The sequence below is a fragment of the Myxocyprinus asiaticus genome, chromosome 40 (genome assembly GCF_019703515.2).
Source record: "Myxocyprinus asiaticus isolate MX2 ecotype Aquarium Trade chromosome 40, UBuf_Myxa_2, whole genome shotgun sequence".
Classification (NCBI taxonomy): domain Eukaryota; kingdom Metazoa; phylum Chordata; class Actinopteri; order Cypriniformes; family Catostomidae; genus Myxocyprinus; species Myxocyprinus asiaticus.
The window spans coordinates 17,845,811-17,989,989 of NC_059383.1; the positions used below are offsets into that span (position 1 = coordinate 17,845,811).

Here is a 144,179-nt window from a genome sequence, read left to right on the forward strand (position 1 = left end):
ATATTGGTGCAAAATCGGTGCAAAATCCACATAGAAAAGGTCTGTTTTGTGACTTTACCAGCCCTTTTCCTCACTCTGGAAGTGTACAGATCTTGAAGGGGGGGGGGGGGGGGGTCAACCAATAATCCGCTCAGTAGTCTGAACTGTCCTTTGTAGTCTTCTGATGTCCGATTTCATAGCTGAACCAAACCAGACAGTTATTGTAATGCAGAGGACAGACTCAGTAACTGCTGAGTAAAACTGTATCAGCAGCGCCTGTGGCAGGTTGAACGTCCTCAACTGGCGAAGGAAGTACAACCTCTGCTGGGCCTTTTTCACAATGGAGTCAATGTGGGATGGTAGTGCCCAGGAACATGATTGACTCCACTGCTGCCACAGTACTGTTCAGAATGGTGAGCGGGGTTAATGTTGGGGTGTTCCATTATCATCTCCACTGTTTTGAGTGTGTTCAGCTCCAGGTTGTTTTGATTGCACCAGAAAGCCAGCTGTTCAACCTCCCTTCTTTATGCAGACTCATCATCATCCTGGATGAGGCTGATGACAGTAGTGTCATCTGCTAACTTCAGGAGCTTGACAGACTGGTCCTTGGCAGTGCAGTCATTTGAATCCCATCTAGTTTACATATGTGGGTACATTTTGTCCCGCAGTTATTTGTACTGTATGTAATTACATATAGGCAATATTAAATATCATGTTTGCATATATATTTAGACATTCAAATGCATATATATTTAGAAAGAGACTAAATAACATGCTGTCATTTTAGAAGATGCTTTTATCCAGCGTTTTTTAAAGTATACTTATATAGTTATTACATCGACAGTCCTGCTCGAGCAATAAGAGGTTAGGTGCGCACGCACACACAAACACACTATCATTATCATATCACTATCATATCACACAATTACACATAATTACTTCAACTGAAATGATCATAAAATGTAAATTAATAATGATTTTTATAAACATTTCTGAGAAGTTCTTTTAAATGCAGTCTGCATGTGCTCAGAACTAAAATGACCTATAGTCAGGGCTTTGTGTATGATCATTCAAGGGGAAACATTCAACGCCGACGGCTGACTTTCATGCCACTAGCCTGTCCCAATTAAGCCTCTTTCTTTACAGAAACACTGTGCCCAACATAGAAAAACCCCCTTGACGTGCACACAAATCAACTTGATTTGTAAACATTCCTTAGCAATGTTTTGTTGGCAACATGAAGCCTAGATTGCAGATCTAGATCTGTCTTGTGATCATATTGAAAAAGGTATTTGTAGCACCAATTTAACTAAATTCACTAAGATACAGTACTAAATATATAGGTATGGAACAGTCTGACTAAATGAATCATGGCCAAACGAAAGAACAGAGATGTATGTTTGATTTCAGATCTTGTATGTGGAGTGTGCATTGCTGACAGATGTTCTGGTTCCTTGCAGCTTGCAGGGGCATTCAGGAGAGGCTTTTAAGGGACATGAGGGGGAGAGGGGATCAGGGTTCAAGGGTTGCACCATTAAGTCCTGCACCATCTGCAGCTAAACTTGGGGGCTTAAACAACTATGACAGATCTATGGCATACTGTATGAGATCATTGATTTTAACAGCAGACCTTTTAAATACAGATACAAAATGGAGATCAACTCTTTATATTTACAATCTCAGAATAGAGCAGGATCCTTCACAGTAAGGGCAGTCAGTTATAGGTGGATTTTTTTATTTTTATTTTTATTTTTTTAACATGGGCCAAGATTATGTAGGAAGTAAAACAGAAAGGAAAAATGATTAATTATGGCAATTTATATGGTCCATGAAGCAACACTGTGACCTGTAAATTAATTATAAAAGAATTATTGGGGAGTCCACCAATTCATTGTTTCTCCACTAGATGGCTTTAAACTTCAAATAAATCATACTGTGGGAACCTACTCTGATCACTACCTCAATAAGAACAAAGAAATATAACTTTTACATTATTTTAGAACTATTTCATATTTATGAAAAACAGCACATTTTCAGCTAATCTTACCAGTTACCTTACAAGGCTACTATGTTTTAACATAGTATGAGAAGTAACCTTAATGTTGGTTACTTACTTCTATTATTAATCTAAAGTTTACTTAATTATCCTATGTATTTTATAACTATATTTACGTTTCATGCAAAAGCCATTGCATAAACACACAGTACACATACAATAACCTTATGTAAATCATCCAGTGAGTCAAGGGCAGTGACAATAAACAGAGTGCCCCTGTTTTAACTCAAAAGTACACAAAACATCAAAACAAAACCTTGACGTGTTCTGTTCCCAGAGACACATACAGGAATAGTTCACCCAAAAATGAAAATTCCCTATAAATTCTCCTCTGGTTTAGGGTGGTTCTATGGAGGTGGGGGGTGTTACATGCACTGTTTGAGTCCGAAGTGAGTGATGCAGGTCGGCTAAGACAGGTAAGTGGTTTAGGGTGGTTCTATGGAGGTGGGGGGTGTTTAATGAAGTGTGTTAGGCCGAAGTGAGTGATGCAGGTCGGCTAAGACAGGTAAGTGGTGATATGCACAAAGAACTGCACAAAAAAGAGAGAAGAATTTACAAGTGAAAGTGGAGATTTATAGTAAAAAAAAAAAAAAAAAGTACTGAAATATAGATGTTTTTCACTCACATCTGTCATATCGCTTCTAAAGACATGGAGTTAACCACTGGAGTCAAATGGATTACTTTTATGCTGCCTTTACATGCCTTTTTGAGCTTTAAAGTTATGGCCACCATTCACTTGCATTGTATGGACCTACAAAGCTGAAATATTCTTCTATAAATCTTTATTATAAATTCTTTGTGTTCTGCAGAAGGAAGTCATACACATCTGGGGTAGCATGAAGGTGAGTAAATGATGAGAGAAATTTCATTTTTGGGTGAACTGTCCCTTTAACGCCTGAACAACAGCATAGATAAGTCACATAGGTATACTGTGACTGGAGACAGATGATTACCCTCTAGGCCTCGACTGGCAACAAATTGTTATACAAGTCACACAAGAATCTTACTGCTGTGTCTTTAAGGAAATAAGGAAGTTCACAAGAAGCCTACTTAAAACCGAAAGTGATTTTGATCTGTCAAGCTTTGGCAACATCTTGGTCCAATTAATACTGCATGAGCATGGAGGTGTAGAAGCACCCTGGCCTAATATTATCTACAGAAGAAAACACTGAAACGATGTAATTTTTAAAAAGATTTGACTGAAAGTTAAACCAACTGTTTTTTGTTTCATCTCCCGGAACTTCTGCATCCAAGCAGATCGAGAGGACTACTCTGCTGAGTCAGAAGCATTTATGCCAAAATAAAGGTAAAATTATCAGGTAACTGTTATTGGTAAGCTTATATCCTTCCTTTTGTGTCTCTTTTAAGTGCAAATACCACTGTTAAGAGGTTCCATTGAAGTGACACAGTACTAAACTGAAGTTTCAAGTTTTGTGTCTCTTGTAGTCAACCACCATGAAACAGAGGGTGACCAAATAGCGATTCTTCGTAATTACTTTGTCCCGGTTGCAATGCGTAATGCTACATTGAATTATCTCACGTTTTAGCGCCGAGAACAAAAGGGGCTGTTCAGACCGAACGCCTGCGCAACGCATATCAGAACGCAACGCAGGCTCCTCGAGACGCGTTTTTAACAGTTTAAGAGAACTTCAGCCTTTTTAACTTGACGCAGCGCTCCTGCGCGATAAACGTGTTCGGTGTGAACGGCCCCCTAATAATGCAACCATTCTACAAAAAGAGGAACGAGTTGTTTACATCTGCAGTGGTGTTGTTACGGTTCACAAGAAAGTAAATTCACTTTGTAATATTTGTGCAACGCTTTTTTTTAGGGTATAAAGTGTAAGCTTTCTCTGACAAACGTGAAAAACGTTGCAAGTCCGAGATGGATGACGACGCAGTGGACATGGCGTCAGACAACAGTCTGCCATTTGGATACGGGGCTTCCGCCTTCGGGAGTGAACATGGAGAAGAAGAGGAGGACGTTATTCCTGAAAGAACACTTCCATTTAACCTCGGATACTCAGAGCCTTTGGGGTAAGATAGTCTTTCGACAATCTGAGATTCGGGTTATAAAAAACGGGAGTGGAGCTCCATGCTTGATGTGTATTTTAGACGCATATGCTGCTTGTCACTAGCGCAAATGCGACACCTTCCGGTCAGATCAGCAACACGCTGTAGCTAAAAACTATATTTTTGTTCAATGTTAATTACACGAGTGTGTCTCTTTCATGTTTTATTTTTTTACCACTTATAATCTATGATATAACCACATATTAAGTGTAAGGGGAGGAGGTAACAAATGTAAATATAATAGAATTGGCCATTGAAAGACCCATATTGGTTTACCTTTAAATCAAAGATATAAAATTCCAATGTCTATGGTGGTTACGGTCCTGCTAACATTATCATTCTGACCAGACAACACGTGGAGAGGGCAGAGTCCCCTGCTTCCAGCTATGCCTCCATGCACAGTGACCTCTGGTCAGAAACACGGGAAGACCAGGAAGCGAGTGACACGCTGTAAGTTTGCTTTACGCACCTGCTTTCGCCTGCAAGGCTCATACACAATTTTTTTGAACTGGTTTGACATAAGACATACTTATTTTCTTTCTTGTTGCAGAGTTAATAAATTTCTCAGAGAGTTAAATATAAGTAGTGTTTTAAGGATAGTGTGTAGGCCTTTAGTATTAGTAAGTTATGCAGTGTGTAAAATGTGCAAAGTCTTTACATTCTTGTTGCTTAGCTTGTCAGTCTTGTAAATCTGGTTCCCCAGGATAAGATATCTACTTTCCGCAGGGTTCAGTTGGTCAGACAGGACTCGTCTGCCTCTAGCAGTGATTCCTTTAATAGTGATGAGGACTTTGAGGGCAATGCTGAAGAAATGTGAGTGAAAGTCTCATAGTGCATTTATTAAACTCCATCTGTTCAAAGGTGAATTATGAGCTTTGCCAATTTGCCATACACTGCCAGTCAAACGTTTGGACACACCTTCTCATTCTTTATTACAACTACTTTCCACATTTTAGAATAATAGTAAACTCATCACATCTATGAAATAACACAAATTGAAATACGGTAGGGTTTTTCCTGGGTCAAAAATGGTCTTCGGTGGTGGCTTATGTATACGGTCATCCACATGCTCAAAGATGGCTCATTTTATAATAGCAATTAATTAATATATAAAATAATTACTTCATTGCATTTCATGCTTGCATTGGAAATGAGTTATGTTTCATCATTTATGCATCTGGAACGTTTTGAAATCAAAACAGATTTTTTTGTGCTTTGGTTACTATGTGAAATCAAACTAAACTTAATTAAACAAAACACCTTACTTCTATAGGACAAGTTATAATATTCTGACTGCATCCATGAGTAAACCACTTTACTGAGTTGGGAGTGAGCTAGTGAAGATATTTTTTTCCTACTCCATAACAGATATTGTTTTCCTTTCACCAGGCTCTAAAAGATTGAATCTTTAGGAATATCTAAAGGCAAACAAGGCCATTTTATTTCCTAATTTAAAATATCATTCAAACATAATGTGTATTAAATAGGGAAAAAAACTTTGTACATAATTTGTCCATAAGTCTTGGGGGGACAGTCCTTAAAGCCCTTTATGTACTTGCCCTTTTATTTACAAGACTATAGATGGCTCCTCACTACAGTGGTTACATCAATGTAGCTAGTCTTTCTAAAATAATAATAATATATTATTGTATTTGTTATGAAACATTCAGAAAATGTAACTGCAGTACATCTGCCACAGTAATAAAAATGAAATCTAATAGATTTCACCTAATAGATATTTGTACGATTAACCAACCCAAAATACCACAGTTACTGTTACTACTGTAAAATTGATAAATTTGAGTGAGTGTGATTATTGCCAAAATCAGATGTAGGCACACTATATACAGTATATTTATATATATTAGGGGTGTAAAAAAATATTGTATTGTATCGTACGATGCTCACTATACAATACCATATGTATCGTATGATACATAAACATTATAGTGTATTCAAAACCAAGCAGCGCAATTTTGAAAGCTGCGGAACAGTCTCCTACCCAGAGAAGCAGCACTGAGACCTCACAGGAAAACAGAGCAACACACTACAGTACATAGGCGAGAAGATCAATGGCAAATGCCAAGTAGATTGTACTTTAGTGTTACAGCTTGTCGAATTTGCCAAACAGCGGTGTCCTGGTGCTGCAGTACATCAAACATGTCCTTTTATTTATGCCAACAGCACAAATCGGTGGATTTATGAGGCAGAAACAGCAACAGTAAATTTAACAGCCACCTCTCCCAGCTGATATTAAGTGTGACATGAAAAGCAATGCTCATAAGTTATGACTCATAACTATCAAAAAAACAGCTCATTCAAAAAACCGACAACGTAAGAAACCCGCGATTACAAGAGACTTATAATTATCTGCTTTTAACTTAGAAATGTAAACAGCTTTGAGAACAACACTTACGCTCATGTTATAAGCCAGTAATAACGCCTGTAAAGTTTACATGCAAAGTGAATCGGGGAAGAGGGCAAAAAAATGTACGTGTGCCAGTCGGTTTTTGCTTAAGCTGCTAAATAATATTGGATTATGTCCATATATCATAAAGCCAGCGGTCAGGTTCCTCTTGAGTTTTTCACCACTAAATAACATTGAAGCAGTTTTTTCCTTGCTACAGTCACTTCAATTCTTATTCAGTCGGTTGTTCTGTGAACAAGGGGCTTTCAAACAACAAGGCATGATTTTCTACAAAGCTGCTTTGAAACTATGTGTATTGTGAAAGTGCTATACAAATATAAATGACTTCTTGTTGAATCCTTGAATAAGTTTGAGCGAAACATTTGTGGGTCCTCGTATCTTATTGTATCGTATCGGGAGGCTATGCATCGTATTGTATAATTTGTGTATTGTTACATGCCTAATATACAGTGCATACACACACACACACACACACACACATACACACTGTATGTCTACAAAATACATTTAGGAGAAAACCTTCAGAAAGGTTTTAGATCATGAGAAAGAAATTGTGTTGAGTCCAAATTTTTGACTGTCTAGTAGTGTATATTGGAATTCAACTAAACATTTTACAACAAAGATTTTTATTTTCTTAATTAAGCTCACAGAAGAAGAGCAGGGCAAAAGAAGCAGCCCTGAAACAACAAAGTGCTCCTGCTTTTGTAAAACCAGAGCTGCAAGTAGATCCCAATGAGAAAAGGCACCCAGCAATGACAGTGGATTTTGCTTTTAAGGTGGGGCCAGCAGCTCATGGTCATTCATTTAATGCAGAATGAGGCATGACCATGATAATGGCAGCACAGTAACTTTTAATAAGTGCCTCTCACAATGAGTTGAGAAAACTCTAACATTCTGTGTTATATCTCAGGCCCTCACAATGTGCCTACAGAAACTTGCAGTGGATGAATTAAAGTTGTTTAAAAAACTGCTGTGGGAAAGATATCCTGAACGCTTTCGTGATCCCATGGAGGGACTTGATCTTGTGGATCTGGTGGATAAAATGCTGGAGCTCTGTGATATTGAGGTGTCCCTGAAAATCACGCTTGTGCTCCTCAGAGACATGAACTTAAAAAAGCTGTCTGAATATCTGCAAGGTCTATGCAAAAGAAGTAAGTTATTTCAATTGTTCTTACCCAAAACATAACAATGCATTTCAAACTGCTGTCTGTAAAGGCCTAATTTTTATTTTCCACAGATGAAGTGCGCTTCGAGTTGAAATTGACTCTGAAGAGGAAGTATGAGATGGTATATGAGGGTTTAACCCAACAAGGGCAGCCTGTCGACTTTGAGTCTGTCTATACGGACCTTTACATTTCTGATGGCATTAATGCTGCAGTGAACTCTGACCATGAGTTTAGAACAAAGATAGAAGAGCTCCAAGAAACTGGCAAAGTGAATAGAAAACCATTGTCCTCAAAGGACGTTCTCGCCCCAGAAATGGTGAGGTCAAGGCATGTAAGGTCGGTGTTATCTAAAGGAAGCCCAGGAAGTGGCAAATCATTTGCAGTGCAGCGGTTCATTCTTGACTGGGTGGACGGAAAAGTGCACCAAGACATTTTCTTTCTCTTGCCTCTGCACTTCAGGGAACTGAACCAGATGCGAGATGGAGAGTACACCCTCATGACCCTAGTGAACACCTTCTATCCAGAGATGAAGGGCGTGGAGACTCTTGATTTTGAAGGCTGCCCAGTTATGTTCATATGCGATGGACTAGATGACAGTCAAATCCTCTTTGATTTCCGGAAAACTGTGTATTGGTGTGATGTAAATAGGCCTGCAAGCGTGCAAGTGTTAATCACCAACCTCATCAGGGGTAACCTGCTCTATCACGGCTCTATTTGGGTCATTTCAAGGCCAGGAGCTCTTGATGTAATCCCACCAGAACATGTCCAACAACTTCTGGAAGTCCGAGGCTTTGACACTGATCAGAGAGAGGCTTATTTCAGGAATACAATCAGAGACCAACAACTTGCTGAGAGAGTGATTGCTCACCTCAAGTCTTCAAAGACACTATACATTATGTGCCACTTGCCACTGTTCTGCTGGGTGGCATCTAAAGTTCTACAGCGACAGTTCCAGTCTCTTCCACCAACAGGAGAGCTGCCCAAAAGTCTTACCAATCTGTATACCAGTCTGCTGCATCTTCACACTCAAATGTGTGTTCAGAAACTGCAAAACGATCCAACCAAAGAGACCAAAGGTCTTACTGCTGAGCAGTTGCTCACTAAGCTTGCAAAGCTGGCCTACAGCATGCTTGAGAAGGACCAGTTTCAGGTGGAAAAAGAGCACTGGGAAGAGATCGAGATTGACTCTTACCCCGCCGTCGTCTGCTCTGGTCTCTGTTCTGAGTATTACAGAGAGAAGTATGTGATGTATACGGAGAGGGTAAGCAGCTTTTCCCATCCGACCATTCAAGAATTCCTTGCTGCTCTTCATGTTTTCATCTCTTTCAAAAAACATGGGAAGAATGTCCTTGAGCCGAACAAGTTTTCCAAAAAGGTCTTGAAGGTTTCTTTGGCAGAGCTTCTTAAGAGTGCAGTTGACAAAGGATTAAACTCCAAAAATAGCAACTTTGACATTTTTCTGCGGTTTCTTCTGGGTTTGTCTGTGGAGGCCAACCAGGAGCTGCTCAAAAACCTCTTCCAGATTCCAATTGTATCAAGCCAGCAGGCACGGGAAGAGACAACTCGCTATATTAAAAAGAAAATCAAAGAAAATCACTTCCCTGAAAAAACGGAAACCTTGTTGCGATGCATTGATGAACTTAACCCCCAACTGTAGCATTGGCCTGTTTGTAAAAAATAGGAGGAAATACTAATATTAAAGTCTCATGATGAACCTCTGAGAGTGATAGTGTGATATAAATTAGTTTCATGCCACAAGAGTGAGGTGCTAGAAAAATTGTCAATGAAAATTCATCCAGGTATTCATAGAATGTCTTGTAGAATGTATTTTAGTGTATAACCACTGATATATATATATATATATATATATATATATATATATATATATATATAGCTGAAGCAACGGTAAACTGCCAGCTGGAGGTGAAGCCACCGGAAGTGTGAGCGGCCATCTTGCCATAGAGCATCAATTACTGACAGGCAAAAACGCACCCGTTTTACCATTTCTGATCTCCGGATACGACAGTCGCATTACGCCTGCCAGTGATAATCATGTTTAATGTTTAATTTGCTTGTTATGGATAATATTCGTTACGAGGGAGAAGATATACGCTGATCACGATGTCAGATCATTCACCTGCCCTGGTGTTCAGTCTATCAGTGCAGCACAACAATCACTAAAGGAAGCAGGAAAAATGTCCATAAGTTGTAATGTAAGTAGAAAAATGTACTTGTTTTAGGCTTACAACACGTCCTTTCCTTCGGAGTGACTTTAAAAAAGTCAGACCGGGATTTCTAAATCACCTTAAATGCCTGGAATTTGCTTATTTTCATATTGAAGTGCTCTCTGTAGTCATACATGGATACATGTCATAAATACGCGTTCGTTTGCCATTTAAACCTAACATATCTGTTTAATTTTAACCAACTTTGCTTTGCATGTCTCCCTCTCTGAGTGTCCGCTGTGCATGTGATAGAGGGAGAGTGAGCGTGCACTCTTATTCAAGTGACCGTGAGAACAAGGCACTTTTTTGATGAAAACATAAAACAGTAACTCTGAGCAAACACTTCGATGTTCACAATAAATAAGTCTGAAAATGTCTGTTTCTATCTTACCTCAGTTTCAGTGAACTTGTTTACATTCAGCTGATCTGTTCGCTGATGAAGTTTGTTAGAGGTGGATACTGTTTGATACAGATATACATAACTTGCATGGGCTTTCAAGAAACGGGAAAAAATATCCCAACTTTAAATAAAAAAATACATGTGTAGGATGTTTGCGTTGTAGGGATGTACATGCAGATTTCAGATATAAAATCAGTGATTGAATGACTAATGTTTACTCGCTGAAATTAGATGATTTCCTATTAAGTCATTAGGGACACTGGAATGTTTGGGCATAGCAATATGGCGGAGCAGTGGCTTCACTGATATGACGTCATCAGAAATCCAGTTCTATATTATTTATCAGTGGGCATAACAGATTACATATTATAAGAATTCCTAAACAATGTGTTTTGGACAGTTGTTTCCTTATATCAGGATGTTGTTACTGCAGCTTTTTTGTATTGACATTCAATGGATTTTTTTTTTCTTTTTTTTTTTAACAAATGTGTAAATTATTTTATACATTTATTTTTCCTTTTAAAAAATCCTAATACAAGCATTGGTGTTGAAGTACATCAATGTAAAGTCTAGATTAGATGAGAAATGCTGTTACTATTTCATATTTAATCTCAATTTAGCATATTTAACAGTTAATATTTGTGTGGCTCATGCCTATAAAATAAAGGGCTGTTCCAGTGGCAGTTTTGTTGCTTTTTTTCCATTTTATTTTACTCTCCCCTCAGAAACAATGCTCAACACAACTATCTTGACAGAGTTTGAAACAGAGTTTGCATCAACAAAGCGTCTAATCAAATCAATATTGACAAATGAGGCCAAATTAATTTAACAGTAGATTCACATAAATTATAAATGGTATTTAAACAGAATATTTATACCAAGGTAATATCCATGATTACTGCAAATTCTTTCAAATGTTATTCATTAACCTCCACCTATGAAACAGTGTAACAGTAGTCTTGAGTCACACTGCTTCAAATCAAATGCTCACACTGTTGTTTACCCATCATGGCATAAGTAAGTATAAGGCACTTGCAACCCTGCATTTCTGTCTTTGATGAACTCAGTCAAAAATGCCAACTCTGCTTGATGATCTCTGATTATTTTCTGGGGAACTGTCTGGCAAAAGTAATCCTCAGGATATTGCCCAAGTGGAACCTGTATGAAAGATTAATTAGAATGACTAGTAAGGATTTGCAATAGTGCTTACAACAACAATGGGATAATCCAATCTGTTGACATAAATCACTCACCAACAGGGTTGGGGAGTAGCGGAATACATGTTATAGTATTACGTATTTAAAATACAAAATATAAGTAACTGTATTCCACTACAGTTACAATTTAAATCGTTGGTAATTAGAATACAGTTACATTCAAAAAGTATTTTGATTACTGAAGAGATTACTTTGCATTTTATTGTCATTTGTTTCATTGAATATTTAGTCATAAATATATTATACATATAAATGATGCTTTCTTATGAAGTGTTACATTCATACGAGTAGACAGAGAAGTAAGTTTGAAGTAAGTTTAGAGCAGAAGAAATAGAAATAAACCTTGTGTAAATTGTCAGCTTTACGCTAATCTAAAATGCTATTTCTAGACATTTTACATGCATGTTACCAGGCATGATCATATTTCTTTATCAAGAAAATTCACGTTGGATCAAAATTTCTTTGTTTCTAGTAAGACCTTTGATATTAGGGCAAAAATCCTATTTTTGATAATAATTTTTTAATTGTTTTCCTGTAAAAATATCTAAAAATCCTTAAAACAAGATAAATTTAATTTGTCTTGTTTCAGAAACAACACTGCATAAGATATTTAAGTTTTTCAGAGAATGTATTTTTAACGTGTGTATTTTGTCTTACTGTACTGGCAGAGTTTTTATAGTCAAAACAAGTGAAAAAATCTACCAGTACTGAAGAAGTAATCCTAAGTATTTAGAATACATTACTGACCTTGAGTAATCTAACGGAATACGTTACAAATTAAATTTTACAGCATGTATTCTGTAATCTGTAGTGGAATACATTTCAAAAGTAACCCTCCAAACCCTGCTCACCAAATCTGCTGAGTGCTTGCTCAGGAGCCAAAAGACAGAAACTAGATATACAGATGTGTTGATATCGGACAGTGTCTCCAGCATGGTGTTCTTGTCTGAGATTCCCTTAGATGTTGGAGGAGGTCTTTTCAGAGAACAAGGGGAGCTGGAAAACCAACTCCCATAGTCAAACTGAGTGCATTAGGCAGAGGACAAAATAGTTGAATATGCAATCCATTACATTTTATTTGGTGGTGGCACAATGGTATGACCATTTTATGTAATTCTTTTCTCGATGGTTACTTGAGCATCCTTTATCCTTTTTTACTTTACCTGTCCTGCTTTAAAGGCAGAAAATTGAGCTGAAACTGTGAAGATCACCATGGTTACAATTTATGAAGTCCCAGTCCATCATCTCTGTAGAAGAAATTTTGAATAGATTCTAGTCCATGCTCACTGATGTCCTCAGGAAGGCACAGAGAGCTGTAGGTTAGCTCTGAGGGTGCCCTCTTCATGAGATCAGTCATACCTTCTCCTCCAGTACTGGTATTCTAAAGTGAAAATGATTTGCAAACAATGATGAAAATCTAAAAAGTAACAAAAAATAGTTCCTACTAAAATCTGAAGTGTGTAATTTCTGCACCACAAGTGGCAACGAACGGGATTGCAAAAAACAAACAAACATTGTTTTCAAAACAGCTTTCCCGAAAATGCCTCCCTTCTGTCATTGATCGAACTAACAGATGGTGCCGCCCCCAATTCACACCACTGGTTGAGTCAATGTTGCTGTGTTGAGCTAGATGGGTCATTCAAAACAAACAGAGAAGTTTTCATAGTGCCACAGAAACAGTGTCTACAGATTTTAAGAAAATTACTTACAGTTGCCTCTGCACATTAAGCTGGGATAGGAGAAAGTATTTTAACACCAAAACTGTTACAAAATTTAGATCACATCAAACACACTAACTTAAAATCAGCTTAAATAATGAAACAAAAAACAGTTAGTCAAAAATTGTCTGTTCATGTTTAATAAAGACACCTTGAATTTTGAATCAATACCTGAGTGACAACATCCTCGTCGCCAAGAATCCTGTCCTAAATAAGAGTGTTAATCTGCAGGGTATAATGTGTGTGGGGTGTCAGCAGCTTAGAGAATCACACAAATACATGTGAAAGGTCAAAATGAGTCAAACTTTAAATGATACTGATATAATCTCATGAAAACCCTGTGAAGGTTTTCATTCATCCAGGTTATTGCATGATGTCAGTTAGTGTTCAGTCATTTACTACTGGATAAATGAATTGTGCCAGACATGATCATGAGTACCTTATTGTAACAGGGTAAAATGCAAAGGAGGCGACGAGAACCAGACGAAGCATCAAAGTAATATTTAATTAAACAAAAACACACAAACATAAACACATACAGGGCAGCTGCCTGTAGCTCTCTCTCTCCTGAACTGCCGCCTCTGGCGGCCTTTATCCCTCTCGTCGGCTTGATTAGCCTAATTAGGGGCCGGGTGTGCGTCATCACGGCCCGGCCCCGCGCTTCCTCCTTGCCACACTTATGTATTGGGTGCACTGCTGGGAGGTTTCTTAGCAATGACATTGTAAAGGTTTCAGCCAACAGATGGGTGCGCAGTAGGGCTGAAACGATTAGTCGGCGTTATTGACAACGTCGACAATGAAAAATTGTCAACAAAAATTTTCGTTGTCGAGTAGTCGTTTGATCTCATTTAACGTAACATGAGATCACATTAAACTGTAATGATGACGTGTAAGAGCAGCACTGCAGCTCGCACCTGACTGAGGAGAGGAAGAAAACACAGCTCACAGGTCCAGATGCACTCTAAACTTTCCAAACAGGCTTGTGACGTATTGAATCATAATATACTGCCTGTGTCATGGTGTGTATCTTACTGTGAAGAAAATCGGCAATACGCAGCTCTATTAAGAAGAGAGAGTTTGTTTTTGTGAGTTAAAGATGGATCGAAGTGAACATAAAGGTGAGAGAGTAGTCTTAGCCCATTATACACTGCAACTATCACGGCTCCGGCAAGTTTGTTGGTTTATTCTGTGTGTTTTGTAATTTTCACTCCCTCATGTCTCACAGGCGAAGCCGGCATGCATGATCAGTGTTTCCATGGGAACATTGATTGATTTCATTGATTTTAAATGGCCATTTAAAAGCTAGTACCCAAAAAATTAATCATCCATCATCTAAAACATTATAAAAACAATGAACCTGGCTCATTTTGCAGTATCATATTCTCCAAGTACTGCATCTTCTAACATCAATATACTGTATTTGTGAAACACTTTTTAAAATCACTTTAGCAGCTATCGTACCAGAGATAGTTGTTCTAGCTGACCAAAAGGCACTTTTTACGTCTTCCATTTGAGCCCACTGATCAGACTTTTTTTTTCCAGTTTCTTCATTTTTATCTCATAAAGGCTGTAAGACAAATTAATCGTTGATGTAAGACAATTAGCAGAAAATTCATGAATTTGAATTGTGCCAAGTGTGAATTACAATGGAGGAAGGTGCCCCACATATTGCCTGCCAGGCTGACAAGCGTTTGGGGCTCTTTAAGGAAAAGTTCACCCAAAAATGATAATTCTCTCATCATTTACTCACCCTTATGCCATCTCAAAATCTTATGACTTTCTTTCTTCTGCGGAAAACAAAGATTTTTGATAGAGATATGATGAGAATATACCCATACAATGCAAGTCAATGGGGTCCAAATTTCCAAGCTTCAAAAAGGACATAAAGGCAGCATAAAGGTAATCGATATGACTCCAATAGTTTAATCCATATCTTCCGAAGCGATACAATCAGTTTTGGGTGAGAAACAGACCAGAGGTTTTCATTATAAATCTGGCCATCTGCAGTCTCCTTGGCACGATCATAATTTATTCTGTTCTCAACCAAACAGATCGCTTCAGAAGACATGGATTAATCCACTTGAGTCATATGGATTACCTTTATGTTGCCTTTGTCTTTTTTGTGGCTTGGAAGTTTTGGACAAGTTTAAGATGGCATAAGTAAATGATGAGATAGATATAATTTTTGGGTGAACTATTCCTTTAAGGGTAGGGATAGAATGGGCTAGTCAGTCTATTTTTTACTTCAATGGGTGAATAAGTGATTTGAGTAAAGCACAAGGCCATCACAAATGCAATTTTCAGATTTTGGTGAATATAACCTGGTTTGGTAAGCCTTATCTTAATACTACACATACTAAAACACTGAGCTTAGAAATGACTCATGCTGTGGAGCAGTTGAAAGATGAATCCATGGCTTTGTTGAAAGAGAAACGGACCACTGAAGGAAGAGACAGGGGGCCCTGAAAACAAGAGCACTGTGGGAGACCAGTTTTAAACTCAGTCCACTTCAGGGCAGGGAAAAAGAACATATACACATACAGTAAACAATTTAAGATGCCAAAAAGCAGTTGTTGCAAAGACACCAGAAAATCTTGTACTCTTATTTGTAACTACATACTTACTGGTACAAATGTTTGTTAAGCTTCAATTCATTTTTTCTATGTTCCTTCAGCTGTGAATATTTTTCTTCATAGATTTTTGAAGCTGTCAGACAATAAAAGAGTAACACAAAGGTGAAGTTATGCAGTAAACCAAAAGAAACAAGAATATATTTAACTAAAATAACAACTGTGGTTGTTTAAAATATGGTAAATAATGTGGTTACATTATAATTGTTCACACAAGAACATTTTGTGGGAAAAATGCAAAAAAGTATTGATACACATGCGAACATTTCGCCTCTCGCAGCTCAATCACCACCCCTTCTGCCATCCAACGATAGCATGGGAAATGGATCACATCCCTCTCAGGGGTTCTCACACTGATCAGAGAGTAGAACCAGTCATTCTCTGGCAAGAACATGTAACTATCTTTCTCAAGTCTGATCAGGAGCAGATTGGCAAGGCTGAACGTAGTTGTCACTTTGTACTTCACTTTCTTGACAAGACACAATATTACAGTTAGTGTAACCGAAGGACCTTCGAACCAAATTCAATACGTTCTTGACCTAAGAGCAAAACTCCACACTTTTGGGGCAGGTAACACAGGAGAATTTGCTCCAAGCGCAAGAACGGCAACGCCGACATGTACGACAAGAGCACTCCACTTCGTGAATTCATACAAGGAGATAAAGTGCTTGTATTGCTGTCCACTTCGAGCTCCAAATTACTTGCCAAGTGGCAAGGACCCTTTGAGGTCACACGACGAGTTGGAGATCTTAATTACGAGGTTAGGCAAATGGATAGGGTAGGTGCATGTCAAATCTACCACCTCAACCTCCTCAAACCATGGAGGGAGGCGTTTCCTGTAGCCTTGGCGATGGTAGTTCCGGAGAGGGTGGAGCTCGGGCCGGAGGTGACTCCCAAACCAAATTCGTTCACCCCGGTCCCTTGTGGAGACCACCTCTCACCGTCACAGCTTACAGACATTGCCCAGATGCAAGTGGAATTCACAGACGTGTTTTCATCCCTTCCCAGTCGCACGAACCTTATAGAGCACCATATTGATACCGCCCCTATCGTCTTCCTGAACACAAGAAAACGGTTGTTCAGAAAGGATTAGAACCAATGCTTGAGATGGGCGTAATACAAGAGTCGCACAGCGATTGGGCCAGACCGGTAATTCTGGTACCGAAGAGCGACGGCTCGGTCCGGTTCTGTGTTGACTACCGGAAAGTGAACGCGGTGTCCAAATTTGATGCTTATCCAATGCCACGAATTGACGAGTTACTCGATCGGTTGGACGCGGCTCAATTTTACTTGACGCTGGACTCCAATTTCCCGAGAAAAAAATGCTTTTTCCACACCGTTCGGATTACACCATTTCATGACGTTTCCGTTCGGTTTGTTCGGGGCCTCGGCCATGCTCAGACCGCATACGGCATATGCTGCTGCATATCTAGATGATATTATCATTTATAGTAATGACAGGCAGTGGCAAATGCAACATCAACGGGCTTTCCTGAGAGCGCTGTGACAGGTGGGACTCACAGCCTACCCAAAGAAGTGCGCAATTGGGCGGGTGGAAGTTAGGTATCTGGGGTTCCACTTGGGTCACGGGCAGGTACGTCCACAGGTTAACAAAACCGCAGCTCTCGCAGGAGGTGGGAGGTGAGTGATGGCTGGTACTGTTTATTAGTAGCAAGCTCTCATTCATGGAGACAAAGTACAGTACCATCGAGAAGGAGTGTCTTGCGATTAAGTGGGCTGTTCTTACACTCCGCTACTACCTGCTGGGGTGGGCCTTCACCCTCAGTTCCGATCATGCTCCTCTGCAATGGCTCCACCATATGAAGGATACTAACACGTGTATCACCCCTTGGTATCTGGCTCTTCAGCCCTTTAAGTTCGAGGTGATCCACAGATCGGAGGCACAGATGATTGTGGCTGACTTTCACTCCAGAAATGGGGGGGTAGTAGGCAGGACGGATTTGGGGGTATGTGGCCTGGGGGGCGTGGTCATGTGTCTGTCTGCGGGAGAGCGGTAAGGCCTGGGTTGTGATTACTCTAACACCTGTCTCTTATTATAGTGGTGGCAGAGGGAGACCTGATAAGGCATGGCAGAGCATCAGAGTGTGAGAGAGAGAGCGACACAAGAGTAGTGTGCAATGAGACTGAAAAGTCGACACTGTAAATAATCTAAAGAGTGTGCAACGAGAAAATAAACTCTGACCTACATCCTGTTTCATTGTCTCCTGACTCCTCCACTGCCCATGAACTCAGAACTATCACAAGTATATACAAATATATTTAGGTGAGCATACCTTTTCAATGGAACACACCAGAGACCGATGTTTAAGTACAGTCAGAGAGACTGCTGAAAGTCATATGGGGGAAACCTAAGGAAGACCCTGCCAAACTGGATTTTGGTCCTCCAATAGAAAGGAACTCAGGCCACTATTACGCAAGAGGAAATGCAGTCAAAATTAAAACAGCATGAGTTGTACAGTAACACAACAATCTGCAATGTTTTGCATTGTTTGTTTCCAATCACTGACTTGCAGTATTTAAAAAATAAATAAATAAATAAATAAATAAAAACAGTGACAGCACAAGTAAATGGTGTCACTATTAGGTCTATTTATTTATCTTTTGAACAACAATGTTAATAAAAATCGTATATTTTTCACAAATGGTTTTACTAACTTTTTTATTTCTAGGAAGAAATATTCTTGTCTTACTAATGCTATTTCTTAGAATTCTATCTACATTCTTGGTATTGTTTGCACAGCCTGTGACACTATTTGATCCAAGTACTCTATGCTTCAACTAATATCTTCTGTGAATGGCTGTGGCAAATTAAATTTGTGATATAACATTTGCCATCACCAAACATGGAAATTACCCATGGTGCATGCATGTACAGTGGATCTTATCATATCTTATCCAATTTAAGGTCATTCCCCAATCCCCACATTTACTATACAAAATGCAAAAGATTCACTATCCCAACAAAGACAAAATGTGTGATCTATGTAATAATGGAGATGGAGTTTCAATGACAAATGCTACAAAAAAATGCAATTTCCTTTGCCTCTCTCTTAGCACAGAGAAGAATACTGTCAGAGTGGAAATCACACAAACCACCTAAAGTATCAATGTGGCTCTGTAATGTGATATCATACTTCAGCATGAAAGTATCAACCCACATTTTTTTATAAGATTTGGAAACTCCAAATCTCATGTTTTACTATTTTTAAAGAATGAAGACTACCCTAAATATTACTGTAAAAGGGTCCACAGCAGAATGAAAGGAGGACACAGGGAAACGGGGTTCTCCTGGCACAGGTACGATTTTTAATTGGCAACTTCAATGCTTACAGCTTCACAAAACTCATTAGCTTCACAGGTACATAGTTTCACAAACTCATTAGCTTCACAGATAGGAACACTCATAAACTCATCAGCTTCACAGACACCATGGACTTCTCTCCCCATGCTTACTGGAATTAGAGACAGGTGTTAGACATAATCTAGCTCAGGTGCAAGCACCCTTACTGCTTTCTCTCTCTTCGGACGGATGCTTGACCACGCTCCCGCTGCCACAATTACTAAGAATTAATATTACTAATAAATAATATTAAGACAGAACAAAAAATTGGTGCAGAATGTTAGGTTACATGCAGTAAACACCAATAGTGTTAACTCTGATCCATTACAGCCATAAACTTATATACTGTATAAGGCTATCAATGTGACAGAGATCACAATGTAAGTTATTTATTTTGCATTCTTCCAAGTTTTTGTGCTTGGACCTTGAATTTGTTCTCAAGGCTGCTGCTGATCTTGAGACTCGTCCCCTGAATTTTCTGTATTTGTAATTGTATTTTCATTGGCCATTGTCCTATTGGTGACATTCAAATAAAGGGGCATCAGTCGAGTTCTAAGGTCTATCTGTTCACCAGCATGCCTGCTGGACTATAGTCATAGCAGTAGATGCCACACTGAAGGCAGTCCATGACAGCTAGCACTGACTGTTTCATCAATACCTGTGCCACATCCCCAGGTGCTTGACCTTCATGGCGATCTACGAAATGTGCCAAGCTCTCCCAGTGCTCTCCTGGGTACTCATATATTGCAACGTATCCATCTGGTGTTTCAAACCAATCATGTACTGGTATAATATAGGGGCTGGGGGGAGGTTGCCCATCACCAGCCATTGCAAAAGGTGTTGCCTGGGAATCACCTGGATCAGTCAAAACAAACAGGTTTTTACATATTTATAAAAAAATAAAAAATAAAAAAAAACACCACAGATCCTCAACAAGAAACATTCAGCAATAAACCAGTGATCATAATATTCATTGATACGCAATGTTCATTCCTCCTTTTCCATATTAAAACCTCTCCCTTCCCCATCAACACGATCACACGGAAACTCGACATGTTACTTGCTACAGAATGTTCCTGCACCCTGACATCGACCCCATTCTGCTGAATCATTGACAAGCGCCATCCCCATCAGACAGACATCTTGCATCAGTTCAGATGTGTTTACCTTTTCCTGTTGCGCTTTAGAATAGTACTAAAAAAAAAAAAAAAATTTTATAATAATAATAATAATAATAATAATAATAAAAATGGTTGTAAAAAAAAAAAATAAAAAAAAAAAATGTGCTGTGTTTGTTAACACATTATGTTCACAAATACTTGATTTCTTCCTTCATATTAGGAAAAGCTGTTGAATATAAAGCATTCACAATTAGTCAAAAAGAGGATTTCATAGGCGTGAAACACTGAAAGGGGACCAAAAACTCCAAAAAAAGGTCATGCTAGGGCATAAAGATAGGGGATACTTTTGTAATAAGTTCACAATATTGTGGAAGAGTCAGCAAGTAAATGAGAAAAACTGAAGAGAAAAATAATCTGTGTAAAAAGCTATATATTTTTCCAGGTTGCCTACCACAAAAGAGGATGGGGTCAAAATGACTCCAAACATCAGCAATATAGTCAGCAATATACTGTATTTACATACAGTATAAAGTGTCCCATATACACCTATATTCTTATCCATTAAATTGACTGACTCTTTATGTTTAATAATTTGTATAAAATATAAACATAGAGCCACAAATTTGGTGATTAGCAAATTGATATAAAAAAAGTGTTTGTTGAGGCAGTGTGAATTGGCATTAAGAAGTTGATCTTACCGTTCTCAGTAGGATCCATGTCTTTAGCTGTCTTACTAATTGAAGTTAACACTAACCTGAGCGTTCCTTTATAAAAGCTTCAGGCTTTGACGTCATCATCATTTACTGCGAGCAAGATTCTACATTATGATGTCATAAAGAACATTATTTTCTCGACTGGCGTAAGTATACATCTCTGTCAGAGCATCTGGTTATTTGAACAAATACTGGGTATAGTTTATCGATTGCATGGACTCAAAACACAGTAAAAGCAGTTCTCGATGTATTTTTTCGATGTTGTCAAACAAAATGCTGGCACATTTGACAATATATGCATTGCTCTAATTGGCATGCAAGAAGAGAGTGAGCGAACCAAGCTTGACAGCTACTGGGATTTTCAGAATAGTGAGATATTTTCCTTGTTATTTTGCTGTTAAAAAATAAATGAACTTTTCTACAGTACATCGTGGGCATGTGCAGTCTATGGGTCATTGATAAATAAGGTTGTCTGAGGTGATAAAAACGTGAAATCTAAAAAATAAAAAAAATAAAAAAAAAACTTGAAAAAGGGCTTTAATGAGATGACATTCAAAACTGTAAATCGGATTAACCATGAATTTTTAAGTCAAAAACATCAAGACGTTTTTTCAGGGTTACTCCATTTGATCGAAACAAAATGAATGTCTTTATGAAAAGGTGATTTTTTCTTCTCCATTTTCACTACCTACCTGCATGTTGGTCACACCACCTGACTTTGATTTGGTTGACAAAAGTTTATGAAATATTTATATTTTAGAACACAATTGTTTCACTGCTTTTTAATGTTGCTTTTGCCAATATTTCTTAAGAAGCATTATGAAATTAAAGTAGTAATGTTTTGAGAATAAACTCGTAAAATTAGGAGATTAAAGTTTTTGGAATGTGTAAGGAAAATCGAATTGAAAATTAAATTAAAATGCATAAATCTTAAAAATATGCTCAACATTTTTTTGTGTGTGTGTAGAAATATTTGTTGCGGGAAAAAAAATTACAAATTACTAGAAAATGTGTTTAAGCTATCACAATAGGCTGCAGCTTCATGGATGTGAAGAAATGGATGTGGGGGTTTTAGATAAATCCTACTTCACAACACTGCAGCAGTTATGTAGGACATTTAATTTATTCAGTAGAAAGAACCAGACATGCCTGTTTTTTTTGTGATCTGACTCAAAGGGAATCAGTGGTTATACATAAAATCTGCTTCACTTTGCTGTTAACCACATCACTTTGTTTGCACAGTCCATGACAATGAATAAGAACTTGCAAACATCAATAAATGAAAACAAACAATTATAGTACAAAAAGAAGAAAATGACAAAATCTTTACAAAAATCGTTTTATGTCAGGAAGTAGTAACTGAGAAGACCAACAGTTTCATTAATTTTTAACAGAGATTTGAAGATATCACAAACCACTACACAGAACAAGTTTTCAAAAATCAGAGCCAGAAATATTACAGTGCTTGTAGACACTCCCTGTCAAGGCAACATTGTAGGACTGACTTTTCAGCACAGTGCCAATGTTACATTGAGTTGGTGTTCATTTTGAAATCAACTAGGCAAGCCTGCAACAAACACTGTTCTGATCATAGGAATTACTGTTTCTTCTTTACAACATGTGCACAGCCATATTTGCCCCTTACTTCGGTAAGCTTGACTCCTGGTAAGTCCTGTGTCCTTCCACCTTGCACCAGCACCACATTGTGCTCCTGGAGGTTGTGTCCTTCCCCTGGGATGAACACAACAGCTTATTTGCCATTGGAGAGACGTACACGTGCACATCTGCGGTTTGCGGAGTTAGGCTTCTTGGGTTTCCTTATCATGGTTTTCAAAACTATAGCTTTGAGCTGTGGCCGCCTAAAAGTGGCACTGATCTTTGGAGGTGGTGAGGAAGGTTTACCTTTATGATGCATCTGATTGAGTGTGGCCATAGTCCTGGTAAATACAAGTCCAGACCAAAAAGGTAACAAATAGGATGCTGCAAATACAAACATGGAGACTGGCATCACTTTATTTTATTAAAGCTATTATTTAATGTCATAAATTAAGAAATGAAGTCAAAACTATCATTATTACTATTTGGCTGGATTACATCTGTTATTATGCTTTTTTTTCCACACATGTATTTATGTATGTATGCTTGCTTTAATAAGATTTTTTTAACATCTTTGCCATTATGGCCACAGTTTTGTTTTTTCTTCTTCTTCTTCTTCTTTTTTCTGTAAAGCTGCTTTGGGACAATATGTTTAGTAAAAACCGTTATAATAAACTGAAATGAATAGAAGTTAATAGAAGTTGACATGTTTGTAAGATTCACCCTGCAGAACTGACAAGAGCATTGGTCTCAGACTTCCAATACAAGCCATCTTAATTTCTCTTTTAAAAATTGTGCAAAGCAATTACAAAATTAAATTACTACACGATTCAGACGTGCATGTGCTCTGTGTAACTGTGAGACATGTAAATATACTGTGTCAGTGCACAATAATTATTCTCACTGTACCTGCATTGACGCTGTTCTAAAAATGATTGTCCTAGGTTTCTAAAATATTTTGCAGTATTAATATCTGTCACTACACATTTACTGTCATGTTGAAAACACATTTATCCTGAAAGAATCTTCCTCGATTACAGACCTTAAACGAGCTAAGATTAAACTACTTAATACTGGCATCTAGCAGATAAGCATTCACATTTAATAGAATGTTAAAGGGACAGTTCACCCCAAAACTAAAATTCTGTCATCATTTACTAACACTCATGTGTCAAACCCATTTGACTTCCTTTTTTCGTGGAGCACAAAAGGAGATATTAGGCAGATTGTTAGGGAATGTACTGACGGCCTCAGTCACCATTCACTGTTATAAGCATTGCAAAGTGAATGGTGACTGAAGGCCGTTAACACCAAACGTATTTTCGTATCCATCTGCACTTTTTTTCTATGAAAACGTGCGTTAGACCGACGTCTTTGACCCTTACATCTCAAGCAGGAGCGATGCATATTTTAGACGCTGTGCCAAGTTAAAAAGAACTTAAACTTTTTTTTTTGGGGGGATTTTTCCCTTTTTCTCCCCAATTTTGCATGCCCAATTCCCAATGCGCTCTAGGTCCTTGGTGGCGTAGTGACTCGCCTCAATCCAGGTGGCAGAGGACAAATCATGTCTGAGACAGTCAATCTTATCACGTGGCTTGTTGAGCGTGTTACTACGCGTGTGCTTCATGCTATTCTCCGCGACATCCATGCACAACTCACCACGTGCCCCACCGAGAGCGAGGACCACATTATAGCGACCACGAGGAGGTTAACCCAACATGACACTATTCACCCTAGCAACCGGGCCAATTGGTTGCTTAGAAAGCCTGACTGGAGTCACTCAGCATGCCCTGGATTTGAACTTGCGACTCCAGGTGTGGTAGTCAGCATCTTTACTTGCTGAGCTTTTATAGCTCAACATGTGTTAGGTGTGAACAACCCCTGAGGCTAACTGTACCTAACATACTGTCTATTCAGAATATGTAAAGGAAATATAATTCCCATGAAGTTCCATTTACAGCAGGACCATTTACCTTTGGGGATAGTTCATCCAAAAATGAAAATTCTCTCATCATTTACTCACCCTCATGCCATCCCAGATGTGTTTTTCTGCAGATCACAAATGATGATTTTTAGAAGATCATCTCATCTCTGTTGGTACATTCAATGCAAGTGAATGGTGACCAGAACTCAGAAGGTCCAAAAAGGACATAAAGACATCATAAAAGTAATCCATCTGTCTCCAGTGGTTAAATTAATATCTTCTAAAGTGATGTGATGTGTGTGTGAGAAAAAGATCAATATTTAAGTAATTTTTTTACTGTAAATCTACACCTTCACTTTCACTTCCACATTCTGGTGTGGAAGTGACTTTCACATTCAGCCACCTATTGGTTGGGGCTGGTCAAAGTTGGAGATTGATGTTATAAAAAAGGACTTAAATATTGATCTGTTTCTCAATCACACATATCATATCACTTCTGAGGCCATGGATTTAACCATTGGAGTATGGATTACTTTTACGTTGGCTTTATGCCTTTATGGCTTTATGTTTTTTTTTTTTTTTTTGAACCTTTTTGGACCATCTGAGTTTTGGCCACCATTCTCTCACTGCCTCACCCCTTGCAATACTCTATTGCTCGTAAATACTGTTAATATCACAATTATAATATTAAAATGGGCTATTTTAATGTGCTATTGTAGTGTTTATTTGTTTTTTGTTGTGCTGTATGTCTGGGTCAGGCATGTAACATTTGTTGTTCTGTGGTGGGCAGGGGCACCCAGTTGGCGCTCAACTAACCACAGTTCACAATTATGTATCATGTGAAATATCCTTTAATTTGAAATCCATTTTTTAAGTTACCTCCTTTTTGGAGGTTATTTTATTTTATTTTTATAAAGTTTTTTTTATTGGACACGCTGACACAATGACCACCAACCTTGGTGTGTGGTATTATAGAATACTGATTCTTGAATCTTTTATTGTTTATATAAGTTATGTTTATCAACATATATTAGTGTTTGCATACTGTACATGCACTAAATAATGGAAGAGATAAGTTTAAAAAGGTTATTTGCATATTTTTGAGACGGAATTTGCTGATAGGTGCAACGGAAATATTTGATGCATTCTTTGTAATTCTCATTGATGACCACTGAACGTCAGCATTGAGCAGTCTCTTAAGACAGGCTTAAAAAAAGTGTCAAGACATTTCAAATTGATACTTTTTGTAAAGCTAGTGTATGTGATTACTTGCAACATTTGTACGCATTTAATTGTTAAGAAAATTCTTCGTTTTAAGTTATATCATGGCATTAACACTTTAGTACAGAACATTTTTTGTTCATCTTTGAATAATCCAGACAATGCAGAAAGTTTTATTTTATTTTTATTTATTTTTTTCATTCTTTGTAGAAAACAAGATGAGAGTGTCTTTATATTTGCATTTTCATTATGATTTAGGTGGGCATGAGCTGTTTGTGTTGATGTATCTGGAGGACGTTGAAGAGCAAAGGAGCAAAGAAGGGAGAGATGAGTTAAAGAGGTATGGGTGAGTCACAAGGAGAGAGGGTACTAATGAATGGGAGGAATGAATGAGAAAGCACAGATGTGTGAAAGGAAATTCAATGGACTGACTGGAGGAGTGGGTGGAAAGCAGGATGAATAAGCACCTAAAGTCTTTCGAAGTACTACCCTATTCCATTTTCTTCTTTCTCTTTTGAGTTCAGTCTATTTTTATTGCCCTTCATCACTGAAAGTACATCATTCTCACAAGGACAGGAAGAGAAGACTGAGAGTGGGACCGAATTTCATTCAAAGAGTGTAGTGGGGGGACCAGCGTTATTTTTGGACATGAGGCCGTAAGATGGCCAGTGGTTCTGTGTGGGAGAGTCAGCACAGCACCTGGACATCGGACTCAATGAAAAGATGCATAACCAGATAATTACCAAATGTTTTAGGGGCATTGGAGGTGGAGATTGCAAATGGAAGAACTCTCCCTCAGCAACAAGAGAAAAAATGGAAGCAGAGATAGAGAGAGAGCACTGGGCAGACAGGAAAGGCCATATAGGGTATTATCATGCACAGTGAGCTTCCAGGTATAATAGGAAAGTGTGGGCTGAATATTCGCTGTTCAGTATACATTCAGTGAACATATGCGTGTGTATGTGTGTGTGTGTGTGAGTGAGTAGGAGGCTGATTGTCTCCACTGTGCATCTGTGTCAAGAGTGTACATCAGGAAAAATAGATAGCACCTCATCATTTGCGTCAGTCAGTCCTAGGAAACCATGGAGACACACTAAAAAGGCAGTGAATGAGAGGGAGGGAGGGCAGAGCACAATAGAGGGGGCAGCAACAATGAACAGACACTGATGCACCTCACTTTGATGCATTTAATTGAATCTCATATACATTACATATTTGGAAAACAAGAGAGCATGAAATTCAAAGATATTCTTTGTGGAAACAAAAAAATATTATATATTTACTAGGTATATCCTACGTAACAAAACTTCTGGATCTCCAACTCATGTTTTCTTAACGTATAAAACATAAAGGAATATCATTTATTATGGACTGTAAGCATTTCATGCACTAACACCAACACTTACTATGGACAAAGTTTAATGAAAATCAAATAGAGAGTAGGAATCAATCCTCTACTTAACCGTAGAACTCTACAATGGCTTAAGAAATACAGTTGTGATTCATTAGTATCCAACATTTTCTTTCTGTAAAACACAGTCTTCACTATAAGTGAATACAAAGTGGCACTTTGTAAAATTGCCTTATCAACTATACTTTAAGTATTTTCAGACAGTCCAATATAAATAGGATGCATGTTCATGTGACTTCATGATATTGAATTATAAACATAAATAAATTCTTCTCTCTTCTCTCAGTTTGGTTTTACTCCACTACATTATTTCAGGAAAATATTTGTGTAAAAGATGACAATATGCCATACTTCATCAATTAAGTCACAGACTTATGTTAAAACATGTGGTTACTGGTTCCATCTGTAAGAAAAAGAGACACAGAAAGAGCCAAGTTTAGACATGAAATCTCAGAAATATGGAAACTTTATACTAACGAAATCTGAAATTCTTTTTAATTTTATACCTTGGTAGAAGATCTGTTGTCCACCTTGATAAGGGAGTTGATACAACTCAGTGTGTTGCCTCATGGCAGGAGTCATTGGGACAGCTGCCCCAAACACAGGTTCCATGGTGACCAGCTCCTCTAGGAGGGACTGGGCACAAGGCATAGCAGGGGTGAGGGCAGGAAGGCCTGGAGCTGTGACAGATCCTTGGGAGGCTGGGACAGTGGAGGGCGTCATTGGAGGCATCACCTCCATGTCCATCTCACTCTCAGTGAAAGCCTTTCTCTCGTCTGTTCGCTCTTCTTCCTTCAGCCCACCCCCTGCCATGCAATTACAGTGCGTCGACTGGACGCTACAAAGGTGGTGTACACCAATCAGAGTGACTTTCTCCTGTGTGTGGACAGGAGAGCAGCTGCTTATAGGGGTGCAAGGGGAACACAGAGTGTAGGAGAGTGAGGATGAAGATGAGTAAGGCGAGGGAGGTATGGGGGAGGTGGAGGAAAGATTTGGATGAGGGACGCCATCTAATGCCTTCTCCTCAAACATAGAGACATAATTGTGAGCCAAGGAGGAGTTTGGCCCCTCAAAAGATGCAGTGGAATTGTGCATGGATTCATGATTAGGGGGAGTTGATTTGCCTTGTGGTTGTTCGTGACAGAAACCTTCAGCTAAAGTGCTTATATACTGAGCCAGAAGTGAGATCTCCATTCTCTCTCTCTCAATGTATTCCACCTGAGGGAAAAAACTCAAACGGGGTTGTTTAATGGGTGAGGCCTCTGGGGTTAAAAGGCCTTCCGGGGGACCATAGAATGGGAAATGAGGGACGTCTACATATAGAGGTCCCCTGATCTCTGGCAATGCCATGATAATACATTCATCACTCCCTGGGCTATTGGGAATAGGAGGAAATGTCTCGTGAAGACGTTTGCGGCAATGTTGAACTGGCACTGTTGACCCAACACAAGCAGACATGGTCACTGGGTGATTTGCTGAGGTCATAGGCTGCCTCATTTTACCTGCAGCACCAATACCTACTTTACTGGGGTCTGATTTAAAGGACACGCCACCAAACGTGAAACTGCCCTCTGCTAGACTAGGGGTGTAGGGTGGTGTACAGATAAACTCCTCTGAGCTCTGGCGCTTAGGAGCTTTGAATGGAGGAAGGGGTGGAGGGGCGGCATGGGTTTGGGGAATTGAAGAAAGAGATGGGATATTGTTCAAGTTGGTCAGATGTTCAGGAGAAATTGTCAGGGCTGATCTATCTGGCTGCTCTCTAGTTTCTGCAAGCCACATCTGGTGACTGCCATGTGGTTGCGGGTGGCTCTCTTCATCCTGAGAAAAGCCCTGAAGAGGGTTAGGGCCAAGTACCATGCTGGATGGGCCAGAGGCACTAGGAAGCTCCTCAGAGGAACTCCGACCAGACGTGGTGAAGCTGAAGTCGAAGGACTGGGATGACAGGCCACTGCTGCTGGGTGTGAAGACCTGGTCTGGGCTGGACAGAGGGTCAGAGGACTGGCGTGCCTCCTGGTACAGGAGAGCCAGCTGGTTCTGCTCTGAGTACAACTGCTGACGCACTGACCAAGCTTCAGACTCACTAAGGGATGGACAGAGAGAAGGACAGACTGTTAGGATTTTTCAAAGTACAATAGCAAAAATTTTGTAAATACTTAGCTTTACAGTATATTAAAAGCTAAAATGCTGGGAGTCTTTGTACCTTATGACGTAGTTGTGGCAGTTGATGGGATATTCTCCAGTCTCCAGCTGAACAACGATATAAAGCCAGACCCATGAGTTGTCAGCCGCCTCTACTTGGACCACCATCTCCACCTGCCTCTCACCTCCCTCATGCACTGAGAATGGACACAATGACCAATTAATACACCACATAATACACACTTAACATGAATCTGAATCTCTAAATCTGTCTCATCTGAATCTGTACTCACATAAGGCGCAGTGCTGTGCAGATGCATGGGAGAGATCGCGAGGATGAATCAGACTATACCACGAGCGGGAGCGCAGAATCTCTATGCCATAACCAAGGTACATGCTTACACTGCTTGAGAAAGAAAAGACAAGGTGATTATTCCCTCGCTTGTAATACGTATTCATCACAACACTGGCAGGGAGACAAAAGGCACATTTACTGGACTTATACCTGTCCTGGGCTGCATGGATTCTCATGTCTCTGCTATGCTGTGACTGGAAACAGGCCAGGAGGAACGGTTGCTCAGCAGGTGGAGTGGGAAGAGGGTTACTGGCTGAAGAAAGGTGTGGGACAAGGGACTCCAGGGGAGAGCAAAAACACACCCACACTGGGTTGGAGGTCCAGTAGGAAGAAGCGTGGAAGGGAGGTGGCAGGCAGCGCGCTCGTACCAGCGTAAGTTTGTTCCTTGATCCCTGCCTCCTCACAAACTTTGATGTGCTGAATCGGCAGCGAAAGAAGCGGTCTGGAAAAAAAGAATGATAATCAAAGAAGCTGATCTTTTTATAATGTATACATAGAAACAGTTTAGCCCATAATGAATCCTCAATTTGTTTGAAATGTTATGCTTAAAAATATGGTGGCAAAGCAGCAGTGTAAATTACCTGTGTCAGGTGTGGTGATTGGCACAAAGTTGCCCCTCACGATTAAATGGTTGGCTGGGTCAATAATGTCATACACGCTATCACTCTGAGCGACCAGATCAACCTGATTGAACAGCAAATAATTATGATCAACATGCACCTATAAACCATTCAATTTTTACTGGAATTAAAAAACAAGGCTGTGAGAGCATGCACTGTATTCGTCAATATCTCGTCAGCTGAACGATCAGCACCGCTTCAAACAACAACAAACAACCATTCAGGAGACTTTTAATCTATCCCTCACAGCCTCGTTTTCATTCCCGACAAAAACTTAATTCGGCGCTACTCTGAATAAGGTCTATAGCTAAACTGCTCGCGAGGAGTTTGCCTGATATAAACTACTGACAAAGTTACACTTGCAACTCATTTTTTATTTTTTATATATATTTTACATTTTATACTTTTGATTCTCACCATGGAATGACCAAGGTGCTCTGCGACGTTGTCCGAAAGATACAGTAGTTTTCCTTCACTCGTCAGCACGAGGAGAAAGCCCGGTAACGTGTGCTCGAGCTCCGAGAGTTCTGGCAAAGACAGGGCGCCCCCGCTCCCATCATGACCTGCCGCTAATGATAAAGATAAAACGATTAACTCAAGATGATTCAGTTCATTTAAATTTATTTATATAGCGCTTTTTAAAATACATATTGTGCCATAGCAGGTTTACAGAAAATAGAGAAAATTTTTTTTTTTTAAAAATGGAGAAATAGAAAAAAGGCTCAAATTTAAACGTAATATCTGAGGCTTATGAAAAAAGGTAGGCTACAATGTACATTTTGATCTTAATCCACAGCAGTGAGAGGGTAATAGGCTATGGCTCAACATCAGCACCACAGACAGAAGTCATGCTACTTTTCAGAACTCTGGACAGAGGCAAAGTTTCAGATTCAGGCTCAGATAGGCCATGTCCTACCATATTTAAGTTGGAACATATACAGTCATTCCTTAATCACAACAACTTCAGTCACAACATTATCTTTCAAAAGTTCTTTAAAAGAAAGTTTACCCTACCTTGAGCGAAAAAGAGGGACTTTCTTGTGTAAATGCAGGCAAGGGACATAATGTGAAGATACGAGAGACGAGCTTTGTCGGCATCGGAGATGGGGAGAAGATCCTTCAAGTTGCGAATTTCTGCGTTGATTTGATCTCTCCGAGCCTTCGATGCTCCTTTGGTGGACCGATACATTTTCTTGTATGTGGCTCCAAGAGCCGTTTCTGGGCGAAATTGCCTTTTGGTTGACTGCCTCCAAGTATTGCTACTCAGCCATCATTGGGGCTACTTCTTTTGACAATATTTCAAATATTTGAAACAAGTAGAACTATGCATAGAGAGAATCATTTTCCTTCGTCCATATAGGCTATCCTCTATCGTCACTTAAGTTTTACTATTGATGTTCTGTTGATTAATTATTTGGCCAACTCTCTCTCTCTCTCTCACTCTCTCTCTCTCTCTCTCTCTCTCTCTCTCTCTCTCTCTCTCTCTCTCTCTCTCTCTCTCTCTCTTGCTTGCTTGCTTGCTTTCGTATGAAGATTCTAATAGAACATTTTGCATGCAGACCCCTTTATATAGAGAGTGAGCCTGAACAAATGATGGGAGGGGGCGTGCATACATGGATTTGAGTCCAGGTATCTCCGCATATTGCTGCTGTCGTTCTATGATGATGACGTAGGATAAATAAGGGATCCCTTTCAACGCGCAGAGCCAAATTTGGACAAAATTAAACGGAGGCAGTGGTTCCTATGGGCCGTTCAGACCGAACACGTTCTTGCGCTAAAAGCAAGACGCAGCGCAACGAATGGAACAGAACGCGGGCGTCTCGAAACGCGTGTTTACCTGTTGAAGTTAAACTTGGCACGGCGTCTAAAAAACGAGACGCAAAACGTCCGTCTAGCGCATGTTTACCAGATTTTTACAAAGAAAATCAATCAAATTACAGTGCGGGCGGACGAAAGAAACACGTTCGGTGTGAACGGCCCCTAACTCTCTATCCTGTTGCGCGCTCAGAGCAGGTGCGTCTGGCTGGGAGATGCTTTTGTTATTTTCTTCACTGTTGTTTCACACAGCTCCTTCTAATGCGATGTTTTAAACCGCGAGAACTTAAATATGTCAATCACATTTCTATGACAGCAACCAAATGTAAACTGATAGGGCCTAGGAAAGTTATTACACCACAGTCGCATCTACTTTAGGCTACTAGTAGGGGGCAGATAACTCGCTACATTACATCTACACAGCCCTCGTGCCTCACATATAATTAGAAAAAGAAAACAAACAACAACCACGATTAAGAAAACAATTGCTTTATCCAACGATTGCTCCCCATACGCACCACGACTATACAAACTCATTAGCAAATCGCAGAAGATATGCGTCTTTGGTTACCACTATAGACCATTAAAATGTGTTCACTGCGTCAGTTTTAAAGCAGAGTTCAACGGAATAACCACATTACATATAGGCCTAGTGTTATATAGGCTATATAGCCTAAATAAAATATAAATTTACTTTCTTCATCATTCAGATGTAGCCTATGTGTTGAATAAACGGATCATGATAGATACATTTCAAGTGGAGTTAAAGTGGGGTTGATAGATTATGAGATTTTAATACTTATTTGAATATCATTTGGCATTTCATCTGTTCCTTTAAGATCTTCAGATAAATTCATGTGAATGTCAATACAACTGAAATTCAGTGTTTTTTCTTCTTCCTTTCCTTTTCTTTTCTTTTCTTTTCTAGTACACATACCTGTACATGTAAGCCACTAAATAGTTAATTAGTAAGCCAGAAAATAGTTTTCTTATCAGTTTTGTGTATACTGTATAATGAGGATTAGAGAGGAGAATGAGAGAGCCATGAGCGAACAATCTGAAGGACGCTTGTCTGGTTTTATAGTTTCTATTTTTTTATGTTCTTGTTTATTTAAAAACCCAAAGAATCAAGTTCTTCACTCTTTTTCTTAATAGAAAACTATGATCAGTTGCTTAGCAACTCTCCTTTTAAAATAGTCTTGCATGAAAAGACTGAATGTGTTAATGGCCATCTGAAGTTCAAATCTCATGTTCTTTAGTGCTGTGCAAACTTCTGAAAACTTTTTTGTCTGAAGCCATAATGAACTTAAAGTCAAGAGTGGGTATTGTGCAGTGTTATGATGTATACCCCTTGTAAAGGAGAATATACGTGATATAAAATATGTGATAAAGTGCGCCCAACACCTTACCTAGGTGAGACCAACATCTCTCTCTATATTTCCATACTTATGTGCTTGAATTTTGTCTACACATGTTCAGCTTTGACATCATTACCTACTTCATTACCTTCTAACATGATAAAAATACTTTATTTTGTCTTTTGCATTTTGCTGTCATAGGGGATTATTTTCATTATTCACATTTTTTTTTAATTCAAGAGCTGCAAAGTAACATGTGAAAACAAAATCATGAGCTTATGCATGTGCTTTGTGTGTATACACAAGTTTTAAACATCGATCAGCAATTCTATGTGAGCTAAGTTCTCGCCTACGCATCTCCCTCCTCCCTCTTTCCTACTGTTGATGAAGCCCTTTCAAACTGCAACCTTGTAATTGTGCTCAATTTTTTCTCTTTTCCTTGGTTGTTCAGGCTTTTTTTTAACACCCAGCACGGTACTCATTCATTTCAGATTGCTTTTAGTTTTCTGAAACATTCTAAATATACTGTTCAAGGACGGATTGATTCACTGTGACTTGTGTACACTGGACTCCTATTACTTTTAAAGAATGTTATTGTATGTTTTATTCACATTAATTGCAAATTTTGTGATGCATCAGATGCATGCATGCATATACTGTTTGGTTCTGGCATCTATTCCATCATCTCTACAGGTGATATATCAGGTTGTTTGTCCTGGGGTTAAATAAGATGAGTCATGTCCTGTTTGTAATATCTTACATCCTATGTAGCATTGAGGTGCAATTATCTGCATTAATACCATAATTTCTTGTATTTTTTCAGTACAGACAGTGCAATTATGGCCATTACTGCTCAAATAAAATAAATTTTTACCCTTTGAACTCTAATGAATGTATAATAATTTTGAAAATGGGAGGCTGAGTAAGAGGAACAAGGACATTGGGGAGGAGACTGACTTTTTTCTAGTGCACAGACGTTTGTTGGATAGCCACAGCATTTGACGTACAGTAGTTCAGAACATATGGTATCAATACTGATGAAAAGTTTTAATGCTCTGCGGACATGGCCCTTGGGAGAGGAGATTCTGCAGAGCGGGAGCTGCCACCCTAACCCATGAGCTCCCCCTGGACGTTTCTGTTTATTACGTGGGTGGCACAGCCATCTGCTGAAATCAGAATGATGGGGGATGGGACTTCTTGGAAAAATGTGTAATATTCATAATCTGTGCACGACTAAGAATGGTCTGTCCAAATGACCTCTTGTATTTGTACTTTTTGAAGAATTGAAAGCAGCCATTGTTCCAGGGGCGGAGCTAGGGGGTGGCCAGGGGTGGTCGTGGCCACCATGGACTGAAGCCTGGCCACCCCATTGGCCACCCCACTCGCAATTGCCGTTTTGGTCATTTTTTGACTTGTGCACAATTTAGTTAGTCTTTCTAGACCAACAACCACCATCCACAACCTCCCCCCAACCCAACGATGTGCCACCACACTGTTCACATAGCAGCTCTATGATTATTTTTTCTTCCAAATTGGAATGCCCAATTCCCACTTCTTAGTAGGTCCTCGTGGTGGTGCGGTTACTCACCTCAATCCGGGTGGCGGAGGACAACTCTCAGTTGCCTCCGCTTCTGAGACCACCAATCCACGCATCTTATCACGTGGCTCGCTGTGCATGACACAGCGGAGACTCCGCATGTGAAGGCTCAAGCTGCTCTCCGCGATCCATGCACAACTTACCACGTGCTCCTTTGAGAGCGAGAACCACTAATCGTGACCACAAGGAGGTTACCCCATGTACTCTACCCTCCCTAGCAACCGGGCCAATTTGGTTGCTTAGGAGACCTGGCTGGAGTCACTCAGCACACCCTGGATTCGAACTCACAACTCCAGGGGTGGTAGTCAGCGTCAGTACTCACTGAGCTACCCAGGCCCCTGATTAATTGTTCTTAACCGAACACCAATGGCTACTTCTGAGGCCAAAGAATTGTGACTTTTGTCATAACAGTTAAATACAGACTTGGCAAAAAAATGCACAATATATTCACTTTTAAAATATCTTTTAATCTCTAAGTCATGTTGTCATTTACTACACATACACTTGTTGTATGTGGGGGTGAATACATGAAGCCTATACTTGACCATCTCTGTATCTCTGCACCCATGGCAACGGAGCTTCAGTATCTTAGTAACAAAATTTGCGCATTGCTAGAGATGCGAAATGATGCTTCTCAAACACACCAATTTAAACCCACTGGAAAAAGTAATACGATTTGACTAATCCCAATGAAGTAAAATGATATGGTTTTCATTTAAATTAAATTGCAAATATAGGCATGCGGTATGAAAAAATGACATGTCATCTTTTAGAAAATGTTAGAGCTGATTGCATGAGCTGGAAAGGAGATCAATTAGAAAGGAAAGCTAAAAGGAAACTGTTGTGGAAAAGGCAATACCTACTACAAATTTCAGGACTTTTGCACAAAAACCATGTTTTAAATATTTAGACACACAGTAACGCAGTCTCTAATTGACAATCAGTCTCTTGAGAGAAGCGTTTATCTATTGTTTCAGTCATTCCTGGGTATCAGACAGTAATATGTTGATTGTGACTCGTGTTTGGAGGGGGCGGACAGGAAAATGACTCTCCTTATTACCAAGTGTAATATTACCCCCTCTAAGCCCACAAAAATAACTGTACTTGTTCTGTAAATAGCTGTAAAAAAAACAAACAAACAAAAAAAAAAAAACATTTACCATTGAGCGTGTGAAAATAACTTTGTATTTTTGGAGTTAAAATTCAGCTATTCATGGACAGGCATATGAATATTTGTTTGTTTGTATAATTCTGATCACTAGTAACATAACGCACTAATCCAATTAAAATTTTGAAAGTGATCAAAGTTACAACAATACAGATTACAACACCAGGATTACAAGATTTCCAGAACATGCTTTCATCAATGGATATATAAAAGCTTGCAGAACCTGCAAATAGACACATGTAATCAAAGACAATTAAGGACTAGAGAAAAATGTTAAATATTATGGCACTCATTTCTACTATCATCTAATAACATTGTCAGTGTCCTTAAAGGAATTTTCCAGGTTCAGTAAAGTTAAGCTCAGCCGACAGCATTTGTGGCATAATGCTGATTACCACAAAAATGTATTTAGACTTTTCTTTAAAAAAAAAAAAAAAAAAGCAAAAGTCTGGGTTACTGTGAGGCACTTGCAATGGAAGTGAATGGGGCCAATTCGTAATAGCTAAAATACGCATTGTTTCAAAAATATAGCCACAAGATGTAAACAATATGCATGTTAACATGATTTTAGTGTGATAAAATCTTAATATAGCTTAATACCCTTTTCTGTGTGAAGTTATATTCAATTTTACAACTTTGTTGCCAAACAATTGGCCCCATTCACTTCCATTGTAAGTGCCTCACTGTAACCTCAATATTTGCTTTTTTTTTTTTAAGTCGAGTCAAAATAATTTTTTGTGTTAACCAATATAATGCCACAAATGCTGTCGATTGAGCTTAACTTACATGGAATATTCCTTTAAGCGTTCCAGTCTTTGCTACTCCCTCTCACACCTACATCCATCTGCTGTGCTACCCACAAGCCCTCTGTGCCAACACTGACCATCAATGAGCTCATCATTTCCCTGCTGGAGCTGCACTAGGCTGACTTCACACGTGTCACTTTACAATACACCACGCTGTGCACAATTAAAAAAAAACACACACGTCCTTTCACACACATAGCAGTAACACAATCAGATTGTGACTGACTCAAATAGAACTTCCTACTCTTTTGCCATAGTTCCAATACAAGTGTGAGATGACCAGTCCATTGATGAAAAATTATGTTAATGTACTGCGCTACAAATAACACAAGCAATTCTGGTACTGACAGACTCATTAGCATTTAAAGGTACTGATTTTTATATTATAGTCTATCTATTACTCTTTATCCATTAACATGTTTGGTTGTTCTTTCTTTCTCTTTCCTTTTTGTCTATAGCAGTCATGAAGTACAGTTAACTGGTTCAGAATATACAGAATGCATAGGAATTAAAAATCTGATTAAAGCGTTAGAACTTGATTAAGTGGAGGTACAGTACACTGAAAAAATGTTAACCTAATAATGTGCTTCATGTGGTAACATCTAAATTAACTGGTTTTATTTAAGTCAAAAATATTATTAAACGTCACTGAATCAACCACAGTGCATTAGGTTACACCAAAAACACAAATTTTAAGGGTTAGATTAGGTAGAAATAGCTCTTTATGGTAACAATTGCAAGTTACCACTTTTTACAGTGCAGTTTTAAAGTACAGTAACCTATAAACATAATGTGCAATTATTTTGGTTTCAAATGACACATTTGTATCTTGTAACTGCAGCGATAAGTCCTTAAAGGAATATTCCGGGTTCGATACAAGTCAAGTTCAATCGACAGCACTTATGGCATAATGTAGATTACCACAAAAATGTTATTTCAACTCGTCCCTTCATTCTTTAAAAGCACAAATCTGGGTTACAGTGAGGCACTTACAATGGAAGTGAATGGGGCCAGTTTTTGGAGAGTTTAAAAGCAGAAATGTGAAGCTTATAATTTCATAAAAGCACTTACTGTACATTAATTATTCTATTAAAACTCAATTATTTGAGTTAAAGCTAATTTGAGCGGTTTAGGGTTAAGGCATACTGTCCTCATGGCAACGAAGTTGTTCATTTATCACACTAAAATCTCAGTAACATGCATACTGTTTACGTCTTGTGGCTATACATTTGAAAAAGTGAGTATTTTAACGTTTACGGATTGGCCCCATTCACTTCCATTATAAGTGCCTCACTGTAACCCAGATTTGTGCTTTTTTTTAAGAAAAGGAAGGACATATCTAAATGTATTTTTGTGGTAAATAACATTATGCGTCAAATGCTGCCGATCAAGCTCAACTTGCCTTGAACCCAGAATATTCTTTTAAGCATTTAAAGTTGTCTCATCTCAAGGCACAAGGTAAATCTCACCATGTGTGCACCAGTGTTACACTGTCACCATGTGGAGGCACCTGAGTGATACATTTTATTTACTTACCCCCTAAATACGCAAACAAATTACTAACATCAATGGACATTTTAAATCGGTTTTAAATCAATATGAAGAATAGAGAATGCATTTGAAAGAAAAATACAAGCCAGCAAAGAGGGTACACAAAGGAACGAAGCAGAAACAAGATAGAGGAAGTGGACTGTTAACTTAACATACACTGATTAAGGTGCCCTATGAAAAAGATATGAGAGCAGACTTAAGAAATGTTTGATCTTTGATTTAATTTGTACTTTTTTCACAATCTAATTATGCAAACAGAATAAAAAGACAACAATTTTCTGAAGATTTTTGTGGCATTTAGGATTCATGGAAAGCTGGATTTGTGTTTACTGTAGTTTGTTAGATTTTGTTAGAGATTATACAGTATCACAAAAGTAAACCTAGTTATAAAAATGATTTGGGATACATATGTTGAATAATTATAATCACATTTCTTCACATGGTTAGACAATCATAAATATGTTTAAAAGAAGAAATAATATCACACATGTAATATCTTGACTTATCTTTCTGAACCTTAAATATTTGTAACAGGTAGATCAATCTCACCATTTGTGTATATGTGTGTGTGTGTGTGTGTGTGTGTGTGTGGTTTACGAGGAAATGTTTAGGTTACAAACTGGTAATTACAAGAGTATTATGCTATAAATGTGGTTTATGAGGACATTTCTAGTGTCCCCATAATTCAAATTGCTTAAAAAAAAAAAAAACATACTAAACAATGTTTTTTTGAAAATGTAAAAATGCAGAACGTTTTTTGTGAGGGTTAGGTTTAGGGGTAGGGTTAGGGTTAGGGGATAGAATCTATAGTTCGTACTGTATAAAAATCATTATGTCTATGGAGAGACCTTATAAAGATAGCCGCACCAACATGTATGTGTGAGAATGAGTCCTCAGTGACAAAGTAAGAGGAAAGAATGGTCAGATTCTTTAGCACTTCCCAGAATAGGTCCGCATTAAAAGGCCAAAGTCAGCCACAAACAAAAAAAGAGATGATTTCACATCATTAGCTGCTGAATTCTGGAACTGTGTTGCCAATTTTCAATACATAAAAAGCAGCCACAAAAGCAGAAATATAAAAATGATCCTGTCTTTCAGTGTTTTCCCTACATTTAACTCCTCAGAAAGCATGAGGCCCAACATATACGCTGAGACGCAACACCGAGCTGGTCTGGTAGTTCATGAGAGGATTAACAGACACCATCTCCAGATCGAGGATGTACTCTTTGGGTCCAGTCACAGCTCGGGCAAGAACCAACATGGCACTGATGTTGTTGATTTGCTGGAAACATGAGATTAATTACATTTAGAACATGTGTGACAAAATTAATCTTAAACTCCATTGTCAAGCAATTGATGTCTCCGCGAGTCCTTTTAAAGGGACAGCTCACCCAAAAATTACAATTCTGTTTTCATTTACTCACCCTTATGCTGTTCCAGACTAGTATGACTTACTTTATTTTTTCCATACAATGAAAGTGAATGATGACTATAGCTAAAATTCCACCTAACCTGGAAGAAAGTCAAACAAGTTTGGAACAACCTGAGGGTGAGTAAATGATGACAGAATCTTCATTTTTCTGTGAACTATCCCTTTAAGGCTAGTCAGTTAACTCAGTGGACATTTTGGCAATGCTCCCAGGCAGCTGTTTTCTATGTAGGCAATAGATATACGAGTACAGGTCCTACTGTAGCTCCTTGAATTACTAACCCGTATGTAGAATTCTCCACTGTCGTCTCCAGAGCGGATGCGAAAGGTATTGTAGGATCCAGGGTAAATGCTGGTGGCCTGGATCTGGAAGATGTCGGAGGGAACAGAACGTTCAGAGGTGATGCTCATGAATCGATGTACAACGGAGAAGGGCAAATCGCGACACTCTGGCTTCACCACAGGACACACACAACGACTAGACAGAGAAAGAGGGAGCGAGACAGAAAGAAAAGGGGAGAAAAGTGTTAAATACTGCAAAGTGCCACAATGTGATTCTGATTGAATTATAAATGTTATTTTATAATTCAATCTATATATAATTCTAGAGAGAGAGAGAGAGAGAGAAAGAGTGTGTGTGTGTGGAATTTGTCTTTAAATAATCAACATTGCTCACTTCTCTGAGACCTGCGTGTAGGGGTCCTGGCAGCGGTTGGAGTCAACACACTGATGTCCCCCATGGATGTTCACACAGACCTGTCCCTCTCCACACTGAGTGCCGGTCTCACACTCATTTACATCTACATACAGTATTATAATGAGAAATTGAGGAGAATTATTGTGTAAGGGTAGTATTACTGCTATAAATGTGAAAATAAAAGTTTTGTTTGGAATAGATACAAAATTTTATATTATTTTTGTGATTAAAGCAATGATTCACCCAAAAGTGAAAATTCTGTGATTATTTACCTAAATCTGACCTAAATTTCAGTCTGTTTTTATCATACAAATTGGTCGTTTGGCTTCAGAAGACTTTGAATACGGAGTTGTATCTTCTACTTTTACAGTGGTTTTATGGTGTTTTTGACCTTTTTAAAACTTAATTCACATTTATTATCTGCCAAAAAGCTGTGTGATTTTTTTTTCTTTTTTTTTTTCAAAAGAATGTCAAGGGTTTGAAGTGACATTAGAGTGAGTATATACTAACAGAATTTTCATTTTTGAGTGAACTTTTCCTTTAACCTTGCTCTTACTATTCCAGTTAATTAAGAACAAATATTTTTGTTCACCGGTGGTCATGGACAGGTACAGGGGTTTTCAAACTGGGGTCCGGGGACCCCCAGGTTCTATCTAGGGGGTCCATGGACAGAAAAAAAAAATTGAAGTGGAAAAATGTGGAAAAAAAAAAGTCTGACATTAATGAAGTTGACATTATCACTGTTTCTTTGTTCTTTCTTAAGACTGGTTGGAAATCATGAGATTAATCATGATTTTTTTTTTTTCTCTCTAACAGCTATCATTTTTATGGGTTTTTAGAGATTTCTTAAACTTATTGCTTGCTTACTAGGGGTTGTAAGACCATATTCTCAGTAAAGCTACTTTGGAACAACATTTATTGTGAAATAAATATTTGTTAACCTTAGTTAATGCTTTTGGTATCTTGAACAAACAATTAACAATATGTAGTATTTTTTTTGCAGCATTTATTAATCTTTGTTAATGATAATTAATAAAAAATACAATTGTTCATTGTTAATTCATGTTTGTTCATAGTGCATTAACTCATTTTAACAAATGCTACTTTTGATTTAAAAAATGTATTAGTATATGCTGAAATTAACATTAACGAAGATTAATAAATGCTGTAAAAGTATTATTCATTGTTAGTTAATGTTAACAACTGTAACCTTTTTGTAAGGTGTTACCCAAAAATTAATAGTAAAAATAAGATGGTCAAAAAAAAAAAAAAAAAAAACTATCTTTTGGAGATTTGATGTACAATGACAATATAAAAGCCATTTATTTAATAATATAACATTGCTAACATGTCATCTTTATAATATTACACTATTATTCTCATACTATAAAATTGGGTATTTAAACATGAAAATATTAAGATGCTTATATATATATATATATATATATATATATATATATATATATATATATATATATATATATATATAGGAAGGGAGCCCTGGTCTAGGAGGCAATAGATGAGCATCAATGTAAATGATACACATTATGTTCCAATATAAGGGGTTTTACCTTGACATTGCCGTATTCCAAGTAGCTCGTAGCCATTAGGACAAATACAGGAGAATCCTCCAGGCTCGTTCACACACTGAAACTGACAAAGGTAACTGGAAAAGCTGCACTCATCAATATCTGGGAGGAAGGAAAGAAAATTGATCACACTCATTTCATCACCTAATGCCACTGGTCAAAAGCAGTTAGGCTAAACTCACTTGCAATGCACTGAACACTAACCATTGCACAAGAGGCCATCCGGTCCCAGGTCATAGCCCTGATCACAGCGGCACAGGAATGAACCATAAGTATTGTAACACCTATGCTGACAGTGTGCTCCCATCTCACACTCATTTACATCTGAGAAGAAAGAACAGAATTGTTAGAGACCTAGGTACTTTGATAGAATAAAAGCCAATCTAAATAGAAACAGCATGAAAGGGATAGTTCACAGAAAAATGAAAATTCTGTCATTATTTACTCATCCTCGTCTCATTTCCAACCCTTATGATTTTTGTGAAACACAAAAAGGAAAGGATTTGAAGAATGTTTATGCTACTCAATTTAATACAAAGATGGATAAGAACTGCTCAGAGCTTCAACAAGGACAAAAATAGCGTCATAAGGGACATTAGGTTCGCTGGTAGCTCTCACAGGTTTTAAATGTAAAACGACATTTAAAACCAAGCCAGATTTTACTAAATAAGAGCCAACTGTATAAGAACCAGAAGTATTTTGTAGGCTTAGAAAATGTGTTATTCAAACCGAAAATGTCAACAAAAAGAGGAAATGCAAAGATGGGTACAATGGAGGAGCCAGGCCTTGGTGAAGCCTCGGGGGGAGGTTGGGAGAAGGATCGCAATATGAGTGCACAGACCTCAGACAACCAGGAGGTGCTAACTGCGATAGCAACTTTACACACCGAGTTATCCTGGGTAAAATATGCAACAAAACTGATGAGAAGATTGCTGATGTGACGGTCACTTTGAGAGGGAAATTAGCTGCATTAAAAGCAGAAAATGACTCGGCTGTCAGTACTTTAAAAGCGCAAATGGAAACTCAGAATGAAAAACTGATGGAAATAGCTCAATCGGCCACATACACCTCAGATACCGTGATGGAGTTGGAAAGCAAAGTTAAATGCTTGTCTAACCAAGTTGAGCAGCTGTCTGAGAAATGCCTAGATTTAGAGGGCTGTTCGAAGAGGCAAAACCTGAGAATTACTGGTGTGAGAGAGGGGAAGGAGAGCAGGCAAAAGACAAGAGACTTTGTGGCACAGTTACTTAAAAATGTGCTGGGTCCGGCAGAAACTCCGGTGATAGACTGAGCCCACAGAGCCACCACGACACCTGATCGTGAGAATACACTAATGTCATACTCTCGAAGATATACTTCAGAAGGTCGCGGGCAACAGGAATCTGAAATATGGAGTCGACCGGATCCAGATATTCCAAAACCTGCCACCGATCGTGGTTAAACAGCATGCAGCCTTCACCCCAGTCAGGAATTTGAGTAAAACAGGAGTGAAATTTGGGCTTCTCTATCCTGCCAAGCTGAGAGTGACACATATTGGCATGGAAGCAGTGTTTACCGACCCAGATGAGGCTCGTAGATATGCGGAACAGCAGTTTGGACCTTGAAAGGAACCTCTTCATGGCAGCAGTTGGACTTGATTTTTAATGTAATATCCAACTATCTGATATTTGCTAAGAGACATGATCGTAACTTAAGATCTTCCTGAATAAAAGGAGGTACAGTTATGCATATGTATGAATAAGGGCATTGAGTCTGGTTGTAATACTTGTTTTGCACCTTACTCTTCTTAAAAGGGATGCTTAGAATCTTACTATGTTATTGGAAGAAGTATAATGAAAACCGGTGGTTTGAATTTAATAAGAGAAGGCAATAAGATCTAATTGCAGTGGACCGTTTTCGGTGCTATCGGTTTGTTTCCTACGCTGTTGAAAACTGATATGGACTTGTTACATCTGCATTACTATCCCTGACAGAATTACTCAGTTACTATCTGTCTGGATTCTGAAACTGGCTTCAGAATCCTGGCTTAATTTTTTTTTTCTCTCTCTTACAGCACCTACAGAGCTACCATTATAGGAATAAGGGAGTCAGAGATTAAGACATTGTACTTAGGAGGTTGTATATATGTATATGTGTGTTCATGGGGACTTTCCCCTAACAGATTCAGCTAGCTCAGGTTAAAATGTGGTTGTTTTTTTTGTTTTTTGGGGGGATTTTTTCCCCTTTTTCCTCCCAATTTGGAATGCCCAATTCCCAATGTGCTCTAAGTCCTGGTGGTCGCATAGTGATTCGCCTCAATCCGGGTGGCGGAGGACGAATCCCAGTTGCCTCCGCGTCTGAGGCAGTCAACCCGCGCATCTTATCACGTGGCTTGTTGAGTGCATGTGGAGGCTTCACGCCATCCACCGCGGCATCCGCGCTCAATTCACCATGCTCCCCACCGAGAACAAACCACATTATAGCGACCACGAGGAGGTTACCCCATGTGACTCTACCCTCCCTAGCAACCGGGCCAATTTGGTTCCTTAGGAGACCTGGCTGGAGTCACTCAGCACGCCCTGGGATTCGAACTAGTGAACTAGCGAACTCCAGGGGTGGTAGCCAGCGTATTTTACCACTGAGCTACCCAGGCCCCAAAAATGTGGTTGTTATATGATTTCTTGACAGTGTTTAGTTGGGTAGGGCAGGGGGATGGGGGGGTTGGGGGATGTTCTACACAGGACTGCAAAGACTCAGTAGAGAATGGGAGGAAGCCAAATGTAACTACAATATTCCAGAATGTTAATGCAAGAGAGTCTTGCTAAAAGGAAAAGAGTGGAAGAAGTGGTCTTCTGTACTTGGAATATGAATGGGGTTAATGAAGCAGTGAAAAGAGGCAAGGTATTATCTCATTTAAAGGCACTACAAGCAGATGGGATTTTCCTACAGGAAACCCATCTGAAAAATGATGCCCATAATAAGCTTAAATGTAGATGGATAAGTCAGATATTCCATTCAAAATTTTCGGTGAAGGCTAGAGGTGTGGCCATACTGATTTGGAAGGGAGTTCCTATCAGACATCAATCTACAACAGTGGATAAGGATAGGAGGTATGTTATGGTAATGGGGGAATTGCACTCCACTCCAATGACATTGCTGAATATATACGGGTCAAATTATGACGATCGGGAGTTTTTCAGGAGGGTTTTAGGGTTAATAACTAGATATATCAAATACTAATTTAATCATCAGTGGTGATTTTAATATGGTGTTAGACCCATATTTAGATAAGTCCTCTTCCCATTAGGTAACATATACTAATGCAAGTAGTCTCATTAAAACATATATGGATAATATGAATTTGTGTGATGTGTGGAGGATTCTAAATCCAACAGGGATCCTTTTATTCTAGGGTGCATAATGGCTACTCTAGGATTGATTATTTCCTGGCGGATGGGGAAAATACAACCGCTTATTCATAATACAAAAAACAAAACATTATCATCTCCAATCATTGTACCGTCTTGTTTTCAATGAAAGGATGTGACTCAACAGAAGTACAAAGAAATTGGAGATTTGACCCCCAACTTCTTAATAATCTAAAGTTCTGTGAATACCTGAAATCGCAAATTACATCATTTTTCTAAACTAACGATAATGATGATACTTCTCATACACTATTTTGGGAAACTTTTAAAGCTTATGTGAGGGGTTGCATAATTTCCTTCCAGTCATCCCAGAAAAGACGGGATCAAGCTGAACAACTAGAATTAGAAAAGCGGATAAGCAAATATTCAACAACCCTCTATAGAAAAATACAGCAAAATGACTTAAGTATAAGCTTAATCAAATACTATCTATGAAACTCAGCAGAGCATTTATGTTTACGAAGCAGAAATATTTTGAATTCGGAGATAAGCCACACAAATTATTGGCTAGACAGCTATGCAAAATAGAAAGCGACCGAACTATCCACAAAATCAAATCGGAAACAGGTGTTCCCCATACATCACATTAAGGCATAAATGATAGATTCAGACAATTTTATGAGGGGTTATACACATCTCGGTCAAATGGGTGTCCGAGAGACTTGCAAGAATTTCTAGACTCATGTAATCTACCGACACTGAGTCAGCAGGACCGTAGTGCCCTAAATACTGTAATTTCACGTAAAGAAATAATAACTTCAATTGGCTTGATGAAAAATTGGAAAAGTCCAGGTCCAGATGGATTAGGAAATGAGTTATACAAAATATTTAGTGGTCTATTAGCCCCCTATCTACTTAGAATGTATAAACAAGCAAAATAAGATGGTACATTGCCACAAACATTGAATGAAGCCATTATTATCTGAATCCCAAAGAAAGGGAAAGATCTAGAGGAAGTAGGGTCTTATAGACCTATCTCTCTACTAAATACAGACCAAAAAATCTTGGCCAAAACACTAGCTAGAAGACTCAGTTTCTTAATGGATATACTTGTGCATACAGATCAAACAGGTTTTGTCAACCTCAGACGCCTATTTAATATCATGCATTTCTCTAGAATTCCAAATGACTTCATTGTACTGAGTCTAGACGCTGAAAAGGTATTTGACCAAGCTGAATGGCCGTATCTCTACGTAGTCCTGGAAACGTTTCAGATGGGCGATGAATTTATTTCATGGATCAGGCTACTGTACAGCACTCCAACAGCAAGGATACTCACAAATAAAACACTGTCTCCCCAATTTCGGCTTTACAGGGGTACTAGGCAGGAGTGCGTACTTAGCCCCTTACTGTTCACTTTAGCATTGGAACCACTTGCAGAGGTGATTCGTTGTCATCCTGATATACATGGAAACACCACGGAATATACGGTTAATAAGACTTCCCTGTATGCGGATGACATCTTGTTATACATGTCCCAACCTCAGACTACCAAATCAGCAATTCTAACTGTAATTGATTCATTTGACAACTTTTCTGGATATAGGGTTAACTGGGGTAAGAGCGAAGCGATGCTAAGATTGGAATATTATAATTGGCTGAAATCACTTCTCTTTAAAATGACATTAGAAAAATTCACTTATCTGGGAATCATGATAACGAAAAAAAAAAAAAAATAGCACTTTATTCAAAGCTAACTTTCTCCCCCAACTAGACAAGCTTAAAGATAACATTCAGTTTTGGAGGACACTACCAATTTCATTATTGGGCAGGGTAAATACAGTTAAGATGGTCTTCCTTCCACAATTGCTTTATCTTCTCCAAAATATACCAATATTCCTCTCCAAAGCCTTTTTTAAATGTATGGAATTATACATTTAATGTATGGAATTATAAATCTCATAGAATAAAGAAGGAACACCTCTGCAAGTGCAGTTCACATGGGGGACATGCACTGCCAAATTGTATACATTATTATTGGGCTACAGGCATGCGTTCCATTATATTTTGGTTAGATGATACCGCTTTACTTCCTAGCGGACTGCAAATGGAACGTGAAGATTGCCTGCCATACTCTGTTGGTGCAGTTTTATTATCTCCAGCCCCAATTAGCAAAACATGCTATAAATTCAACCCCATAATACACAGCACGATATGGATTTGGAAAAAGATTTCAAAACATTTCAAACTCAGAAAAATCTCCTTCTTGCTGTCTATATTTGCAAGTTCTTCATTTCCTCCATCCAGTCTAGATGGGGCATTTAACATGTGGAAAAAACTGGAGATAAGTAATATAGGGAACTTGTATATAGATGGTACTTTTTCATCTTTTCATCAGCTTCAACAGAGATACAGGTTGCTGAAGAACCAATTTTTCAGATTCCTTCAAGTCAGAAATTCTTCCCCAGTTTGAGAATGCTAGGCCTGACAGGCTGGATGAAAGCTTAAAAGGATTTGTGGGGTCAGACCATATAGTATCCCGCTTTTACGATTCACATAAGTCATAAGTCATCCAACTACAAACATCATAAAAGCGGAGTGGGAAAAATAATTGGGTTCTCAGATACAAGATGACATATGGGATGAGAGTCTAGGTTACATTCACACATGTTCTATAAATGCATGTCACTGTTTAATACAATTTAAAATATTACATAGATTGCATTACTCTAAGGAAAAACTACATGAAATATTTCCAGAGGTCTCTCCTTTGTATGAAAAATGCAACTCAGAGGAAGGTAATTTACTTCACAGTTATGCTCTCTGTCCCAAAATACAAGACTATTGGTCAGATATCCTCACTTTTTGTCAAAGATATTGAAGGTTCAGATAGACCCAGTTCCTATTTTAATAATTCTGGGGGTATCGGAGGTTGTAAGGAAACTAAACGTGACACAACAGTGCCTTCTGGCATGTGGCCTCATCACCGCGAAAAAACAAATTTTATTATTTTGGAAAAAGAAAGAAGCCCCAACACTGAAACTGTGGCTTACAGAAATGGTAGACACACTCCACCATGAGAGAATCTGATTTATTATTAAAGACCTGCTAAAAGATTTTGAGAAAATTGGCAACATTTAGTCTCTCATCTCGCATAAGGAACTGATTCCTGAATGCAGCTTGGGTTGGCGATGGGAGGGGTGGGGGGGTGGGAGGGATGTATACGTATATGTATTTTTCCTCTTTTTTTTTCTTCCTTTGTTGTTGTGATGTTTGTTTGTTATGTGAAAAAGAAGCATACCAAGGTCATGCCTTGTCATCTTTAAAAATATTGCTTCAAACTAAAAACATTTGAAATATAAAAATAGTGTCATAAAGTAGTCCATACAAACTGTAGCTGTATTATTCTGAAGCCATAAGAATTTATTATTTTTTTTTTTTGTGAATTGAAATCACTAAAGAATTTTGTCGCTAGTAAATCTTATGTGAATTGTGTACATTCAAATATAGCACATAAAGGTGCATTGCTCCAGGTTTGAAGTCTATGATATCAAATGGCAATGGTTGTTGCACGTCCCATTACATATCTTAACTGATGTTAAAACAGCAATATTCCTCACACAAAGCTATCATTTGGTTTCAGAAGACTTGAAATATAGTGGACAAGTCATATGGACTACTTTTATTATGTGTTTAAGTTGGAGCTCAGCAGCCCCCATCTTGATTCATCTTCATTGTATGGAAAGAACAATAAGAACATTTATCAAAACAACAACTTATGTTTCCCATTGTAAGAAAAAAAAAAAAAAATGAAAGGTGATAGAATGATGACAGCTTTAATTTTGGGGTGAACAATTTCTTTTCAAGTCATTTTGTTAACTGTTCGACTGTAAACTGATAAACTAATGATGTTAGTGTGTTTCTACAAATATTTTGGTGTTGCTGGTTTAAGCCCTTACCAACACAGGATCGGTTGTTTCCTGCCAGCTGGAACCCAGGCTCACACTCACAAGAGAAAGATCCAGGCACATTTACACAGCGATGCTGACAGTACCTGTACCTGCACTCGTCAATATCTAACAGATGAGAGAGAGGACACTTAGACAGTATCCTAATACAGAGCAAGCCTGACCCAGCCTAGACAAATTTGTTTCATTAATCTCTGGGAAACTGGTCATTAGAGATACATCCAGCCATTTAGGACAAAGTAGAGCATTTCTTCTCTCTTCTCACCTACACACTCTATGCCAATCTTGCTGTAGCCGTCAGGGCATTGACAGGTGTAGGTGCCCACTGTGTTGATGCACTGCTGGCTGGGCTGGCAGTCATGCTGGTCCAGTTCACACTCATCAATGTCTGACCAATACAAATTACTTTCAGTTCAGAAGAGCTTAAAGGCACATCTTACAACGATGCATATTTTTACATTGAAACAGTAAAAAAAAAAAAAAAAGAAACATCTGCATAGTGTCAAGGATCTAAAAACTCACCCACACAGGAATCTCCTTGGGCTTTGTAACCAACAGGGCATGGGTTAAAGGCCTCGTTAGTCTCCACCTGAGGCAGACTGGGCTCTGATTGGCTGGAGGGCTCAGGGGCAGTGATAATGGAAGCGGAGCGAGGAAGGCACAGGTAACCACCATAGTGGTTAAAGCATTTCATCTCTCCCTGACACGCCCCCTGTATAGTCTCACACTCGTTTATGTCTGAACAGAGGATAGATGAGAATTTAGGCCAGAAGTGCCTATCTATTGATTGTGTGTTTGATCATTCAATTAAAGGGATGTTCACCCAAACATGAAAATTCTCTCATCATTTACTCACCCTCATGATATCCCATATGTGTATGACTTTCTTTCTTCTGCTGAACACAAATTAAGATTTTTAGAAGAATATCTCAGCTCTGTACGTCCATTTAATGCAAGCCTTCTTATTGAGAAGCATCACTTGACAGCAATCTTAATTTCAAGCTCGACTGCACTTCCTATAGTGCTATCTTGCGCTCTACACATGCGTCAAGCACTAGGAAGTGTAATCGAGCTTGAAATCTTGATCATGACTACTGATTGCAATGGCAAGATGTACAATGAAAAAGGAGTTATATTTTGGTCTATTCTCACCCAAAACCAATTTGATTGCTTCAGAAGACATTGATTAAACCACTGGAGTCGTGTGTTTTACTTCTATGCTGACTTTATTTGATATTTGGACCTTCAGATTTCTGGCCACCATTCACTTGCATTGTGAGGACCAACAAATCTGAAATATTCTTGTAACAATCTTCATTTGTGTTCTACAGAAGAAAAAAAATTCATATACATCTGGCATGAGGGTGAGTTAAACATGAGACAATTTTTTGGTGAACTATTCCTTTAATTGGTATGTAACACTTAGGTTACACTGTCTTTTTTTTTTTTTTTTTTTACGTGAAAAACTGTTTCTCTAAACCAGTGGTTCTCAACTAGGGGGCAGGGGCCCAGGATGACTTAAATTATTTAAAGGAATAGTTCACCCAGAAATGAAAATTCTGTCATCATTTATTTACCCACATGTTGTTCCAAAACCATATGACTGTCTCTCTTCTGTGGAACATAAAACTAAATGTTTGGCAGAATGTTAGTCTCAGTCACCATTCACTTTAAAGGGATAGTTCACCCAAATATTTAAATTCTCTCATTATTTACTCACTCTAATGATATCCCAGGTGTGCATGACTTTCTTTCTTCACCAGAACACATCTGAAGAAAATTAGAAAAATATCTAAGCTCAGTAGGTCTTTAAAATTCAAGTGGATGGTGATCCGATTTTTGAAGCTCCAAAAATCACAGACAGTCAGCATAAATGTCACCTATACGACTCCAGCTGTCAAATTGATATCTTGTTAAGCGACATGTCTCTTTAATAAAACATGCTAGATTTTGGGGGGGGGGGGGAAGAGAAGACTTTAGTTTAGCCAATGATGTGCTTTGGTTAAGTCACATGACATGCAGTACTTTTCTGTGGCGCGATTTCTGACAACCTGCGGTCTTTAAATTGAAGTTGCTGAAAGCTGACTAAAACGTCAGTAAGAAAGAAAGACCAGCCGATTTCACCTCAGCGAAAAAAAAAAAAAATTTAAAATCATGTCAGGTAAGTTATGATGACATATTCATCACTCAAAGTTTTTATGAAATTAGTTTTTGGTAAATCGATCAAATGTCTGTGTTGCCAAGCGGCAACACTGTGCAGAAGTGGAATGACATTACTGCAATAGTTTAGCTAGCTAGAGGGAATCTGTTAAGCTGTTCAAACAATAACAGCATTAATTCTAGTGATATAATGTTGGTTAGTCGTATGTTAAGGACCATCTGGCATTTAAACGGCACTTTTCCTTCTGATTAGATATGAATACAGGTAGCGCAAATGTCACATCATTTAGCACAAGCATGTTTTATGGCAAGGGAAAGTAAAGGGCGGAACTGGCCCTTCCTGCAGATGAAAGTGAGGATGAGATACGATTTGATGACCATGAAGATGATGTGGATTGGACAGTTGATGGAAGCAGTGATGGAAATAGTTCAGAAAGCTCAGAGGCAGACAAGACAGGTAGCCTATAGTCTAGTAAACAGTGTTACATAATTCTGAGGCATCTGGATAAGTTAGAGACTTGTTATTCATTGATTATAATATGTACTGGATGTACTGTATTTTGTCTGTCAACCTAAACACTACATTGTTTTGAATATTGTTTATATATATATATATATATATATATATATATATATATATATATATATATATATATATATAGTGTGTGTGTGTGTGTGTGTGTGTGTGTGTGTGTGTGTGTGTGTGTGTGTGTGTGTGTGTGTGTGTGTGTGTGTTTTTATGTATGTTTGCTTATGTTTCATTAGATCAAGAAGAGGCTGGAGCTGCCCTGAGCCCACCCTTCCAAAAGGCGAAGAACCTGATATGGAGAAAAAAAAAAGAGGAGCACAGCTGCTGTTCCAGGATGGAAGGGCAACCTCCCTCATGCTGACCATGTAAATGAGCCCATTGAATACTTCAGGAGTCTTCTGAGCAGAAACATAATTGAAGAGATGGTATTCCAGAGCAATCTCTACGCCATCCAGTGTGACCCAGCCATGCCCTTGAATGTCACCTTTGAGGAAATGGAGCAGTTCCTGCAGTGTTTTGGGGCACAAAGTAAAGAGTGGATTGTGTGGCTGACACAATGTCAATGAAAAGATGGGAGGCTATCAAACGCTTTCTACACTTCTCCAACAATGACGAACAGGTACCGGCTGGACAGCCTGGCTATGACAAGCTCTTCAAAGTGAGGCCACTCATAGCAGTTTTACAGGAGAGTTTTAATCACATCCCAATGGATGAATACCTATGTGTTGATGAGCAGATTGTACCATTCAGAGTTAAAAGCCAGCTGAAACAGCACATTCCAATGAAGCCTAAGCACTGGGGCTACAAGATCTTCATGCTGTGTGATAGGAATGGCATCATCTACAATTTTGATTTCTACACAGGTCCAGTCACCTCAGTGGATGGTTTTTCAGACCTGGGTGCCTGTGGGAATATTGTTTTGAAGTTGGCCTCGATTGTGCCAATGCATATGTCCCACAAAATGTTTTATGATAATTGGTTTTGTGGTGTTGATCTTCAGGTGCAGCTTGAGAAAGCAAGGATCCACAGTGTGGGAACTGTAAGACAAAATCGTCTTGCTGGATGCACCTTTACAGAGGACAAGGTTATGAAGACCTACAAACGTGGAACATATGAAGAAAAAGAGACCACACATGACGGTACAGCACTAACCGCCCAGTTATCCTCCTAAGCACATTTGCAGCAGCCACTCCAACCTCAACAGTGGAGCGGTGGGACAAGAAGAGGAAAGAGGTCATTACAGTGACAAGGCCAAACATCATTAAAAAATACAATGAAAGCATGGGGTGGGGAATCTCATGGATTCTCTCATTGCTCTGTACCGCACCAAAATCCACTCAAAGAAGTGGTACCACCGCATTGTGTTCCATATGTTGGACTTGACCACGGTGGAAAGCTGGCTGCTTTACCGCAGAGACGGCAATGATGTGGGGCTCACAGAAAATGCACAACTCAGTCTACTTGACTTTAAAATTGACATTGCACACTGCCTTCGCATCGAAAACAAGGGAGGGTTGAAGCGCAAAGGTAGGCCCTCACAGAGCATTGAATCAGCTTTGGATGGAAAAAAAACGTCGGAGACCTACTTGCCCACTGCCACCACAGCCAGTACGACTGGACCAGACTAACCACTGGCCTAACATTGTATCTCAAAAGGGCAGGTGTAAGTATCCTGGTTGTAAGGGTACTGTTAGGGTGAAGTGCACCAAATGTGAGGCGTACCTGTGCCTCACCTCTGAAAAAAACTGCTTTGTGAAGTTTCATAATGAATAAAGGATTATGGGGGGCTCCTGTTCATAGTCTTACTAATGCATAATGTTGAATTTTCATGAACTGCAATGTTTGGATTTATGGTTCCCAGATATTCAGTGTTTTATGATACATGATGAACAGTATATTTGTTTTTAACTGTATAAGTTTGAATTTCAATCTTATTCATAAAAAATTTAATGAAATTCAAAGAATATAAAGGTTTGTTCAGCAAAAAAAGAATGAAATGAATGAAATCCCAAGTTGTTGAAATGTATGTTTATGGTGTAGTATGCAAGTACAGTGTTAAAGCTTATAATGCACCAATTGAGTCAACACAAATTACATTTCTGAGGAAAAATATGAACTAAGTATACTTACACTTATTCCAAGTTATTTCCACTATTGTATGTTGTTGCCGTATGGCAACATATCAAAGTACTTTAAAATACAGCATTTCAAGTTAAGCTATTCTAAGAAAAGAAAAAGATTCAAATATTTTTTTCTATGTATCTATCATAATGCGTGCGGTAGAGGGTCAAGTACTTTTTCAAACTCTAAATTATGCTTCTGGTGAGCAGCAGTATGCACGTGTGACGTAATCGCATTGGCATTTGAAACACGGGGGAACTGAGGCACGTGCGTCACAGCTGAAAGAGCAGCGCTGTTTACAAGTGAGGAGGAACACTGTACATTAGCTTGGTTTTGATTTAGATCTGTATTTATCTGTTTCTTTACTCACAATGGTGGATTTGTGTGCTTATCCTGGATGTCTCAACCAAGTGGATAATGTGAGATTACCTCGGTATCATGGCAACGGAATACGCCCCATGAAAGACCGCTTGAACTCCACCCTCCTGTGAAGCTGACCGGAAGCGATGATTTATAGTTAAAAAGTACTTAAATATTGATCTTTTCACACCAAAAGTGATCATATCACTTTAGAAGACATTAATTTAACTGGTGGGGTCATACGGATGACATTTATGCTGACTGTGATTTTTGGAGCTTTAAAATTCGGATCACCATCCACTTGCATTTTAGGACCTACTAAGCCAAGATACACTATATTGCCAAAAGTATTCGCTCATCTGCCTTTAGACGCATATGAACTTAAGTGACATCCCATTCTTAATCCATAGGGTTTAATATGACGTCGGCCCACCCTTTGCAGCTATAACAGCTCCAACTCTTCTGGGAAGGCTTTCCACAAGGTTTAGGAGTGTGTTTATGGGAATTTTTGACCATTCTTCCAGAAGCGCATTTGTGAGGTCAGACACTGATGTTGGACGTGAAGGCCTGGCTCGCAGTCTTCGCTCTAATTCATCCCAAAGGTGCTCTATCGGGTTGAGGTCAGGACTCTGTGCAGGCCAGTCAAGTTCTTCCACACCAAACTCGCTCAGTCATGTTGGAACAGGAAGGGGCCATCCCCAAACTGTTCCCACAAAGTTGGGAGCATGGAATTGTCCAAAATCTCTTGGTATGCTGAAGCATTCAGAGTTCCTTTCACTGGAACTAAGGGGCCAAGCCCAGCTCCTGAAATATATATATATAATAATAATCCCCCCTCCACCAAACTTCACAGTTGGCACAATGCAGTCAGACAAGTACCGTTCTCCTGGCAACCGCCAAACCCAGACTCGTCCATCAGATTGCCAGATGGAGAAGCGTGATTCGTCACTCCAGAGAACACGTCTCCACTGCTCTAGAGTCCAGTGGCGGCGTGCTTTACACCACTGCATCCGACACTTTGCATTGCACTTGGTGATGTATGGCTTGGATGCAGCTGCTTGGCCATGGAAACCCATTCCATGAAGCTCTCTACGCACTGTTCTTGAGCTAATCTGAAGGCCACATGAACTTTGGAGGTCTGTAGTGATTGACTCTGCAGAAAGTTGGTGACCTCTGCGCACTATGCGCCTCAGCATCCGCTGACCCCGCTCTGTCATTTTACGTGGCCTACCACTTCGTGGCTGAGTTGCTGTCATTCCCAATTGCTTCCACTTTGTTATAATACCACTGACAGTTGACTGTGGAATATTTAGTAGCGAGGAAATTTCACGACTGGACTTGTTGCACAGGTGGCATCCTATCACAGTACCACGCTGGAATTCACTGAGCTCCTGAGAGCGGCCCATTCTTTCACAAATGTTTGTAGAAGCAGTCTGCATGCCTAGGTGCTTCATTTTATACACCTGTGGCCATGGAAGTGATTGGAACACCTGAATTCAATTATTTGGATGGGTGAGCGAATACTTTTGGCAATATAGTGTATTTTTCTAATTTTCTTCAAATGTGTTCTTGTGAAGAAAGAAGTCATACACACCTGGGATATCACAAGGGTGAGTAAATAATGAGAGAATTTTCATTTTTGGGTGAATTATCCGTTTAATACCATCTTTTTTCAATACAATGAAAGTGAATGGTGACTGAGGCTGTCATTTTGCCTAACATTTCCTTTTGTATTTCACAGGTAAAAGAAAGTCATACAAGTTTAAAACAACATAAGGGTTAGTAAATTCTTTTTTTGGTTGAACCATCACTTTTAAATAAGGTAAATTAAAATAATTTTAAAATAAAAACTTAATAAAATGCTACAAACAGCTAAGAAAACAATCATGATGGCCTACAACATAATTCATATTTACAACAATTGTAACTCAATAATTGTTGAGTTCTTGCAACTTGCTGTCTGGAACAACAAAATTAACTGTCATAAAATTATTTCCATCTTTTTTTTTGGCTCTGGCCTACTCATATTGTCCTGGACAATGGGGAGCCTTGGAGTCAAAAACACTGAGAACCACTAACCTAAACAACTATGGAAAACTATTTAGATTTTAGATCAGACCAGTTGAGTCACACCTTTCACAGTTAATTCATTTCATTTCAGTTCTTTTTTTTTTTTTTTTTTAATCTCTCTCTCTGGTCATGTCTTATCTTGCTAGGGCAGCCAGGACTGTCACTGGTGCCTCTCAAAGAAAAAGAAAAAAAAAACCTTAGGCATTATATTTAGGCTTTGCACCAACACATTTTAAGGTGTGAATTACTAAGAAAGACAGACTTAGAATTAACACTGAAAGACAGCCAGGCACAGAGACAAGACGGAGGGATGGTGCATGTGACATTTCACCATCACAAGATAATTAGAGGAGAAATGTATCATTTTCTGAACATCTCTCTCTCTTTCTCTGGCGCATGACCTTCCACCCACCTCGACAGAGTTGAGTCTGCGCATCCCACTCATAGCCATCTGTACACTCCTGGCAAAGATCACACAGTTTATTATGTGAGTGTTAGCTTTAATCATTAGCAGTCACACTGAAACACTTTCAATGACAGGAACATGACTTCTAATGCCAAACCCATGACTGACAGCATACAATACCATACGATGAATGAAGAGTTTTGAAAGAAGAGGAGAAAAACAGGTAAACAGTGAATGGCATTTACATGTACAAGTAAGACAGAGGACAGAAGATTACAGGAAGAGGAAGAATAGTACATGGAGAAATTGTCACAGTTACTTACTGTGTATGTGTCACGTTCAGCAGGGGACTGACAGATTGAAGCAGGAAGAAGGACCAGACCCACACAAAGCAGCACATTTGTAGCCCTCATAGTTACAGGGTGAAGGACAACCCACATAAGCACACACACAGCTGGATGGATGAACAAATGTACAGATGTCGTTAAGCAACACACTCTCCGGTCGCTCAAAAGGACACCCAAGAAGAGTGGGAGCAGATGTGCAAGGAGGTCTGCTTAGTTCCTGTTGTCTGCTCTGGGAATATATGGAGGGGGCAGACAGACAGGTGGGGGTGAGGCCTTGTAAAAAAATATATATATAAAAGCAACAAAAGGTCATTATAAATAAAAGTGTTACTAGGGATGGTATACACACACACACTGGGAAATGAAGAATACTGCCGTTGAAAAGACTAGCATACTTTGTGTTTTGATGCCGATCCCCATCAGGCTTCTTAAAGGAATCAATACAGGTTCCAGATTCAATACAAGTTAACCTCAAATCAACAGCATTTGCGGCATAATGTTGATAACCACAGAAATTTATTTTGACTCTCCCATCTTTTATACAAAAATAAAAATAAAGCATTTGTAGTAAGGCACTTACAGTGGTAGTGAATGGGCCTTTCCATTAATGCAAAATGCACACTTTCAAACGTGTAGCCACAGGACATACAAATTATACATATTAATATGATTTAGTGTAATAAAACTGCTTACTAATGTAGCCAAGTGGAGAAATTTCATGTAAATTAACTCTATAGTCATAAATTGGACATGGCCCTTTTAAGAACCGGAGTTTTGCGACACCTGCTTTTCGGCACTCTCTCGTGTTAGAGACGCGAGAACATACACTGTGCAAGAGAGCTCCCGGTTTTGTTCTTCGTATGAGAATTCTTTGGGATACATATGGATTGCAGGTGTGGAGTTTGACCACGTTTTGTGCACATGCGAGGACTGTGTATGTAAATTTAGAATTAATCATATCTTATTTAATGATTTATAGCCAAGAGTGTTTTCCAGTTTAGTGAATAAGTGTAATACATGTTATATGTGAAAATATGATGATATTGTTGAAACTGTTATACATGTCCTTAAAGCCTGGTTAAAAATAAAATGCTTTGAGTGATTTAAGCATGTGTTAAATGCATACAATGCTGTGAATGATATAAGCATATATTAAGGTGATGTATGCTGAAGCATTTGGGTAGGCTAATGCCCTGTTTGTATTTTAATTTGACATAGCCTCTACAGTTTTTCATTTTACAGTATTTTTTTTAATACAATACAGCCCCATCGACTGCTGTTTTCTTTTTCTTTTTTACAGCCATCAGATTTGTGTCCTGTGTGGTTATTTGCAGCCCACCGGCTACACTAACCTTCTCTGTGTAAAGTTGTATGCAGTATTGAAGGGTTGCATTGTCATGATAACGAAGTTGTAATATTGGATATAACTTTACACAGATATGGTTAATAAGTGATTTTATCACAATAATAATTATGTTAACATATATTGTTTACATATTGTCGCTTTAGGCTACTTTTGAAATTATATGTATTTTAGTGATTATGGACTGGCCACATTCACATCCATTGTAAGTGTCTTACTGTAACCATGATTTTTGCTTTTTTCTCAAAAAGTACAAGAGGGACAAATTGAAATTATTCTACATTATGCCACTAATGCTGCTGAGTGAGCTTTACTTGTATTGAACCTGGAATATTCCTTTATATTCCTTAGGTTTAGTTCACCCAAAATATGAAATTCTGTCATCACAATTTACTCTCTATTTACATTTTTCACCCTCTTGTTCGAAACCTATATGATGTTTTTTTCTGTGGAACACAAAATGCATTGATAGGTTGAATTTAAGGAACTGTCAGCCTCAGTCACTATTAACTTTCATTGCATCTTTATTTCTCTCTCCATACAATTGAAGTGAATGGTGACTGAGGCTGTCTGTCCTAATATTTCCTTTTTGTTTTCCACATAAGAAAGAAAGTCATACAGGTTTTACACATAATTAGAGTGAGTGCATGACGACAGAATTTTCATTTCTGGATGACATATCCCTTTAACTAGCTTAACCAGCATGGCTAACTTGGTCCACCAGCTACATCAGCACCAAACCAGCACTTACCAGCATGTCCTGTAAATGCATAATGCATACTCATCTCAGCTGGTCCTTAAGCAGGGTTAAAACAAAATATTTACCCCAATAGCTTTAATTCTTCAACAAATGCTTTGCCATGGCATGTGAAATGATAAAGTCTTGTATAGTGCGAAATTGAAGGTGATATTGATCTTCTAGACATCAGGGTAGTCCTTGGGCAATAGATCAAGTGTAGCAGCAATGGACAAAAACATGTTGTTGCATATAATCAGATATTGCATGAACAAACATTGAATGACTTTCCACTGATTTCTTGGGAATTGCTCTACTGTTTGTTCTGGAATGGGAGATTTGGCCTGCCCTACAGAGGCAGAAACATGCTCAGTGTCTGAACTCTGCAGGATATGACAACATAGGCAACTCCACTCCTTTCAAGCAAATATAAAAACTAAAGTTTTCTGTCACATCAAAGCAGTGTCACCTTTTGTTCTTCCTTGGCTAATTCTCTTGTTACTCCTTGTTTTGTTCTTAAGTATTTCATTCTGTAGTAGTAATTAAAAAGGCAACAATGAGGGATAAAAATGTCATGGAATGATAAATCTGTAAAACATCCTCATTCGTCTATCATGCATGCCTTATCATGCTGGAAACTACACATACATTCCTCAGTCCATGAATGGTCCAGTGATATCATTTGGATTACTAAAAGGTTTTTATCAAAGTTCATTTAACTTGTGTGCTTAACTTTAAAACAAACACTGCAAATGCATTGGAATCAAATATACAAAACAGAAGCATGGTTTAAAACTCACCTCTTGAAGCCACTTTCTTAAGTCCAGTTGCAACAGCAGATAAAGTTGTTCTCAAATCTTTTCTTCCTTGATGTGCTGTTACTCTTGTGTCTGTGCCAAATGATGCCTCTCTCCCAGAATAAACAGAATGTTTTTACAGCTCTGCAACTCACAGAGGCAGGGCTGATGCAGTGATAGCAGTTTAGAAGTGTATTATGAACGTGAGGAAAGGTGCAACGCTGGGGTACATGCTATAGAAAGGAGCTTCAGACTGAGACGGCCCACTTCTCCTCCACCCACTCCTGTAAGCCCCTGCATCTCTGCCACCCTTCACCCTCCTGCTTCTTTGCCTTGTTTTTCCTCCAGCCCCCAAGGATTCAAATTCCTGGTTTCCAGCCCAAATCCAAAATTAATCACTCAAGCAAAAAGAAACAATTGCAGCATGAATAACCAGTGCACTCTCCACACACCTGGGTTTTATTAGCCAAATCCTCTACCTCAAATGTATTCTCAGGCCTTGGGCATGCTCTGAGACTTTTCGTGTTTTCTTACCTTAGTTACGTCCCATTTTATCACACTTTGCTTTAGCTGAAGCATGCTTGTGTTAGACACTGCTGGATATTTACTGCCTGAAAAGGGGGATGCAGAAAAGGCATGCAGGCACAAATTAGTGGGGTCAAAAAGGAGGCAAAGCCTCCTGATTCTACTGTAACACATTACCCAGTGCCAGGAACATCATACGTCTTCATTAAACAAAGTTTTGAGTGCCATTAAGATGATGGCTTTGATGGAAACAACAGGGGTAGCCTACTTTCATAAACAGCAGGGGTACCGGAGTGCTAGTGAAAGTTCCCACGAGGAGACTGCAGGACTTTTCTGCTGCAATTTAGAGGAATTTTCCATGACCATTTGTTGGGACTGTGGAGGTGACAGCTGTCACAGGTTTGTACTTTTATAAGGTAGTAAAAGTGTCTCCACATCCATTCAACTCCTAACTGTAGCCCCCTACTGCTGACCAACCCCCAAAGGCACACATCCACTCAAATGCAGTCAGGTAGCAGTTTTTACTGTGTGAAAACAATGATCACATGCACACTTTGTGAAGGGATAATTACCTGATTAGTAAAAAAGACTATATCAATGACAGCATAAAAAAAGAGCAAGTAAGGTGGATTTGTGGCCAAGTTTTTTATTTATTTTCTTTTAAGTTGAATCACAATCTATAGCACAAGAATACCTCCATATGAAAAGACATGGTAAAAAGAGAGAGTAGGAGAATGTACGAAAAGAGCTGAGATAGTAACTGATTTACAAATGAGAGGGAGACAGAAGAGACAGGACTTTTTATTCATTAAAACTAACTGGAAACCAGTGCAGGATTAATTGTATTCTAATCAGAGGATTGATCGAAATTTGGTTCTTCCTGGTTGTTGTATTAAAGCGGTTATCATTTTAAGCATTTTAGGGGCTGTTCACACCGTATACATTACTGCATCCGTCTGCATATTTTTTTCAGTTGTATTCCTATCTAAACTAGGAATCCAATACATCACTAATGAAGAGTGCATATTGCACATATTGCCACTCATCAATGGCAATCTGTTTGATGGCCTACCACAGAATTTACTATTATTAGTCAAGTAGTGTTGTAGTGCATATTTGTCAATGTTTAATGCTGTAGTGCATAATTGTTTTTGAAGTAAAAACAAGCTGGTTAATTGCAGGTTAATTTTATAGTGCATACTAGTTAGTTCACACTTGTTTTTGTAGGGTATCTTTGTTTTTGGAAAGCATATTAACTGGTTTAGTTAAGACTAGTTTTTGAAGAATGTCCTTGATTTTGTAGTGCATACTAGTTGTTGTAGGCTTTACTGTATATACTAATAAGTATTGGATGCAGTGGTACATTTTAAAAATATTGAAGTACACACTATTTGGTGTTGTGCATACTACTTTAAAGGTCATGCTTTTATAGTGCATTTGTTTTAATGACATAAAATTTGGTTAGTTCCTCACAGAAAGATATCACATAGCGCACAAGTCATATTAACTACTTTTACGGGTGTTTTTTTTATTTTTTATGGAAAAGAGCAAAGTCAACATTCTGCTGAATTCTACTTTTGTGTTCCACAACATGACAGCGAGAAAATTATGACAGAATTTCCCACATGGAAGCATCTTACCAACTGCCCCCACAGTCCAGTAGCTGATGAGCTGACCAATGCAAAAAGCAACATCCTGGAAAGACAAGTACTGTTTCATTCCCTGTTTCAAAACGATTGTTGGCAAAGAACACAATGGCGGCATAGTTCCTGCAGAGAGGCATGGCTGAGTTAGTGAGAGGACAGGGGAGAGAAGTGTGAAAAGTATGACAAAAGAGAAGAGTGTATGAGGAAAAAAGTGAATGGTGAATGAAGGAGAGAGACCAAGCAAAACAGTAAGAAGATGAACAAAACAAGAAACATCAGGTTTTTTTAGATGTGTATTTGGTAGTAATAAGTCACAAAAACCCTATATGTTGTGCTTGTTTGTCAGTACAAAGCATTTAATTCTGAAAACATATTAACATATTTAGCAAATATAAACAATCTTAATAACAAGAACAGAAAACAAAGTCATATTTAATCAGTCAGACAGCTGCTCTGCACTACATACTAGGGAATAGTAGGAATACATGAGAGACTCTCACCTTGCCAGAATATCAGACAGGAGAAAGGTTGGTGTCGCTGTCCTTTTCTGCATATCGCGGCCCCCTTCGGCATGTCGCGGTGCTGTTTTGCGGCACTCTTCAGCCAGTTGCGGCCCGTTCGGCATAACACAGCGGCCTGTTTCACGGCCAGCCCACCAGGAAAAGTCCCGGTTCTCCCTATGGCCAGTCCGCCCCTGACACTGATGACGTCCTAACAGTTGAAATTTGTGTTATCCCACTGTCAATATGATAAATTAATAATAATAATAAAAAAGGCATGGAGCCTCTATGTGTATGCAACTGCACAAAAAGAAAAACAAAGCAATATACACCACATTATACATAAGCAAAATACATGCAAAGGTTAGTAGAACCACAGACCTCGGTGAGGAGGGATCTGAAAAAGAAGCTGATTGGCTATGGCAATTTTTTTTTCCTATTTCATATACAACACACAGAAGTACAAGTTTTCACAGTTTCCAGACTTTTGCTTTCTAGTTATGTACAAATTATGATATAGGCCAGAATGTCCAATACGTAGTCAAGGTATAAACATGCCCTTTCGCATGTTGTCCTATATAACACTTTTAAAACCAACCTGTTTTTTTAATATCATTATGATGCCTCCCCTTTTTATTCTCTGTTACAGAGCTGTGTCTTTATTACAGCCACCCTAAGTAATCTTTTCACTTCAGACTTAATGATATTTTAAGATCTATTTGTGGATATCTCAGAGCCGGTTTAGTCAGTTTTAGATGGTGCATCTCCTCATATCACTGCACTCCTACCCGACATCCATAAAAATAACTCTACACTATTCCTAAGTGCTGTACACTACACAGACTCTGTAGGACTTCATACTTGTCTTGTCTTGATGTTTACTGGCCACTTGACATGCTTGTTAGTGCTGATAATGAATCTGCACGTTTTACTCTACTCTTTGTTGTGTTTTTTTTGAGTTACAAGAATGTCTCATACCTCATGCTATAATTCTGCAGTGTATACTGATATATGATCAGCTGTTCTTTTTGCTGTTTTAACTTTAACTGTTGGATATAAACAATTTTCACTGTACATCCAGAATCTGGATCTTTCGAACTGTCTGTACATATCTGCATCATAGAGTAATATGTTTGATTTTGTTATTGTTGAATTACTAATGGAAGGCATCTTTGTTATAAGTTTAATCATTTAGCTGGAGATCAACTGATAGAATTAGAAGGTTTAACATACTTAGTAATTTCTCGTCTCTTGTAAACACAGACTCACACCAGCCAGAAAAAAGCTGAAAGCATGTCTTCTTGTTTTTATCCGCACTCACACCTCAATTCAGCAGACAGCACATCTCTTTCTCAATTAGGCAAACCGGACTCAGCCCAGATCTCAGACAATTTTGGTTGACCAAACTTAGGCCAATGTTCAGCCAAATTAATGTCTGTCTTTGCTGTGTTTCTTTTGGCTGACCCGGACTCACACCACACTTCAGCCAAATGCTATTTCACACAAAGGCTTTACAATTCCACTGCCAAAACCAAACCTGATTAGGGCCAAACATGCTTGCTATCTGGGCAGATTGGAGGGGGATTGTATGAGACGCTCACAGATTTGGAAAGTTCTGAACTGGTCCATGGTGTTGCTATGCAGAATTTCTATTCTAACAAGGCACCTGCTTCCATCCGAATTCTCACAGCACTAGACAATGATCACAAGTGTTTATAAAACGCTCATAAACTACATTAACCACAAGGGGTAATCTATTAACTTGTGTACACATCTTCATCCATGATGGTGGTATTCCCCACAAAAACATCTAATTCCATAGACATTCTCATAAAAGGATCAAATAAAATAACAAGAAAATAATATGATAAACATAACATACAATGGTCATTACCGCTTGGATAACTTAAAGAAAATATAATTAGCCTAAAGATTTGTACATTTGGACATCTAAGAATGGTCAAAAAATGAGGGTAACTAGCCAGATGCACTGAATAAACACATATTTTTTTTTTATCTTTTCATATTTAAAGACACATCTTAAAGGATTTATGACCACTGTAACTTGCTTGAAAGCTCCGTAAAATTAATTATCTAAACCGTATTATTTATGTATTTCAGGGCCACTGGAAGATCACAGTCAGTGTAGACGCTTGACAACTGACATTTAAATATAGCAGAGATAGACTGATAGGGTTTTGGAACGCGGAAGTAAACGTTTGCAGGGTAAACTTCGACAGCGGTGAATGGGAGATCACAGCAAATATTATTTTCACTTACCCATTTGCTCCAAGACCAAAAGAAAAAATCCACTCTTTCGTTTGAATTACTTTCTAGAAGAGGAAAAAAAAAAAAAAAAAAAGATGAGAGAAGATGCCAAATTTACTGTCACTTTCTCAGCAGCTGTAATAGAAACCCCCTCGCAGCTGTGGTAATTATTTTTTCAAAACTTATTCCAAGGTAATATAACACAAATAATAATGTTATAAATATACAATCAATATTTTAAAAAATATATAATATTTAAAAAATGCGAGATTTATGCTGAAACATAGGACGGAAATGCGTCATCACAGTCTGTGAAAAAGGTCTATTGGCGTCTGCGGTAGCGCTCTCTAGCAGGCATCTGCGCACTGAACATGATGCGCACGACACGTGTATCATTCTCTCGCGTTGTGCTGAACTAGTAATAAAAACAAAAAATACCAGAGTTATCTGTGAGCACTGACCGTTTATGTGATAAGTTGTAATGGCAAAAGAGGATGCTGTCAAAATCCTCGCATTTGTGTGGCTCTGGCTGAACTACATTCTCATTATAAACATTGCCCTCCATCGACTAGCGTTCATGCTGCATTATTGTGTGTCTGCTTATGTGTGACTGCCACCTGCTGCTATGGAATTAGTAAAACGCTGTATATTACTGGTTTTCTCGATCGCTTTGGCTCATTTTTTGAAACAGTCTTAACATTCTCTAAACTGTAAGTGCAATTGTCACAAATAAATAAATAAATAAGTTCTGTAAAAACTATAAATTGTATCTCCTCACATTAACTATCACTACAAGCTCCCTTCTTCTTGGTAGACATCCTGTCACTCTTGTTGGTCTGGCCAAAGATTTAGCAGACATCACAAACATTCCGTGTCATAGATATTTATAGAATATACATGTATGTCTGACAGATTTTGATAATTGAATGGATCATTTTGCATTTGGCTCACATGATGAAAGAATGTTTAGAAGTTGTGAAGAATATGACAATTTCACTGAGAATCAACTCATCAGTTCTGATCAGCAAGCCATGTTCATTTAGTTATTGTGCAAATTGTAGAAAATTGTACTTACTCTTTTGCACACGTGCAATTTGCTTAAATGAATAAGAAATTCAAATCTGGTGTGAACAAGAAACGAATTGTTCTGAGATTTGAACATTGTTTTGAAAAAAATAAATACAAATAATAATAATAATAATAATAATAATAATAATTATAATAATAATAATACATTCTCATCCGAGAATTGAGCCAAAGCGATTGAGAAAAACTGTAACTTGCACACTGTCAGTGGAGACAAATGAAAAAGTTATAACCAAAACAACATTTTTGGAACATTCTGTTCTATCCGTTGCGCTGCGTCGTAACGCGTTTGGTCTGAACGGCCCCCAACTCCTGGGTACCTTGTCCCAATGCAACATCCCCCCCCCCCCCCCCCCCCTTTATTTAGGCTTTTAGGAAACATGCATTTGATTATAAAATAAATCATCTTTGTTGTGAATAACAAAACCTTCAGATAAACAATTAAGCTCATGTCACAACATACACAAGATCTTGAATAAAAACGTATTTTTAAAGAAAAAAAAATTGTGCTATGTTTTAATTATATCTCAATTGATTAGTAAAGTTTTGCAATCTTCATCATGTCACATATTTAATATTCCAGTCCAAAGCAATGCCAACAAGCTTATCTAATATCTGGGTGTATTGAAATGTTTCTTGAGTGAATGTAAATGGTTGCTTCGAAATAAATGACAATTTTGGCTAAATAAATAAATAAAAAAATAAAGAAGGTTTATGAACAATTTACATAAATTGTGGATTAATTAGCAAATTTTTCTAACACTACAGTTTTTGCAATTTAGACGAGCATTTAAAAAAAAAATTGTCTTAAAACAGTGCAGGCAATACAGTGTTTAAGATTTACATCTATTGCATCAACATAATTTCAATTGCATGATGAATTTCCATCAAACTGAGTAATCTTTAAAAAAAGTACATATTTTGAAGTATTTAATTAACCTGATTCATATTTATGCATGAATGAATAGTTCACCCAGAAATGAAAATTGTATCATCATTTACTCACCCTTATTCCACCCCAGATGTGTGACTTTCTTTCTATTGCTAAACACAAACGAAGATTTTTTGAAGAATATCTCAGCTCTGTAGGTCCATACAATGCAAGTGAATGGTGACCAGAACTTTGAAGCACATAAAGGTAGCATAAAAGTAATCCATTCGACTCCAGTGGTTTAATCCATGTCTTCAGAAGCTATATGATAGTTGTGGGTGAGAAACAGACCAATATTTAATTCCTTTTATCACAATGAAACTCCAACTTTGACCAGCCCCGACCAGAAGGTAGCGATATGCATGATGGATTGGAACTGCCTAAAATCAAAAGAAGAAGAATGTGAAAGTGGAGATTTATAGTAAAAAGGACTTAAATATTTATCTTTTTATTTATTTATTTATTTATTTTATTCTAACACCTATCAAATAACTTTTTAAGACATGGATTTAGCCACTGGAGTCACACGGATTACTTTTATGTGACTGTTATGTGCTTTCTGTTTTTCAGAGTTCTGGGCACCATTCACTTGCATTGTATGGATGTACAGAACTGAGATATTCTTCTAAAAATATTTGTTTGTGTTCTGCAGAAGAAGAATGTAACACACATCTGGGATGGACTGAGGGTGAGGAAATAACGAGAGAATTTTCATTTTTGGGTGAAATAACCCTTTTATTTATCATAATATTGATTATTTAAAGATGACTCAATTCAGTATGATAGAAATTTGTCATACAACTGAAATGCTTAATTCTTAGATAGACTGAATGATTATTTTGAGTGCACCTGTAAACAAAAAGTACTGTGTTATGATAGCAACATGGTAACTGTTTCTATTCAAGTTTTACATGAAAATGAATCTGTTTAACAAAATATTTCAACAAGAAACTGTGGAATCTACGGTTTATTACCAAAACAATTTAAAAAAAAAATTTTTAAAAGGTGCATGCAATATATAGTTGTTCAATGTAACATGGAAATATATTTGAGCATTTTGCTTTGTAATATAGGCATATTTGTTATAAAAGGCTGGTCTGAACCAGCAGACTCAGCACAAAACATGACCAGCATTCATGTTTATTCTGGGTTTAGATCATTGAACTTGCAAATGGGCTTATGTGCCTCAAAGACTAACTCTAGTTTTTCTCTCTCCCTTTCAAGTGCAGCGATCTCTTCCTCCAGTTGTGTCTTTTCTTGTTCCAAATGATCTGATTCCTGAAATGGATAGCACAAGGGTCAAGACATCTACGATGTACCATTAGCTGACACTATTCATACAGCATATGATAACAGAAAAATCTTGATGGGGCAGAGGTCTATTCAAACTCACATTCTGTAATGTGTCTAGAAGCTCACGCCGACGATCCCGACATCTTGCAGCTGCTACTCTGTTCCTTTCCCTGCGGATCCTCATCCTTTCTAGCTCCTCAAAGGACATCTATGAAAGGTGAAAAAGTGTATATTTAAAGGCTGGGGGGTCTTTCGCTGAAGTGTGTAATTTCAGCACCACTAGCGTCAACAAAATAAATTACAAACACAATCACTGTTTTCAAAATGATTACAGAAAACTTCCCCCATTTTCCATTGGATGTAAACAGATAGTCCCGCCCAAAACTCACATCATTGGTTGAGTCAGTGTTGCTGTTTTGGCCTGGATGGGTTGCTCAAACAAATAGAGGAATGATTTGATAGAGCCACAGAGCCAGTTTTACACTTTTAGGTGAAAGCAACTCCAAAACGGTTTACTTACTGACTCTGTATATTAAGCTGGGAAACAAGAAACAACTTTTAAAGCTTTGTATGACATAAATTAGCTTTATGAACCAAGCATAAAGAGATGATGCTGCCATTTTATGGTTGATAACAAGAAAGCATACTCATGCAGTAATTCCGCCCTACTCCAAATATGTTGTTCCTGTTACTCACCCATTGGCACCATTTCAATGTGATCCATCCTTCTGAGTCAGCGCTTTAATATTCCCGCTAAAATACTACAACACTGACTCATTCCATAGGTCCCTCTGTGATTCAGGTGTGAGTCATTTTCCTTTTTTTAAATTTTATTTTATTTTTTTTTACCATAAATGAGTCAACGAAATCCCTCAAGTCTACTTTCACTAAATTGCACATTGAAATCTCAGAAATTATCAGAAACTCACATGTATATGAGGGTGTCCTTCTGCACTGTCCCCCACTGCTCCTACACTGGACAGGTCAGAACTGGAACTCTGTGACAAACAGGAACAGTTTGGCATGGTGGACGGTATCACTGGGAATGGTGTTTCCAAGGTGGTCTCTGATTGGGAAAGTAAAGAGGACTGCAGAAACCATTGAAGGTCTGGACTGGTTGCAATTACATCAAGATTTGGGTTGGATGTAGTCTCAGTGACATTCTGCAAAAATACAAACTTTAAACACAGCTGTAAAACAGCAGATGAAAAATAGTTTACCTCTTGAAAGAAGTTACTTATTAACAAAATTCTTCTACTGGATTCAGTCATTTTCAACACTCAAAAAATATTTGAAGATTTATGCATTTCAATTTCATAACAAAATTCCATCAAATCGAATTGAGTAATCTTTAATCAAATAATAATAATAATAATAATAAAAACTAATAATAAAAAAAATTTCTTATGTTTCTTTTTCTTAACTATACACAATTCAGTATGATAGAATTCTGTCACGAAATTGAAATGCGTAAATATTAAAAATAGGCCTAAATAATTATTTCTTTATTTTTTGAGTTAAGTTATCATCATTTCAAAGAAGTTACACACCTGACGTACGTAAAGAGCTGTTGCTATATCCGTATCCATCCATGCTGGGGAAATCTCGGAATTCCGCCTATGGTAAAACGGTTCTCTATCTTCATTGTGATTCATTGCCATGTCGCACCCCAGCGTTCCGTAACGGGCGTCATGATAAAAACCGATTGTATCCTGGGAGTTCATACTGTTTCGCCCTGTGAAGATCGCTGAAATCCATTTTATTAATTGAAATATAACAAAACAGTTCGCACGTGGAATTTTTTTTTTTTTTTTAAACAAAACTATGATAAATCCATTGGAGAGAATGGCGAAAACATAAACCAAAACGAGACCACAAGATAAATGACTAAACTATGATAAAATATTAGAGAGAACGATGAAAAAACCCAAAACACGTGCTACAACTTTTCTTAAACTGATTCACCGCCTTGCCTCTCTCTCTCTCTCTCTCTCTCTCTCTCCCTCCCTCCTCCCCAAATGTCTATAGTTTTTCAAATTAGCGCCTTTTTCTCCTTCTAGAGCACTATCTTCGTGCCTGTAGTGCCCAAAGCAAGTGATATCTGAGCTTCTTTCAAATAGCGCCAAATGACTCACTGAATTCACATTAGTCTAGGATTTCAATCAGGCTAAACATCTCTTTGTTCAAAATCAGTGATTCAAGAGCTACATCAACTTCCACAGTTCACACCCTGCACATCTTGAATTTCAATTTCAGACATCTTTTGCCAAACAAGTGACGTACAGGTTAGTTATTTATGAATAAGCTAACCGTTGTAGAACTGGTAGTACATCCAGTTGGTTGAGAGTGAATCACGAGACAACGCATAGACGAACTGTTTGCACTGCAATAATGGCACAGATGAAGAAACTATCAATGACACATAAACTGCCTCACGTTAGTCTGCATGTGGATGTATAGGCCTACTGTAATAACAATACTAATGGTAATTTGAGACTGATATTGAATAAACATTAAAGGGTAGAATTTACAAATGAAAGAAAGTATTGATGTGACAACTATAATTTGAACAGTGTGAGTCAGATCCAGATGAGCTATAACAGGGGGTATGACTAGGCCTATGTGTCATAATTCAGATCAAAATAAAATGACACAAATATAAAAGGAGCATATGTATTTAATCAGTGTCAGCACAAATGACATATTTGATCATCGATTTCAAGCTTAAAGGAATAGTTCATCTAAAAATGAAAATTCTCTCATTATTTACTCTCCCTCATGCCATCCCAGATGTGTGTGATTTTCTTTCTTCTGCAGAACACAAATGAAGATTTTTAAGAGAATGCTTCAGCTCTGTAGGTCTATTCAATGCAAGTGAATGGTGGCCAGAACTTTGAAGGTCCAAAAAGCAAATAAAATCAGATTAAAAGTAATCCATAAGACTTCAGTGGTTAAATCCATGTCTTTAGAAGTGATATGATAGGTGTGGGTGAGAAACAGATCAATATTTAAGTCCTTTTTTTACTGTAAATCAACACTTTCACATTCTTCTCATTTTTTTTGCAATTTTTATTCTTTGTGCATGTTGCCACCTACTAGGCAGGAAGGAGATTTTAGAGTAAAAAACGACTTACATATTGATCTGTTTCTCACCCACACCTATCATATCATAGATTCTTTAGTCATAAATGTATTTATTTACATTTTTTACTCATTAATGCATAACACAAATACAATCATTGTACAGATTATTATACATATTATTATGAGTAGCAGTTGTTGGGAGTGTATACGGACCTGTTGTGAATCAACTGCCCCTGTGTGTGTGGGTTTGTGATTTTTTTACAAGCTCCGTTTACAAGCTTTTTGCATAAAAACTGCACAAGTTTGCACAATATCTTTCCATATTTCAATTCTTGAATTCCTAGTTTATCTCTATAGTATTGCGTATTTATTTTTATTGTTTTCTCTCATATTTTGTTTTTGTATTATGTTGCATTTACTGTATTGCTACTATCTGTTTTTGTATTTATGTATCTGCTGTAATGCCTCAACTTCCCCCGTGGATGAATGAAAGCAGTAATTTATTGTATTGTTTTGTACCATAACTATTTCTTTAAGGTTTCCAGAGGAAATGTCACGAACAGTTCAGTTATTCAGTTTATTTCTTTTATAAGCATTGCGTTGTTTTCTTCCATAGACAAAAAAAATAAATAAATAAAAATAAATAAAAAATTAAAAAAAAGAGAAGATGAATAGCAAATGTTTGACATCCACAGTGGACTGCAGACACACATATATGTAAAGGATATATTATAGGGGGTCTGAAGGCCCCAACAGTTATGTCAAATAGTTTAGGATTGTTCAGTGTCTTACTTTGTCCAAAAGATAATACAACTTGTAACCTTTGACTTTAAGAGGGATAAAGGAAGGCGATTCCTGTCTATGTGCATGACAGGTCCTTGAGTCAATGGCACTGTTAGATGATGAGCTCTGAGTGGTCCAAGAGGTGACTGAGTAAAAACTGTGACCTTTCCACCTCCCTTATGCAGAATTACATGACTGACAGAATGATGGCTGAACAAATGTTGCCACGCCAATGATTCCACCACCTATGACAACAGAAAAATTACTGTTAGAGAGCTGGCTATTGTGCAACTTATAAAATGCAATACTGTCAGAATGCAGTGCTGAGGCTAACCAATAATTAGGTACCCAAGAGTGAATCCATACCTCCAGGCATTAGATCCGAGGTTCATGTCAAACCTGAAGAGTCCTCCTAACTCGGATCTGACATTTGAGGCTCACCACCTCTATTTGTTTTTGTGTCTCGAATACTTGTGAATGCAAAGTGGGCCAGGTATGCCCAGAACAGAAACTGACCACCACAAAATATGGCCAGGAGTCTGAAGAAGAGAGTCCGGTCATGTTCGAAGAGTATCACACCCTTAGCGACAGCAGTAGATGTGAAGGTGTGTACATTTCTGGCTGGAGTGGCTATTTTTGGATTGTCGAGCAAATGGCAGCGTTAATGGACTCAAGATGGTCGCGATTTCTTTTACTTTAACAAACTGCGTCGATGTAGACACGAATGTTCATGAAGAATGAATACCAGTCATTAGATAAGCTGAAATAAAGGTTTGACATGACCTCGCACTGAATAACAAGCAAAACACATGATTGCATAACTGACAATTTGTTTTCTGATCTGTGCTCTGTCGAATTGTTTTAAGTGTTGCCCATGAAATTTCAAAGGACACTGTTTTGTATAGAAACACAGTATTACTGAACATGATGAGAGGTTTGACCCAGAGACTATTTGCTTGACCAGCACCAGGGCGACGCCATGCTTGTTCTTTGTGCTACGGGTGCAACACTTTTTTTTTTTTTTATCGTTTTCCTTCTTGAATATTTTGTTAGACAAACAATGAATGTTTAGGAAGATACGCAATGATTATTTTTTAAAGTAATAGAAAACAACATGTTTCATATAAAACAATATGGAAAGGTCCTCCACATATCCTACAAACAAAAACATTATTTCCTTTCATGTTAATTGTTCATTAGGCATCATTTCATAATAAATAATGATATTTTTATATTCTTCCAATTATTATTAAGTTTAAATGGGTAATGAGGAAGAGTGTATAAAAACATTGCCTAAAAGTTCATGAAAAAATTGGAAGAAGGCTGACATTTTTGCATAACCCCTGAATGGTATGGTGTAGCCATATGGCAAATATTTTTTTTATTTTTCACCTTTTAAGTTGCTTTTCTTAACGTGTTTTTTTATAGATCGTGGATCTGTTAGACTGTTGCATTTATTCATTTATTTGGAAATGTGTACCGTAATAGCTATAATTGCATTTATGTGTAAATAACACAATAATTATTTGTTTTTCTTTTTTTCAGACAAAAATGATGTATGCACAGTGCTCATTTTTGATTGACAACAATGAGGATATGCTAAGTTTTAGTGATGCATGAAGAATGCCCGATAATGATTTACTCAATTTTAGTTTGTAGAAGTTCCAAGTGTATAAATACATTAAAGTAATATTAGTTTAATTCAACTGAAATTATTTTACATTTTCTATTGTGGTACATAGTTTCCACATTGCAACAATTCCTTTTATTTAACGTTTTTCTTAATTTATTTTATAATTAGGTCTAATTTATTTCTGAAAATCATATGGGAAAAATATTCCATCGTTAGAACATAATGTGTACCATACAGGTTTAAGGGTATTATGTCCAGCCTCCTTGTCATAGTAAAATGTTTAGTTTGTTGTGCTCCATATCTAAGACTAAGATATATGGTACATACACTATTTCTGATGTATGACCCTCTGATGCATCCAGTGTGAAACGTTACATGTAAACCGTTACCCATTACTCATAAATCTAAATGACTGTCATGTTTATTTATTTATCTATTTATGACAACATAAAATCAAAATGGCTCATGAAAGTATGCAATACTAAATACGGGTTATTGAATATTAGGACTGTAGTAGGTGAGGCTCAATTATCTAGCCTTCCTCTAGGGGTGTCGGTCAAAACAAAATCTTCGACCAGATTCAGTTCAAAAAGGGTTTATTGAGCCATTTATCCCAACAGCAAACACAACAGCAGTACAGCAGGCTTGACAGGTTAGATTCGTGTCCCCATTGTGTGAGTATTTATTTAAATAAATAATGTGTGTGGTTCTGCAATAAAAACAGAAATAAAGAAATAAAGAGATGAATTAACCCACATGTCTCTCGTTATTCAATAACATTATTCACATAAATAAAATATGTCAACATAATCCCAGGTAATTATTAGGTTAAATGCCAATAGAGTATAAACCAGTCTAAATCACAATTAAATCTTATACAATATTGCCATCTAGCGGTTAAATATGGCAAAGGCACATTAAAGAAAGGAGCATTCCACTATACAGTAATTTGCATAATATGAACGCGAAGCACACACATCGTATACATAAACTTCAAATAAGTAGACAATCACATTACTAACGTGATAATAACATGTTGAAATATACAACGAACCAATATTGAGTCATAAAATATAGTATTAAACAAGAAAATATGAGTAATAAACGAATGCAATTATTAGGCAAATGAGCTTAAAAGAGCGCGCAACCCAGCATGAACGTTAACAGATGTTTTGAGCTTTATGAAATATTAAACATCATATTCACACTTGAAAAACTCTGTGACTGACAGTTATCATTTACTAGCCTAACTGAACAGGTTACTCACATTCATTCATAGACGCACACTTCAGTACACGCATTTGTTACAGGTCCCGGGTATAGGACCTGAGTGACAGATTAATTTTTGCCTGAGAAATCAGGAGAAAAGAAGATAAGACACAAATTAGTGGCTTTCCTCAGGCGTGACTTGTCAGCGTCTTTATTAAACTCATTTAATTTCTTTTTTCCTCTTAATGTAAAAATATGCCTTCTTAATAATAAAAGCATATTCAACATATATATTACTCTGTAATATCACTTTCTTTACAACTTCACCATATGTGAACAATCATCACATCTGTAATCACATATAGACACATATACATACATATATAATAAAGCAATGAAATAATAATATTTTTTTCTTAATTATATATTCTACCTCTGGTAACCTATCACCATATAATTCACTCAAATACTTTAATATTAAAAGATGACCCGCAAAGTTAGCCATTTTTAGGTTTTCTTCTGTGAACAATGCTGAAATATAATTGTGCTGGGTGTATGTATAACTGTGCAACAGTTACACCATTAGTACTGCAATCTGAAATTAAACATAACATTTGTACAGAATAACCATTGAAAACTTAAATCAAACATGTGATTTAAATAACAGCACATTACAAGACATATGTGGAGCCGTTTCACTACTTAAACACAAAAACCCAGCTGAAAATAATCTCAAAATACAATGGCTAAGGGGGTGGGCACTGTTTTGGCCCATTCACTTGCATTGAACGACTGTTCCAATTGCTCTGTTACACTCATTACAACAGGGGAAACGTCTCGGTTACGTTCGTAACCTCAGTTCCCTGAGAGGAAGGGAACGAGACATTTGCATTTATTAAGGCATATGGGGAGTGCCTTCTTACACGACCAATTTGAAACCTCTCTACAATAATGTCAATATTCTAATATTGGCTATGGTGTTTGAGCCCTGCCTGTTTTGGCACAAACTGTCCGCTATAAAAACAGGTGCACAAACACCATTTCCTCAGAATTTCTGACTGAGAACAAGGAGTGCATCGCTCGTGCCTCAAGAACTCTGAGTCTTGTAGCGCGAGTAGCGTTCACAATGTCTCGTTCCCTTCGTCTCAGGGAACTGAGGTTACGTACTCAACTGAGACGTTCCCTTACGACTCAGTACACTTGACACTGCGTTTATTAATGCATTTGGGGAACAGAATCCCATCACGCTGCACTACACGACATAACCTCCCAGAAAGGAAGCACGATGCCGCAGTCTCGTGGGACGGCGACTGACATGAGTATGACGCAGTGAGTGACCCTCGTGTTGGGCCAGGAGGGGAGCACTCAGAATGAATATATTAATTAACTCCTTCACGAATCCAGTCAGGAAGGGAGATTATTTACAATGTAAGTGCTTGTGACTTAAAAATTACAATAGCCTGAATGCAAGCGGTTGTGTAAAAAGATGGAGAGCTTGTCCTTAAAGGGAGAAGCATAAGTAGATTTATATATTTGGCCAATGAAATAGCAAGCGCTCTAAACAGAGAGGACTTGTGAAGAGAGAGACATTACGTCTAGGTTGTAAAACCTTGCAAATGTGTTTTGAGAAGACCATCCTGCTGCAAAACATATGTCTTGTAAGGACATACCATTCATCCATGCCCATGAGGAGGCCATGCCTCTAGTTGAGTGTGCTTTAACACCAACTGGGCAAGTCTTACACTGCGACTCATAAGCCAGGGCAATTGCGCTTGAGTCAGCACTGAAGAGGTCTCATGTGTAAGAGATCAAATTAATGCCGCCACCATAAACCCAAATGCTTTTTGAAACAGCTTCAGTGGAAGTGTTCTCCCCAGTTTGAACTGAGACAGACACTGTAGAATGGCCTGAATGTGCTCGCTCGTGAGGTGCTCTTTGCCCAGTTCACATTGAGGCCCAAGATGTTGTTAAGATGTTGAAGCAGTAAGACTCTGTGCTGGCATAACAGAGCCTCTGATTGTGCCAGTAACAGCCAATTGTCGAGGTAGTTCAAGATGCGCACGCTGCTCAGTTTCAGAGGGGCGAGAACCGTATCGATGCACATTGTGAATGTGCGAGGAGCCTGAGACAGTCCGAAGAGCATGACTTTGAATTTTCGCTGTTCCCTCAAACGCAAATCTCAAAAACATCCTGTGATATTTACAATTTTAATACGAAAGCATGCATCCTTCAGATCTATCGAAGCAAACCAATCGTGCGTGCGTACATGCAATAAGATCCGTTTCTGAGTAATAATTTTGAATGGGCACGTTTTTCACGAGGAGATTATGTATTTCGGCTTGTAACACTTCAGACGAAACCGTGGAAGACAGAACGCTGTTGAAAAAGGGTGGCTGGCGTGCAAATTGGATCGTATAACCATGTTTGATCGTTTTTTGCACCTATTCTGAAATACCTGTTAGGGCGCATAATGGGACAGAGGGCCATTTGGTTTGCTCACCATACGATATAATGCGTCGTTCTCCATAGGCTAGCGGTTGTGCATAATGTGTGGGTTTTGAAGAGGAAAAGGGCTTTTTTTTGAGAATGTGTGTTGTTCCACAGCGCGAAGCGGGCGCTGATACAGCTGCTTCTGTTTGGGCCACGGCTTGCGTGGCCTCACCGGTGGCTCAGCAACGGCAGGTGCTGGCACTAAGGCAGCAGGTATGGGGCTTTTAGTCGGGTGCTAGCTCGAAACAGAGCGAGGGCAAACCGGCTGTGATGTACTCCGTTTTGGAATAAAGTGTTTCATAGCCTGTGATTGCTGCTGAGTCACGATGTAACACTCAGCAAACTTATTCACAGAGCCGCCAAAGAGGCCGGCTGGAGACACTGGAGCATCCAACAGAGTGGCTTTTTCCCTATCACTCATTTCTGTGAGGGTCAGCCATACATGCCGATCCAGAACTACCAGGTTGCCCATGGACTTGCCGATGGCCTGCGCAGTGACTTTCGTGGCATGCAGAGCTATGTCTTCAGCGGTGCTGAGCTCTTTGAATGTCTCTGGATCAAAGCCTTGCTCGTCTATTTGCTTGAGGAGCTTGCTTGAAATACCTGTACCTGGGGCACCACCATTGCGTGGAGTGCTGATCCAGCTTGTCCTGTCGCTGAGTAAGCTTTTCCAGCCAGTGTGGACGTTGTCGACATGGCTTGGAAGGATGTATGGGCCGTGGTTTCCAAGCCCTGTCACTCACTGGGCAGAGGTGTGCTGCTACCGCCTCCTCCACAGGGGGTAGTTGGGCATAACCGTTTTCTTCCCCCTGATCCACATGAGAGAGGATGGCGTAACAGTGTGAGTGTGCTGAGAAGGGTGCGCGCCAGGACTTAGACAATCCGTTATGAACTTCGGGGAAGAATGGGGCAGATTTGTGGAATGCGGCCGCTTGACGGCGTCTGGACTGCAGGAACCATTCATTGAGGCAAGACTGTTCAGGTTTCTCTGTGGGAGACCACTCTAGATTAAGCTCTTCGACCGCCCTTGTAAGGACGCAGAGCATCTCCTGTCAGTGGTGCGTGCATGCTCCTCGCCCTCGCCGGGGGAGAGGGGCGGCAGCATCATCCACTGACCACTCACCTGATGCAGCGAGAGACATGACATTGTCGTTATCATCCCCAGCATCAGAACTGCTGAACGAGACGAGGCCGCACACTCTTTCAGAGGGCCAGAGCTGATTTCACACATAGCGTATCGGCAAAGATGCGTCCGTGGAGATTGAGGGGCTCGCGGGGCGTGTGCCGGCACGAGGACCACCTCAAATTCATCCTGCTTGTGTGAATCCTCGGGTATCACAGAAGAGGCAGGTGGGAGAGCACGTGAGGCTGAATCATCCCTCAGAACAAGGGCGATTTGAGACTCATGCTCTGAGACTCATGAGGGCTGACTCTGTGTGGGCGCGGCCCAGACAGTAAATGCAGCTCTCATGCTGATCTGATGGTGGGATGTGCCTCTCGCACAAGGAACACTTATGGAATGACATCTTTAAAAAGATGCGAACACGTAAGCAACTCTTTTAGATATATAAATATATATTTATATTTCACACAATATACAATACACAATATGCAATTGCATTGTAAGGATACACAACACCTGCCAAAGCACTGCAGGGAACCAGAATGCTGAGGCCCGCTCACCAGTGAAGTGTCAAGCGCGAGGCGGAGTGATGTTTGCCGGAGCACTGCAGGGAAGCGGAGAATCTTCTCATTGCCGTGAAGATTCCGCCCGCTGACTCGTGTATATTGATACGAAGGGCAGAGTGCTTCTAGACAAGAGACGATCACTGTCTTGAAGGAAGAAATTCTGAGGAAATAGTGTTTGTGCACCTGTTTTTATAGCGGACAGCTTCACGCCAAAACAGGCGGGGCTCAAACACCATAGCCAATATTAAAATATTGGCGTTATTGTTGAGAGGTTTCAACTAGGTCGTGTAAGACTGCACTCCCCATATGTGTTAATAAATGCAATGTCAACTGAACTGAGTCGTAAGGGAAATCAAACTTTTGAAAACTCTACATATCTTTTAAACTAACGAATTCTTTGACATGAAACCCAAAGTAGATGAAGACTAATATGTTTTGACATGAGAAATGTATTTGACAACTTTTACATTGAACATACCTGAGAAATCAGGAGAAGTCAAGATACAAATTAGTGGCTTTCCTCAGGCGTGACTTGACAGCATCTGAGGGCTTAAAGTTCACGTGCCACTAACATCTGTAAGCAGCACTCCCTTGTGGCTGCAGCAGTACTGACTCATTGAAAACAGCATTTACATTGACAACATAAAAATGGCTCAGGCAAATACATTATTTTTAATACAAAATAAGCACTCCTTTTTAAACAAAAATGTGACCATACATTTGTGTGTCACACATTCAGAAAGTCTCCCGCTTGCAGAGTGTCTCCGGCTGTCCTAACACTCCCGATACTGACTGAATATGAGTGACAGGTGCATGCGTAACTGGCCTTTCCAACACCGGTGGATAATTTACTGCTATTTTCAGTTTAAGTGGATAGATGCATAAAGCTTTTATAATTTTGGACAAAACAACAACAACAACAACAAAACCCATTGTTTTGTTAACACATTGACATATTGTTTTGATACTTTTGGAAATTTTTAGTTTTTTCATTTGTGATTTAACAATTTATGCCACAACTGATGTAGTATCACCAAGGTGCATCAACACATTTTGTGTAAAAAACACAGTAGGTATTGTTAGCCCATTTTTGCATGTAAGATGGGGGAGATTACAAGTGTGTTTGTGTTTTCATTTTGTGTATGCATGCAGGGTGGGGATATCTCTACTGTCGAGGTTCTTGTCAGATTTTTGAGACAATAACATGCTCCAAACTTTTTTTGCACACAAAGGTTTGATGTAAACGATCGTGATGACAGTAGTTCAAGAAAAAAAAAAAAAAAAAGAAGAAGAAAAAAAAAAAAGGATATCCTAATAATAACTTACAACAAACCGGAAAAGTCTGTAACTTAATTGCCTTTTATTATGAAAACTCTAAGACTAACTAACGGTTTCTGGTTTAATTATGCTATGGGACACACCTTACATCCTGCTGATAGCCTACTGTAACAGCAATAACCCTAACAAACACACCCACAGATCCACAGACAACACACTTCTAAACACACAAAGCAACTGACCCTACAGAAATGTAAGAGCATGCTTTAATTTGAGTTAGTTTGTCAATTGAACTAAAAATGACATAATGTACTAACAAAACAAACAAACAAACAAACAAAAAAAAAAACATATTTAAAGGTGCAATATGTAACATTTTTTTTTTTTTTTGCCAATGTGTAAATGGCTTGTAACGCAACTTGAAAAATGAGCCCTTCCTGGACTTCCTAAATTGCCTATTAAAGCCTGTAGACTAATTTTCATGCAAAGGGAACGGGTCGCTTTTGCCAGGAAAATCCAAAGGATGTGACGTTTATGATGCGCTCCCGAAAGCCTTGCATCAGTGCTTCCGCTATTTAACAGTGTCAACAGACAGTCTGCAACACTAGGTAATGTAATCTTAGAGATGGAATCCAGCAAACGTCTGGCTCCCAGCACAACACCGACTCCTACACAAACTCAGAGTAAGCCAAAAAAAAAAAAAAAAACATTTATCTACTGAATCCCATCTGACTAAGAGGGACCGTGATCGTGGTCGAGCGAAAACTAGAGTGAACATCGGCAGGGCGTTTGATTCCTGGAGGGACCTTCGTTCGGTTTTGGGGATTAAAACCGACCCTGAATTGGCGTTCTTCTTTTTGGACAGGTAAGCTTACATAACTGCAAAGCATGTGAAATATAGTACCATAAGGATTGATCTGTGTAATTTTAGCTAACTTGATCTTGCCTGCTAATGCTGATGAATTGCAAGCTACCTTGCTTCGTAACTTTCAAATAATTTCAACGATCTTCTCTTTATAATAAAAGTCAGGTATGCTGATTCACAGTAACTGACATAATGTTAATCTGTAATTATTCAGCAAGGTAAACTACAATAACACATGAAATGAACGCTAGACAATGTTCAAGATAATGCAAAAAGACCCATTCATTAGTGTAACGTAACTTGGTTATACAGAAAATATTTACGTTCTATTATTATAAAAAATAGCACATTGATATATCAAAATGACAGTTGTGATGGAATCACATCAATACTGAGTTGTGTCAACATATTTATAATGTATAGTCTATTTTATAAACAGGTACTGTCATCATCCACCAAATTTAGCTAACAGCTATTGATAAAGCTGGCTAGCTAGCTAATGCCGACACAGGCTGTGTCTCGTTTGGAAGGATGCATCCTCCGGAGGTCGCATTTGTCAGCTGCATATGTCATCGAGGCTGTCTCGTTTCAGAAAAGCCAGTAGGACACTTCGAATGCAGCCTTCGAATGTGACCTTCTTTCACGGTAATTCGGAGGATGCATGAGGTGTATTCTTCGTGGGCACTCACAACCCATAATTCTTTGCTTCAACGGAAATGTCTAAAAAAAATGATGCCAATTTGCCCGTAAATATGATGTTCAAACGCAAGTAATGTTAATTCCCAAGTTGAAGTACCTCAGTAGATGGGTGCAGAGTATATAATATGTATTATTATATTAATATATAATTAAAATAAAGTATTAGACTAAAAGTACAGCTGTAAAATCTATTTTCTTTTCTCTTGACATCATTATAACTCTCCTAAAATGTACCTCATGCATTCCCTTCTAAAGGGACTTTGTTCCCTTCTCACTCAAAGCGCTCGCGCTTGTTAAAGAGTGGCGTGCTGTCATAGCAACCATGTTACGTTCCGTTTCCGTTCGTCCTAGGAAGGCCGTCTCGTTTACACGAGACTTGTTTAAAGGAGGACACTCTGTATACTGCAGCCTTCAAAGGACGCGATCTCCGGAGGACGCATCCTTCCAAACGAGACACAGCCATAGGCTATCTTATAAATGCAGCTAATGTATCATGCATAGAAAAGTGATTACTTCAAACTGCAGTCTCGCATATTCAGACCTATATCCACACTTTGTTTTAGCCCTGTTCCAGCACTGGAAAGTCAAATATAATATACAGTCTCAAAGTTTGTAGTAAAACAATCATAGCTGTGTAATTTTAATTATGCAACCTCATCTGTCATCATGATGCCGGTGAATCACGTTCAGTCTCTTTGTTTTGGTTGATGCTCGTGTCCCCTATGGAGTGTGTTCGCGATCACGAGTAACAGGCTGCAGTTCACTTAACGGCACAGGTGTCATTAATAACAAGGGTTTCTGAATCTTACATACTGCCCCCTTAAACCTTACAAAGTAACTCGTTTATCTTTCTCATTAAAAAGGTTACAAACGTTAGAGAACCGGTTTTACTGGTACCTGCCGTGCACCGTTATGTTTCTGCGCATGCGCCACCTCACCTGGCGGTTCCTTGTTATTCGTGATCTGCTTACCGGTACACAGTCTGAATTTAAACTTTTATGTGACAGTAGCAGTCCGACCGCTCACACAGGACAAATATGCTGGCTAGTTCTTAGAATTAATGAGCTGTACTGAATAGTGGAATCAACAACTGAATTCGGGAACATGAAAAGGAGATAGTAGAGTATATATATATATATATTTAGTATCGAAAACATAGGTAAAATAGATTGCCTTGGAAAACGACGATAAACCATTGTGTTTTCGAAAACGCCTTGAGCTTTTCTTGTCAAAAAGATGAACATCACGCCTGTAAAAAGAAACTGGCGTCAGCTCCCGGATTCCGCGCGTGGGGACATCTACATACCCGGTAAGCGTCATTCATGTTGTGTTACTGGGTATTTAACTTTGAAATTAATACTCGATGCATTAAAGGTAACATGAAGAAGAAGAAAAAAAAAAAAAACTGACTGACTGAACTTTAGAAAATTTCAAAATAAAAAGTGCAAAAATTAAATAAAATAAATTAATAAATAAAAAATCTGAGAATCGGATATTACACTTTCAGAAAACAAGGTACTGTTTAAGGTACAAGGCAGTCACTGGGGTGGTACCCATGTTTTGGGAACTGTACCCAAAACCAAAAATGTAGGTTTTTTGTTCCCAGAGGTACATCACATATTGTACCTTTAAAGGCACACAATAGGCCCTTAGGGTTCCATCATGTACCTGACAAATGAGGTTAAGGTTCAGAAAAAGTCCCTATGAGGGTACCACACCAGTGACAGCCCTTGTACTTTAAAGGAATAGTTCTCCTAAAAAATGAAAATTCTTTCATCATTTACTTGCCCTCAGACCATCCCAGATGTGTATGACTTTCTTTATTCTGCAGAACACAAATGAAGATTTTTAGAAAAATATGTATGCTCTATATGCTGTGGCGTAGCCAAGGGTGGGCACCTAGAATATTAGAGATTATTCTTTGACTTCAAATATATAATTATAAAAGAGTTTAAAAATGCATAAATTCTGATTTCTGAGTGTGAAAGGACTGTTTGAATGTGCTGCCTCTCTGTTGATAAGGAAAATAAGGTTAAAAAAATTGGGTGAAAACTTGACACATCCATTTTTATTGAGGCCCACCCAAAAGTAATTTCCTGGCTATGCCCTTGTCTGTATGTCAATACAATCCAGGTGAATGGGTACAAGAACTTTGAAGCTCCCAAAAGCATATAAAGGCAGCATAAAAATAACCCTTACAACTCCAGTGGCTAAATCCATGTCTTCAGAAGCAATATTATAGGTGTGGGTGAGAAACAGATCAATATTTAAGGCCTTTTTTTTACTATAAATTTTACTCCCTGCCAGTAGGTGGGGTCACTTTTGATAGGGATAGTGGTGGCTCAGCAGTTAAGGCTCTGGGTTACTGATCAGAAGGTCGAGGGTTCAAGCCCCAGCACTGCCAAGATGCCACTGTTGGGCCCTTGAGCAAGGCCCTTGACCCTATCTGCTCCAGGGGCGCTGTATCATGGTTGACCCTGCACTCTGACCCCAGCTTAGCTGGGATATGTGGAAAAAAAGAATTTCACTGTATATGTGCAAATGTATAATGTGTGATAAATAAATATAATAAAAATAATAATAAAAAAAAATAATAGGTGGTGATATGCGCAAATTGGCAAATAAAGAAGAACTCTTAGGAGAGAAGAGAGTGCTTTGGAGGGCTGGTCAAAGTGGACATTTATAGTAAAAAAGGACTTAAATATTAGAAAAGGTCTCTTTCTCAACCACAATTATCATATCACTTATTTAGACATGGATTTTGTCATGCCTCTGGCATTTGCCGGTTCATTCTGTTGTTTGTTTTCTCTCCCTCGTGTTTCACAGGTGGAGTCGGTGAGCATAATCGGCGTTTCCATGGGAACACTGATCGCTCCCGGGGAGGTGTCGATTACAGTAATAGATTTCTTACACGTTCCACCTGCCTTCCTCTGATTGCACACCATATTTCATCCTGTGTGTTTCCCCCGTTTGTTTGCTGGTTTATTGTTTGCTGTACCACTCATGTTTGTCTCCAGTTTAATGTGGAGTTGGTTGTGCTGTTCTTGATGTGGTGTTTACCTCACAGATCGTGATTGCCCTGTTGGTCGCTCCCGAGGAGGATTCCTTGGATTACCTGCCCGTGTGTCGGGGAGCTTGAATCTTGGGCGTTGCTTCACATCTCGCCAATCTTCAGCAGATCTTTACGGACTTCCACTACAACACCTAATAAAGAATACACTCTCCTCGCCATCCTGGCTTTATTATTTTGAGCTTGTCCGAGCTGGTGCTGAGTGCTCTTTGTGTTAATAAAAAACGTGAGATTAATTGGGGTTATTTAGTTATTGACAGCCATAGTTGTGGACAGTTGTTCTCGCTTTTCTGCAACATTCATACTTCAAAGAATAAGTTGTACTTGTTTTGTATCTTTGAGGGACTTTCTCCTGTAAACCTTCTTTGGAACAATATTTATTGTAAATTGAATTAAAAGGAATCATATTTGGGGGTCCTTGATTTCAAAATTTTGAAAACTTATGTTTTAAACTATTGGTGTAAACTTTTTTTTGTTCTCTACTTAACATCTCCCTTAATTACTCCCACTCATTTTCAGATAACTACAGGTAGTATGCCACCTTTTCTACCAGATGGCTCAGAAAATGCAAGCAAGTTAGCTGATATTCCACCTGCATCAATATTCTCCTGCCCAGTATGCCAGAAGACTTTAAGTACAGCACGTATGCTGAAACGCCATATAAAGTGCCACAGTTAAATGAAGAGATACTCTTGTGAGCACTGTGGAAAAGGATTTAATGATGACCTCTTGACCTGAAGAGGCATGTGCGAACTCATACTGGTAAGTTTATACGTGCAATATAGTACTGTATGTTTAGTCCAAGTTTATATATATATATATATATATATATATATATACAGTGGTGTGAAAAAATGTTTGCCCCTTCCTGATTTCTTATTTTTTTGCATGTTTGTCACACTTAAATGTTTCAGATCATCAAACAAGTTTAAATATTAGTCAAAGATAACACAAGTAAACACAAAATGCAGTTTTTAAATGAAGGTTGTTATTATTAAGGGAAAACAAAATCCAAACCTACATGGCCCTGTGTGAAAAAGTGTTTGCCCCACCTGTTAAAACATAACTTAACTGTGGTTTATCACACCTGAGTTCAATTTCTCTAGCCACACCCAGGCCTGATTACTGCCACACCTGTTCTCAATCAAGAAATCACTTAAATAGGACCTGCCTGACAAAGTGAAGTAGACTAAAAGATCTTCAAAAGCTAGACATCATGCAGAGATCCAAAGAAATTCAGGAACAAATGAGAAAGAAAGTAATTGAGATCTATCAGTCTGGAAAAGGTTGTAAAGCCATTTCTAAAGCTTTGGGACTCCAGAGAACCACAGTGAGAGCCATTATCCACAAATGGCGAAAACATGGAACAGTGGTGAACCTTCCCAGGAGTGGCCGGCTGACCAAAATTACCCCAAGAGCGCAGCGACGACTCATCCAAGAGGTCACAAAAGACCCCACAACAACATCCAAAGAACTGCAGGCCTCACTTGCCTCAGTTAAGGTCAGTGTTCATGACTCCACCATAAGAAAGAGACTGGGCAAAAATGGCCTGCATGGCAGAGTTCCAAGACGAAAACCACTGCTGAGCAAAAAGAACATTAAGGCTTGTCTCATTTTTGCCAGAAAACATCTTGATGATCCCCAAGACTTTTGGGAAAATACTCTGTGGACTGATGAGACAAAAGTTGAACTTTTTGGAAGGTGTGTGTCCCATTACATCTGGCGTAAAAGTAACACCGCATTTCAGAAAAAGAACATCATACCAACAGTAAAATATGGTGGTGGTAGTGTGATGGTCTGGGGCTGTTTTGCTGCTTCAGGACCTGGAAGACTTGCTGTGATAAATGGAACCATGAATTCTGCTGTCTACCAAAAAATCCTGAAGGAGAATGTCCGGCCATCTGTTCGTGACCTCAAGCTGAAGCGAACTTGGGTTCTGCAGCAGGACAATGATCCAAAACACACCAGCAAGTCCACCTCTGAATGGCTGAAGAAAAACAAAATGAAGACTTTGGAGTGGCCTAGTCAAAGTCCTGACCTGAATCCTATTGAGATGCTGTGGCATGACCTTAAAAAGGCAGTTCATGCTCGAAAACCCACCAATGTGGCTGAATTACAACAATTCTGCAAAGATGAGTGGGCCAAAATTCCTCCAAAGCGCTGTAAAAGACCCATTGCAAGTTATCGCAAACGCTTGATTGCAGTTGTTGCTGCTAAGGGTGGCCCAACCAGTTATTAGGTTTAGGGGGCAATCACTTTTTCACACAGGGCCATGTAGGTTTGGATTTTGTTTTCCCTTAATAATAACAACCTTCATTTAAAAACTGCATTTTGTGTTTACTTGTGTTATCTTTGACTAATATTTAAACTTGTTTGATGATCTGAAACATTTAAGTGTGACAAACATGCAAAAAAATAAGAAATCAGGAAGGGGGCAAACACTTTTTCACACCACTGTATATATCCTCTCTCACTTTTCTTTCTACCTTCCAATACAGGTGTGAGACCCTATAAGTGCATTATGTGCGCTAAGGCCTTCACCCAGCGCTGCTCCTTAGAATCTCACTTAAAAAAAGATCCATAACATTACTCAACGGTATGCCTACAAAGAGCATAGGGACAAACTATGTGTGTGAGGAGTGTGGCATAACTGCACAGACACAGGACAGTCTGCGTAATCATCTTCAAACTGAACATCCAGCATGTTAATAATGACTGGAATCTTAGTTTTTGATAAATGCTAATGCGTAAAATAGGGATTGACTAGTAATCCAAAAACGGACTAGTCGATTAGTGGGTTGAATTCGACTACTAAGATTAATATTTTTAGTGGTGATGGTTTTAATGGGAGATGCAACTTCTTGGAGAGTGTTTTTTCTTAAAAGAGAATAACTGTCAGCACAGTAAAACCCTCTGCAAGAACTTTTGTCACTTTAATGCTTTAGGTGTAGTATTTTTATGCACTGTTGTTACAGCAAAGCACTACATCAATTACATTTCAAGTTGATAACTGTCGGACGTTAAAACCTCTGCTCTGAGTAATAGTGAAGGGGGCAGTGGCGGCTCAGCGGTTAAGGCTCTGGGTTACTGATCAGAAGGTCAGGGGTTCAAGCCCCAGCACTGCCAAGATGCCACTGTTGGGCCCTTGAGCAAGGCCCTTGACCCTATCTGCTCCAGGGGCACCATATCATGGCTGACCCTGCACTCTGACCCCAGCTTAGCTGGGATAAGTGGAAAAAAAAAGAATTTCACTGTATATGTGCAAATGTGTGATAAATAAATATAATTATTATTATAGTGGAGCCTTTCTTATTTCTTACTTTTGATAGTTTTAAGCTGTCAGATGTTATAGTTATTTAGCCTATTTATTTGTTGAATATCCATTAGTTACCATGTTGGTAAATAAGTTACCATCCTGCATCAGGCCCTGCTTCGGGGTCACGTGAACATAACAGAGCCTAATTATGCATTATTATCCTTAACACAGACTAGTGTCTTAAACAACGGTTCAACTAGTTAATTATGAAAACTGGTAGTTTTGCACATTCCTAGATTCAATTTAGTTCCACTTTACATGCACTTTTGTACATAATCTGTAATTCTGAGCAGAAACAAATGCAAATGCCAGAATAAAGACAATGATTTTTATGTTTGATGTTGAATCACTACTACACAGAAGATTATCTGTAACAAATCAGTTTGAATGTCTTTATGGATCATTGCTTGATTTCATATGAAAATACACTTCTTTGGTGGTTTTGATAAAACGATTATATATATATTAAACTTATTTTTTTATATTGTAGCTATATGGCAACAATTTATTTTCTTGTACTTTCTCACCTTTAATTTGCTTTTTAACTTGCTTTTCTTAACGTGCTTTATTTATAGATGGTGGTATCTATTATATTATTGCATTTAGTCATGTATTTGGAAATATTCTTTGGTAGTTTTCATAAAATTATATATATATATATATATATATATATATATATATATATATATATATATATAAATAACATATTTTTTTTTCAATTTTAATATATTTTAAAAATATTGTTTTTATACTGCAATGAGACACTTCCTGTGTTCTCTTCGAACACACAGGCTCATTGGTGATCACAAATCGTGGTTGTCAGCAGATTATATTGCAATTTTAAACTAAACGAATTTTGACAGTTCAACATAGAAACTGTACTTTAATGCTGACAAAGGAAGCCCAGAACTGGATTTACAAACACCTTTGCCGTGTGTATGTGTTCTGCCAGTGGGTGAACAGTGAACAGCCCAATTATTATTAGTTTCAGGCGCGTTTAAGGATGACGTCAGAGTGAAGTCCAAGGAGACGTTCAGGTGAAAAGAGGTTGAGGTGGAAAATGCTAGAAGAGACTGTGGATTCTGCCATTTTCACACCTCGTTTTTTATAATTAAAATGAGAATATTAGCAGAAGGAGATTAATCTCACCGTTGCTGATTACGACACAGGCTTAACGTCAGTCTTCGAGAAAGACGGCTGGGCAGAGCGAGGCGAGAATATGATGCTCGCGCGCTCATCCAGCCATTGCTCTGTCTCGAGTTCGCGGTGTTTTTGACACACAACAAGCCGAGGGAAATCAAGCGCAACAGTTATTCTTCGTCCTTGACTGGACCAAAATCCAGACACATCGCCAGTTTGGATTAGGTGATGTGATAACCTCTGTAAAACACGTAAAGGACATATCTTTGGGAGGTGCTTGTATACAGTGGATTTTGCCACCGTAGTAACGTGGTTGCACTCGCCGCTGATGGGGTGAAGTAGGTTACGGAGAGGTCCTAACGGTGGACCGCATTTTTCATCCTGGACATACATCATACACATGTTACTAAAAAATGCAAGGGGTGACGGTGACGGGAGAAGCGCCCACATTGAATGGGGGTGGAAGGGAGGAGGTAAGTCGTGAAAAGTATGCTGAATAGCTTAAAATCGAGGTGTTCTAGCCTTTGTTGTATTATATTTGTCTTGTGAATGTGTAAAAGACAGTGGATCGCAAGTAGTCACATCGACAATTACTCTACATGATAATTCAGGCTCAGGTGTGTGAAATAGTGCATGGGACACTACATGGTGCTTTAAAGTAGGTGTTATATAGACTTAAGTTAAACAGCCTTGTTTATACACCTTGTTTATATACCTTGTTTAACTTGTTTAACACTTTCGTTAAAGTCTGGACGTTTAATCTGGTTTGGAAAAGCCCTTTTACAAAGGGGAGGGGCCCGGCGAGCTGACCAAATGCTGTGTCGTCATGGGAACCATAAATGAGAGCTATTTGAATATATGGCTGTGTCTCATTTGGAAGAATGCGTCCTCCGGAGGTCGCATATGTCGGCCGCATACGTCATCGAAGCCATCTCGTTTCATTTTTTTAATTATTATTTTTTTATTGGGAATGCAATAAAGGTTAACAATTGTATAAATGTAAGTGCATATACATAAAAGGCATTGACAATAGATACAAAATAAGAAAAAGACATGACGTATGCGGCCGACAAATGCGACCTACGGAGGACGCAGCCTTCCAAACGATACACAGCCAGTGCGTGCGTGTGTGCGTGCGTATATTAGTGTTGTCACGTACCATCATGTAAGTAGTCGGTACCGATACCAGTGAAATTTCACGGTTCTCGATACCAGTTTCGATACCACAGCGATAATGTGCTACTGAACACACCAGTTTAGTTATTTTTAATTATTTAATAATTATATTAATAATTATTATTTTCCAAAACTTTCCAGAAGTTTTTTAAAGTTTAATTTCATCATCAAAATGGTGTCTAATCAATACATTCTTAAAACGTTTAACAAGTGAAAATAAGAGCTTTTCAACATGTCATTGCAATTTTTTTTGCCAAACTTTTATTTGTATTATGTCTTGCTTGTGATACTTTTATTACAGTGAATATTACATTTTACTATTTTTTTTTTTTTGATGGATGCTTCACTTTTCCAGATAAACAGTTGGCGTCACGGCCCAGTGTGATCATTGAAGACTTTTAAATCACGTCTGAAATCTCATCTCTTTACACTGGCCTTTGAGTCTGAAAAATGAAGTGTATTTTAGACTACTGGTGTTTGTGAATGTGGCAATTTTGAAATGTTATGTTTTAAATTTTATTACTGTGAAGCATTTTGTCAACTCTGTTGTTTTAATTGCGATATAAATAAAGCTGAGCTGAGATTAAAGCGCAGATGCTGTGATTTTAATTAAATAAATATATAGTTTACATGTGCTGTGTGGTTCACAGTAGATTAGTGCTCTGCTCTGTAATCTCATACAACGTGAATGATTCTCAATGTCTGTGGCGTTTCAAGTGGATGAGCAGTCGGATTTATTTAAAGTACACAGCTCATCCACAGTAAGATTGCAACCTTTAGCGGTTTAATAAATCACACTAGGACATGTCATGATTTTAATTAGATTTATTTTTCTATTTCAGTGTACAAAGAGTAACAGAGTACAGGTTAAAAATAAGCCTGTGAGCATTTTTGAAGCAGTCGTGTGTCAGAGTCGGTACTCTGTACTACTGGTATTGTAGAAACACTGGTATTGTTTTTTTTAAGTATCGACTTGGCACAGAAGTACTGATACTTTTGACAACACTAGTATTTATATGCATGTGTGTGTGTGTGTGTATATAATATATATATATATATATATATATATATATATATATATATATATAAACAAACATGTTTGTGAGTGTGTATGTATACATATATCAGTGATGCACCCTGATAACCATGTCTCTCCATTTTGCCACATCTGTGTGGCCCCTTAAATAATTATATCTTAAATCTTATTAAAAGTATTTCTGCTAAGAATAATCCCCCATGGCTGCATTTCCCCCCAAAAAAATCATTGCAAGCTTAAACTGATCGACCAACTTAAGCTTGTAATGACTTTGGGAAATGCAGCCCAAAGTTGATCGTAGAGACCAGTGGCGCCAGTGGTCTCTATATCAACTTAAGCTTGCTATGCTTTTGGGAAACGCAGCCCTGATCTGACCTGGCTCATTTTAACTAGGAGCTTTTAAACACAACAGAGTAGGCCAATTGTAAAAACTGTATGGCCGTTTTTAAAGTCTAATCAACCAGGTGGGGGCTAGGGTGGCATTGCCCCCTTAGATTTTCCTTGTAGATTTTCTTCCCTTCCCCCCACTTCCTATACGATGGCTGAAATAATCAAGTGGGAAATGCCAAATGCCCCCAGAAAGATCACATCGTAGTACTGCCCTAGGTAATGATAATGGACCCTTTTCACAGACTGCACTCAAAAGAAATGAACTTTCACTATTGTCAGTTTTACTGAATCCTCCTTTGTTCATATTACTCAAAAATGCATGTAACCAAATTAACCTAAATTAGCTGAGTTATTTCAATACTTTCAAGCTTTACCTAATCTATTTGTGTTGGGACAACATCTATATTTTTAGTTTGGTTAACTGAAACTGGACAGGGGATTTCGAACTCCCAGCATGCTTTGCATGGCACTCGATAGGGAGAGTAAATGATCAAATTAAATGTTATATAATGTGTCTTTGTGCAAGATGAATGTAAAGGGGGAGATGTGTTGATGTTTAATTTTTTTATTGTGTTGAGATTTAAGAGTTCTTGGTATGTTGGTGTTTTGGGAGTTACCATTGTGCTAAAGAGTGGCACTTGAGCTTATTTTAAGGACAGGTACGTGTTAAGAATACTTTAAATTGCTTTACTCATTGAGAAATTAAGCTAATCATAGTGTAGTGTTTCCTATTAGCACTTATGCACAGTACATAGCATATTAGCATTCACTGTACTAGCTACTTTGAAATGAAGAGAGATTCATTTGCGTTATTAAAAATATATAATTTAGTTGGATGTACTCAATTCAATAAGATTCCCTCTACTTGAAGTATTTAAATTGAGATTACATGGTAATTTTAATGTAAGAAAACTAATTTCAAACACGTGGAACCACTTTCCAAAGAGTTATATTTTTAGTGCGTCATGACGTGTTATTTAGAAGAGAAAATCTTGCATTGTTTTTATACTTGAGTTTTTTATTTTTTATTATTTAGTATAAATTAATAACATCATACTTTATATTACCCTGGATTTATTTAAAAAAAAAAAAACAAACAAAAACAATTTACCACTTATGCAATGTGGTTTTCATCACAGCTCCTTAGAGAGTGACAGTACATTTGGCATCGCCTCTTCTCTGACTGTAGAAATCCTATGCTCTTTATTTTATCTTCATTTGGAAAGTTGTGGAAACATTATAGTGTCATTTTTCTTTTACTATTGGAGCAAATAGATAAACATTAATTATATTTGTTGTGATCTCCCATTTGCTCCCATTCACCACTATCAGAGTTTACCCTGCAATAATTTACTTCCACATTCCAAAGCCCAGAATGTGAAAATGGTCCATAAACCCAACAGAAATTGCACAAAATGACTGGACTTTTACCTTAAGACACATCTCGAATGTAAAATGTCAGTAAAAGTTTGTTCAATTGCCTTGCAGATTTGCATAATAGACAAATCATTAATTTGTAATGCCATTTACTGTTTCTACTTTCTTTGTGCTCTAAGTTTCTCACACTTTCTGGCTTACTCTGCTTTCTCACTTTGACTTTTCCCATCTGGCTCACAATTTTTTTTCCAAGATAACAGGATGTCAGGTTTCAGTGGGGCATTCATTATTTTCTGGGCAGTTACAGTTAATCCACTGTGTAGTTAATTAAATCACAATAATTAACAACACATAGGCCTGCTCTTCAGGCAGCTCACACAGTCTCTGGTTTTCTTTGCATTATTCCCGATATGTTCTATGTGAAAATATGAGCCGTCTCTTTACTCTTTCTCACTCACACCCACAGTTGCTGATTTTACCCCATATTGTATTTCAGATCTATCGATGGAATGAAAGACAGAGTGGGGGATGTGACATTTTTGTAAATGTTATTGAATTTTTATAATGTTTGTTACATTTTCACTTACAGACATATTGACACTTATAACTGTAGCTATTTCTTTTTAGTGACGGCTCCTCTCTCTTTACAGTATGTGATGGTACGTATTGTGTGTTTGCATAAGAGTCTGGGCGGACACATCTCTTTGATGACAGTGAGAGCTCTCTTGGTCAGATAGAAAAAGAATATGCTGACAAGGCAATCAAGACTTTAAGAGGGCACTTGGGCCATCCTGTTTTAATTTATGACCAAACCTTTCTCTTCCACTCTAACATTCTTAGTCTGTTCTCACACCACTTAACTATCCCATCTTGTGTACTATCTATCCACTTTTGCTCTCAAAATTATTTGTGGAGACTGAATATTTTATATGCCCAATGTCCTTCATTCCAAAATGTTCCACTCAAAATTAGGCATGAAAGCAAAATTTCTACTCGCACATGATCTAACAAGTTTATGAAGACGAATAGTCCCTTTTGTTTTAGCTCTCTGAAACATTGTAAATGATGCTTTGGCTTAGAGGTGCACAGATACTATTCGGTAGTTCTCGTGTCGGTCCGATACTGGGGGGTAAATACTTGTACTCTGTATCAGTCATCATTTCATATTACCGAGTACGATTACATTAATATAATGACGTTGTTGCACATGTGTGCGTAGTGCTTCTAAGACCAGTTTGAAAACATGAGAAACATTTTAATGTTTAAACCATTTAAATCTTCTCCTGAAATATGTGGATTCTCTCACGTGCACACGCCTTCTCTCTCTCCCTCCCGTTTGTGTGGCATGAGAGCTTGCATTCCCAAGTGCTTGCCTGTCAGACAGGATTTTTTTTATGGATAATTCCAAATATCATTTTGACATAAAAGCAAGAAAAGAAAGAAATCATTTGAAACTAATGCGTGAGCTTTCATTTCATTCACCACATCTCTCTCCACACATTTGTTTTAGGGAATAAAAAAAAAAAGAGCGCTATGATCAGACTCGTGCTCTGCTCGCGCCAGAAGGCCATTGTTGCCATAAACAACGCAACTCCAAAAATCATTTGTTGCATGTAAAGACGAAGCTGGTAAAAGTGATGGGAGTTACTGTCTGTCACTTCAGCCCAGGAGCAACACCGTATAAAGCAATCGAACAGATATTGAACTCAGTCAGGCTCAACGCAACAAAACCAGAACAATCAATCAATACTAAAGCTGCACTGTCCTCTCCGTGAGCGTACAAAACAATATGGATAAAATAACAATGATAAAGCATGAATAACGTGGACATAGTAGCTGGGATACTTTTAAAGGTAAGATACACCCAATTAAACAGTCTTGAATCGTCATTTTGAATGACTGAAAACGCTAATATTGGCAATATCAAGATATCAAATGCATATAGAATGGCATACGTTTACAAACACACAACTACTCGTATCAGTACTCTGTACTGGCCGATACCCAAATCTAGGTACTTGGTGCTTGTTTCGGCCTTAAAAAATTGGTAACGGTGCATCTCTACTTTGGCTCATACACATATGCAGGAAAACACACTGTTGGGCTTGATTTTATGATCCTGCCCACCCACTGTATTGCTACTCATATGAAAATCATTTAAATGCACATGATCATATGACTTCAGACATTCTTAGGGCATCTAAATAATTTAACCTAATAGAGTGACTCTGAAATAGCTGGCTGGCGTTATCCACTATTTATCCATTGCTGCCATTTTGTTCCATGCAAATGTTTTCTGAAGTCCTAATCTCTAGAATTTCTTCTGACTGAATATCATTCTCGTCTCTTAGAACACATTTTCTTGTAGTAATGACAGGATTCAACACTTGATTCTCACCCTCCCACCACTGAACTTCTTTCTTTAGGTGCTGTGCAGTCATTGTAAAGCATCTACTTAATAAATGCATTTGGGATAATCCTGGATATTTTATTGAAAGTTGGAAGAGTAATGATACTCTATGATACAAAATTTACATAAAGTAAATCTTAAATATTTTGAATTGGCTTGTGAATGTTTTTCGGAACAGAATAAAATGTGCCAGAAGAATTTAAGGAATATGCTCTTATTATCATATGTCTTTTATCCATTGTACATTTTTAAGTTATTATTATTCAGTTAGCCATTATTAAAGCTGAAGTGGGTAATTTCTGTGCCACTATATCCACTGAACGGAAGCGCAAAAATAAGTATTGTTTTCAAACAGCCTGCCGAACACACCCCAGTCTGATGATGATCAAACAAACAGATAATCCCGCCCCAAACATATGCCATTGGTTGAACTAATGTTGTTGTGTCAGACTGGACAGTTCACTAGAAACAGAGTAGTTTTTTTAATGCCACAGACACTCAGTGTTTGAGAATATTAACCTACAAATGGCTTACTTGCATATAGTTGGGGCAGTGGTAGCTTAGCGGTTAAGGCTCTGGGTTACTGATCAGAAGGTCGGGGGTTCAAGCCCCAGCACTGCCAAGATGCCACTGTTGGGCCCTTGAGCAAGGCCCTTGACCCTATCTGCTCCAGGGGTGCCGTATCATGGCTGACCCTGCACTCTGACCCCAGCCTAGCTGGGATATGTGAAAAAAAGAATTTCACTGTATATGTGCAAATGTATAATGTGTGATGAATAAAGAAAATTATTATAATTATTAATTATAGTTGTCTCTGCATATTAAGCTAAACTGTCAAGTTAAACTGAACAAGTTACACACTTCAGCTTTAAAGGAATGTTCGGGGATCAGTGCAAATTAAGCTGAGTTGAAAGCTTTTGTGGCATAATGTTGATTACCACAGAAATTTTTTTTGTCTCTTCCCTCATGACAGTACGGCACTTACAATGGAAGTTAATGGGGCCAGTCCGTAAATGCTAAAATAGGTTAAAAAGTATAGCCATAAGACTAAACATTATAAACTCAGCAAAAAAAGAAACGTCCCTTTTTCAGGACACTGTATTTTAAAGATAATTTTGTAAAAATCCAAATAACTTTACAGATCTTTATTGTAAAGGGTTTAAACAATGTTTTCCATGCTTGTTCAATGAACCATAAATAAGTAATGAACATGCATCTGTAGAATGGTCATTAAGACACTAACAGCTTACAGACGATAGGCAATTAAGGTCACAGTTATAAAAACTTAGGACACTAAAGAGACCTTTCTACTGACTCTGAAAAACACCAAAAGAAAGATGCCCATGGTCCCTGCTCATCAGCGTGAATGTGCCTTAGGCATGCTGCATGGAGGTATGAGGATTGCAGATGTGGCCAGGGCAATAAATTGCAATATCCTTACTGTGAGACACCTAAGACAGCACTACAGGGACAGGAAGGACAGCTAGCAGTGGCAGACCATGTGTAACAACACCTGCACAGGATAGGTACACTATATTGCCAAAAGTATTCGCTCATCTGCCTTTAGACGCATATGAACTTAAGTGACATCCCATTCTTAATCCATAGGGTTTAATATGACGTCGGCCCACCCTTTGCAGCTATAACAGCTTCTACTCTTCTGGGAAGGCTTTCCACAAGGTTTAGGAGTGTGTTTATGGGAATTTTTGACCATTCTTCCAGAAGCGCATTTGTGAGGTCAGACACTGATGTTGGACGAGAAGGCCTGGCTCGCAGTCTTCGCACTAATTCATCCCAAAGGTGCTCTATCGGGTTGAGGTCAGGACTCTGTGCAGGCCAGTCAGGTTCTTCCACACCAAACTCGTTCATCTATGTCTTTATGGACCTTGCTTTGTGCACTGGTGCGCAGTCATGTTGGAACAGGAAGGGGCCATCCCCAAACTGTTCCCACAAAGTTGGGAGCATGGAATTGTCCAAAATCTCTTGGTATGCTGAAGCATTCAGAGTTCCTTTCACTGGAACTAAGGGGCCAAGCCCAGCTCCTGAAAAACAACTCCACACCATAATCCCCCCTCCACCAAACTTCACAGTTGGCACAATGCAGTCAGACAAGTACCGTTCTCCTGGCAACCGCCAAACCCAGACTCGTCCATCAGATTGCCAGATGGAGAAGCGTGATTCGTCACTCCAGAGAACGCGTCTCCACTGCTCTAGAGTCCAGTGGCGGCGTGCTTTACACCACTGCATCCGACGCTTTGCATTGCACTTGGTGATGTATGGCTTGGATGCAGCTGCTCGGCCATGGAAACCCATTCCATGAAGTTCTCTTCGCACTGTTCTCGAGCTAATCTGAAGGCCACATGAACTTTGGAGGTCTGTAGTGATTGACTCTGCAGAAAGTTGGCGACCTCTGCGCACTATGCGCCTCAGCATCCGCTGACCCCGCTCTGTCATTTTACATGGCCTACCACTTCGTGGCTGAGTTGCTGTCATTCCCAATCGCTTCCACTTTGTTATAATACCACTGACAGTTGACTGTGGAATATATAGTAGCGAGGAAATTTCATGACTGGACTTGTTGCACAGGTGGCATCCTATCACAGTACCACGCTGGAATTCACTGAGCTCCTGAGAGTGGCCCATTCTTTCACAAATATTTGTAGAAGCAGTCTGCATGCCTAGGTGCTTTATTTTATACACCTGTGGCCATGGAAGTGATTGGAACACCTGAATTCAATTATTTGGATGGGTGAGCAAATACTTTTGGCAATGTAGTGTACATCCGAATATCACACCTGCGGGACAAGTACAGGATGGCAACAACAACTGCCCGAGTTACACCAGGAACGCACAATCCCTCCATCAGTGCTCAGACTGTCCGCAATAGGCTGAGAGAGGCTGGACTGAAGGCTTGTAGGCCTGTTGTAAGGCAGGTCCTTACCAGACATCACCGGCAACAATGTCGCCTATGGGCACAAACCCCTTTTCGCATGAAGCCTAGAAGTGCATGCAGCTTCTGTTTCGTGGTGTTTTTGAATCTTTGCTTGAGCGTAACAACATCCGTCTGCAGCACTGGCACAGGCGCACTGGTCAGAGTGAAAGAAATGCGATTTAAAGCATTTACATGGCAGTATAAAGCAAATAGGAGTACTCCACATATCTTACTGCGATTATCATTACTCTGATTATTAGCATAATCAGAATATTCAGTTTACATGAGCAACAGTTTAATCGCAGTATTGCCTTAATGGCATTTTAATTGCTTTCTGAGGGTAGATGTAAACAACCTATGTGTATTTAAGCATTTAAGTACTGGCCCGATTGACTTCCATTGTAAGTGCCTTACTACAACTATGATTTTTTTTTGTAAATTTTGTATTTATATATACATTACCGGTCAAAAGTTTAAGGTCACTTACTACAACTTTTATTATTATTATTATTATTATTATTATTATTTTTCTCTTCACATTTTAGAATAATAGTAAAGTCATTTAAACTATGTAATAACAAATGGAACTATGGGAATTATGTTGTGACTATAAAAATCCAAAATTAATCAAAACTGTGTTATATTTTAGCATTCAAAGTAGCCAGCCTTTGCCTAGAATTTGCAGAAATTTACTCTTGGTATTTTCTCAACCAACTTCTTGAGGAATCACCCTGGGATGCTTTTTAAACAGTATTGAAGGAGTTCCCATCTATGCCTGGCACTTATTGGCTGCTTTTCTAATTATTTGGTCAAAGTCATCAATTTAAAAAAAACTGTTTTTTTAATACAATTTTAGTTTTGTAATGAAATCAGTTAATATGTTGGCGCAATTATATTTTTGTCTACAAAAATCATTTGAAACATTTAAGAATACGCCTTCAGATCAAAAGATTTTTAAGATCATGAGAAAAATTTCAGTCGTGACCCCAAACATTTGAACAGCAGTGTGTGTGTAATATATATATTATTTTATTTATTTAAAAGACAAACAAGTTGGGGGCCTGGGTAGCTCAGCAAATAAAGACGCTGACTACCACCCCTGGAGTTCGTAAGTTCCAATCCCACGGCGTGCTGAGTGACTCCATCCCCTAAGCCAGTGTTTCCCACAGCACAGTGGTTGGAACATTATCAGATTCCACAATATAAATAAATAAACGAATTCAGCATGGTTTATTTGTTTAAAACCTCTATGAAAGCTCCCATAATGTGTCGATGATTAAACCAGTTTAACATTTTATTAAACGGCCCCAACATTCTAAACGGCATTGAAAAGGAATAAAGGAGAAATCTGCACAATGAACAGACAGAAATTGTAAGGTTTCAATCCACACATCACTGATATTTAAAAAAAATGTTTACCATGAACTTATCAATATAGTAGTAAGAGAATACAATTTAATTTCTGGATGTGTTTTTCTTACAAAAAATGCCATAATTTGATTTATGGTTACAGCTAATCATGGTTTTACTTTTGGTTACTATGATCTTATTGCAAATGCTACAGTTACAACTATGGATACAATGTAACTTTCCTTCTATGTAAAGTCTTTTCGAATGTCCTCTGATTGTAGAAAAAGACTTTGTTTGTCTTCAACAAACAAAATGACTGTATTTTAATCCTCAAGATCCTGATAAAAAGAAACCATGAAAGAAAACACATTTTCATTCAGTTGGACCGGTGCGACCATTTGTAGAATTTAACACCGGTGCTACCACTCTTAAATGTTAGTTTGGAGCCATGTAAAGAAATAGATAAATAAAAACTTATTTGCTGTGGCATTGCAAGAATTAATTTGCAAGAACAAATCTAAAAATAAGAAAAGATGCAAATTTTTTTGTTTTATTCATTACCCCATTAGTGCTCTTGCCACCCGTGATCTCATTACTGTGCCTACGTGACTTGCGTTTTTTGCATAGCCGAATTTCAAACATTACGAGTAAACACGCAACTAAAATGGACAGAAAACATGCAAGTTCTTGAAAAGGAAAACTATCAATGATGGTTATGTGGGACAATGAGAGAGAGATGTGCCATGGGATTTGTTTAGTTGTAAAAAGTGTGCTGTGGCAGAAAAATGTTGGGAAACACTGTCCTAAGCAACCAAATTGGCCCAGTTGCTAGGGAGGGTAGAATTGGGCATTCCAAATTGGGGAGAAAAAGGGAGAGAAAAAAAATCAACAATATGCCACAAATACTGTTAATTGAACTTAACCTGTATTGAACCTGGAACATTCTTTTAAAAACATGCATAGATGATAGTTTGTGCACATGGTCATATAGGCTTCAAGTTCACTGCAGATCCTAATTGATTTCATCACTCCCATCCCAGTTTCCTCTCTTGTCCTTGTAAAAAGCACAATTAAACTCACAGACTCCATTCCACACTTGGGCTGCAGCCTGCTTTTAGTGCTGCAGTTTCTCACAGCAAGGGCATTGCACGTACTATTAGCTGATTTATATATATATATGTGTGTGTGTGTGTGTGTGTGTTGGAGAAGAGACAGCAGTTAAAAAGACAGAGGATGGTAGGATGGAAAATATTTATTGCAGACTATTTGTGCAGAGATTCCAGTCTTTTGCTTTACTTGTTTGTGTTTTCATGTTTTTTGTTTTTTTTCCTTCTCTTCATCCCACTTTGGAATCAGTCCATCTTTCCCCATATGACCACAATACCTCAAGCCGCCACTGGGGTCAGACAAAGCAGTAGAGATCCAAATGCATTTACTCGAGATGATGCACTCAATGAGGTCTAAAAGCTTCTAGACTTCCCCTCCACAGTCGTACAGAGCATTTTAAAAGGAGACATGGTTTGGGTTACCAGGAAATGTATTCAGCCCTCAGGAGAATGATCTATTACTGAGTTCTCTCTGCTGCATGTTGGAGTGAATTTAGTGGTTTTTGCTGCACTCAGTTGTGCATGTCCTGATACAATTCATTTGTTGAATCATCTAAAATATGTAAAATGTTTTGATTGTCCCTGAACTGATTTTTGTTCTTTCATTTTCTTCCTTTCCCTTCCCCTGTTATCTCTCCAACCATTCTCCCTTCTGCTTTCTTTTGGCTCTGGCATCTACCTACTACTGCACCATGTGTGCGTCTGAACCATGCTGTCCAACATCCTCCCAACTCCTGAACCCTGCCCCAATCAATTTCCTATCCATCTGTACATCAAATGCTACCATCTATGATATTCCATCTCCATCACCCCCTAAATCTGCCCATCCCCATTTCCACCTACAGCAGCGTCCCCTCAAGCAGTCCCTGAGTGGCTCACTGTGCCGAGAATCCCATTGGAAGTGCCTGCTGCTCACCTTGCTCATGTATGGCTGCTTTGGCACACTAGGCTGGTGCTCCCTGTACCGCATCACCGTAATGGCATCTGATTTCAATGGAGACAGAGCTCGACTATATCATGACAGCCCATGTTCCAATGGTTACGTATACATCCCTGTGGCCTTCCTGGCTATGCTTTACGTAGTCTACTTGGTGGAGTGCTGGCACTGTTACTCTAAAACAGCTAACCTTGCTAAGGTGAAAATCAGTGAGGTGTACGACAGGATCCAGCGGCTGCAGCAGGCCACACCTTGCATTTGGTGGAAGGCCATCAGCTACCATTATGTACGACGTACAAGACAGGTGACTCGCTACCGAAACGGAGACGCCTACACCACCACGCAGGTGTACCATGAAAGGGTCAATACGCACGCCACAAGCTCAGAGTTTGATTACTCGCGCCTTGGAGTCAAAGATGTTTCCAAAGAGCTGCAGGGCTTGTTGGAGCATCCTGTCACTCGCTTGCGTTTCACCAAGTGCTTCAGCTTTGCCAGTGCCCGTGCTGAGACTGCCTACCTTACACAAAGAGCACGCTTCTTTGGTGACAGTGAGGGTCTGGATGACTACATGGAGGCACGGGAAGGTATGCACCTCAAAAATGTGGACTTTCGGGAACACATGTTGGCACTTCCTGACCCATCATGGCCACCTTGGTACACACGACGCTGGGTGTACTGGCTCGCCTCTGCTTTTCTGCTGTCTTGGCCTCTTCGCGTGATTGCGGAGTACCGCACAGCTTACGTCCACTACCATGTTGAGAAACTGTTTGGCGAGAATGAGGACGCAAATGACAATGATAATACAGAATCTGGAAACTACTGTACAGGCTTTGAACATGGCACTGGTGGTCCCACCCTGCGTGTCATATCACGGGTCAACACAGTGGACATGACTGAACTGGAATGGCATATTCGCTGTAACCAGCAGATGGTGCCTAGCTACTCTGAGGCCTTGCTTATGGATTTGGATATGAATACAAACACGCCATTGTCTGTTGCAATGGCAGCACATATACGACGCAATTCCAGCTACTTCCTTCAGAGCTGCCCCAGGTGCCGGAGGTCGACAAGCAGTTCCTCGCTCCCATCCTGGATTAGGGGAAACATGGCCACAGGGACAAACTCATTCCCCATTAGGCCTGGAGGTAGGCTGTCTCTTAGTCGCAGCGGTTTATCACTTGGCCGTTTACATACAAGTCGTCGCCATCCTTGTCTGTTTCACTCAAGAAGCCTTGGGGGAGGGATGGCTGGCAGAGTGGAAGAGGGAGGTGGGGGTTTCCTTGGTCTCGGGTTCAGAGTGCCAGATGAGGAGAGGAGAGGCGTATTGGAGAACGAGGGTCTAGAAGACGAGGAGGTAGAGGACAGAGGCCGGGAACAGTTGGATGAGAGGGAGAATGGAGATATTAGGGATGAGGAGAGAGACCGGCCACCCACCTACCAGGATGCTCTGTACTTTCCAGTGTTAATTGTTCACGGGGAAGAGAGCTGTCATGGGGGGCGTGGCATTGACACAGGTTAAAAGAACTGTTATGACGTTAAAAAAAAAAAAAAAAAAAAAAAATTACATATATATAATGTAGGGCCTATGGAGTGGCTTTTGTGAAGTAGAGCGAGCAGTTGACATCTGGGGGCAGAATAGACTGAGGACAGATAGAAAGATTTAATTGGTTAAGAGGTTGAGGAATAAAAATAAGATGGGGAAAATGCACAAAAGGTTTGAACCTAAAAGATTGTCATTGTGTAACAATGAAAACCAACTCATATTTGTTAAAGGAATAGTTCACCCAAAAATGAAAATTTGCTGATAATTTACTCACCCTCAGGCCATCCAAGATGTATCCGAGTTTGTTTCTTCATCAAAACAGAATTTAAGACTTTTAGGATTTCATTTCAGGCCTCCTCCTCTAAACAATGCAAGTGAATGTACTAAATTTTTTGACGGTCCAAAATGCATATTTAGGGTGCATCAAAATAATCCACATGACTCCAGTCGACAAATAAAGCTCTTCTGAATGCAAATGATTATTTTGAGAAACAAAATAATACTTTTTAACTACAAATGTTCGCTTCTGTACATCTCTGTGAGGTGCGCTCATGAGAGGGTTGATGTAAGCTCATTGGTAAGGTCACGCGTCACGTGGAGGAGGCAGGAAGCGCGTCATTGTTTACAATAGAAACTTGCACAGAGCACAGACCAAGCGTCGTTCACAAAGTATTGTTTTGTTTCTAAAAAATAATCAATAGTTTGGGTTCAGAAGAACTTTATTTGTCGACTGGAGTCATGTGGATTATTTTGATGCACCCTAAATATGCATTTTGGACCGTCAAAAAATGGAGTACATTCACTTGCATTGTTTAGAGGAGGAGGCCTGAAATGAAATCCTAAAAGTCTTAAATTCTGTTTTGATGAAGAAACAAACTCGGATACATCTTGAATGGCCTGAGGGTGAGTAAATTATCAGCAAATTTTCATTTTTGGGTGAACTATTACTTTAATGAATGTGTATAATGTTCTAGAGATCTAAATGAAAAAAATATATATACATTGGTCTTGTCATATCCATATCAATTGCTCTGACCTGATACAGACTTGACCCACATTATACAGTATATGAATAAAATACCTAGTACAAAAATGTAATAGGCATGGAACATCAGTGTCCCAAAGAAATTGTAATGTCCAATTCTTGAAATCTCTGGCAAATCATGTCCATAACAAAGAGTTAAGTACGTCTTTCTTTTGAAAAATGGGAGATATGTAGTTTACATGGCAAGCTGGGCATCTGCAATCAAGATCTAACTTTTGGGACTGAACGTTTAAGTGAAAGAGCCCATGCTTGCGCAGTTTGGTAAATCCATTTGTCAGAAACGCATAGTAAGATATGGATAAAGAGACTGTGGAATGAGGCTTAGATAAAAACTATATTTCTTAAAGTTCCTAAATAGACATGAATCAGAAAGAACTGAAATCTTAGATTGTTACTGATTACTTCGTTACTGATTACTTCATAGAAAGGATCAAACAGACAGAAACAAAACCAAATGGTTCTCAGGGGGAAAAGTATGCTTTTTTTTTTTTTTTTTTTTTTTTGTAAAAATAAATAAGGGCGATGGTAACAAAACAAATTATACAATGTGAATGTAGTAAGCTTGTGAATTGTAATACCTCACTATTTGTCACTGTGCTTTAATCCACTCCTGGGTAATGACTTTTAATCTCTTGATCTTTTTAATTGCCTGGTAGAAGCACGGTGCTTATGACTTCACTTATGTCTGCCTTAGAGGTTTCTAGTGTCAGCCTCATGTCTACTGCAGTCAGCTGACTGTAGATCTGTTCAGCAGCAGCTAAATGTATTCCTTTTTATTCCCCTGCACACACATATTGAACACAAGAATGACTGAAGAGGAGGTCACCTATCCATCTGTAGGTTTTCTCATTCATTGCTTCCTAGACTGTTAGAATTAGAATGTTTAAAATATTGGCTTAAGTCTGTTTGAAATTGATAGAGGTATGGCTAATATTAGAAATAGACAACACAAGATACAGAGTAGTACAACAATCCACTGTCCCATGTAGTCACATCAGTGAAATGCACATAATTGTCTAGAAGAGCAAACAAACATAAATAATAGGTGTGTAGGTCAGCACAAGCACAAGGTGTCACCCACGTTACAAACCGTGCAAGTATTGATGTGGGAAAAAAACAGCCTTGACAACACTGAAGGAACGAATGGAAAACTGCTTTGCACATGGAAAGGATGCTATTTAAAAAAAAAAAAAGGTAAAGTCCAACTAAGGTAAAGCACACACCAAGAGCCTCCCTGTATTGTTTGTAGGATTTCTACTAATCAAATGCTACTCTGTCAAGCACTAACATATCTCAGTGATGAGGAAATGAGTACAGTGGTCATGACCACAAGGCTCTTAATAAAGTAAAACCATTAACAATGTGTTCAGTGACTGTTGCTTTTTTCTTTTTCTTTTCATTTACATTTTTACATTTACTCAAATTATTTTCTAATTTGGAGGCAAAATGCAGTAACTACACCTTTTTCTACATTTTGTTATGACTGAAATCGTTACTTTTAAAACTATATCAGTCCTTTGACAGACTTTGGCTCAACTATGTTCAGATTCAGCAAAATCTATTTATCTATGTTTGAGTTGGCAGTTAATCTTTGAAGCCAATATTTCTGTATTCAGTGTTGTCATAGATACTGCATTTTGCCTTTGTTAAAGGGTTAGTTCACCAAAAAATGAAAATTCTCTCATCATTTACTCCCCTTCATTCCATCCCAGATGTGGATGACTTTTTATCATCTGCTGAACACAAACGAAGATTTGTAGGAGGATATTTCAGCTCTGTAGGTCCATACAATGCAAGTGAATGGGTGGCAAAATTTTTAATCTCCAAAATCCATATAAAGGCAACATAAGTACTCCAGACAACTCTGGTGGTTAAATCCATATCTTCTGAAGTGATATGATAGATGTGGGTGAGAAACAGATCAATGACCTACAGAGCTGAAATATTCTTCAAAAAATCTTAATTTGTGTTCTGCAGAAGAAAGAAAGTCACAGCTGGGATGCCATCTCTCATGATGTAAATCATGAGAGAATTTTCATTTTTTGGTGAACTATCCCTTAAGTAACTACTGTAAGTACTTATCACACAAGCTGGGTTTTGTAGCCTGTATTAAATATTAATTCACACAGTTGTAGCATATGCAAGCCTAAGATCTGTTACGATTTCACATTTTTCTGATTTGTTTGGACCTTGAAGTCTTAAATACTTCATTTGACTTTTTAATCTTCCTGAAAGTAGATTGATTACTCATGCTCTAGCATTCTAGAATTATAGTCTCAGTAACATTAAGCTAATGATCAGAGTTGTTTTGAGGATTAGATCAATGCAGACAGGAAGCCCTTAGCAAGTTGGCAAACACCTGCACCTTGGTGGAGGAAACACAATGTTTTAGACATTTCATTGGTTATCTTTTGTCATTTTTTATGATTCCGTTGATGAATGCACAGTAATTTTTCATTTGCCATGAATGAGTTTTCAGTCCCTTTGTTTGATAGTTATTGTAAGTCAACAAATATCAAAAGCATCATATATGGTCAAACCCCAAACCCACCACTTTGCTACAAGCTAATTCACCTGATATTCAATGGCTCCACCTAGTGTTGGTTTTCCACAGTGAAGCCTTCGTTAAACTACTTAAATTAGGAGAAGAAATCGGAAATGTTTAAAAGGTAAAATTATGATAGAAGTATTTTTTAATGTTTTGTTTTTGAATGCAAACCCTTACAGGGAAATCATACTGTTCAGGCATCCCCTCCTCTCTCTCCCTCTGTTCATAATCTGGGTTTGAAAAATAGAGATGTAAGTAGCCTCACTGCTGAAGTCAAATAATATAGGAAGGGAGAGAAAACCTGGAAAATTTCTTGTGTCTTTGTGGTGGATATATAAAAGGACAAAAACCAGTCTGCTTTTTTAAGTTGGTAAGTCAAACATATAAACCACGCATTCACTTCACAAAAATGCACTCATTCGCAACACTGAGCAATACACTACTGAATACAATATACTATTAAACTACATGAATTAAGCAAAAACATGTTAAATATGGACATATCCCAATGACAATTTTAATGCATGATTCAGTGAACTCTAATTGCAAAACGTGAATCCTTTTGCTAACAGTATAGTCATCCATTTCCAATCAGCATTGCGTTCCACAATCATGGCTCTTAAAAATACAATAGTTGCTTTGTTTGATTGATTTTGCTGTTGAATATATATACCCTTATTTTTTATATAAGTCTTAACAGAAGTGAAGTGATAGTGTTTGTAACTATGAAGAAAGGTGCTGAGATAAGCTTTTCAGTAAGCAGCTTGTTACCTCTCTTGAGCATGATGATTCAGACAAGTGCAGCCATCAGAGATTTAGGTCACAAGAGACTACAGAGCATGTTGTCTTAGTGACAGTAATAAGAATACAACCGCACTTTCAAATACTAGTTTGCCTCTAAATCTCTAAGTGTTTAAGAATTGTGAAAAACCAAAATACTAACTTTGTACTGTATGGCTGTACTGTAAGCTTATATACATGTATATGCATAGGTTTATATTCCTGACAATAGCTAGATTCAAACAAATGGTTTAAATTATATTTATTTAAATATGCTTACCTTTGCATTAAGTATAAAATGAGTTCAATTATGATTCAGCTTTGACCAGCATGGAAATGTATGCTGCTGGTCTATGGTCTTTTCAGCAGTGTAACATTTAAATAGACTTTATTAGTGGATAGCTATTTTTCTGATATCCTGCAACTTTTTTGCTCCACCAAACAATATGACTTGGCACAGAGTGGCTGTAAAGTGATGAGCAACAGGATGTCAAAAGACCAGTTGGATTCAGTGGTGAACCATGCTGAGCACTTGCTTTCACTGGTCATTCAGCTGCATGCTCAGTGTCAGGAGGAGAGTGTCCAGTTGGCTGCTATAGCTCAGCAGCTGAGAGAAGAGGGCCAGAGTCTACATAGGCAAAGTACCGTGCTTCAACAGGACATGACTGGGATGTACAAATCGTTGGAAGCTCTGATGGACACTAAGGTGGCATTTGAAGCCAAGGAGAAGCAAGCCCGTAAACTCAGCAAGCAACTTTGAGTCAAGGTGGGATTAACTGCTTGGCCATATTTAGAACCATCAGAGTTTAATGAATAAACTGGTCTGCCAATTTATTGTTTTCAGTTGAAAGCATATTCTGTACAATCATTTAAACTGGTCTGGTGATTTCTGTTAATCCTCTATTTTCTCCTCAACATAAATTCGTACAAGAACAGTATAAGAGTAATATATAATATAACTATATATAATGTAACTTTCATTATTTACAGTTTTGCAAGAAACAATAAAGTAAACCCTTCACATTTATTTGTACCTTTAAAGATGTAAAATTTTACCAATAAGAATGGAGCCCTTTTTGGATTATCAAATCAAATCACTTTATTGCCACTCAACCATATACACAAGTGCAACAGTGGGTGAAAGTCTTGGGTGCAATTCCAAGCAACATAGCAGTCATGACAGTGATGAGACATATACCAAGGAAACGACTATGCGTAATAATTCTTACCAATATAGTAACTATTTGTAATAGCATGACATACAGTATTTCTTAAGTCATTTTAAGGGAGGGTAATTGTTCACGTTTTACTTGTGTAGAAGAAAAGGTAGATAAATAAAATACAAAGAAATAAAGAAGTGTAATAATTGCAAATATTGTTTTTAAAATAATAATTGTCAGTAGGATGACATTGGAACATTTACTTATCCTGGTGGTTCATATTTTTCATACATTCACTGACATGGTTTTAGATTTGCTTGAAATTTTTGTGTATTTTTTTGCTCTCATCATACATTAATATTGTTTGTGTGAATAACTATTATTGTCTTTTGTCTGCTTAAAATGATTGGTGCTGCTTTTGATCTAAGTGAGTGTTCTGTTTACTGAAAGTACGTGTGGCATGATAACTTGCTCACGTGATGGTGATCTCTCGAGATTTACTAAGTGTGGGATGGGCGATGGAGGAAGGGCTCTGTCTCAGCTCGTCGCCACTCATCATCAATCCAAACTTTCAGCCGGGAGTTCTGGCGTCTCTGTATGACAACCACTGCCATAATTAACACCCAGAAAAAAAAGCTCACCCACACAGACCTCTGTGAAGGATAAACAGAATTGATATATTTTGTTTAATGAAAAGAAATAAAGACTGATGAGGTTGAAGACAATTAAAGTCATTTTTCTGGATGCTTTGCTATTCGCCCATGATTTATCTATTCTGCCACTAGAAATGTCCAATGATAAGGGGTTATTGAGAAAGTATGTCACATTTGACAGGTCAAATGATCTCAAAATGGCAACCACCTTGAGGAATAAAATAGCCTGTCTAGAACAAGACTGTAATCTTAATCTCATTTGAGTGTGCATTATTTTAAACATATTTGTCATAAGTGCACTATTCATTTTAAATCTATTTACATGGAAAAATTACTTGCACCTCTAAGTATTAAGCTCACAAATGAAGAGCTAAAGCTGTCTCAATTTCCTTCTCTAATGGCTATATAATGTCTGGGACCAGTGTCATATAGTGAAAGGTATTAAGACACGAACCAGAGTACTAACATCAGTACTGTGCAGTCCTGTGTAGAACTGATTTCCAGTGTAGGGATGGGCCCATGTCTTATTCTCTGCATCTTCACAACTAAACAAAAAAAGCTTTTTTATTTATTTATTTATTTATTTTTATTTATTTTTTTAACATTACTTCTGAAACTACTGCGGCAGCTGAGAACAATCAAACGAAATACTCTGTTGACCCTTCAATAAAGTTTTAAAATGACTATATAACCTGTGATCTCTTATCTTATGTATGTTATATCATGTACTGTATTTGTTATATGGTTCTTAGAGATACTTGGTAAAAAAGGGTGTAAAAAAAACAACAACAACAAAAAACAGACAATGAATGACTTTCAAAGATGAAAGGAGAGGAAATCACCTGGTAATAAGATGGAACATTGTGAAGGACAGAGAACACAAGCTGTCCCTTACAATCTTGAGAATGCATCCTGACACCAAGAGAAAAATCAGAAGAAACCCACAAACTCCTAGAGATGTGCTGAGAGAAATAGCCCCCCTAAAGCATATTTAAGTAAACATTTCCATACACAAACACAGAGAGAAGAGCAAAATTATCAGTCTGATTGTGTCCGATCCACAGAATGCTGCCAGCATGAATGTGAAATATCTAAATACATTTTTTTTTTATAAAAAAGTAAACGGAGTGTTTAATTCCAGTTGCTGTTTTTACAGCATTATAACAGCTAGTTATAAAGGAATAATGACCCCACAATGGATATGCTGTTAATATTTGCTTCAAACCCATTCCAAAAACAAAAGGAGACTTTATGCGGAATGACGGCCTCGATCACCATTCACTTTCACTGCATCTTTTTTCCATACAATGAAAGTGAATGGAAATCATAATGTCGAACATCTACACAGAAGAAAGTTTTTCAGAGAAAATGAGGACAGAATTTTCATTTTGGTGTGAACGATTCCTTTAAGAGTTTATACTAGTCTAGCTCTCTTCAGAGCTGACAAGTTAAAACATTCACCTTCTCACATCCTCATCTACACAGCTGGCATAGATCCAGTAGAGAATAACGGAAAAGCAATAAATAGCCATGCACACAGCGATGGCTGACAAAAAATAGCAAACAAATGGAAAGTGGAGCCCTCCACTGTGAAAGTCTGGCTGGATAAATTATAGAGACCACTGCCATAAAGGATGCATTGTCCATCAAAGTGGCCCTAAAAAGACAAACAATTAAGAAATATCCATATTTGCACATGCTAAATATAAACATAAGTAAATGTAATTATTTTTGTGAATGCTTGACAGTATGTAGAATAACCTGCTTTTTAAAAAGGGTCAGCAAGTAACATCTTATTAGGTGTAATTTCCTTAGTGTAAAGAGTGTAAATAATCTTTCGGCAAATATGTACAAATTCATATCTCTATCACACACTTGGAGCTGCACACTTGCAGGATTTTTGAGAGTGCTTAAGTGTTTTTGCTGTCCCTGTATCATATGACTCTAATAAACTATAATGTGGTACAAGAGGCTGGTCTATCACATCTAAAACAAAGAGGGTTGCCAGATCCAAGATAAAGCAACAGCATATACAGAATTTAAAGTGGGGTTTCACGTGGCCTTTACTGTAAGTTAAACGTGTTGTTTTCTGGTGCTGTGTGTATCTATATCAATACCGTCTTTGCAATGCGAAACAGCACATAATCAAAATATTCCCTTGGCAAAGCCTGCATTATATTATGACAATCCATGCAGAAATGTGCCATATGTAGCGGGAAATTTCACTACAATGTAGGGGTAAGTATTTCTTCTGTAATATCTTGGACGACTAGGAAAATGACAGTATCTAAGTCCCCACTCCTAGAACGATTAATTCCTCTACTTATTATCTAAGTATGTCTTTATCTGCCTTGATACTCTGTTTTTTTTTTTTTTTTAGCAATGACTGGTGAGGAGGAGACTCCACTAACAAATAGTTAGTAGCTTCCCAGAGTGTGATGAATTTAATTAACCCTTCTTCCCCTCTAACAGCCTAAAAGACAGGAGGAATGCCCCTAATCCAAGATGACAGAAGTTTTAGATTAATTTTTCTTAATGTTCAATAAAATAAAAATAAAACAAAGAGAATAATAGTAATAAGAACCACAGATAAACCTTTGTTTCACTTCACTTATGATTCCACATACAAACAAAGAAATAAAAGCTTCAAGCTTTTGTTCAGTCTCTTTTCTTTCTGCAATAATACTCAAGCCAAACGAAAACAAAAAAAAACAACAGTTCAAATAGAACGTTCAAATGAGACCCAGTTCACTCAACAGTACACAATAAATGTTACATTCCACAATAAATGTTACATTGCACATCAGATGCTTTTCCTCATGTCAATCAACATACCTGAGTGAGATTCACAACCCAAGATTTGAATTTTACCTCGCTGCAGAACTGGGCTGGCGTTGGACTGTCCAGGTATGGCAGGGAAATCAGATCAACTAACAGCGACCTGTTCAAAAACAGCAAGTCTTTTCCCTTTCAAACATAAGAAGAACAGTTCAGATAAAAAAATAAATAAAAAATAAAAAATCCACGTGAGCGTTTCCAATAGACAGGGCAGTCTTTTCCATGAAAAACACACAGTAATGCAGATCTGTTCAAAACAAAACTCTGTTACCAGTTCAGTAATTTATGCAGATGTCCATTCAAAAAGGATTTCCAAATCTTGAAATGAAAAACACTGCAAAGCGTCCAAAAAAAAAAAAATTAACTAAATGAAATATAGAGGAAAAAAAATAATTTCCAGGGCAATGGCTAAATACTCAAAATAGGAAGGGAAATACTGTCAAAAGAAAAAGCGTCAAAGAGTTCGCAATGCCGTTCGCGTTCACACAGCGGCACTAGTGTGTCAAAATGACGATTGAGGATTTTTCTCGAAACAACAGTAGAAAAATCACTCGATTCGAATCAGCTTTATTCCAAAGCAACAACAAAAATAATGTCCGTGTATTTCTTCCAGATGTCAGCTGTAGTTAAACAACAAAGAAAACTCACAGTACCTCAGCTCCCTTCAATCGGAGACAAACACTCGGGCCAACACAGCGTCTCAGCAAGCACGATGAGCAGTGCCCCTCTTCGTATCACACAGATGCGCAGTTCAGTTCCTCAGCAATCACGCTCAGCTGAAACTCCCGACAACACAAGCTCGGTCCAGCTTCTCGTCAGCTCACCTCGACACTTGTCATATGCTGTCCACGTAAAAGCGAAGAAGTCACGAGAAAACGGTTTTTTATTCCCTCTTTTACTCCCCGCTTCACTCACGCTCTCGCTCGTCTCACTCACTTCCACTTCCGATCTCAGTTTTTTCCAAAAAAAAACCTTTCAAAATGAAAGTCCTTGAATACCTCCACACATACAACGATCAGACAGACATGATGATAAAAATCAACTTAAACCACTTTTGCCAAATGTTGGGATCTTTTAGGAGGATATACAGAGCTGCAGGTGCTACACCAAAGTCTTTCTAGCAAGTCAGTCCACTGACTGCCATCTTTGGAACGCTCTCGGGAGGCTATTTCCAGTCATGACAGTGCAGCTCCTATCTACTTGAACACCGAAATCTTAATAAATAAAAAAAAATGGTTGGTCAAGTTTAGGATCAAAGAAAATATTTCAAATCAGCAGTAAAATCTGACAATGCTGGTATCATAAATTGTGTTTCTTTACCTCTGATTACGCAAAAAAACCCCGGCTTGTACAGCTAATGCGCATGCGCGTTTTCGAGTTGATTGACAGGCGATGTCTGTATCTAAAAGGTGATTGACTCTTTAACCTGTAAGGCGGGACTTCCTTTCTAAATCCACTGACCGTTGAGTGTTCCAGTTTCTCCCATTTGTTTTAATAGAAGTGACCCGTCTCTTAGTGTCAGGTATCTGTTTATGGGTCAATGACAAATAAGGATGTCAGAGATGTTATATAGAAAACATTTTTTTAAATCTAGTTTAAACGTTTCAAAGGAACAAATATTTTTTTGAGTCATAGAATATGTTTGTATATGTTTATCATAGAGTAGGTGTATTCCAGTCATTTTTATATTTAGCAGTTTTATGTATTTTCGAATCACTTAATAAATCTAGTTGAATAGAATAATTAAAATTGTAAAACTACACGTCCATCACGCCTCTAATACAATCAGCATTCACGAGGAAAAGAACGTGGCACGCTTCTTCTGTGTTGATCTGAGCTCACGTCGCTCCGCCCGAACACGCGCTGCAATAAATACATACACACAGTTAAGATGTGTTTAGTTCTGTTCAGATCAAAAATAGGCAAAGGACACATAGAAAATATATTTTAGAAGCATTTTAGTGGAGGTACACAGACAAATGGAATTAGCCTTGGAGAAGCGTCGTTGTCTGTTGACTTTTGGAGATCAGCGCACTTTATTTATATATTCATCTTGATTTTGTATTTTACGTTGAAAGGTAATGCTTTGAAAGCTGACTGTAGTAATGTTTACACTATTGCCGCATATTAAACTTGTGGAAGGCCTCCTACACTCGTTCACAGCACACAGCCAATGTAAGAGGCTACAACTGTGAGAACCTTTATAAGCATTATATCTTGTTTAGGTTTGACAAAAGATATTGTAAAGCAGTAAATTGTTTATTATGAATTTTATGTTCAATGAATTTAATGTCATAGAAAGATGAATGCTTTTACATGTTGATGCAACTGATTTATGTATCTGATTAAATTCATAAATTGAAGAACCAAATACTTGAGTATTCAATATTAACTGACAAGTAACACCTCAGATACTTTTAATGGTTTATAATGCGTTTTCACTCCAGAATACTGTTTCAAATGGTCAATAACTCCTTTAGAAGCATGAAGTAACACTCTAGTCATTACTAGCAGGTTACCATGATCTTCACTTTAGAATACTGTTCCAAATGGTCAATAACTCCTTTAGAAGCATGAAGTAACACTTTAGTCATTACTAGCAGGTTGCCATGAGCTTCACTTTAGAATACTGTTCCAAATGGTCAATAACTCCTTTAGAAGTGTGTACTAACACTTTAGTCTTTACTAGCGGGTTACCATGATCTTCACTTTAGAAGACTGTTCCAAATGGTCAATAACTGCTTTAGAAGTGTGTAGTAACACTTTAATCTTTACTAGTGGGTTACCATGATCTTCACTTTAGAATACAGTTCCAGTGGTAAGTAATTCCTTCAGAAGTATGTGGTAACACTTCAGTCATTACTAGGGGGTTACCATGATTTTCAATGTAGTTATTAATAGAAACCTATAACCCCAAAACACAGAGACAGCGTACTAATTTGTAATGGTTAAGAGAGATATCCAGAAGAACCATATATTTCTGTGAGGCAAGTTGGCTAGTAATGACATTCTACCAGGCAATGTAGTAATTTGGAGGGGTTATTTCTTTAAGTTAATTTCTGGTAAAAGAGCACAAGAGGGACACTGTCCTGCTTCTGTAAAGATGCACTTTATTTTTGTCACTAAATAAAATATAATAATTTACATTTAGTCATTTCAGTGCTGGAATTGGTGACATCATAAAGACTTTGCCCCCACTCCCTGAAGAAAAAAATAAAAAATTCTAAAAATAAATCACTGTAGTGGCTGTTTAAATAGCATTTGTGGTCATGTTGGCTGATGAGTCCTTTTGGTCCAGTACAGAAATAATGTCATCTTCAGTGGAGAGATGCTGAAAGAATTGACACTGGAGTGAGGTAACCTCCCAAACTTGCATTAAGAAGGCCATTTATTTCAACTGACCCCTTAGTACATAGTTCTCTATAGGAGGCATAACAACATTTACTAGTTATTAATAGCTAACCCCAATCATAATTCTCCTATTACCTACTGGTTAGGTAAACAATCTTGTGTATTAGTTAACAGTAGTTCTTAAGATGTTGTAGCACTAGTCCTTTGTTATGAATTCGTTCTTGATTAGTTTAGCATTAATTATGAAATAGTATAGTTACTGATTAGTTCTCCATTAGGTATGAAAAAAGAGTTTTTATTGATTACCTAATAGTAAACTATTGCATTCATCTATGTGCTGTTACTTACTAATTAGTTAATAACAGTTTCTTGTTAGTTAATAGTAGTAACTAAAATATTAATGTTGTGCTACTCATTTGTTCCTGTCTAGTTACCCATTAATGAAGGAACAGTATTCTAAAGTGTTACCAATTTATTTTTTTATAAACATTTTATTTTTAATTTAGGAAAAATAGTATCTATCCAATTACTTACTGTTGTGGCGGGCTAAGTTTCTGAACACCGGATATGCGTAGTTGGGAAATTATGCACCAGTGCAGACTTGTCATTATCAATTTGTAATCATTATAGTGAATAAGCATTATTGTTATCACTATTTACACTGCCATTATTTGTCATTATGAGCAGTCTTACAGATCAGACAGCTAATAAAACGAGTTCTGTTGCTGCTCAGTTAACAGTGCTAGCATGTTTGGCCTGAATTTTCCTCTATTACATGCAGTAGTTAAGTCTGTGCTAGCTACCTGTAACAGTTTAGCATTTCGGCTATTATATTTCTCAAATCATGTAGCAGTTACCAACCAATTTATGCACAAATCTAAAATTTGCTAAGGCCTTGCCTTTTATAGAAATACATTGCTAACTTCAGGATCTGTTACAAGGCAATTATTGATTGTTTTGCTAATATTGCCATGCTTTATTACAAAATCTTGAGTATAAATCAAGCCCTCTTGCACGTTAACACATTTTAAATGTAGAACTACAGCACTGATAAATAAATACGAGAGGGGCTAAGATTCAAGAAGAACTGAAAAGTACAACTTTCTCAGACCATAGGTGTTGGGGCCGTTTGAGAGGTGGACCCAGACAGGATGAAGATACAACTTTAATCTCTGAGGCATGAGTTGGAGTTTTAAACAGTATTTCATTACATTAATACATCAAGAAAATAGAGAGATTATCTGAGGATAATTGGGTACAATACAGGAGAAAATGGAGGGATTTGAGGAGGAGGAGGGGGAGAGGATAATATGGATTATGATGATTTATTTGTGAGGAGAGGAGAAAGGAGAAGCAGAGAAAGCCAGCACACATATGTGACAGTGAAGGAGTTAAAAACTGCAAATTGACGGGCAATCCACAGGGATTTAACAAGAATGAAGAGCAAAGGAGATATGCCGAAGAAAGATTTAAAGTGATAGTGAGAGTCAAAGAGTTGGGTGGAATTAAGGCAATAAATCCGATCAAACTCACATCAATCCTAAAAAATCAACTAGGTGAGATAGCAAGATGTGGGGGAAAATTGTGGGGGAGCTCACAGCATGGCACTCAGAGGCTGTGAAATAATGAAGCAAGCAGTAGAGATTCAAAAAATTAGAGTGGAGCAGAGGGTTTCGTATGCAGAAGCGGTCAAGATAAACACAAATAAAAGGGGGTCAGAAGTAAAACATGGAACAGGAGGAAACAGCAGGAGGATTGGAAATGAAGTCATGATGATGATTGATATAAGAAAACTTGTGACCTTTATTGCAGGAGTAATAAATGGTACAGCAGAGGTGAAGTCAAAACAGAGAAAATAAAGCTAATTATAATAGCAGCAGAACGCCATCTGGACACAAAACTGCTGACATGGGAAAAGGTGAGGGAAGATCATGCTACTCAGTCTGAGCAGGAAACATGTATTGGTTGATACTTTGGATGGTGGTAATCTTACAATGGAATGATCAGAGCCTGTTTGCTGTTTGCTAAGCACCCTGGGCATTATATGTGTTCAAGAAACATGGTTGAGACCAAATTTAGATTTTGTAGTAGATGATTTTATATCCATTAGGAGAGATAGGGATGGTGGAGGAGGTGGTTGTTCAAGATTTATTAGGGAGGGAATGCAGTATAGAGTATTGGGTATAGGGGATGAATTAGAATACATTGTTGTGGAAGTGTGGTGTAAGGAAGGGGTATTAGTGGTAGTTAATTTTTATAGTCTATGTCAGAGAATAGATATTGGGAAGCTTGAATAAATAGAAGGGCAGGATAGTAATAGTGTTATATGGTGTGGGGGCTTCAATGCTAACAGTACACTTTGGGGAGGGGGAATAAAAGATTCAAATGGGCAAATCATAGAGAATATGCTAGAGGAGAAAGGACTGGTACTGTATGTCTGAATAATGGAAAAGGGACTCGAATAAACACCTCAACAGGCAAAGAGAACGCAATAGACCTAACACTGGCCTCAATGGAAATTGCAAATAAATGTGACTGGGAAGTATATGAGGAATCAACTATAGGGAGTGACCATTATCCAATATTATGCAAAATTTGAATGAAGAATGAGGTGGAATCAAGTGCTCCTGTGAGTAAGTGGTTATTTGAGAAAGCAGAGTGGAAAGAATTTAAGGAACAGTGCAGGGTAAAGCTAAGACGGATAATAGAAAATAATGAAACAGATCTCCTAAATGAGAAAATACATGTAATAAGTGAAACTGCAAGATGTGTTTGATGAAATAGATCCATCCACAGGTCGGCCTTTATATGCTGATGGTGCACTATGGAAGAGAGGCAGAAAAATTGGATATTTAATGAAGAAAGTGCAAGAGGCAATTGGGGTGGTAGAACGGTGATCTTTCAAATGGGGATTTAAATTCTCTGTGGATAAAACTAAAACAATCATTTTCACAAGGAAAAGAGTAAGTGAAGACTTAAATTTAAAGTTGTATGGAAATTTAGTGGAAAGAGTGCAGGTGTTCTGATTTTTAGGTATAATAATAATTATAATTAATTATATTTATTTCACACATTTGCACATGAAATTCTTTTTTTCACATATCCCAGCTAAGCTGGGGTCAGAGTGCAGGGTCAGCCATGATACGGCACCCCTGGAGCAGATAGGGTCAAGGGCCTTGCTCAAGAGCCCAACAGTGGCATCTTGGCAGTGCTGGGCCTTGAACCCCTGACCTTCTGATCAGTAACCCAGAGCCTTAACCGCTGAGCCACAAAGAGAAATGTAAAAAGGTAGTTAATGTAATGAGGTGTCTGACTGAAACAAATTGGGGTGCATATAGGGAATCTATGAAAATAATATATGGGCCAAGTGAGATCAGTTTTGGACTACGGGTGTATGGCATATGGATCAGCATCAAAAACGTTACTAAAGAAGATAGATGTTATACAAGTACAAGCGCTCAGAGTTTGTTGTGGGGCTTTTAGGATGACCCCAGCTGCAGCATTACAACTATTGATTGGTGAGATGCCGTGGAAATTAAGAAGGAATCAGACTGCAGGAATATACTGGATTAATCTAAAAGGTCATGGTGACTCTCACCCAACAAAGAAGATATTAAGAGATAGTTTGGAAAGAGAGCCCAGAGGAATGTCAAGTTTCGGATGGATGTGTAGGCTGGCAGAAGAGTTAGGTCTGTGTGGGAAGGAATTTAGTCCAACTGTTATTTGGCCACTTAGTCCTCCATGGATATTGAAAGAACCAGAAGTACTTAGATCTATCAGTGTTAGAAACATATCAAGAAAACAGGGAAGGACAATCAGTAGAAAGTCTTTTTCAAGCAACATTATATTTGGCTGTGAGTATATATATATATATATATATATATATATATATATATATATATATATATATATATATATATATATATATATATATACTGATGGATCAAAAGATCCTGAATCTGGGCGCACAGGCTTAGCATTTGTGGTTCCAAGCAGACAGGTTGGAGTGCATAAGTGCACTACAGATCATTTGGCAGTGTTTACAGTAGAGATGATGGCAGTGATATGGGCATTAGAGTGGGTAGTGGAAATCAGACCAGGAAATGTGGTAAAATGCTCTGATTCTGTAACTGTTCTCCAGTCTATTAAAAATTACTCATCTAAAAGTAGGTCAGATTTAAAAATATTCAAATGCAATCAAGGATAGTCAGCTCTGGGATTCAGATTTGTTTTACATGGGTGCCAGTTCATATGGGAATTAAGGGGAAATAAAGAGGCTGACAGTTTAGCAAAAACTGAACACGCAGCACCTCAACGTTGATGCTCCATACTCCATCTCAGTAGGTGGCGGAAATGCACAAAATATTTGTTTGCCAACCGCCACAAAACCGGAAGAAGAGGAAGACCATAGGTGGCGATAAACACTTTTTTACATGCATTAGCGACGGCGTAGAGGGACACTGAATCATTGACCTTTTTTATGTTGTTGTGCATATTCATCGATTCCTTTCAAGCGATTATAGATTAATTGTGACGTTTTATTAAGTGTTTGATGATTCAGACGCTGGACGAGATTGGTCATTGATCTGCCCTTCACTCTTTATTATATTATCACGATGATTTTATGGCAGATCTTATACCTTTTATTGTTATGGGTCACATCGTGTGGAACAGGTAAGATATGAAGCCAAAGAAACTAGTAACTTAATTAGTAATGCCTTAGTTTACGCTAAAATACTATAGTTAACTACAGTTACTGTTACTGAATTGTGGTTACTTTTTATACCCACCACTGCCACCAAAATAAGTAAATATAACAGTATCTTTTTTACAGTAGGATATATATATATATATATATATATATATATATATATATATATATATATATATATACATAACTTTACGGTGTATGAACAATATTTGTAGTATTTTGTCTATAACTGTGATTACCATGGTAGCCTAAATCTTTGTACGGTCATTTCCAGTATGCAGAAATAACGAAATATATTTTTTAGTTGACATGGTGCTTATTCCTGGTGGGAGTATGACGATGCGAACTAGTGCTGCTAATGGGAGAGATGGGGAATCACCAACACGAGCTGTCACTGTCCAGCCTTTTAAGATGGACAAATATCCTGTTACTAACTTCGACTTCAGGTGCTTGTCATTGCCACAGAAGACAGTGGCTATCTCCAAACCTAGCAAACAGCCCACCTACACAACATTTTTCAGAACACACCTATAATGCCCAAAAATGCTGTCTAGTAGGCATCTCACGTGGGTTTGAGACAAAGCCAACTTGGGGGTTAAAGGAATAGTTCACCCAAAAATGAAAATTCTCTCCTCATTTACTCACTCTAATGCCAGATGTGTATGACTTTATTCTACGGATCTTTAGAAGAATATCTCAGCTCTGTAGGTCCAAACAATGCAAGTGAATGGTGACCAGAACTTTGAAGTTCCAAAAAGCACATAAAGGCAGCATAAAATATATACATACAAAAAATAGACTTATGGACTACTTTTATGCTGCCTTTATGTGCCTTTTGGACCTTCAAGATTTTGGGCACCATTAACTTGCATTATATGGACCTGTAGAGCCAGACGTTTTTTCTTCTAAAAATCTTAGTTTGTGTTGAGCAGAAGAAACAAAGTCTTAAACATCTGGGAGAGAATTTTCATTTTTGGGTGAACTATTCATTAAATCTTGTTCTCCTAATGCTTGTGTGTGTTCTGACTGGACTGATACAACTGCTTCTGTTTTTCCAGGGAATTTGTCAGACTGCAAAAATATAAAACAGAGGCCGAAATGTTTGGTTGGAGTTTTGTCTTCCAGGACTTTGTGTCTGATGAGCTGAAAAGCAAGGTCACTCAGAAAATTGAGGTATGATTATGAATCCAGGGCAGGTGCATAAAATATAAAAACATATAGTGTATTTTTATGCTTTATGGAGTATAAAGCATCAAAACTAATTGACTGTCAGCTGGCCAGAATTGTTACATCTGTTTACAAACTAGGAACACCAATTCTATTAAACATCTTTAAATGGTAATTCACAAATAGCTAACTACTCCCTATTATGCTGTATTTGTCTATCTCTTTTCGCTTTAAAATTACCACCTCTTTCCTAGTCTGCTCCCTGGTGGTTACCAGTCGAGAAGGTGTTCTGGAGACAGGTAACGTATTTAATACCTTATATGCATGTAATTCACAGGGCCTTACATGATGATTAATGCAAGAATCTAAAAAATTGAATTGCTGAAATAATTTTAGCAAGCAATGTTAATGTAATACAGCTTAAGGTATTTTTGTATTGCATACGGATATACATATTCGTCAAGTCTCTTGATGTGTGCAGCCAGCAGGACCAGGCTCCGGTATCAAGGACAGGCTAGAGTTTCCTGTGGTGCAGGTCAGCTGGAATGATGCACAAGCCTACTGTCAGTGGAAGAAGAAAAGGCTGCCAACTGAGGAAGAGTGGGAAATGGCTGCACGTGGAGGTCTTGATGGTAAGCCAAATAAGACATATGCCTCTCAGCATCTGAAAAATCTGCTTCATTATTTATGTATTCAGTATCGTTCACTCTTCTGTTTTGCATAATTTTAAATAGCCTTTAGCCTACACATGTGTATTTCAGGCAGGACATACCCATGGGGCAACAAGTTCTTGCTGAACCGTACTAACTTGTGGCAGGTCAGTTGAGAGGTATATGCTTATTAAATTTAAAGGAAAATGTTTATTTTTACTTAAAGGGATAGTTCACCCAAAAATGAAAATTCTCTCATCATTTACTCACATTCATGCCATCCCAGATGTAAATGACTTTCTTTTCCTCTGCAAAACACAAATGAAGATTTTTAGAAGAATATCTCAGCTCTTTAGGTCCATGCAATGCCAGTGAATGGTGGCCAGAACAAAAACAGTTCAAGGGATGAAAATTAATGACATTTTTTGCAGAATGTAACCAAAAATGGGAACAAAGGCCCTTTTAATTTTTCCGAAAATGGAAAAAAATGAAATGCTGGTAACCGGTTAATAACCGGGTAATTTCATTCCGATTATTATTTTTTTTTTTTAATGAAACCAAAGTCTCAATGGTTTATCACAATAAATTTTCAGAAACTACACCACTTCCTGTAGCCCAAAAAATGAGGCTTCACTCTCTTTAGGAGAACATGATAAGCATGTGATTTGATCCTGAAGAAAACCGCTGCATCACACATTTCTTTGCCTAATTGCACTTTGTGGATGTAGCCTTCTGTGACATCCTGAAGACCTTTTTAACAACAATATAAAATGAATACATATACATGCATGATTAATCCAGATGCAAGGAAAAATGTTGAGGGAGAAAGTACATTTCTCAGTTGTTTCGGAGTCTTCACTAAATAACTTGTAATTCAGTAATCAAAACAAATAGTTAATATAAAATTATTTTATTTTAGATGGCCAGATGTACATTTGAAATATTTGTTTATATTTTTGGGGATATATTTAATATTAAAAATATATTTATTGAAAATGTGTTTTTTATATATGCTACTGTATACTATGCTTTTTATGATTTCTGTGCTGGGAATTCCCCCACATAGGATTTTTTTTTTTTTTGGCTTATTTTGGGTAAGGCAATTTCCTTATTTTGACCTTGTTTCTTTTGCCAGTTCTAGAAACTAGTATTTCACCCACCCATTACACAGAGTGGTTTCATTTTAAAAAGAACGTTATTAACCATTCTTTTATTTCGTTCTAACTGATAACCAATTGGAAAGAGGCTGCGGAACACTCGAACCGGAATGAAAAATACTGTTTATCCTAAGAACGAACCGAAATGAAAAACATTTTGTTTTTAGTCCCTGCTTTGAAGATCAAAAAAGCACATAGGCAGGATAAAAGTAATCCATAAGTCTCCAGTGGTTAAATCCATATCTTCTGAAGGGATATGATAGGTGTGGGTAAAAAACAGATCAATATTTAAGTCCTTTTTTACTGTAAGTCTACACTTTCACTTTCACAGTCAGCTACGTACTGGCAGGAGCTGGAAGAGGTGGAAATTTATAGTATAATAAAGGACTTAAATATTGATCTGTTTCTCACCCATACCTATTATACTGCTTCTGAAGATATGGATTTAACCACAGACCATTCACATGTATTGTATGGACCAACAGAGCTGAGATATTCTTCAAAAAATATTGTTGTTTTCTGCAGAAGAAAGTCATACACATCTGGGATGGAATGAGGGTGCGTAAATGATTAAATAATTTTCTTTTTTTGGTGAACTATTCATTTAAAAATAGTCAGTGTTTAAAACCCTTTAAATTTCTAAGTATTTGTAGTTTATAAATTGTTGGTAAACTGTTTGTTTGAAGGGCAGATTTCCAGATGGGGACACAGTTGAAGATGGCTATCATGGCACAGCTCCTGTAACTGCCTATCCTCCACAGAATAACTATGGTATGTAATCACACACTAAATGTCTAAAAGAAGCTGGTTGGTAAATTAAAAATGAAGAGCGGTATGAGAAAAGTTTGAAAGTGTGCAAGAGATTATACATTCAAATACTAGTCGAATGTTTAATCAAAAACATACAATACATAACAATTCAGAGACAAAGATGCCTGGTGAAAATCACAGGGTACTATTTAACTCTTCATTCCATGTGCTATTTAAAGGAATATTCTGCGGTCAATACAAGTTCAGCTCAATCGACAGCATTGAATGTTGACTAAAAAATGATAATTTCGACTCGTCCCAAGGTTCACGACTCAACCCAAATCAAGGTTACTGTGAGGCACTTACTATGGAAGTGAATGGGGTACATTTTTGGTGTGTTTAAAGGCAGAAATGCGAAGCTTAACATTTTATAAAAGCACTTGATGTTTATGGATTGGCCTCATTCACTTCCATTGTGAGTGCCTCACTGTAAACCAGATTTTTGCTTTTTTTTTTTTTTTAAAAGAAAAGCAGGAACAAGTCGAAATAAATGTTTTTGGTAATCAACATTATGCCTCAAATGCTGTTGATTGAGCTTGTATTGAACCTGGAATATTCCTTTTAAATCTATCTTAAATCTTAAAAATGTAAATAATTTCACTCTTTTACCATTGTTCTGAATTGAGAGAATGATCTCGCACCTTGTTCCAGGACTATATGATATGCTGGGTAATGTCTGGGAGTGGACCTCCTCACGTTTTCCTGGTGCTCAGACCCAGTATGTCCTGCGTGGGGCATCCTGGATCGACACAGCTGATGGTTCAGCCAATCATAGAGCTTGTATCACCACTAGGTCAGTCATATTTGATCCTGCTTTCTCTGCGTATATGCTAGAGTACAATATACTTTTAGATGCATTTGCTGAGCCATATTTTTACTGTCAGTTAATACATATTATTCAAAGGCAAATGAACTTCAGTTTTTCATTATTCTATTTCTATCCCTTGTTGTAGCAGTTCCAGTTGACCTCAAGTGGGTTGATCAACTCTTGCTACAGCCATTGTCTAAATTAATGCAATTTAATGGTATATTGCGTTTTATTTTATTTTTTGTAGGATGGGAAACACACCAGACTCTGCCTCTGATAACCTGGGCTTCCGCTGTGCTTTAAGTTCAAATGCAAAGCCAAAGATGAGCAAAACAAGAACTGAGCTGTAGGATCCAAATGTGTAATGACTAGCTGATGCCAGTGGTGCATTATGAAATGAATTTGACATTTCTCCTGTGGAGACATGAACTTCTGGAATTCAGTGCTTGATTTACCTTTTTTTTTTACACAAAGTACTGCTGTATTAAAATCTAAAAAACCTTAACAATCTTATAATTGTCTTTATTTTATCATATAGTTTAAATAGTATTACTGTAAGAATACTGCTCGTTTAATAGTACTAGATAATTAAAACGCCTACATTTTAAATAAGACAATACTTAAGCCAAAATCCAAAACAAGACCCCTGAAAATAATTCAAAAAAATGTAATTTTCATCTCATTATTGAAGAGAATGAAACAAGGGTGGGCTGACATGCTATCATATAGCAGTAGCCACTGTACATTTTGGGACCGTTATCAACATGGCCTTGAGGTAAATTGTGTAGACAGATCTGGTAGTCATTGGACATTATGTACTTAAACCAAGTCCTAAGTGACATGTCCATCTCCTCAGCTGCAGTAGAAACCAAAATCACTTTTGGAGTGTTCTCAAACAAGGCTACTCTGTTCTGAGTCTGCCCTTTCTTCACCCAGTGCCCATAGATCTTAAAGGTGCAAGCGTCAATCATCTTGCGCAGAGGTCTGATGGCATAATGGTCGCTGCAGATCACCTCCTTGGTGACGGGTTTGGCACGTCGATAGTTGCAGTAGATCCGAATTGCAGCAAGTACAGTCATACAAATAACCTGTGGGAGTTTGTGAATTATGGATCAGAAAGAGTATGTGTTTTAGGTAATGGAAACCTAAATTTGACTATTTTTAAGAGACGTCAATTAGAACATCTGCTGCTACCTTGAACTTTCTGTAAGGGCTGAAATGGCGGACCTCTGCAACCATGTACTGTTGAAAGAATGGGTGATTTAGGGCTTCTGTCGCTGTATAATAACAACTAGTAACCTGGAAATCTACTGGGATGAAAATAAGGTCACACTGGAGAGGCATTTTGACATCGCATTTTATCAAAAATACTTTGAAACTATTTGTATGGTAAAGCAGTACCGTGCCAAACAAACAATGATTGACTGAGACACACACCAAGTGTTTGACAGTGTCAGAGCATTCGTACCACTCTGGAGAACTGAAGTCATATTTCCCTGCGAGAATCATTCGCAGCATCAGCATTTGTTTCCTGTGCCAGAAAGGCGGTGATCCAGCCAGAAGAGTGTACAAGATCACTCCAGTGCTCCAACTACACCAGAAAAGACAATTTAATACAAATAGATTTAATTCTGTTAACCATCAGCAACCATCTTTTAAGGTAGGAAACTGCAAATCAACATGTTAAAAGTTTTAATAAATTCACATTTATCGGCTGATACCAATATGGCCGCTAATATATTGTGCATCCCTTGTTAAAATCACCCAGAACACCTTAGCAATTGTACATCATCTCTCTGGCACCCACCCAGAACACACAAGCATCGTAGCATTGAGTTTCACATGAGCAAGCACCGCTCACTTTTTTAGAACATGCAGAAATCTAGTTTTAGGGGTATATTGTATGCCAAATTCTCTAAATAATTCACAAAGAGTGATATTGATGGCACATATATATCACTTGCTTACAGGTCAACAGCAGTCCCATAGCCAATATGGTTGGGATCCATGGAGCACTCGATTATTTCAGGGGCCAAGTAACCTGGTGTTCCACAAACCTCTAGAGTAAAACAGAGATCCAGGTATATGTGATTGCGTGTAGCAATATATGGCCTTCAAAACCACGTTGTTCCACATTCTATGTGGTGTCTCTTCTAGAGCAGGTGGCCACAAAAAACAAATGCTTGTAGTCTTTCTTCAGAACTCACCATTAAGCTTTTGTCCCAGCTCATTCTGAATTGAAAAGCCAAAGTCAGTGAGTCTGATGTTCATGTCATCAATGCTCTCTGGTTTCAGGTCCCTATGGACAATATTGTGGGCATGAAGATACTCAAAAACTTCCAGAAGAGCTCGTATGATCTTTCTAAAAAAGAATAAAAGACAAATGAGTGCCAAGAATCCATATTATCTTTCAGAGGTTAACATAATAGCTCAGAGTTGAGTTGATCAGAGTTGCTATATAAAAATGAATTAAACTCATTAACTTAATAACTTTCAGGCTAATGCCTTTCTAAATATTTAGTTCTACAGGCATATACCCTAAAAACAATCAAACCTAATGTATGTGGGAATTCAGAGTGCTGCATTCAGAACAGTGGCAGCATACCATGGCCTAAGTTCAAACTCATCCAAACTCACAATGCCCTATTTCTTTTGGCAACAGCTTAACCATGCATCTGATTATAGTCCCCTCTTGAGGACAGAATATGTATTAACTTCAGAATCACTCCTTCACACATTTGCAGGCAATTATGAGCAGTTCAAAACTGATGTCAGAGTTATTCAAGGGAGAGCTGACCATGTCTCTTTCTCGCTTAAGGTGACTTTTTCTGTAAGGTAATCAAAGTGTTCTCCTCTCTTCATCCTTTTAAAAGAATAGACATGTATAAACATTTTACTGTGAAAAGACAGTAATATTTTATGAAAACTAATGAATTATAAGCAATACCAATTGGTTGGGTTGGTAACATATTTAATGAACACCGTTCAGCACATTAGAGAGTATACCACATCTGTTCAAACTATTAAGTGGTTAGACAAAGAGCAACTGGATAGGAATAAAAGAGAGGAGATGATAATTAATGGAGGGCTTTTGAAGTGGGATTGCCTGCATGTTTGTATTGAGTGTAGCCGGACTTTGGCAGTAACAGTCCCATCTTGGCACTGAGTTCTTTTCAGTGCATTTAGAAATAGCTAATCTCCTATTTGTATGCTGTGGAGTGTCAACCAACACACAGTTCTCCATTGGAACATTTTAAAATCTGAGTATAGGAAATAGGAAACAAACTTGAATGCAAGCAGTTTAGATGTTTGGATCTGAGCCCCTTGTAGAGATACAAAAAAATAGACTTTTCTACTTTCGGAAGGAATGTAAGTGCTGCTTGGCCATGAAAAACTCGCCACCACAATTCTAGAGTTGGCAAGAACTGGTCATTGATATGCAGTTGCTGAGTTGTTCTGGGTGGTTGCTATGAGGATGCCCAAGTCAAAAGAGCCCAATCTGAAGGGTGTTGTTGCAAAATATCTTAAAATATATCAATTTGCTGTACCATAAAACCTTTACATTTGATCGGTTATATTGGCAACATTCACATTGGCATTGGACAGCCATACTTGTGTTCTTTTGTCCAGACACTTTTCGAAGAATGTCAATCTCCTTCACAGTGGCCTGCTGGATTTCTTGAATCTCTTGAGGTGTCATTTTGTCTGATGGTGTGATGTCTATGACCTTTTCAGCATATTCCTGGCCAGTGCGTTTGTCCACACATCGACGGACTACACTGCTCACACCTCTGGCAGAGGACATGAATAAGGCTCCCAGTACAGTCGGGAACAAAATATAATTATTATTTTGTTAAGGACTTGATTTTTATTGTTGCTTGTTTTGTAGTGGCCTTAATTAAATTATGTACACTCTTTTTGTTCCAGAGACAAATTTCACCACACCAAGATGTGAAACCTACCTTCCTAAGATCCCCTTTGATTCATATTTTTCATAAAATTCCTGACCACCATCCCAGTCAGGGTTTTCCTCCTCTTTTGTCATTCTGAAGCATCAGATATACTTAGCTGTGTTTCAAATTCCTTGAAATACATTTAAAAATAAAAGGAAGGCTTTTATTTAAAAGTTTCACAGACAAACAAATATTGTTATGGTTAAAACATGTTAGGAACTAGAGATACACTACTTTAATTAGTTGTTGCATGTATTGTCCTTTAATACATAACAATGTTTTTGCAACTTGTAATTTTGTTTTCGTCAGACTACCACAAGAGTACTTAACATAATCTATTCCTCAATGAATTGCCTTAGACTTAACATGTCATCTTTATTTTCACACTTCATCTAGTGGTTTGTCCTTCAGTCACTGTGGCTCCCGTGTCGGTCCCCAGGCTTTTACTCATGCATACCAGATGTTGTTATCTCGGTTGCTAATATACAAGCACCAACATAAACAAAACATTTCAGAAGTTTTATCAGTTTTCCTGCTGTTTCTTTATACATTTTTAATGGTGTACCAGAATTGGGTGCAGAAGCAATGGCTATAAATAGACAGACTATTATTTGAGTAAGGGTGAAGGCATAACCAAATGGAACAGTATGTGCCCATGTGTTTTCTAACCTGATAATGTAAATTATGTTACATCAGGGGCGATTCTTGGATTTCAATCTTAGGGGGCTCAGCCCGCAATGACACTATGAGACGTGCACGGATAAGGTTAAATGTATTCCACTCTTTTTGAATGGATGGTGTTTTGTTTTTTAAGCTGTGTTTACATCATTCAAGCTAGCTAGCTAATATTTCGAATATTGTCATTTTCTATAATAAACATTTATAAAGTTCAAATATATGGACAAACAATATATTATTGTAATAAACACGTTCCTTCTGTTCTAATCATTCTTTCATCATTAACAAAAATTATAGAACATGAATCAGTCATTTCACAATTTCTATAGTTGAAAACTATTGGTAAAGCACCATTGTAATGCCATCAGCCACTTTCTCTCATTGTTAAACAAGATTATCGAACTAAATGAATGGCATTCTTCCTCTCCTTCAGTCGGTCAACGTATTCAGATCCTCGCTTGTTCACAAGTGAGATGACTGATTCATTACGTTCAGATTCAAATGACCAGCTGGTTCAGTGAAGGGGCGTATTCATTTAGCGGGTCAAACTAATGATAGGCTCATTCACAGCCCACACTCGAATGCTTTTGGTTCGTACTGTGGTCAGTCTTTACAGGCAAGAAAAGAAAAAGTTTAGCCCCCCCTTAAATAGGGTCTAACAATGCCTATGCGATAAATTGATACAATATGAAAATGTCTTTCTCTCAGCATCATACTCAGTGACCATAAATGAATCAAATAAATTGTTGTTTTATTTAGAGATTTTCATATTCAAAGGGAGTTGACTTCTTTGGAATGCGATTTTGTGTCTTGATTGTTTTTCTGTGCAAACATAAGCTAGATGGTTGTCTTTGACTATTGTGTGTCTCGCTGTTTTTCAGCACGTTTATTAGAAACCGTGAACTTTTTAATGTCAACTTTTTAAAAAATGTGTCTCGAGACACCAGTGTTTTGTCCTTTCGTTGTGTTGCGATTTTTTTTTCTGCAAGAATGCTTTTGGTCTGAGTGCCCCCTTAAGGACACTTCAATAAATTGCCATTGTTTTTTTTTTTTAGAACTTTGCATAATCACAGGGTGTTTACACTGAACACATTTTCTGTGTAACTCTATGCTGTTTTTCAATATTTTTTTTCTCTGTGTAAACATGCACTAGATGGACGTCATTGAACGTTTCGATGCGCCTCCCTGTTATTTTTTAGTGTCTCACAAAGGAGCGCTGTGTTTTTCAGACAACGTATCAGGTTAAAAACAATGTCAACATTGCTGTCACGTGATGCTATGCGAGTGGAAGCAGCCTAGTGGCGTTCTCCACTACACTTTGGTACAATTATCCTTTCAATCAACACTACTCGGTGAAAACCCGTTGCAATGTCTAACTCATTCAGTGTTTGGATTGTTTATGGTGCCCTCTAACATGTGATTTTGCCATAGTCAAAAACCTCATGGATTTTAATTGCTCACCTTAGTACCTTCTTGACGGAGAGAAAGAGGAGCAGTAGTCATAACTGATAGCTAACCTATGACATCTGCACATAAATTCTGTAAAACCAATGATAGGAACCTGATTTATGTTATGGCTAACTAATTATTGTTTGCACGATGGTGGAAACAGACCATATTTGTAAAGTGCTATAATGTTTGAAGTAACTGACCTATCAGAATCCTAGAAAGTGTTGTACACCTCTAATTCAATTTGCTTATGACTATAATTGCTTGTGAATGTTTTTGAATGGGTACTTTTTCCTTTTTGTTGTGTGTTTCTTTCTCTTTTGGGCTTCTTTTTCTCCTTCTGTCTTTCTGAACCCCATTGACTTGCTATACTTACTGAAACTGCAGAGAACAATCAGTAAACTCTCTCTCAATTGATTGCAAACCTGAGTCTGAGTTTTTATTCCTCAATATTCATATTGGGTACCCAGCTGTTATCCTCTACATGTCCTTTCTGGAAGACTCTCGGGGAGGGCCATGTGGAGAGAAACCCCCTTTTTTCTCTCTTTATGTTTATATGTGTATACTCAGGCTTAGACTACGGGAATGTTTGTTGGGGGTTGGGGATAGGGAATTAATGGGGGTTAAGGGGGATAATGGTTGACTCTGTGCATGTATATTTTGCTTTGTTCTGTGTTATGTATGAGAATCAACCAATTAAAATATCTGAAGACACCCGCATTCTGTCCTTTCACTGTGTTGCCTTTTTTGTTTTGTTTGTTTTTTTACCACAAGAACACATTCGTTCTGAACACTAGACATGAAATAATCTGAGGGTCACACATAGGCATTGCTAGACCCTAGACCATTTGTGTCTGAGCAGAACAAATCGGCCATTTCGTTTGTGAACGGGTGAGGATCTTGATCTGTTGACCGTCAGAAGGAGAGGAGGAGAAATTAATTTTTTTAGTTTGGTAATCCCCAACTAAAGAAAGAGGCTGGATGAATTAGGAGTAAAAATGACAGTATACCTTGCAATGACATAAGAACATAATTTAAACTAATTAGGCTAATATTGTTGTCTTTTTGTATAGTCATGCAGCAGTTAAATTTTTTGTATAGATATGCGTTGTTGTCATTTGTGGGGAAAATGCTTATGATGAATAAACACTCACCAAAAACGCTGAATTCTATGAAGTCAATTTGTAGACTTAAATTTTAATGAAGCATAACTTGTTTTGGTCGTGCTTTGTCAATGGTTTAATCAACGAATCACTCAAAACACATAAAAGACGTTCATTTGTTGTGTAAAAGTGTGACTTACAAAAACTGCCACTTGAACACATCAGTGAACAAATCTGAATGAATCTTTTTGATGAACGAATTCAAAAGTCACTATTTAATGCCAGACAGAGAAACATCATCTGGAGTTAATTCAATCCACTAAATAAATGTGACATTTATTGTAGTAATAGGTTTTTGAGGTGTTTGATATAACTTTGAAATTGCAAAATAATTTAAATATGTTCTATAATTGTTGTCAATAAATGGAGAACAAAAATTGGAACGATTAGGACAGATGAAACATGTTGCCAATAAACAGATAGTTACAATAATATATGGTTTGTGTTTCGGTTATTTGAATAACTTTATAAATGTTTTTTTTTTTTTTTTTTTTTTTAAAGAAAATAACAATGTTATGAATGAATAGGCTATTAACTGCCAGCATGAATTATGTAAATAAATTAAAAAAACATCAATGCAACTGGGTGGAATACAACAAATGTGCACATCTTATAGTGTTATTGGGGGCTGAACCCCCCTAAGATTTAAATGCTAGAATCGCCCCTGGGGACACTTAATGAAATAAACTGCCGTTTTGTCATCCCATCAATGTTTATATCTGCGTAACAGTATAACAGTATGTGGTACAAAAGCCTCCATGCCATCGAATAGATACAGCAGAATCCTCTGATGTCAAACCCTGTTGAGCTTTGTTGACGCACTTGACATTTCTGCCAGTCAAAAGGCAGGAAAAACTGGTTTGTGCGCATTGTCTGCTAGTTTCTAGTTTTGTCTTTAAGTGTTCTCTCACTTGATAAGAACTTGCCGTTCAGACCATGGAGACGCATAGGAGAGATGCACCAGTCACCCTCCACACACTCAGGGACCTCTTACCTCTGCCCACTGAGAAAATACATAAACGATTATCTGACGATGATGACTCCGGTTCAAGTCATAACAAGGACACGGACAGAGAGACTTTCAGCTCACAGCTGCCCACATTGAATGAGCTACAAGAACAGCTGGCAGTGGTTGGTGACAATCGCCATTCTTCTGTGACAGGCCAGAATGGTTACTCAGACCAGATGACTGTGGCTGAAGATTCTAACCCAGATTCGCTTCCGAGGAAGCCCAAATACATTGATGAAGCGCTACCGGATCTGCTCCGGAGTGGGAGCCCCATCCGCAGACGTGTGTCCAGCCCCGTATCTGCCACGGTGAGTCATGGCTAGCTCACTCTCAATTAATGAAACAAATACGGAACAAAGAGGGAAAAAACAAATCAGAATGGAAAAATATTAAGAGGACAAACAACAAGAGGACCAGAGATTCGTGCTTTTAATTCATTAGTTCACTTTCATTAAATTATTTTCAAAGCAGAAAAACTTGCTAGTCACAAATATGAGTCTATTTGTTTATGGGTATGTTTACTTTACAGCAAACACAGGATGTCCAGCACAAACTGTAAATGGAATGTTGGTACATTTCACCAGCTCCATTATTACAATATTTCCTAATCATGCTTTATCCACTGAAACTAAAAGAGCACATAAACCTGTCACACAAAAACTAGACAAAAAGTCTGAGGCAAACTCTTTGTCTAGTGTTTGTGTGACAGGAAAACTCTTTGTCTAGTTTTTGTGTGACTCTTTGTCTAGTTTGCCTCAGACTTTTGACAAGTAGGTATTACATAACATCATATTTCCCCTTTGCGTGAGGTCTTGTGATTTGGTGACCTGTACTGAAAAATCACAAGACCTCACGCAAAGAGGAAATATGGGTTGTTTTAGATGTGGTTTGAAATGTTTCCACTTAGTTTGTCCTTAATGACAAGATTCCATCTGTCTTATCTTCCTGAAGAATCTGGAACAGCAGGGTTTTAAAGCACCCAACACTGCCTGTATTTATGCTCACAGGTGTGTGACCAGGGCCATAACTACTAGATATTGGGGAAAACATGTTGAGTTTTTTCAATGACTGATTCTTAAACTTTTGCATTTGGGTCAACCATCTTGAATATTCAGTTTCATCATATGTGTGATAGAAGTACGACTGAGTGTCACTGATATGATTTTGAATGGTCTTACACATGTATCACAAGTGTATTTACTTGTGGCCATATTCACCCATATGAATAGTAGCCATGTATGTTGTTGTGCATGCTAGCCTAACACATTGTCTCTATGGCTGTAGCTAAAACAGGTAAAAAGGGAGGTAGAACTGTCACGACAGCGCAGTCTGAAGCTTAAGGCTCAGGTGGATAGACTGCAAAGGCAGAGTGAAAGCGGACCTGGTTGGAGTCAAAACAGAGAACGGGTGAGTCTGTGTCTTATATGTTCAAGATAAATAAAATAACATTTTATATAAGCTTTTTATTTGACTTTGTTATAACAGAGACTATTTTAATTCTTATCTTGTCTACAGACTGGCTCATAAAATAAATGAAATCCAGAAAATGTATGCAAGCAAGGTTTGTCTTAATTGCATCTTTATTGTTTCCGTGGTGTAATTAGGTGACAGAGGAGGTTCAGTCTATTGTGAAGCTGCTACTCCCTTTGACAGACATCGAGACTGCAGAATTAGATCAGCCCTCTGAGGCTAACCCTTTGGATATTGCACTGCTACAGCTGCAGAATGTGGCCCGTAGACTCGCCCTAAATCATACCTCTCAGGTGAGCTTTAACCACACCCATCAGCTCATTTTGGGAACGCCTCCTTTTTGAGCTCATGATATAAACACCCTTCCTCTGCAAGAACTTGCGTAACCATTGCATTTGCATGCTATGACTATTAGAAACAGTTGCAGAATGAATCTTTAATTCAATCTGCATATTATCATTGGCAGGGAAGTCAGAAGGCAGGGGAAGATGCTGCCATTTTGCAGCAAGCACTGCGGGACAGAGATGAGGCCATTGCAAAGTGAGTTGGGTTGATCCTTTGACCAAGCAGATAAATATATATACTAGCCAACTTGAAAATTTGTTATTTTAAGGTTTGTTTTAATTTGTCACATGACCTGTTAAATAAAAATACTGTATTTTTTGTAATCATTATTATTAATGCAGGAAACAAGCAATGGAGTCTGAGCTATTGAAAAGCAAGAATGAACTGATGACATTGAATAACCATCTTTTGGAGGCTGTTCAGAAACGACTAGAATTGACCATAGAGCTGGAAGCCTGGAAAGTATGTTTAAAAATACTCTTTGTTTATTGACCATGAATTGAGGACAATCTTTTAATTCAGAACTCTGGAGGTTGCCTACTAGGGACTCCCTGATGAGCTGCTAAAGTAGGACTTCTTGTGCTAATAGGAGGTTTTAAAATAAGTTTAAAACCATAAGTGACCAAAAAATAAGAGATACTGTAAAATGCATATATATATATATATATATATATATATATATATATATATATATATATATATATATATATATATATATATATATATATATATATATTTACAGTATCTCTTATTTTTTTGTCACATGGTTTTAAACTTATACATGGTGGTGGTTGAGGAGAGTCCCATGTTCACTCTGTAAAGTGCTTTGAGTGTAGTGTCAGAAAAGCGCTATATAAATATAATGTTCATTCATTCATTCATTCATATATATATATATATATATATATATATATATATATAGTGGATATAAAAAGTCTACACACCCCTGTTAAAACAGCAGGTTTTTGTGATGTAAAAAATGAAACAAATATAAATCATATGACTTTTTGCACCTTTAATGTAAAATTTACAACATATGCAATGCCACTGAAAACCAAAGTGACACATTTCAGAGAGAGAGAGAGAAAAAAAACTTTATATATTATATAATACAATTTTATTAAAAATGGACTTTTTCATCTTTAAAAGGCTCTAGGTAACTTCAAAGCAGCAACAAGAACAGACATTTTTACCTTGACAAACAAGGTGCAATTTCAGTTGTCGAAAAATTTTGACAGCATAATTTTTAATCAACCAAGTTTAATCTTATTTACACAATTATATTATAAACACTGACATCGGTAACATGTTAAAGGTATAGTTCAACCAAAAATTACAATTCTGTCATAATTTACCTACCCTGATGTTGTTCCAAATACTTAGGACTTTCTTCTATGGCACACAAAAGGAGATATTAGGCAGAATGTTAGCCTCAGTCACCATTGACTTTTATTGCATCTTTTGTCCGCACAATGAAACTTAATAGTGACTCAGGCTAACGATCTGCCTAACTTCTCCTTTTGTGTTCAACGGAAGAAAAAAAAAAGTCATATGGATTTGGAACAACATCAGGGTGGGTAAATTATGACAGAATTGTAATTTTTGGGGATACCTAAAATAAAACTATATCTTCAAAAAACGTATAATATCCTACACTTACAGTGTCACAAACTTATTCAGACTTGTAGAGGAATGTATTAAAAGAATAGTTCACCCAAAAATGAAAAATCTCTCATCGTTTACTCACCCTCATGACATCCCTGATGTGTATGTCTTTCTTTCTCCTGCTGAACACATACGAAGAGTTTTAGAAGAATATCTCAGCTCTGTTGGTCCTCACAATGCAATTGAATGGGTAACAACATTTAGAAAATCAAAAAGCACATAAAGGCAGCATAAAAGAAATCCATAAGACTCTATAAATTCTCCACTTTCATGTTCACATTCTTCTTTTGTTTTTAGCGATTCACATTCTTTGTGCATATTGCCACCTACTGGGCAGGGAGGAGAATTTATAGTAAAAAAGGACTTAAATATTGATCTGTTTCTTATCCACACCAATCATATTGCTTCCGAAGACATGGATTTAACCACTGGAGTCTTACACCCTGTCAACTCCGGGCGCGTCCATTGACGTGATGCAACAGCTTGAGGCTGTCTATACTGAATGCGTCGACACGAATGTTCTAAACCGCTTAAGTTTTAGTAGTAATGCCAGCTCATGCAGCACAAAATGGAACAGAACACCCGTTTACTGTCGGCATGACGTGTGCGCAGCAACAGATGCTTCCAGTGCAGACTGCATCACTGATTATAATGGGTTATATGGCTTTTGATGCGACGTGCCGCTCGTGTCCGGTGTAAACAGGGTGTTATGGATTACATATATGCTGCCTTTATGTGCTTTTGGAGCTTCAAAGTTCTGGTCACCATTCAGTTATTGTATGGACCTACAGAGCTAGGAGTTTGTTTTCTAAAAATCTTCATTTGTGTTCAGCAGAAGAAAGTCATTCACATCTGGGATGACATGAGGGTGAGTAAATGATGAGAGAATTTCCATTTTTGGGTGAACTATTCCTTTAATCCTAAACATATAATTATGAATACTGTATAAAATTAACGTGAACAAGGGGGATGTGTAATCTCAGGACAGAGGCTGTAGAACAGCTGCTAGGACTGTGTCTATGCAGGACTGTCTGGTTTGAAGCCTGTGTAGCCATCTGGATTCAGTCTGGTTTTCATCATACCTTTTAAAATACAGAAGACTAGATTCTGAACTCATCAATGTGATTGTCCATGTTGATTTTCCTCATACAGATTTCGATAATCCATGCAAGTTCAGCAGTGTTAACTGTCATGTCTCTTACAGGATGATGTACAGACCATTCTTCATCACCAGCTCCTGAAACAACAGCAGGAGGAACAGGCTCAGAAGTCTAGAGGGTTTGGAGTTCTGCGGCGATCAAATAAGCCCCTCCCACCAAAACCCGATTATTCCACCCTGACACATGTGCCTGTGTCTATATCACATTGTCCATCTCCTTACACTCTAGGAACACAATCTCCATCTCCTAGTACTCCAGGAACACAGAGATGGAAGGACAAATTCAGACGCGGCAGAACTGGTACACAAGGACCTGTTACTGAGTCTCAGCCACAAAAGATTAACAGAGAGGACAATTTCTATACGGTTTCCTTGGACTGAATGGTTTCAGTAACGCAAAACTTATGGATGATCTCACATCCAAAGCTCTTCTGTATTGTTCATCACTGTACAATTCACAATGGGTGTTCATTGATTTGGGTCATTTTGCCACACCACCTTGTATGTCTATATATTTTTGACAAATCATATTATTTTGCCTTTCATTATAAAGGTGGACGTAAATTGGGTTGTTTTAAAACAGTGAAGCTTTGAGATTTTGTTGACCTACAGTCATGCATGACATGTTTTTTTTTAAATGCCCTATTAATATTTGAATAAAAGGGAATAAAGGTGACAAAGAAACAACAATGTAGAATTCAAGGCTGATTTTATAGGGCTCATAATTTAGAAAAAGAACACTGATAAGGACTTACAGCTCACTGTTGGAAAAAGATAAGTAGCAAACATTTCTGCATACATAAGATGCTAATCAATCACATCAACAGGTTTGAGACTTGTACATTTATCGACTAGTGACACCTGCACACATATACGTAGAGACAATATACAATTTTTAACCGTGTACCAAATAGAAACAACGCAGACCTCCACTTTCAAACAATACTACATGAAGCCACAAGAATATAATTTTTACTCTACTAAAAGAATACATTGTTTAATGAAAATATATCAACTAGTGTGTGCCATGATAACAAACCAGGATTATAAACATTTACATTTCTAATCACTTTCATAATATAACTGTTGCACAGAGTATTCTGTAAACAAGATAAGAAAATGCTGCATTGATAGCGCTGGTTAGTACATACACAGCATCACAGATATTTGTGCATTAGGTTTGTATTTGATTGGTCTTTTCAGTATCGCATAAGCGTACATTCACATAAATATTTCTTATCTTTAACATTCTTTGACATCAAAGGTCAAAGTGCTGCTCCACAAAGTAGAATGAGGCATTGTGAAATTAAAACACACCAAATTCTTGTAGTAATAATTTGCTAAGGAGCTATCTAATTTTCCCAATGACTTCTCTTACAGTGAAACAGTCCATTGACTTGCCAAACATACAAGTCAAAGACCTTTTATCTCATTAAAAGAAAATAAAGATTTCTGTTTCCTTGGGTCAATAAAGACCCAAGTCACTGTTTTTCTCAAACAGGATAATCATATGTTGCACTAGCACTGCTGATAATCACTGGCAGTAAATTTAGTTTTGAAAAGCTAATTTCAAAGAATACACTTCCATGTAAACACATGATAGTCTTTATTGTTAGATGATTTTTAATGTTTCCGTGGTGTAATTAGGTGACAGAGGAGGTTCAGTCTATTGTGAAGCTGCTACTCCCTTTGACAGACATTGAGACTGCAGAATTAGATCAGCCCTCTGAGGCTAACCCTTTGGATATTGCACTGCTACAACTGGAGAATGTGGCCCGTAGACTCGCCGTAAATCATACCTCTCGGGTGAGCTTTAACCACACTCTCATAATAGACAAGAAGCAATGGCATTGCTATAGATCTCTGGTGTTTCACTATACACATTCCATACAATCATTACATGAGTGGAGACCATGACATGAGAGAACACGAACTGACATTTAGAGTGTGTATTTTTGCAGCATATTTCTTGATTATTCATTATTAAGATACAGTAGTCATAAATACAATATTTAGTACAGAATACAGTCAGTATATAGACATACAAACTACTCATGTACAAACATAGAAACTTCCGCAGTTAACAAAAATATCCCCTTGTTACGGCAGTTCTTAAACAGAGCTGCCAAAAACAGTAAGTTACCATTTATTCAAAATAAATGTAGACTCAATAATAATAATAATAATTTTAAGATTTATGCATTTCAATACCATAACAAATTGCCATCAAACTGAGAAATCTTTAACAAAATATTTTAGTTTTATTAATTTAATTTGTTTTGAAAAAAAAAAAAAAGAAAAAGAAAAGGCTTATATATATACATATATATATATATATATATATATATATATATATATATATATATATATATATATATATAAGCTCAGCAAAAAAAAAAAAAAAGAAACATCCCTTTTTCAGGACACTGTATTTTAAAGATAATTTTGTACAAATCCAAATAACTTTACAGATCTTTATTGTAAAGGGTTTAAACAATGATTTCCATGCTTGTTCAATGAACCATAAACAATTAATGAACATGCACCTGTGGAACGGTCGTTAAAATACTAACAGCTTACAGACGGTAGGCAATTAAGGTCACAGTAATAAAAACGTAGGACACTAAGGAGACCTTTCTACTGACTCTGAAAAACACCAAAAGAAAGATGCCCAGGGTCCCTGCTCATCTGCGTGAACGTGACTTAGGCATGCTGCATGGAGGCATGAAGACTGCAGATGTGGCCAGGGCAATAAATTGCAATGTCCGTACAGTGAGACGTCTAAGACAACACTACAGGAAGACAGGAAGGACAGCTGATCGTCCTCACAGTGGCAGACCACATGTAACAACACCTGCACAGGATCAGTATATCCGAATATCACACCTGCGGGACAAGTACAGGATGGCAACAACAACTGCCCGAGTTACACCAGGAACGCACAATCCCTCCATCAGTGCTCAGACTGTCCGCAATAGGCTGAGAGAGGCTGGACTGAGGGCTTGTAGGCCTGTTATAAGGCAGGTCCTTACCAGACATCACCGGCAACAACGTCGCCTATGGGTACAAACCCACCTTCGTTTGACCAGATAGGACTGGCAAAAAAATGCTCTTTACTGACGAGTCGCAGTTTGTCTCACCAGGGGTGATGGTCGGACTCGTGTTTATCGTCGAAGGAACAAGCGTTACACCAAGGCCTGTACTCTGGAGCAGGATCGATTTAGAGGTGGAGGGTCCGTCATGGTCTGGGGCGGTGTGTCCTGCTGGAAAATGCAGGGACGTCCCTGGAAACAATGGTGCTGGATGGCAGTATATGTTGCTCCAAAATTTTTACATATCTGTCTGCATTCATGGTATTCTCACAGATGTGCGAGTTACCCATGCAATGGGCATTGACACACCCATGGCCCATAGAGACACTGGCTTTTGGACCTGATGCTAATAATAGCTTGGATGGCCCTTTTCCCCTTTGGCCCGGATAAAACAATGGCTTTGTTTTTCAAAAACTTATTAAAATGTGGACTCTTCGGATCCAAAAATCACAGTTCCACTGTTTTACTTTCCATCTAAGATGAGACCGAGACCAGAGAAGTTGGCAGCGCTTCTGGACAGTGTTGATGTAGGGCTTCTGCTTTGCATATTAAAGTCTTAACTTGCATCTGTGATGCAGCAGTTGTTAGTTGACTAACAAAAATGTACTAAAGTTATCCCAAGCCCATGTTCATGACAGATGAATGCTGTTTTTTAAGACAGTGACGTCTGAGGGATCAGAGATCACGCACATTCAGAAGTGGTTTTCGTCTTGCCCTTTACGCACCGATATTTGACCAAATTCCTTGAATCTTTTAACTATATTGTGCACTGTAGAGGATGAAATGCCCAAAATCCTTCCAATTTGTCTTTGGGGAACATTGTTCTCCAACTGCTGGATTATTTGCTGAAGCATCTGTTGGCAAATTGACAAGTCTTGAATGATCCTTGCTCTTGAAGGACTAGGCTGTTTTTGGAGGCTCCCAATATACTATGACACGATTGCCTCCCCTGTTTAACATCTGTTTCACATCGCCTTGTTATTTCAACTCGTCAAATTGTTATTAGTCTTAAATTACCCGTCTCAACTTTTTTGGAGTGAGTTGCAATCATCTGATTCGAAATTACTGTACATTTTCAAAAAAACAATGAAATTCACAAGGAAAAACATAATATAATGTGTATTTGTAGTGCTTTCAATATGGCAAAAGTGTGAATATAATTTAAAAATCAATCCTTTCTGTTTTTTTTTAGCATTTTTCATACTATCATAACTTTTTCGGAATTGGAGTTGTGTGTGTTTGTTTATATATATATATATATACACACTACCGGTCAAAAGTTTTGAAACACATTCTTTATTCTAATTTTTATTCTCACATTTTAGATTAATAGTAAAGTCATCAAAACTATGGAATAACATAAATGGAACTATGGGAATTATGTTGTGACTAAACAAAATCCAAAATAAATCAAAACTGTGTTATATTTTAGTATCTTCAAAGTAGTCACCCTTTGCATAGAATTTGCAGACATGTACTCTTGACATTTTCTCAACCAACTTCTTGAGTTATCACCCTGGGATGCTTTTTAAACAGTATTGAAGGAGTTCCCATCTATGTTGGGCACTTATTGGCTGGATTTCTTTATTATTTGGTCCAAGTTATCAAATTCTCAAAAAACGTTTTTTTTTATTTAATTTTTTTTTATTAAATTTGAGTTTTATAATGAAATAAATTAATATGGTGGCACAATTGCATTTTTGTCAACAAAACTAATTTCAAACATTTAAGCATACGCCTTTAGATCAAAAGATTTTTAAGATCATGAGAAACATTTCAGTCAAGTGTTTCAAAACTTTTGACCGGTAGTGTGTGTGTGTGTGTATGTATGTATATGTATATATATATATATATATATATATATATATATATATACACACACACACACACACACACACACACACACACACACACACATATATATATATATATACACTTGCGGCCAAATGTTTGGAATAATGTACAGATTTTGCTGTTTCGGAAGTAAATTGGTACCTTAATTCACCAAAGTGGAAAAAAATTCATATTGCCACCAGTGTGTATATATATATATATATATATATATATATATATATATGTGTGTGTGTGTGTGTGTGTGTGTGTGTGTGTGTGTATATATATATATATATATATATATATATATATACAGTGGTGGCCAAAAATATTGGCACCCTTGGTAAATATGAGCAAAG

At 38.0% G+C, this 144,179-nt stretch overlaps 7 protein-coding genes, 1 long non-coding RNA gene and 5 pseudogenes across 15 annotated transcripts; 5 read left to right on the forward strand and 8 right to left on the reverse strand.

Annotated features, from left to right (window-relative positions):
* Nucleotides 1–2,978: 2,978 nt before the first annotated feature.
* Nucleotides 2,979–11,007, forward strand: nlrc3l1 (NLR family, CARD domain containing 3-like 1). 3 transcript variants are annotated; one of them, XM_051681711.1, is made up of 7 exons: nt 2,979–3,354; nt 3,865–4,069; nt 4,454–4,555; nt 4,832–4,918; nt 7,177–7,309; nt 7,444–7,684; nt 7,771–11,007. In XM_051681711.1, the coding sequence occupies exons 2-7, from the start codon at nt 3,918–3,920 to the stop codon at nt 9,354–9,356; spliced, it is 2,301 nt and encodes a 766-aa protein (XP_051537671.1). In that variant the 5' UTR covers nt 2,979–3,354; nt 3,865–3,917; the 3' UTR covers nt 9,357–11,007. The 3 variants fall into 3 exon arrangements, with proteins under 3 accessions (XP_051537671.1, XP_051537670.1, XP_051537672.1); XM_051681710.1 differs by having other exon boundaries at nt 2,979–3,341; XM_051681712.1 differs by lacking the exons at nt 2,979–3,354; nt 3,865–4,069 and having other exon boundaries at nt 4,463–4,555; nt 4,809–4,918.
* An 11,674-nt stretch (nt 11,008–22,681) lies between these two features.
* On the reverse strand, nt 22,682–23,452 carry LOC127431335 (28S ribosomal protein S12, mitochondrial-like; annotated as a pseudogene).
* Nucleotides 23,453–26,984: 3,532 nt separating this feature from the next.
* LOC127431316 (neuronal PAS domain-containing protein 4B-like) lies at nt 26,985–31,785 on the reverse strand. Of its 2 annotated transcripts, XM_051681708.1 has the most exons (8): nt 31,365–31,785; nt 30,768–30,919; nt 30,312–30,414; nt 29,881–30,172; nt 29,669–29,781; nt 29,437–29,572; nt 27,743–29,316; nt 26,985–27,639 (listed from the first exon to the last, which is right to left on the reverse strand). In XM_051681708.1, exons 1-8 carry the CDS (start codon nt 31,537–31,539, stop codon nt 27,614–27,616), a joined length of 2,571 nt encoding a protein of 856 aa, XP_051537668.1. In that variant the 5' UTR covers nt 31,540–31,785; the 3' UTR covers nt 26,985–27,613. The 2 variants fall into 2 exon arrangements, with proteins under 2 accessions (XP_051537668.1, XP_051537669.1); XM_051681709.1 differs by lacking the exon at nt 30,768–30,919 and having other exon boundaries at nt 31,365–31,537.
* A 6,815-nt stretch (nt 31,786–38,600) lies between these two features.
* On the reverse strand, nt 38,601–61,429 carry LOC127431321 (EGF-containing fibulin-like extracellular matrix protein 2). Of its 3 annotated transcripts, none has more exons than XM_051681717.1 (11): nt 60,568–61,429; nt 57,645–57,897; nt 57,328–57,376; nt 50,198–50,413; nt 49,941–50,063; nt 49,667–49,783; nt 42,565–42,684; nt 42,343–42,462; nt 40,751–40,874; nt 40,357–40,552; nt 38,601–39,927 (listed from the first exon to the last, which is right to left on the reverse strand). In XM_051681717.1, exons 2-11 carry the CDS (start codon nt 57,759–57,761, stop codon nt 39,766–39,768), a joined length of 1,344 nt encoding a protein of 447 aa, XP_051537677.1. In that variant the 5' UTR covers nt 57,762–57,897; nt 60,568–61,429; the 3' UTR covers nt 38,601–39,765. The 3 variants fall into 3 exon arrangements, with proteins under 3 accessions (XP_051537677.1, XP_051537679.1, XP_051537678.1); XM_051681719.1 differs by having other exon boundaries at nt 57,645–57,941; XM_051681718.1 differs by lacking the exon at nt 60,568–61,429 and having other exon boundaries at nt 57,645–58,712.
* A 144-nt stretch (nt 61,430–61,573) lies between these two features.
* LOC127431337 (uncharacterized) lies at nt 61,574–66,080 on the reverse strand. Of its 2 annotated transcripts, XR_007895575.1 has the most exons (4): nt 65,965–66,080; nt 65,516–65,568; nt 63,236–63,446; nt 61,574–62,874 (listed from the first exon to the last, which is right to left on the reverse strand). It is a non-coding gene; the product is annotated as an uncharacterized LOC127431337 (long non-coding RNA). The 2 variants fall into 2 exon arrangements; XR_007895574.1 differs by lacking the exon at nt 65,965–66,080 and having other exon boundaries at nt 65,516–65,805.
* A 2,518-nt stretch (nt 66,081–68,598) lies between these two features.
* On the reverse strand, nt 68,599–70,440 carry LOC127431334 (protein c-Fos-like). Its single transcript, XM_051681734.1, has 4 exons — nt 70,364–70,440; nt 69,743–69,976; nt 68,914–69,021; nt 68,599–68,798 (listed from the first exon to the last, which is right to left on the reverse strand). Exons 1-4 carry the CDS (start codon nt 70,400–70,402, stop codon nt 68,661–68,663), a joined length of 519 nt encoding a protein of 172 aa, XP_051537694.1. The 5' UTR covers nt 70,403–70,440; the 3' UTR covers nt 68,599–68,660.
* Nucleotides 70,441–71,118: 678 nt separating this feature from the next.
* On the reverse strand, nt 71,119–79,058 carry LOC127430532 (transmembrane protein 223-like; annotated as a pseudogene).
* Nucleotides 79,059–83,455: 4,397 nt separating this feature from the next.
* Nucleotides 83,456–88,427, forward strand: LOC127430534 (putative transcription factor Ovo-like 1; annotated as a pseudogene).
* Nucleotides 88,428–89,975: 1,548 nt separating this feature from the next.
* On the forward strand, nt 89,976–104,579 carry LOC127431320 (transmembrane protein 151B). Of its 2 annotated transcripts, none has more exons than XM_051681715.1 (2): nt 89,976–90,542; nt 102,692–104,579. In XM_051681715.1, the coding sequence occupies exons 1-2, from the start codon at nt 90,483–90,485 to the stop codon at nt 104,300–104,302; spliced, it is 1,671 nt and encodes a 556-aa protein (XP_051537675.1). In that variant the 5' UTR covers nt 89,976–90,482; the 3' UTR covers nt 104,303–104,579. The 2 variants fall into 2 exon arrangements, with proteins under 2 accessions (XP_051537675.1, XP_051537676.1); XM_051681716.1 differs by having other exon boundaries at nt 102,695–104,579.
* Nucleotides 104,580–110,281: 5,702 nt separating this feature from the next.
* LOC127430535 (transmembrane protein 179B-like) lies at nt 110,282–112,686 on the reverse strand (annotated as a pseudogene).
* Nucleotides 112,687–121,094: 8,408 nt separating this feature from the next.
* sumf2 (sulfatase modifying factor 2) lies at nt 121,095–126,502 on the forward strand. The gene is made up of 9 exons (XM_051681728.1): nt 121,095–121,375; nt 121,717–121,858; nt 122,471–122,585; nt 122,834–122,878; nt 123,061–123,211; nt 123,341–123,396; nt 125,073–125,157; nt 125,848–125,989; nt 126,252–126,502. The coding sequence occupies exons 1-9, from the start codon at nt 121,318–121,320 to the stop codon at nt 126,352–126,354; spliced, it is 897 nt and encodes a 298-aa protein (XP_051537688.1). The 5' UTR covers nt 121,095–121,317; the 3' UTR covers nt 126,355–126,502.
* Nucleotides 126,503–126,678: 176 nt separating this feature from the next.
* On the reverse strand, nt 126,679–130,049 carry LOC127430536 (phosphorylase b kinase gamma catalytic chain, skeletal muscle/heart isoform-like; annotated as a pseudogene).
* A 4,029-nt stretch (nt 130,050–134,078) lies between these two features.
* bicdl2l (bicaudal-D-related protein 2-like) lies at nt 134,079–139,585 on the forward strand. The gene is made up of 6 exons (XM_051681720.1): nt 134,079–134,564; nt 135,541–135,663; nt 135,861–136,019; nt 136,193–136,266; nt 136,413–136,533; nt 138,941–139,585. Exons 1-6 carry the CDS (start codon nt 134,184–134,186, stop codon nt 139,274–139,276), a joined length of 1,194 nt encoding a protein of 397 aa, XP_051537680.1. The 5' UTR covers nt 134,079–134,183; the 3' UTR covers nt 139,277–139,585.
* Nucleotides 139,586–144,179: the final 4,594 nt, after the last annotated feature.

Bases quoted from the DNA above. Each gene is read 5' to 3' on its own strand.
- nlrc3l1 (XM_051681711.1), top strand. From the start codon at position 3,918: ATGGATGACGACGCAGTGGACATGGCGTCAGACAACAGTCTGCCATTT. The intron at 4,919-7,176 runs GTGAGTGAAAGT...TTCTTAATTAAG, and splicing joins GAGGGCAATGCTGAAGAAAT to CTCACAGAAGAAGAGCAGGG. The intron at 7,685-7,770 runs GTAAGTTATTTC...TATTTTCCACAG, and splicing joins GCAAGGTCTATGCAAAAGAA to ATGAAGTGCGCTTCGAGTTG.
- LOC127431316 (XM_051681708.1), bottom strand. From the start codon at position 31,539: ATGTATCGGTCCACCAAAGGAGCATCGAAGGCTCGGAGAGATCAAATC. The intron at 29,782-29,880 runs GTATAAGTCCAG...TTCTTTCTCAAG, and splicing joins ATCCATGCAGCCCAGGACAG to CAGTGTAAGCATGTACCTTG. The intron at 27,640-27,742 runs GTATAAAATTAA...TTTTTCTTACAG, and splicing joins ACAACAGATCTTCTACCAAG to ATGGAACCAGTAACCACATG.
- LOC127431321 (XM_051681717.1), bottom strand. From the start codon at position 57,761: ATGTGGGTTGTCCTTCACCCTGTAACTATGAGGGCTACAAATGTGCTG. The intron at 57,377-57,644 runs GTAAGTAACTGT...GATCTTTGCCAG, and splicing joins CTGAACGTGACACATACACA to GAGTGTACAGATGGCTATGA. The intron at 42,463-42,564 runs GTTAGTGTTCAG...CCTTCCTCCCAG, and splicing joins GGATGGCCTCTTGTGCAATG to ATATTGATGAGTGCAGCTTT.
- LOC127431334 (XM_051681734.1), bottom strand. From the start codon at position 70,402: ATGGATACGGATATAGCAACAGCTCTTTACGTACGTCAG. The intron at 69,977-70,363 runs GTGTGTAACTTC...GTATTTTTGCAG, and splicing joins CAGCTCTTTACGTACGTCAG to AATGTCACTGAGACTACATC. The intron at 68,799-68,913 runs GTGAGTTTGAAT...TATCCATTTCAG, and splicing joins TTCTAGACACATTACAGAAT to GAATCAGATCATTTGGAACA.
- LOC127431320 (XM_051681715.1), top strand. From the start codon at position 90,483: ATGCAAGGGGTGACGGTGACGGGAGAAGCGCCCACATTGAATGGGGGT. The intron at 90,543-102,691 runs GTAAGTCGTGAA...TTCCACCTACAG, and splicing joins ATGGGGGTGGAAGGGAGGAG to CAGCGTCCCCTCAAGCAGTC.
- sumf2 (XM_051681728.1), top strand. From the start codon at position 121,318: ATGATTTTATGGCAGATCTTATACCTTTTATTGTTATGGGTCACATCG. The intron at 122,879-123,060 runs GTAACGTATTTA...TGATGTGTGCAG, and splicing joins AGAAGGTGTTCTGGAGACAG to CCAGCAGGACCAGGCTCCGG. The intron at 123,212-123,340 runs GTAAGCCAAATA...TGTGTATTTCAG, and splicing joins TGCACGTGGAGGTCTTGATG to GCAGGACATACCCATGGGGC.
- bicdl2l (XM_051681720.1), top strand. From the start codon at position 134,184: ATGGAGACGCATAGGAGAGATGCACCAGTCACCCTCCACACACTCAGG. The intron at 135,664-135,860 runs GTGAGTCTGTGT...TGGTGTAATTAG, and splicing joins GGAGTCAAAACAGAGAACGG to GTGACAGAGGAGGTTCAGTC. The intron at 136,534-138,940 runs GTATGTTTAAAA...TGTCTCTTACAG, and splicing joins TAGAGCTGGAAGCCTGGAAA to GATGATGTACAGACCATTCT.